Below are 144,179 nucleotides of genomic sequence, written 5' to 3'. Positions count from 1 at the left end.
TTACTATTCCCACTCCAGAGGGTGCAACAGTAGGGAAAGCGTTGGATAGCGTAGGGGTAAAAATTACTATTCCCACTCCAGGAGGTGCAACAGTAGGGAAAGCGTTGGATAGCGTAGGGGTAAAAATTACTAAATGTATTTAGTCATTTATAAAATAACAAATATTTATTTTTATTTATTTAATCATTAATTAAATAATTAATCAATTAAAATGTAATTCATTTACTACATTTTCACTAAATAATTCCAGTACACACACCTAAAATAATTAAAAAAATTAACATAATTAATTACGTAATTATTAATCAATTAACTGATTGAAATTAATTAACTATTATTTATTACACTATTTATATTCATTTAAAACATTAATTAATCTAATATTTTATTATATTTAAATTACTTCCCACCCTACTCCCCTATAAACCCACAACCCGCTACGGAACTATTAATACTAAATTCAACATAAAATACATTATTAACTAATAAAATACTACAAAAAATACTACTTTGACTACAAATAATCATTAAAAACACTACATTACTTATAATTATTTAAAAAACGATATTTTTGTAAACTATGTTTTTGTAAACGATATTTATTACAACTATATTAATGTTATCGATATTACTTACCTGTCTGACGATATTCTGGTCAGACTATATTTTTGTCATCGATATTTCTTCCTGTAGATATTTTTGCAGCGATATTTAGTAAGTCGATATTTTTGCAACAATATTCCCGTTCTGTTCCCAGGGTGGGCAGCCCCTCTCATGCTTTCTCTCCATAAAACATTATGAACTGGAAGTTGTGCTGACCCTAGCAGGTTTGGACCACAAGGGGGGGTTGTTGATGATGTTACAGCAGAGTGCTATTTGCTCAGTTTCCCACTCGACCCCCCTAGAGGACCAAGCTTCAGAAGTCATTTTCTACAGCCATGTAGGGCCAGTATTCATAATATGAGTCTGATTTTACTCGTTGTGGCAAGCTTTATGTCACCAGGAGCCTTTTCTTCAGGCCTCCTGGCCTCTAAACTTGATTTTCATTAGGGAGCTTGACTTTTAAGGCTGCCTTCACTAGACATGTCCTCTGCCTGTGCTCCTGGTGCTCTATCTTGATGGAGGGGGGCTGTCTTCATCAGCCCCTCTACTGCCAACACAAGGAACACCATCTTTCTGCAGGTCCCAAAGTCTCTTGGCTACTTGTAAGGAACCTCTGTGTCAGTGAAGTCAAGGGGAGTCCAGAGTCATTCTAGGGGAACCGTCCAATGTCCCCCAGCAGGTCCATTCTCCCTAATGTTCCTCAGGGGGCATAACAGGGCTGGCACCACTGGCCCTGGAGAGAACCATTCTAGTCCTGGGTGCCAGCAGAAGTTTAAGAGTCCCAAAGTCCTTACTCACAGAGGTTATAGCAGTCTTCTTACTTCCAACTGGGCATTATTTCAGCGTTGCATCCCCAAGTTCAGGTTATTCTTATGTACCCCTCTCATGTTGAAGGGGTTTTAAGTGGGGGTGGAAAGTTCTAGAAGCTAGTCTCCCCTGCACAATACTAGGATGCCACATCATCATTTGTCCAATATCCCAACCCTTATGCACTGTATTCTGGGACATTTCAAAATGGTGACCTAAAGTGGTTTATTCAAAGACCTTCCATAGAGCCTTAGCCCTGATCCCAAATTGCACTTCCTGAAACTTCCTGCCAAAATGTCAAAGGGAAGTCCCTCCCGAGGACTGACATTCCTCCTTTGTTTCTGTGGAGTGGGGCTTGCCCACGCCTGGTGCAGTCTGAGGAGTTAACTAACACCTGCAGATTTCCACCCCACTCCTTGCTTTCCCAAGAACAGGGTCAAGCGCTGTTAATGGCACTATTTTGTGGGGAGGCCTTCTATCCTCTTCCTGACTAACAGAATAATTAATTTGGCCAGTAGTGTTTAACCCAGCCCGAGTAGGAGGGATACATTTCTAGAATTTCATTATGGCTGAGTCAGGAATGCATGAACATTCTCAGATAGCCATAAGGAGAACCGATATCATAAAAGTGACAGTAGATCTGCCCATGTTGTACATGTTTACCCTAACATTGTTACTTGACTGCTATCTCTAGGACTAAGTATGGAGAAACTGTGCAGTTGCAACGATTTCACCCATAAGGTATAATGCATCGGGCACGCACACTTTCCAATAAGCACTACAGACTTACACAATGAATGCCCACTTACATTATAAGGCCAACACCAGGTCCGTACTAATCCCTGAAGGGTTGCCACTGCAATAAGCTCTCTGTGCACAGAGTGCAGGGTGAGCCAGACGGTAGTCTCACTTGCTCAGCCTGAATATGTCTGCAGATGTTTGTGCTCACATGTTCTTGTGACTCCATCACAGAACTCTAAACCTAGCTGCACAGAAGTGCCCTTATCTTAAAAGGCAGACACTGGTGGTAACACTCTCAGTCCATTTCCACTGGGTTCTCCTTGAGTGAGATTCAAGAGATGAGACTCAATCACAGTAAAAGTTAAAAAATGCAAAAACAAACAGCTAAAAATACCGGGGGATTAAATGCTTGGAACCCTTTCCCTATATTCTACTGAAGCAGCTCCTTAAAGAATGATAGACAACGATCATTCTTCACAAAGGTATCACGAATCACAGTATAATACTGGCCATTATCTTGCAGAAATGTCAATTTTCATCTGCAGCACCTGCCACACCCCACCATCCTGATTATCCTCTTTGATGCTTTACCTCTGCAATGCACAGTGGAGAATGAGAGAGAATTAAAATAACTGACCCACGCTTAGAGGATCAGTGAGACTAGGAATGACACCAGTAAAGCATCAGAATAGCTGTCATTCTAGGTGGCCTTTGAGCCTTGGGAAGGGATGACATGTTTCCGCATGGAATAGAAAATGGATGAGTGTTGGGCCTCATGGGATATGGAGCGGCTCTTGGGACAAGGGGCTTATAAGCCCAGCAGCAGTCACTCATACAATTTTGTTCCTGCATTTGCGCTCAGCAAGTGGACACTGCTCCCATATTTCACCCCAATTTCAAATTAGAGTCCACTTTAATCCTTTGTATCTGCAACCATTTCACATCAAAGAACAAGACACCAATGTTTTAAGTGGTTTCCACAGAGCGTGATGTGGTGATCATGTATTACAAGTAGGGCTCCCGGTTTTATGGTATTTATTTTTTTAACCTTTCCGTCTGTATTTATCCATATTTATTTTTTGGTCATTTTATCTGTATTCATCCACATTTATTTTTGTTGCAAGCAAAAGAAGACGCTGCAGCAAGTATTTTTCCACATTTATTTAAATAGACCAGGCCCACTTGCGCAAGATTGTTACCGGTTTCGATATATTTATATATAAGCCAAATTAAATAAACACAATACGATTGGTAATTTTAAAAAGAAAAGGCACTCGTGTCACTTTAGAGTCGCACTTGCAGGATCATGCATGTCCAGACTAGGCATGAGTGCAGTCAATGTTTGTTCACACTCACTTGGGTTGTTGGTGGCATTGCTCTTGATACTTCATTCACTGGAATGTTCATGGCTTTAGCATGTTTGGCACTGCAACCCCACAGCTATTTCTGAATTTGGAGCCTATGGTAAGTGCTTTTTACATATTGGAAGCAAATGTCTTCCCTGTGCTCTTGAAAAAGATGTGTGAATTAGTGGTGTTGATTAGGTCTTGTTTGCGTAGCTATCTTCAAAGCCCTATTGTTACCCCTTCTTTAAAATATTCATAGTGCAAGCTTTGTATCCACCTACATGAGTGTTTTTTTCCCAGCACATGCCATTGGCCATTTTGTGCTTCATTGCACCTTCTAGAAAGTGCTTCCATCGGAATGCATGAGGAATCTTAAAAGTGCATTACTACTAAAAAGTAAACTAAATCATTAGTGTCTGTCATATTAAGTTCTTTATCTCCTAAATTATATGCAGAAAGCCATCCTTGTTTTTTTCCAGCACTGGCAAAGCCAAGAGTAGTTTGAATGTGCTAAATGGCATTTGTATATGTTTGTGCCTGTGTTTGCTCATCAAAGCCAGTCCTATTGGTGTTGCCAATGCTTGTTTTTGGTTGTTTCTGCCACACGTTTACAACCCCTCTGGTACTAAGATGGTGCTACAGACGTCTTTACCCCTCCCCTGTGCTCCCCACATCCTCTTTTCCCCTCCCATAAAAAAATAAAGGTTGCTTTGGCTGCAACCGATGTCCTGGGGGGTTTTTACACTTTTTTATTTTTTAAGTTTGTCTTTGTGAAAGGGCGCCTGCTGCCTGTAGACGAGTTTTTATGTGAGCCTCTTAAGGGAGAACGCTCAGTACGAAGCAGCTAGGCCTAGGTGGACTGAATTTCCCTAGTTATTGTTACCTGCCTCGTAGTCTGTTTCCACGTTTTGGATAGTGGTTGTTTCCATTGTAGCTTTCAGTAGTGAGCTATTTATGAATGAATGCTATAACAGAAGTAACCATGCATGCACAAAGCAACTTTCAGCCACATCACACTCAAAAGTGCACCATCATTCAAACTGCAAACATGCTTGACACCAAGCCTGATGATCTGTGCACTCAAGCAGGGGCACCTGTGCATTTGACTGATGACATACACATTTTATCATAATCCCTCTCTTTAGAAAAACGTCCGAAAATAGTTCTTCCTTCTCTTTGCATACAGCATCGCTGCAGAACTTGGTATGGATCATCCATAACCAGTTAGAATTCAAGAGAGTGGTAAAAACATGACTGTTCCCCAACAGATAATTCAATGATGGACAGATGGGATGAATGGATGGATGTCTGTATCTGCAAGCCATACTCTATCTTACACTTCTCTGCAGGTGCGCAACGCCCGTTGGGCTCAAAAGTGTTATGCCCCTCCCCCCCATTGTGTGTGTCAGCCCAGGCTGAGACAGCTTACTGGGCACACACACAGCCGCACCAGAGTACTTCACAGGTCTTTAAAAGACCATTTACTTGTTAACAAGGCTTCGCTCTGTCACCCCTTCTTAGCGCCCCTGCATCTTGACTCTGCCGATTGCTGGAAGAATTAGCCCCCCCCCCCAACATTTTTATCAGTCCCTCCCCCCCCCTGAAAATTCACTCTAGTTGCACCTATGCTTCTCTGTCACAGAGCATATGTGAGTTCGACCACATGAACGATGTGTCACTGTGTCAGGATCGGAGTACCTGTCGTGGGCCAGTTCAAGATTCATTAAGGTTGATGGAACAGACCACATTTTCTCCCCTGCATGCTCCATTTCTGCAGAACAGGCCGCTATCTCGGATTTGTACTGACTTTCTGTGCAGGAGGAAATGAGCAGCTAATGCCCTGTTTAATCCTCTCGGTCTGCAGGTTTGTAGTTGGAATACTTCCCTGTGCTTCCTTCTGCTTGGGGTGGAAAGACTCAGCGCTCCAGGGTGCACTTGTTCATCCCTCTCCAAAGCTGCTGTGTGACTGCAGCGATATCAGATTTCACCTAGTGTCGTACATGTTATGTTCTTATGGGGGCGAATGTTCATGCCTACAGTATGTTTTCTATTTCTTTGGTACAGCGTCACTCCGTGTCACCACGGAATGTCCAGAATGTATTTAAGTGACGTCACTGTCATCTGTGTGACAGATGACAGCTGACTCCCGTGGTGACTGCCTGTTATTTCCGCTCCATGCGGGCCCTTATGCATAAATAAATATATTGTGTACAACACTTCTTTTCCTGTCGTGCTGTCACTCTACAATTGGCGACGAGGACTGGTTTCACAAGGGCCTGCAGTAGTAGTTTTGAAGGATCGTCGAGTTTGATTAAGAAGCTTGCGACCGGACCAAGGAGCACTAAGATTTGTACTGAGTGAGTACACTGCGGGATGTGGCAAGCGCTGATGTAGTAATGAACTTTTGTGATATAGATAAAGCAGCGAAAGGAAATAACAGCGCATAAAATAAATAAGGATATCTAAGAAGAAGGAAAAGTCGTGTATATGAGGAGAATCTAAGGAAATAACTAAAATAGTGGATGAATAAGCAAATCGACTGAGATACACTAAAATAGTTGATGTTGTTCGCCGCGTTACCTGTTCGAAACATCGTGTGAGATTTTTTGTCAGGCGCTTTGCAAGCAACGCAACAGCTGAGGCGCGAGTCAATTTCCTCAGCAGCGCCGCGTGAAGCATGACGGGAGCGTAAGCCTATTGGTCCTAGGCAACGCGCGTCATAGTGTGGCGGCCATCTTTGAAATTGACGTGACAGGAATCGAGTGAAAGAAAACAAATCGGCACTCGAATATATAGCGTTGTGTGTTTTGATAGCGAATGAGCTCCAAGAGAACTGCAAATAAACGCAAGTAAGCACAAGCTAATGTGGGCAAACTGAAAAATAAAGGAGAATAAAACGCAGGTCAATCTGTGGGAAGAGAAAATAAAAACGAGTGTGAGAAAAAGGAAAATAAGAGCATATTTGGCACATAATGGCAGAATGTAATAACATATGTGCACCTCCTCGTTTTCTAGATGAACCTGGTAAGCCCACAATGAAATGGAAAAAATGGGTGAGGGCTTTTGAAAATTACATCGTATCAATAGATGGGAAAGCCTTCGACGCAGAAAGGAAATGTTCTTTGTTATTTGGACTGTTAGGTAAAGCGGGACAGGATATTTTTGATAGCCTGCCCGAATATGAGAGTCCACCTGGAACATTTGTACCGTTAAATGAATATCAGGAGGCATTGAAAAGGTTAGAAAAGCAGTTCGATGAGGAAAACAATATTATGGTCGCAAGGCACAAATTTGCCCAAAGGAAACAACAAGAAGGAGAGAGTGTAGAAGACTATGTTGCATGCTTAAGGGTGCTGGCAGTAGAATGCGAATATGAAGAGATGACAGATGTATACATAAGGGATCAAATAGTTTTCTACTGCTATACTAAAAAGGTGCAGGAAAGACTGTTAGCGTGCAAAAGACCAACCTTACAGGAAGTCATAGACATTGCTATGGGTATCGAAAGATCTTTAAGTTCCACTAGAGAATTGTCTTCAACAACAAATAACACAAATGTATTTTATTTACAGGAAAAAAGAAAAGTTGATGGTAAAGCTAATGAAAAAAGTGTAAATGAAAAGAAGTTGGGAGGTAAGCAGTTGTGCTGTTTCAGGTATGGATCAAATGAACACTTAGCTGATTTTAAAAATTGTCCTGCAATAGGCAAAAAGTACATCAAATGTAAAAGATATGGTCATTATACCACCTTGTGTAAAACTAAAAGAATGAGTAATAATATGAGTATAAGTGCCGTAGGAAGTTTTGATGAACAAATGTGTGAGAATATAGTTTTATATGTAGAAATGGAGGAAGGAAGGATTAAGGGTCCTGTGAGTGATGTGAAAATTGGTAAGGTTGAATTAAAATTTACAGCAGATTCTGGGGCCCCCATAACAACAATATCTGACACTCTTTTTGAAGAAAAATGGAAAGGAGTACAACTAGTAGAATCCGATGTAAACCCGAAAGCATTTGGGGAGAAGGATATAAATATGTTGGGATATTTCTTAGACACTGTAACTTTCAAGGGAAGAGTGATTGAAACTAAGATCTATGTAGCAGAGAAAGGGAGAATACTAGTAGGATGGAGAGACCTAGCCCAATTAGGGGTGGTACTGGTGCCGGGCGCAAAAGATCCAGTGATATTAAGAGAAGAATGGATGAACAGCATATGTATAGAGAAGTGTGAAAATGATTTAGAATCTGTTTTTGAGAAACATAAGGAAGTATTTAAAAACGAAATAGGTTGTGTAATGGGGTTCACCCATGACATCAAACTGAAAGAGGGTGCTATACCATGTAAACACAAAGTAAGGTCAATACCACTGTCCATAAGAAATGAATTGAGGGAAGTACTTGAGAAGTTGAAAGGGGAAGGTGTAATAGAAGAAGCAGAAGAATCTGAGTGGGTTTCTGCTATTGTTGTATCAAAGAAGAAAAAGACAGAGGACATTAGGTTATGTGTGGACCTGAGGTCTATTAATAAAAACATTATAGTGAACTGCCATCCCCTACCCAAGATACAGGACATTCTTCAGTCAACTTCAGGTTCAAAGTACTTTTCGCTGATCGACTTAAGATCCGCATATCACCAGGTATGTCTGTCAGAAAGGTCCAAGAAATTAACAACTTTCATTACGCCCTTTGGTGCATTCAGGTATGTTAGGCTCCCCTTTGGCCTAGCATCATCTTCAGGGGTTTTTCAGAAACTCATGGACATTTTGTTTGGAAAAATGAAAGGGGTAGAAGCCTTTCAGGATGACATTCTCTTGCACTCGAAAAATGAACGAGAGCACATAAAATTGATTGAGATAGTTCTAGATGTTTTGGGAAAGAAAGGCATGACAGTCTCAAAAGATAAATGCAAGTTCATGGCTAAGGAGATTGAATACTTAGGGCACGTTTTGACGGCTGAAGGAATATTGCCAAAAGAGGATTTAGTACGTGCTATTAAGGAAGCCCCGGAACCAAGAAACAAAGAAACACTCAAGTCATTCCTTGGCCTCAGTGAATATTATGCGAAGTTCCTTGATAAATATGCCGAAAAAGTGGAACCACTCAGGAGACTGATAAAAAAGAATGTGGCATATAACTGGAAGGATGAACAAGTTGAAGCATTCAAGTTAGTCAAGGAAGAAATAGCAAAAGCACCTGCCCTGAAACCTTATGATCCACAACTGGATAATGTAGTGACTGTGGATGCAAGCAATGAAGGTATCGGCGCAGTATTTTGTCAAAAAATGGGAAGTGAAGAGAACACGATAGCGTTCATTTCCAGAAAACTGAATGACACAGAGGTACACTACAGCACAATTGAGCGCGAGACATTAGCTTGTGTGTGGGCTGTGCACAAACTCAAAGACTATTTATGGGGGAAGAGTTTCACTTTAGTAACCGACCATAAACCATTAGTTTATATGATGGATGGCAAAGGTCGAGGCAACGGAAACGCAAGCTCTAGATTGATTAGACTAATGTCAAAACTCCAGGAATTTAATTTCAAAATTGAGCACATTAAAGGCGGAAAAAACAGTCGAGCGGACTGTTTGTCCAGGTTGCCAGTAAGGGAGCAAAAAGGAGAAGAACAAGACGACAATGAATGTGTAGTTGCGCACATTGATGCCACATTTATGTGCGAAGGATCAATAACTGAAAAGGAATGGGAGGAGAGTATGGAAAAAGATAATGTCATGAACAAAGTAAAAAAGTATGTACAAACTGCGTGGCCACATGTAAGGAATCTGCCAAATGAAATGAGATCATTCCAGCAGGTAAACGATGAACTAACTATAGAGAGTGGCTACTTAAAAAGGGGGGAAGTTTTTGTACCACCATTTGAACTCAGAGAAAAGATCATCAAGATGGCTCATAGAGGGCATCCAGGCACAACAGCCACAAAAAAAGTACTGAGAATGCACTATTAGTGGCCAGGTGTGGACAGCGAAATCAGGAGCTATGTGGACAGATGTGAGAAATGCTTGAAATCTGACAAACATTGGAAGGTTGAAAAGAATGAACTGCAAATGGTGGAAATCCCTGATGGCCCCTGGGCCAAAGTAGCAATAGACTTTGCTGGACCTTTCAACCTCTTGCCAGAAGGGTGCAGATACCTAATAGTTTTGACGGACTACTATACAAAATGGGTAAACTACAAGTTTGTGAATGTAGTTACAACAGATGTGGTTGTTAAATTCCTCGAAAAAGTTTTTGAAAGCGAGGGTCAGCCTAAAGTTTTGGTATCGGACAATGGATCACAATTGATATCTAAAGTGATGGTTGAATTTTTGGAAAAATGTGGAATTGTACAGGAAAAACACCTCTGTACAGTCCAAAAAGCAACGGCCAAGTGGAAAGAATAAACAGGTTCTTTAAAGAGGGAATCCAAATGGCCATTGCGAATGGGATGGATGTGAAAGGATTAATTAAAGAGAAAATCAATGCGTATAATAATACGCCAAAGGAAGCCACTGGATATACACCCTTTTTTCTTATGAGGGGAAGAGCATGTAACAATGTCATAACGCCTAAAATAGGTGGATGGAAAAGAGCAGCTACAGAAGCTAGACAAGTATGTGAGGAAGAACTAAAGGTGAAGGAGAGCATAGAGTGTAAGCAAATGAGAAACAAAGAATATTCGGATAAGGTGAACAGAGCAAAAGACAAAATCATGGCACCTGGGGACTGGGTGCTAGTAAAGAAACCAGGTTTGGTGAGTAAGGGAGAGTCTAAACTCAGCAGGCCAATGAAAATTGGTAGAACATCAGGAGGTGCAGTATTCATTGAAGGAGAAGGATGGCGTAGTAAAGACGATGTTGTGAGGCTCAAACATGGGCAAGAAAGAATAATAATGAGGAATGTGGAAGAAGGAGATGTAAGTCTCGATGAAAGTGTCCTGGAATGGGATGACATGTCTACCAGCACAGAGCAATTCCATTCAAATAGCAGCCATGAATGTTCTATGAATTTGGGTGATACTACAAAAAGTTGTTCAGTTGGCAGTGGTGGCACTGATCTGGCTCAGGAAGACTCTGTGCCAGGAAACATTGTAGGGGAAATTGGACCTAATGCAACTGGTTCTAGGAACACAGAAATCAATATGTCTGGAGAAGTGTCCACCAGAGTGGGTAGAGCTATCAATTTGCCAACACGGTTTAAAGACTATGTTATGAAGTGATGCTTTTCGTTTTTCTGATAAAGGAAGGGAGATGTCGTACATGTTATGCTCTTATGGGGGCGAATGTTCATGCCTACAGTATGTTTTCTATTTCTTTGGTACAGCGTCACTCCGTGTCACCACGGAATGTCCAGAATGTATTTAAGTGACGTCACTGTCATCTGTGTGACAGATGACAGCTGACTCCCGTGGTGACTGCCTGTTATTTCCGCTCCATGCGGGCCCTTATGCATAAATAAATATATTGTGTACAACACTTCTTTTCCTGTCGTGCTGTCACTCTACACCTAGCCATTTCTTTTGACAGTATTTTTCAGTTTCTACTTATAAATACAGACAAAGGAAAACAAGTTTTCCATCTGTATTTATATGTAGAAATCCGTTTAAACGGAAAACCGGAAGCCTTAATTGTAAGGAACAAAATATCTCCTACCATAGGATATTGTAAGTCACCACAGAGCTCGGTGCCCTTATAAAGGAACTCAGCCTTCAGTCTTGTTTCTCTCTATGGTCACAGAACTCCTCAGTGACTTGAAATATCCTTATAATGTTTGGCATGGGGTATGTTATTCCATATATAATTATAGTATGTGTGCAGCCTTCAATCTTATCCTCTTTATGGTCACATAACTCCTCAGTGACTTGAAATATCCTTATAATGTTTGGCAGGGGGTATGTTATCCCATATATAATTATAGTATGTGTGCAGCCTTCAATCTTATCCTCTTTATGGTCACATAACTCCTCAGTGACTTGCAATATCCTTATATTGAATGGCAGGTGGTACTTTATCCCATATATAATTACATCAGATGTGTGCAAGCTATTGTCTAGTGTTAACACTTTAGTCGCTGCCGTTTTTTCACGGCAGTTCCGCGGAGTGTGCGGGGCTGCATCGGCCGTTGGACGTTCGCAGCACCAGCGAGGTTGTACTCGCGACGGCCAATGGCCGACGGCAGAAGTTAAAGGGCTAAAACTAAAGAAAATAGTTTCTCCTGGGCACATTGATTTAAAAGCAAGAAGCAATTTTGAATATGTAAGATGTGACTTTTCCATTTCTGGGGCACACCTGGTCAATGTACCTTATTTCTACTCATGTTAATTCATGAACGCCTATAAATGGCCTTATAGCCACTGGACTTTGTCCAGAATTAAAGTGCACTCACTGCAGCATTGTTTGGAGCATCAGGAATAAAATAGACCAGTGGATTAATATACATGTCCCTGCACCTTGCAAATGTGCTACTACCTCACTGACCCTCTTTAACCATGCGATCCTGAGCATATGCTCCAGAACCCCATTAGCATTGTCACAGTCCTGTACTCATTTAACCATCCCACTGCTCACCTTTTGTAGCTCCTCACATTGGCCATCATTGTGGGAATCTCCGAGTGTCCACCAGGGTCTGCTTCCTTCTCTGTCCACGAGTTTCTCAGACCAGTAATGGAATGAAAGAAGATCCAGCTGAATCTGGCAGCTATTATTGAGGCAGATAAAGGATCCATCTGGCTCCAGAGAAATATGCTGAATGTGTCCGTGTGTAAATTGCAACACTGGGACACAATTCAGCAGCGCCTACTTATTGTCTGCTTTCTGTTCGGATCAGTAATGTACAGGCGGTGAAGAGGCTTTTTTATTTTACACCCGGTTGGGCCCAAAACAAAGTTATGAGTAAAAGGAACACCAGCCCTCCTTTTGTTCGAGTATTATCCTGGATGGGAGCTATGTGACGCCAAACACCTTGATACCAATGCAGTGGAGGGAAACAAGGCTACCCAGATTATCATTTCACAAGTACTTAAGGGAATCTACAATTTGGATGCAAGTGTTTAACACTTTCTATCCCTCTTGCAGTGGGTTTTCTGTTAAAGAATCATTCCAACATGGCTGCTGATGTGTCATGATGCATTTACACACATTCGTCGGGGCACAGGTGTAACCCTGTGAGATTATATGTGGCAGTCATTTTTGGGTTTCGCCTGCCGAAGGCTGCGCTCTGCGCAGCTTTTCGGCGCAGGCGAAATCCATTGTTTACAAAAAGGACTTCGGGAACGTCCTCCGGCTCCCATTGGCTAGCTCTATAAATGGAGGCTAGCCATTGGGTGCCGGATCTGTCCGTCAAGGCCAGACCAGATTCGGGGGCGTTCCCCCAATTTTTTCCCTCTCCACCCACTTCTGTTTGTCATCGCGGCGGTGGGTGTGTGTTATTTTTTTTTTCGAGTCGCCCTTTTCTCTTCATTTTACATGCATCTGTTGTTGGAGTTAGTTCAAGATTCGAGTTCCCACGAAGCGATCAGGTAAGGAGTATTTTGTTTATAAATGTGTTTTCACTTTGTAAGTTTAGGTATTTTGTTCTGTGCCGGTTCCCGCCCCCCTCCCGCTGTCCGTGCGCCGTTCCCGCCCCCCCCTGTCCTGTGCCCGTTCCCGCCCCCCTCCCCGTGTGCCCGTTCCCGCCCCCCTCCCCTTTCACTCTCCATTGCTTGTTGTATTTATTGTGCATATTACCCCCATTTGCAACTCTAGGGATCGCCTTCCCCATCCAAGTTTTTGCTCTGGAACATTTCTGCTGCCTCTACTCTCCTTTAAACAAACATTGACCGAATGGCCCCTCTGCGGTACTGCACGAGGCGCCGAGAGCCAGAAACGAGGCCTAGACCGGAATTCACATGGTAATAACCAGAAATTCAAATGTGAATAGAGGCGCCTCGCCCCGTCCTCCAACCTTGAATTTTTGGGCGCCTCGGAGTTCAATCACGCACTGCCTGCCTCGTGACCCACTCTGGTAATATTTGATGGTTCGTGGTTCTTACTGTCCGGAAATAAATGCCGAGGTGTGCTTTCCTGCAGGTCTGGAGCGGGTGGGACGAACACGCAGCATGTGGTGTACTTATTTATGTGAACGTGCGCACACGCACACATACAAACATGCGTACAAGAGTATTCAACCTTCACAGAAACATGGTAATGTTAATCTTATGTCTAGGCCCTGGAATATGGTTTCTGTTATTGCTTAGTAAAGATGGGAGAGAGGTTTTGCTTAATGCCCCGACGCCTTGGGGAGGGCAGCGATGAAGAGAGGGGGACATTGTACATGTGTGCCGTCACCTCCTGTTCCCCCAGAATCTCTCTTCCGTGGGAGTTGACAAATACAATACACTGCAGGAAGCCTCTGAAGCGCTTCAAGCGCTATGCAGCAGATGTTTTCTTTCCACACACGGGGTGTCCTTCGACGCGGTATTCACCACTATTTACGGGTGAAAGGTGGAGTCCGTTTCATTCTGCAAGAACACGGCCACTGATAGGTAAACACGGGAGCCCGCAGATAACCTCCTCCGCTGCACATGCGTGTAATGTCTCTGGGGCTCCCACTGACCTCAGCCCCTTCACTCGCCCTCAGCCATCCGAGCAGAGGGGCCCCCCTTGAGGGTTGGCTTCTGATCTCTCTGTTGTTGCGGCTAGAGTCGTGCCCTGCGCCCCGCATCCTGGGAGAAGGGACGGGCACTTTCAGATCTCCTGCCCCTGGAAACCCAGGGTAGAAGAGGCGCAGCCTGTCTTTTCTGGCCCACTGGGCGGAAGTGGCTGTAAGCATCAGTGGGAGCATCAGTAAAAGCAATCTATGCGTAGTAATGAGAAGCATCGGTAAGAGCCAGTTGTAATAAGCGGCGTAAGGCAGGCCGCAAGGAGCGGCTCGAAGGGGCACCGATGGGATTCGATAGTAAGGTGCAGTGTGACGGAACCAGCAGAACACGCGGGCAAGGGACAGCGGTAGAAGCGGCGTCAAAGAGCACAGTACATAGAAGCGGTAAAAAGTGGCGGTGAGCAGCGGCAGCAAGAAGCGGAGCAGTGTAAGGCGCTGTACTAAGAAGCGGAGCAGTGTAAGGCGCTGTACTAAGCAGCGACAGCAAGAAGTGGAGCAGTGTAAGGCGCTGTACTAAGAAGCGGAGCAGTGTAAGGCGCTGTACTAAGAAGCGGCGGTAATAATCAGTGTACGGAGCTGTACTAAGTGAGGGTGAGGAGCAGCAGCAAGAAGCGGTGGCAGGGAGCAGTGTACGGAGCTGTACCCGCCCCCCTCATCGTGTGCCCTTTCCCGCCGCCCCTCCCCTTTCACTCTCCGTTGCTTGTTGTATTTATTGTGCATATTACCCCCATTTGCAACTCTAGGGATCGCCTTCCCCATCCAAGTTTTTGCCCGGGAACATTTCTGCTTCCTCTACTCTCCTTTGTTTTACGTCTCACAGAGAATCGTCCAAATCGCCTTTGTTCTCGTGGAATAATAAGCAGTTTTCTGATTCTTGTGCTGCCTGACATGAATATTAAAGGGAACATTTCGTGTTGTTGCTATTCATCCTTGTTTTAGCGGCGCTGCGCAGCTGTAAAAATGTATGCGATCAAACCTGGGGTCCAGAGAGGGGTGGGCATTGGTAGATGGGGAAGCATGGGAGACCGGAAGCGTACAGAGATGCTGGGGGGAGGTGGGCGGGGAGATGCAGGGGGCCAAGAGCAGACCGAAGGAAGGGAGGGGTGCGCAGGGAGACGAGGTGCGCAAGAGACAGGCAGAGAGAGAAAGGGAGAGAGATAAGGGGGGAGAGAGAGACAGTGCGAGAGAGAGAGAGAGAGAGGCAGGCAGGCAGGCACGGGAGATGTATTTGCACAAGGTTAGAGGAGACAGGCATCCACCACAGTGGAGGTCAAGAGAAAGAAGAGTCCGCCATGCTCGGGGAGGAGAGGGTGAATGTAAAGGAGGCAGGCATGCACAGAGAAGAGAGATACAAAATTCAAGGCGTGCGTGCACACTGCACAGAGGAAGAGGATGAAACGAAAGGAGACATAGGGAGGTGTGTAGTACGCATGCCAAGGGAGGGTGAAACGAGAGGACCCAGGCGTGTAGAGAAGAGGTGGCCCAGTAGGCAGACAAGGTCAGAGATCGTGAGTTATGAGGAGATAGGAATTCGCTGAGAAGATAAAAAGGTACTGAAGACAAGACGTGCACGCACAGAGACTAAACAGAAAAGAAAAAGAGGCCCGGAGTTGCGCAGGGAGTGTGAGTAGAGGAAACAGGCCTGCACTGAGAGGTGGAGTGGAGTGGTGGGGGGAGAAGACTCGGGCCTCCCTCCGTACACAAGGCAGGGGAGAAAAAAAAGACTGCACAGACATGGGAGAGAGTGGAGTATGCGTCGGGGAAGAAGATTTATGAAATAGTCGAGCATAGTGAGAGGCGAGAAATAAAAGTATGGTGATGAGAGAGGAAGGATACAGGTATGCACCTGCACGGAAAGAGGTCCAAAATAGAGATGAGGCGGTAGAAATCACTGAGACAGGCATTGACGATGTGCAGGGGATAGGGTGACCAGATGGCCTCATTTTTTCAAGGGCAGTCGGCACGTTTTACTAATTTAAGAGCATTTCCCTGTTTTCGGCAGAGGGCCTAGTAACTGCACATTAGTTGATATGTATAGTGACGTTTCCCCATCCCTTCCATTACACCATGAACAGAAGTGTCTTTCCTTTAATAGTCCCTGCTGTGCTTCCTTGCCTCGTTTACGCCTCAAAGCAGACTATGAGAAGTGAATCGGTGTGAGTGGAGCCCATCGTACAATGCTTGGGATCCCCGGCCCGACCCCCATAACATACAATAGCACGTGAGAGGGGGTGTTTCATTCTGAAAGGTGTTACCTAGCCGACATTTATACAATTCTATATATGCAAGTTTGGAAAAGAGCCCCAAATATGTTATTTTATACCCCCAGTGCGCTATGTAAATAATTCTCTTCACATGTCTATGGACTTCAATTCATCATCTTCTGCTTCCCCTCATAGAAACACATTGAAGTTTGTGTAGTCTTTTTCATTTTTCTCCTGTATTTGTAATTTTGAGTTGCCATTATAGAATACAAAGAAACTCTGGCTGAATGAGCTGCACATTTTTAATTATTATTATTATTATTATTAAATTTTTTTATAAAGCGCGTAGTCACCCTTGAGTATCCCAGCGCTAAGATCAGTACAGCTGCGGATCAGAATGGGGGGGGGACGGGGTCAGAGTTTAAGGGAAGAGATGGGTTTTCAGCCGCTTTCTGAATTGTAGATAGCTGGGTTCTATCCTAAGTCCGCGGGTAGGGCGTTCCAAAGGCGTGCAGTGTGGACCGAGAAGCGCCTTCCACCTGTGCGAGCCTTCTTCACTCTGGGAGTGAAGATAAGATATTCCTGATCGGAACGTAGGGATCTTGGGGCTTTATAAGGTTTAATGAATTTTCTTAAAATTGGGGGACCTTTGTTTTGAAGCAGTCTGTGTGCCAGGCAGAGGGCCTTGAACTTCACACGTTCTCTTACCGGGAGCCAATGGAGGAGTTTCAGGGCTGGTTTGGCCGAGGCCCTGGCAGGAATGTTGGTGAGGATCCGGGCGGTAGCGTTTTGGATCCTTTGAAGTCTGTTCAAGGTAGCCTCAGGAGCGCCTAGGTAGATGGAATTACTATAGTCAAGCCTAGATAGTATCAGGCCTTGGGCCAGCAGTTTTTGCGAGTTGGGAGGGAGTAGGGGCAGGATCGTACGAATCGACTTGAGGAGCCCAAAGCAGGTCCCGGCTACTTTTTTTGCTTGAGTTGAGAAAGATAAGTCTTTTTCAAGCCAGACACCCAGGCTTTTGACTTCAGGTTTAGGGTCAGGGGGCGGGCCCAGACAGGGTGGCCAGATGTTCTGTGGAAGAGAGGGCCCCTTCTGACCAAGGAGGAAAATGTCAGTCTTTGAGCCGTTTAGCTTCAAAGATGAACTGTTCATCCATCCTTGTATCTGCGTCAGACAGTTGTAAAGGTCCGCAGGTTGTTGGCTTGGGTGAGAAAGGGACACCACTAATTGTGTATCGTCGGCGTAGCTGACGATACTCACTCCGAACGGGATGACAACCTCCTCCAATGGGGACATGTAGATATTAAATAATGTGGGGCTCAGGGAAGACCCCTGAGGCACACCACATTGGAGGGGAGTTTCGGAGGAGCGGGTGTTATTTTCCCAGATCTGGAAGGAGAGTTGGTCCAGAAAGGACGATAGCCAGGACAGTGCGGTCCCTTCAACACCAGCACTCCTGAGTCGGTGGATAAGGAGTTGGTGGTTGACGGTGTCAAAGGCCGCACTGAGGTCGAGGAGGATCACTGCCACTGACCCCCCCGCGTCTAAAAGTGCTCTGGCCTCCTCCACTGCCACAAGGAGGGCGATGTCGGTGCCCTGCCCTGGGTGGAATCCCGTCTGCGAGCTTTTAAGCCGGTTATTGGTCTCTAAGAATTGTGAAAGTTTTCTGTTCACAATCTTTTCGGCAATCTTGCTCGTTCCTGGGAGAAGAGAGATTGGCCTGTAATTGGCCAGGTCGTCAGGGTCTAGGGAAGGTTTTTTTAGTAGTGCCTTGACGACTGCCGCCTTCCAGCTGGACGGGACAACTCCCTGTTGAAATGAGGCATTGATGAGGTGGGTAAGGGGGGGGACAATGGTGGGTGCTACCTTCTTAAGGATGCGTAGTGGGGCAGGGTCCCTGGGAGAACCGCTTTTGATGGTGTTAAGCGTGCTTTCGGCATCTTCGGCAGTAACTTGACCCCAAGAAGTGAGGCGGGGGGGTAGGAATCAAGTTGATCCCTTTTTCCTCGCTCGAGTTTGTGGTTGGAATAGAGTCGAAGATTTTCTGGATTTTCTCCTGGAAAAAGTTTGCTAGTTTATTGCATTTTTCCTGATCTGCCTTGGAGTCATGTGGGTTTTTAGGCCCGGGGTCTGGGACTTTAAGGAGTTCTTTTAAAATAATAAAAGATTCCTTACTGGAGCAGGCGGAGTTTTCTATTCTTTCTTGGAAGAATAGACTTTTGGTCTTGCGGAGGGCGGTTTTGTAGTTTTGTAATGCAGTATGGTATGCGTTCTTCTTTACATTGGACTTATCCTTCCTCCAGGAGCGTCCTGATCTTTTGCATTCCTGTCGCAGAGATTTAAGCGCCGGAGGATATAGGATATAGGATATAGAACTTGAGATCTGCATTCTGTTTCTCTGCCTAGTAATGTTTTAATGGAACTAAATGCAGAACTCATGAAATGCTAGTCTTTCTTAGATGTAGGTTTTAAATTCTATAACTGCCATTCCACCTTAATGCCGAGCCCTTTTTGATTGCCTTTGTGAGAAGTTGGCCTGGTATATGATGTCCACTATTCTAGTGAGTACCCTGTATCAGTCCAAACAACCTTCTGGTGATGGTTGTAAAGTCAACCTTATAAACCAGCTATCCTAGTGGTAGCATGGACAAAGCAGTCTTAGGCTAAAACTTCAGAGAGCATGTGAAGCCAGCTGTTTTACCAATAATAATCCCTTGAATACCAAATGAAAGGACACCACACAAGGTATATATGAAATATATATGTGTGTGTGTGTGTGTGTGTGTGTGTGTGACTGCTCCAGTGTGTGTATGTGTGTGTGTATGTGACTGCTCCAGAATGTGTGCGTGTGTGACTGCTCCAGTGTGTGCGTGTGTGACTGCTCCAGTGTGTGCGTGTGTGTGTGTGTGCGTGCATGTGACTGCTCCAGTGTGTGCGTGCATGTGACTGCTTCAGAGTGTGTGTGTGTGTGTGTGTGACTGCTCCTGGGTGTGTGTGTGTGACTGCTCCTGGGTGTGTGTGTGACTGCTCCAGAGTGTGTGTGTGTGTGTATGTGACTGCTCCAGAGTGTGTGTATGTGTGTGTATGTGACTGCTCCAGAGTGTGTGTGTGTATGTGACTGCTCCAGAGTGTGTGTGTGTGTATGTGACTACTCCAGAGTGTGTGTGTGTGTGTGTATGTGACTGCTCCAGAGTGTGTGTGTGTGTGTATGTGACTGCTCCAGTGTGTGTGTGTGTGTGTGACTGCTCCAGTGTGTGTGTGTGTGTGACTGCTCCAGTGGGTGTGTGTGTGACTGCTCCAGTGGGTGTGTGTATGTGACTGCTCTGGTTGTGTGTGTGGGGGGGGCTCTGGGTGTGTGTGTGTGGCTCTGGGTGTGGCTGGCTGGCTCTGGGTGTGTGTGGCTGGCTCTGGGTGTGTGTGGCTGGCTCTGGGTGTGTGTGGCTGGCTCTGGGTTTGTGTGAGTGGCTCTGGGTGTGTGTGTGTGGTAGTAATTGCTGTATGCTGAGCTCTTCCGTAGGGTACAATAGTTCTCACATTTGCGAGAGATTAAGCTATTGGCAATGTAAATGACAATGCCATTTATTTATCTGTTTTCAAAACCAACACATAAATAAAAATGTTGTCATTTACAATGCCAATAGCTCTAACTTCTCCAAAGGCGAAACCGTTGCATTGTAAATGCTTGTTAATTTAATGTTCTAACATGGAAGATGACATGTTGGAAGAGTATATTAAAATGTAAAAAAAAGTTGAATAGAAAATGTGGGCAAGACGCAATAAAGGATGCAAGAGGCTCGGCAGCACTTTGCATTTTCTGGGCCCTGGTTAAAAAAAAAAAAAATTAAAAATAAGAACTGGCAAAGATTTTGGGATTGATGGGCATTACCAATGATTTTTTGCAATGGTGCACAGCATCATGATGCAGCAGCTGCGTCATTTTGTAGGCGTGCACAGGTGTGATGAAGTGTGAACGCATCTGTCACTATGCATGTTTGAAATGATGCATCATATATTTTTTTACTTAGATGGATTGCTAAATTAAAAAAGGAAAAGAACATGAAAAAGAAGTAAAGAATGGGCTTGTTTTTTAAGGAGGAGTGACCTGCAACAATTTGCTGCCTGGTCTCTCTCCCACCCACAAAAAAATATATTGAAAAACAAAAAGGCAGAGGGCTTAAGGAACAACGGAGGGGTGGTTTAGGGGAAAGCAATGGGTAGTGGGCAGGGAGGGGAAAGGCAGAACATGAAGGAGAGCAATATAGGGTGCGGAGTAAAATGCATGCGCAAGAGAGCAACACAGCCTGTGGTGAAAGCAGGGAGTGTAGCTGGAGGAGAAGCACATGAAAGAGACCTTGAAATGTTAGGGAGATAGCAACACAGAGCACGGGAGAATATTTAAAAGGAAGAAGCACACAAGAGAGATGTGATGACCACGGACGCAGGGCATTAGGACCCTGTGGGTCACAGGGCGGTGACCAGGTCACCGGACACCACTTCCTGTGGACGGACAGGAAAGGACATTAGGTATCAGGACGAGGACAAGGACGGACGTGCCCAGACTGACTGAGAAGACAACAAAATAAAGGAGTACCTCCACCAGATATCTTGTGTCCTGTGTTGTTCCTGATGACCGTGCACCACACTACGCGACATCTGGCGACGAAGGTGGTTGGGAAACAGTGATCCCAACGCGACCGATGAAGTGCTCGGATCCCAAAGGTCAACGCAGACGCAAGGAGCTACACGGGAGCCCACCCCGATCAGCGTCCTACGAAAGCTACAAAGTCCGGTAAGAAGAGCCCCCGGGAGCAGCGCCGGTGAAAGAAGAAGCGTGAGCGCGATCGCGCTTGAAAATAAAGTGCGAAGTCTCGCGAGAGCGGGAGGGCCAATAAAAACACAGCAACAACGAGTCGGCCATTTTAGGGTCAGGCAAAAGCGAGATTTCGATCGCGAAATCTCGCGGGAAAACAGGCGGACATTTTGTAGAGGACAAGTGAAAAAAAATACATTAGAAACAAAGGGCAGCCATTAGAAGGGCAGGCAAAACACGAAGAAAAGCCCAACAGAAACAAAAGAAAGGAGCAACACTGTCCCCATAGGACAGAAGCATCGAGGAAAAGATAATAATACCTGAGAAAAAAGAAAAGGGTGTTAGAAAAGAGAAATAAAAGAAGAAATATATAAGAAATAGAAAAAGAAGAATAAAAGAACTTGAGGAAAAGGAAATAAAGGTGCAAATAGAAGAAAAGAAGAGAAAATGTCAGAAACAAAGCAAAGTGCACAATACCGCAGACCGATGCCTTTCAATGTATCAGAGCCACAAGTGGGCATACGGTGGGAAAAGTGGATCATAAAGTTCGAACGATACATGGCGGCAACCGATGTGGTAGAAGGAAAAAAGCTAGGGCTATTCCTAAATCTAGTGGGGGACGAGGTGGATGACCTCCTCATAACACTGCCAAAGAGTGAAACAGAAACCTACGAGAAATTGATAAAATGTCTAACGACCAATTTCGACCCCCAAAGGAACGTCAACTTTGAGAGATATAGTTTCAACATGGCATATCAACAGCCAGAGGAATCAATGGATGACTTTGCAACAAGGCTGAGAAAGCTAGTAGCACACTGCAAATTTGAAAAGTACGACAATGAACAGGCCCTTCGCCTAAAACTGATAGAAGGCTGCCGAGACACAGAATTTCGCACAAGACTACTAAAAGAACCTATCACCCTAGAAAAGATTCTAGATCTAGCGAGAGCAGAAGCAAGAGCAACGATGCAAGCGAGACAGATGGACCGAAAGGGAGAACAAATACACAGAATGTCGGACGCAGGCAAGAAAGGGAACTGGAAGGGAGGACATAAGGAACAAGCGACAAAAAAACAAGGCTCCCAATGCTACAGGTGCGGTCTGGAATTCCCACACAGAGGAACATGCCCGGCGTTCGGTCAAACATGCAGGAAATGCAACAGAAGCAACCATTTTGCCACCATGTGCCAAGGTGGGCAATTCAAAAATGAATGAGGCAGGCCTGGGAGACCAAGAACAGCAACAACAAGACATGTATGGCACATGGAAGCGTCTGAGAGGAGTTCGTCTGGGGAATCAGGAGAAGAAACAGAAGAGGAAGAAACAACAAGGAAAGTAGAACGCCTGTACCTCATGACCACAGATGAAGGGCATGAAGAAGAACACATCAGGCTAATAGACAGGAAGTCAATAAAGAAGACGGACTGGGTGACGATTGAAGTAGGGCCCCACCAAACAGAATTTGTACTGGACAGCGGAGCCACGTGCAACATCATGTGTGCTACGGAATATGATAAAATGAAGAGGAAGCCGCTGCTACAACCATCAAGCATAAGAGTATTTACGTGGGGTGCACAAAATCCTGTAACGAACATGGGAAAATTCACTGACACCATGACGCACAAGGGCAAGACTGTCACAGAAGAAATACATGTGTTACGAGGAGACATTCCCGCACCATGCCTATTAAGTAATGTAACAGCAAAAATAATGGGCCTACTCAAAATGACGTACCACATGTCAGAAAAGGAGAGCATACTACAGGTTTTCCCAAAACTAACGAAAGGACTTGGGAAGCTGAAAGGAAGACAAATAACGCTGCACATAAATGAAGCTGTCAGACCAGTCGCCCAACATCACCGAAGGGTGCCAATACATCTACAACCTCAAGTGGAAGAAGAAATAAAGGCACTACTAGAACAGGACATCATTGAGCCAGCAGAAGGGCCAACGCCATGGGTGTCCCCAATAGTGGCTGTACCAAAAAAGGACACCACACAGATAAGAATCTGTGTGGACATGAGAATACCAAACATAGCCATCGAAAGAGAACGACATCCAGGGCCACATCTAGATGACATGATAAGCTGCCTGACGGGAATGAGAAAATTTTCCAAGCTGGACCTATGCAAAGGATACCATCAACTGGAGCTGGACGAGCAGTCCAGATACATAACGACATTCTCAACGCACCTAGGATTATTTCGCTACAAGAGACTCAGTTTTGGAATATCGTCAGCAGCGGAAATATTTCAAGAAACGATCAGGCAGATAATAAGACCAATCAAGAACAGTCTAAACTACAGCGATGATATCTTGGTCTTTGGGAAGTCAGATGAAGAACACGATAAGGCACTGAGGGAAGTGTGCTCACGGCTAGTAGAGGTGGGCCTAACAGTAAATGAGAAGAAATGTGAACTGGGAAGAGAAGAACTAGTGTTCTTCGGACACATATTCTCAAGGAAAGGAATGAGGCCAGACCGGAGCAAGATAGACACACTTGAAAAAACAAGTGAACCAAAAGACGTCGCCGACGTGCGCTCATTTCTTGGCCTTGCCAGCTACTGCGCGAGATATATAAAAGACTTTGCGACGGTGAGCACGCCATTGAGAGAACTAACAAAACAGGGCCACACATTTGAATGGACCACGGAGTGTCAAAAGGCGTTTGAAGAAATAAGAGCGTCAGTGACGGCAGTAGATCACCTAGCATACTTCGACCCAAACTTATGCACTGAACTGACAGTAGACGCCAGCCCGGTAGGTCTTGGCGCAATACTAGCACAACACAAACCTGGGAAAGATTCACCTCGACAGATAGTAGCATACGGAAGTAAGAGTCTGTCGGACGTTGAGAGAGCATACTCTCAACCAGAAAAGGAGAGTTTGGCAGTAGTATGGGCATGTGAGCACTATCACATGTTCATATATGGAAAACCATTCACAATAGTGACGGATCACCAAGCATTAGTGACTATCTACGGAAACCCAAACGCTAAAATACCACCAAGAATCGAAAGGTGGGGGATCAGGCTGGTGGACTATAATTTCAAAATAGTACACAAACCAGGCAAAGACCAAAACCCAGCCGACTACATGTCACGACACCCGCTCCCCCATCGGAAAGGTGGCACCACAATGGCAGAAGAATATCTGAACTTCATCGTGAGACAAAACACTCCAGCATCAATAACAAGTGAAGAACTGGAGCGAGAGACAAAAAGAGACCTGACAATGAAGGCAATAGGAACGATAGTGAGGCTACAGAGATGGAGACACATCAACAGCAACACCCCCACAGAAGAAGGGGTTAATAAAGAAGAACTGCTAGCATTCAAAAAGATCAGCGAAGAGCTGTCTGAGACAGAGAAAGGAGTCCTGATGAGAGGCTCAAGGATTGTAATACCACATCGACTAAGGAAGAGAACAGTTGAGCTAGCTCATGAGTCACATAGAGGAATCGTAGCGACAAAGAAGATGTTGAGAGAAAAAGTGTGGTTCCCAGGACTGGACAGCATGGTGGAGGAAGAGGTATCACACTGTCACACCTGTCAAGTAACAGGATCATCTAGTAAGCCCACACCATTGAAGATGTCGGAACTGCCACCGGCAGTATGGACCGAACTGGCACCAGACTTTTATGGGCCACTGGAAACTGGAAAGTACTTGCTGGTAGTGATCGACGAATTTTCAAGATTCCCAATAGTGAGAGAAGTGTCATCGACATCGGCAAGCGCCACCCTACCTGTGTTAGACGACATATTTGCCGCCTGGGGCTCACCACAAACACTGAAAACTGACAATGGTCCTCCATTCTCGGGAGAAGAATTCCGCAGGTTCATGGAATACCTGGGGATCAAGCACAGGAAAATAACTCCTCTGTGGCCACAAGCCAACGGAATGGCGGAACGATTCATGGGGACCATCAAGAAAGCCATCCAGCGAGCAAAATTGACACAGATCTCAATTGGACAAGCGCTTTGTCAAGTGCTACGAGACTATAGGAATATCCCTCACAGCACCACCGGCAGATGTCCAGCGGAGCTGGTGTTAGGAAGAGCCAGCAAGACAAGGCTACCACAAATAGAGGCCGCAGCAAGCACCAACAGAAGAGAAATTGCAGAAAGAGATCACCAAGCGAAAAAGAAAATGAAAGAATATGCTGACAAAAGGAGAAATGCAGCTGAACACCAGCTAAATGAAGGAGATCTGGTAATAGGGAAAGAAACACAGCAAAGGAAATCTGACAGCCCATTTTCAAAAGATCCGCTGGTAGTGACTGGAGTGAAAGGTTCAATGGTGACTGCAGTTTCAGAACATGGAAAGGTAACAAGAAATAGCTCACATTTCAAGGAGCTCAAGGTGGAAGAAGCAGAAAGAACAATAACAACACCGGAAGTGGAAAAAAGAGAGCAAGGAACAAGCAGAGAGATGACAACACCAAAAAGGGAGAACGGAGGACAAGAACAGAGCGGAGAACAAAGACCAAGAAGAGAGTGCAAGAAGACAAAGAGACTAATAGAAGAAATGTAGAGAGACTCTCTCTCTCTCTCTCCCTCTCTCTCTCTCTCTCTCGCTCTCTCTCTCTCTCTCTCTCTCGATCTATCACTCCATCATCTACATTCTCTTCACTGTGTGGACAGTGTAACAAGAACTTGTGCATGTGGCAAAGACTTTGTTGTGACAGGGGGGGAGATGTGATGACCACGGACGCAGGGCATTAGGACCCTGTGGGTCACAGGGCGGTGACCAGGTCACCGGACACCACTTCCTGTGGACGGACAGGAAAGGACATTAGGTAGCAGGACGAGGACAAGGACGGACGTGCCCAGACTGACTGAGAAGACAACAAAATAAAGGAGTACCTCCACCAGATATCTTGTGTCCTGTGTTGTTCCTGATGACCGTGCACCACACTACGCGACAAGAGCCAGCTGGAAAACACATGGATTCTTATGGAGTGCTTAAGCAAAAGGAAAAAATCCTTCCCTTAAAGTGCGCAGTGGAAGGATAGAAGCCAGCCAGTCAGAAACATGAGAAAAGAAGTTGTGCTGTAAGAAAGAGACAAACACATTTGAACATTGCAAGAACAAGATGCAAGAAATGAGAATGACATAAAGCCAATCAATGTTAAGTAATGGGCAGTTTATAAGCCCCTGCAAGGTCTTGGCAAGCCCACAAGAGGTATTTTGCAACCAGGCATATTGCACGGTCTGGTAGGCTCAACGTAATAAATACAATTTAGAAAAATAACAGAGGGAGCAAGATAGGGACTGGGGTGAGGCGCATCATGGAGATGCCGGGGATGTGGAATGGAAACGGAAGAACCAGGGGGAGAGAGCCTGGAAACACATGATACACTCCCATGGAGTGTAGAATAGAAAATAAAGCGGGCCCCTTCGAATAGGCTGTGCACGGATACACCTTATCCATTTAGAACACAGTTAGAACGAAATGCTCCTAGGTGACACAAACAGATTCCTGTCATTAGAGGCGTTTATTACCCCGTGTGTGATTTTATAGCGAGAAGAAGATCCATTGCGAACAGCAAGGATGACAGAACTGATTTGAGGGAACTAAAAAGACAGTCTGATACCCAGTATAAAATAAATACAGTAAGGGCTTTAAGAACTGTGACCTTGGATTTGTTTTAAAGAGGCATATAGCGACCTTACCATTCTCTAACCATTAGATGCAAAAAACACAAGGGTTGGAGAAAATTCGACTAAAACAGTAGGGGGGCCATTTGGAAGTGAGGTTTATCAACCCCCCGTATATGCGACTGTAAGGCAGATTCTGCAGTTGTTACTGGACAGATACCTCATATTTAAAACAGATTCGTATTGTGCTTGGGAGATAGTGTCTTTTGTCCTGAAGAAGATGGTGTTTAAGCACTAATACCCACCAAAACTCGTTGATGCTCACTTGTTACAGGCATACTATAGACTGTGTCGACATTTGTTATTAATATTGAATTTATTGTACAAAAATCAGATGTCATAAGAATGTATTTGGTCTGATGTATTTTGCCTGTACAGATCATTAGAAACATTTTTTCTTGTAAGTTCTCCCATTATTGTATTAATTTGTTCGTTTTTTAATTGTGTCTGTATAAATCTCTAAATAAAGATTTTTATCTTTTTAACTTTCCTTAGGAAAGAGTTTCTATATATGAGATTTTATGTCTAACAAAAAAAAATGTCTTTGTATTATTTCTACACTTGGCCTTTGATGGTGGTGGTGTTATGTTCTGGTGATATGGTTATATGTATGAATGTATATACTAATGTGAATTAAGTTGCCCAAGGGGGATTTCTTTCTGACTGAGGACAACTGCTGCATCAAAAGGAGACAGCTGAGAGAGGCAACAAACCCACCCAGGCTCTAGCAAGGGGCTGCCCCAATCCAATTCATAAATACAAGTTATGCATTGGAAACAGTAGGCATGCCTACAGATAGCTTAAAATAAACTGTATTGTTTGGCTACCTCCAGGGCTTTAAGTGAGTTGGATCTCACTGGTGCTGAGCACCGGCAGTTTATTAAAGGAGGTCTCAAAACAGGTGTCTATCGGGCTCTGTTTTGTGCCCTGGCACAGGCGCCCCGTTTTTATCCAGAATGCAGTGACAGCAGGCACATGGATGTGCGCATGCTCACACTGCTCACTTCCCACTAGTGGAGAAGGTACAACATGACGTCATGCCAGGTGAGCGTTCTAGGGGAAGGCAAATCCTTTAAAGAGAGTAATTTTCTCTCTGGATTTCCCTTCTCTTTTTGAAACTCAAGAGCAGCAACATTGTTGTGGTGTCACCAGGGCTTTAAGTGGAAGCTTTTTCAATATTAAATACAAGCCGTATTTGCTGCTTATTTATCTTATGCAACTAACAACCACTGACCAAGCCAATAGCCCTGACTTGTAGGTATGATGTTACTTGTTGTATCATATATCTGAATGCAATGACAGAAACAGCCAAATACAAGTCGGCGGCACACAATGCTAAACACAGATTTATAGCTTACGTGTTTTAAGCCACGCCCTTAATTACATTGGCCACGCCCCTTTAGGAGACCCCCCAGTTTTTTCATCCCACCTAAAGCCCTGGCTACCTCAATGCCAATCCCTTTCATCCTGTAGTGTGCGAAAGTAAAAACGATGTCACCAGATGTTGAAAAAAATGGCGTGACAGTGATGCGCAGTGTAGAGGTACCATGTGGGAGTAGCTCAACCAGTCCCGGTTTTAGGTTTCGCCTAAGTGAAAGCCTGCGCAGCAGGCTTTTCACGAAGGTGAAAACCTAATGAGAATAATATGTGGCTTTGGAATACGCCCTCTGTTCCATTGGCTAGCTCCATAAATGGAGGCTAGCCATTGGAACAGAGATCTGTCCGTCATGGCCGGACCAGATTCGTGGGCGTTCCCGAGATTTTTTCCCTCTCCGCCTCTGCGATGTCGTCATCGCGGCCGTGGGCGGGGTTTATTTTTTGTTGTTGTCCAGGTTTGTTTTTGCCATTCCGCGGCCGACCGCCAACAGATGAAGTCCAGGTCCAGGTGAGTGCTTTCCGTGTGTTCCCGCACCCCCCTTCCGCTGTCCGTCTTCCCGTTCCTGCCCCCCCCCCTGTTCGTGTCCCCGTTCCCGCCCCCCTCCCGTAGCCACGGGGTCTGGGACGATGCGCTCCGGCGCTTTGCATAGCAGGGTTCGGTTCCCGACATAGCATGTTTCATATCGTGTTCTAATATTGTTGCTGCTATTTATATTTTGATATGCATCACTGTGTCGGGCTAATTCAGTGAGGATATCACCGAACACAATGCGTAGCCTCTGGGCTGTTGTGCATCTCTGCATGCTGTCTTCACTGCATTTGCTGCTGGGCTTTGATTGCGAGCACAGCTCTCTGAAGGTAGGTGGAATTTGTCTGCCAATCTTATACTAATATCGTGTCTTATAAAGCGCTCAAGGCTTGGGCTGTCCAAGCGCTACAATAATAGGTGCTGCTGGTACCCACCTCAATTGTACTAAAGGTATTGTCTGTGCGGGATGTATGCCCGAGCCTGGTGGGGTGCCGTGTTTGGAGACATGCGACTTGCAGGTTAGGCACACATTTCAGCAGTGAGTGCATTAACCCACTGGGCACTTTTGCTGGGAATTAGTCTGCATTGACCCCCACGCGTCCTACGCTTTTGATATATATCTTTTGCCGATAAGACTACATATTAGCGAGTAGATCTTAGGAGACAATGTTTTTCTGTTCAGGCTGATGCAAATATGCAGTGTTTTTATGTTGGTCTGTGTATGTCACAAAGTACGGACGGAACCGTTTGCACTTTTACATAAATCAGAAAGAAAAACTGCAACACTAACTTAAACACAGCTTAAAAAAGGGTACATTGCATGCTACTACGTACTCTCGCTCAAATGTCTGCTGGCAAAGAGATATAGGAAAAGACTCGATTTGGCACAAAGGAAAGCATTTTTAGATGATGGTGTAAAAAGTGAAGAGAGGTGTTTCCGATTAAAAAAATGTGTTTATGATTTTGAACGGGCTATACCCTGGCAGCAAAGGGCCTTCTCCCCAGCAGAGTACAATGTAGTTGGCACAAAGGTAGCCAGGGTCGGCCATAGAGCGGTCAGTTGACCTGAAGAATTAAAATCAGTTGATGCGGAGTTCCTTATGCCAGATTTCAGGCAGCAATAAAAATGTCAAGATGACTCGTGATTAATGTTCCTGCTAAAAAGAGGGATTCGGAGTTTTGTTTAGTGGCAGTTTCGAATTGCCATAAAGTAGCACAGAGGGTTAATATGCCTGCTGCAAAGAACAGATCTGTATTTAAAGTGGATAGTTGAGTTGATTAGTAAAGCCAGACTTTACCAGAACTTTAAAACAAATGAAATGTATGAGAGAGAAGGGCTATGGAGAGATGAGGGGCCCTTTTGCTGTGTGATAGTGAGGGAATCTGAGGAGGAGGTAAGAGGGGGGGCACCGGCACAAAAGCTGTCCCTGAAGCTTACGAAATCCTGCAGGCGGGAGGGGGGGTGGGTTTAGGGGGTTCTCTGTGGCAAGATTTTCTTGTCTCCGATAAACACCACACTGGCAATCCTCCCTCCATTTGATACTTACCACATTCAGTTGTGGAGCTAGGAGAGAGCCCTCACTGGTTGAGTAAATGACTCTGGCAGTGCAGCTTCTCTAAAACCAGGGTCTCTGGAATTTTGTGGCCGTGGAGGACACATTATTATATGGTATAGTGTCATTTGTATAGCACTTCCTGCCCCTATCTGGGTCGCTGAAGCACTTATACACACGGATGGCACGCTACCCTGCATGGGGTCTGCGTGGTTGGAAGATAGTTGTCTCTCCGTTGAGCCTATGTAGGAAGTTTTTCTATGTCACGCACAAGGATCACTGAGGTGCGGCTCTGGCCAGTAGTGCTTGGTGATGTGAAGGATCAGGAAATCTGAGAGAGAAATGTTTACTTTGTGGTATGCTGGCAGCTCTGATTCGTGCTCCAATTCCATTTTTTATATCAGTAATTTCTAGTTAGGTTTCGCCTGGCGTTACTGCGCAAGCAGTTCGTGCAGGCGAAATCTAATGTTTACTATAAGGGCTATAGGAACATCCCCCGGCTCCCATTGGCTACCTCCATAAATGGAGGCTAGCCATTGGAAGCCGGATCTGTCCGTCAAGGCCGGACCAGATTCGGGGGCGTTCCCGTGATTTTTTCGCTCTCCGCCTCTGCGATGTCGTCATCGCGGCGGTGGGCGGAGTTTCGTTTTTTTTTTATTCGTTTGTATTCGTCATTCCATGCCGACCACGGCCGGCGGAAGAAGTCCAGGTGAGTGTGTTTTTTAATTCTTTTCTTCCCGCCCCCCCTCCCGCTGTCCGTGTGTCCGTTCCGCCCCCCTCCCCGTGTGCCCATTCCCGCCCCCCCCTCCCCCCTCCCCTTTCACTCTCCACAACTCGATATTCGTTCACGGAGAGCAGTCTAGCACTGGTCGTGACCACAGGCGTGCGTCCATCCCTCTGTGGTTTCTTCCCCTCAGTAAAACCCCCCTTCTGAATTCTCTGGCCCGGGCCACGGGCCGTGTTGACACAGCCTGGCTCCTCTCGGTGGGGGCCCTGGGTAGTGCCTGGAGAGGGCCCCGTGCCCGTCTCCCTCCTGAGGCGGAGTGCTCTGGGCTGCGAAACGCACGGACAGACTTGGCATCTCCTTCCGGCGCGGCGCTTCGAGACTGGACATGCTCGACACTAAGCGCTATGCCAGCAAACATGCGTGCTCAACCCTATAGTAGTTAAACTGGGCTTGTTGTAATATTAATCCAGCATTGTTGAAAGTGAGCCCGTATTACTATCGATGCCCGGGCGGCTGGCGCAAGACGCCTCTTAGTTCCCATTCTGAATAGTTACCAAATAAAGAGACGGGCGCTGGAAGCAGGAATCACAAGAACAGGATTTATTACTCATGAGGAGAGCCTGTCATTTCGGACACGAAACACAGTGTCTTTCGGGAGGTGCTCTAACAAGTTCTCTGAGACATCGCCTTTTATACCTTACAAAACATTCCTTATTACAATAACGACATTGTGAAACAAGGAAAAGACATCCCCGTAATCCTCGTGTCAATCCCACCCCACATATATCCACAATAGAGGCCCTTAACCTGCCGATAAGAGGAGGGGGCAATCACGCAGCTGAGTGTTCCGCCGATTCTTAGGATGTGTGCGCCTGATCGTACCCCAGGGGGTGGGGAGGCCAGGATCAATAGTGGGTCCTTTGAAGAGGAGTGACTCCATACAATAAGGGGCAGTAAACAGTATCTCCCGGCTTAGGCGATGGCTTCGGACCTGTGTGGACAGTCAATCGCGGAGGGAGGGTTTACCAACAGAGGGGTTATTCATGAAAGGAAAGGAGGTGTTGGTCAGGCGCGGCCGTGACTCCCAAGGACAGGGTCATGCGGACCTGTGCATGTGAGGGAGGGGGCAGCCAGGGTGCGCAGAGGGAGAGGGTCATTTGAGAGTGGGGGGGGGGTTTGTTCAAATGCGCGCAGGAGGGAAGCCGGGGATTTCAATGAGCGGGTAAAGAGGCCATGGTGCCTAAAATGGCTGTCAGGTACATGCGGGCACGGGCCTTTACTGGCGGAGTGATGCGGTCAACGTCTCACGACATTCGTGGTGCGTACAGGGAGGGGAATGGGAAAAGACAAATGAATGCCGCTTATGTACATCAATTTTGTGAATTTCCACAGTATACTACTAACAATTCTAAATCACGCTAGTGATTAATTGTTAATATTAACGCCAACAATATTACTGGTTAATAATGAAAAGGATAATGAACTGAAGCTTTGATGAAAAGTTTACATGCGATTTGTGGAGAGCCTTGTTTTTCCCTCATGCACTTCACGCACTCCAGGTGAGTGCTGTTTTATTTTTCTTGCGCCCATTCCCGCCCCCCTCCCGCTGTCCGTTTGCCCCCCTCCCACCCCGCTGTCCGTGTGCCACCCGCGCTATGCTGCAACCTCCCACGCCACTGCCCTCCGGCCACCGGAGACATGTTTCCGACGGTATGTCTGCGAACCACAGAGTCAAGGGGGGGGGGGGGGCACTGAATGTGAATAAGTTAGCTGGCTCATAAATGGTGTGCGGGGTGTTGGTCATGAGGTGAATCGATATGTATGGGTCATTTGTATAGAATGAGGTTGTGGTTGCAACCAGTGGCATTCATAACTTTATCAACGTTTTTCAGGTAACATGAGCTTGGCCCACTCCTTCCCTTAAAGCTCACGTGCTGTGGAGTAGCAACTAATGAAGAGGTCCAATTGGACAATCTGAATTCTCCAGAACCGCTCCTACAGCAAGCAGTGCTCCAAGCCAACCTTCAGCACTACTTTGTATTATTAAGTCAAGTTCGGGTGTTCAATGTGTTGTGTGAGTAGCTGTGTGTCGGTGTGCTGTTTCACGCTGTGGCGGTGGAGCTTGTCACATCCGCTCCCACCGCAGGACTGAACTTGGAGTGTTCGCCTCTTGACTCATAGTAAACCTGTTGAACAAAGCCCGCACAAGCCAACACGAGGCTGGTCCGGTGCTTGGCCTTCCGCTGGTTGTCTCTCCTCCGTCTTTGGTGGGAGATCTCGCCTGCAATGTGGGACTGGTTACTCAGTAGGAAGAAGGTATTTTGGTTTGCCGCTTTGAGAAACATCAGGCTTATTTTTACAAGCATCCAGGGAGAGGACTTTTTTTTCCACAGATGAGGCCACCTGGGCCTCTCCCAGGCAGGCAGCACTCCCACCAGTTGCTATTATCTTTAGGTTTGTCATGACAGCAGGTATCTGAAGACCGATATTTACCAATTCTTTAATACATACATACATACACACATAGTGCCGGTGTTTGCTCTGCCCTGAACAGTATTTCTCTCACCCCATGTTATTTTCTTATTTGTATAGTATTCAGCCTGCTATGGAATGATTGCATTGCAGCGCATGAAGGAATATTTTATATCTCAAAAGAACTCTGAAATCATGGCACATTAAATTATATATTCCGTAGATGCATGGTATATAAAAATCGGTTAGTTCGTTTTTTCCTGTGCATCAGGCGCTCTTAATGTTTTATCCGGCACTCAAAATGCAAACCAAACATTCTGGCTTTGCCAAGGCTTCTTTTGTCTTTGTCAACATGTGCGCCGCCCTCTTGCTCGGCTCGAGCTGTGTACCTGCATGCACGCGCGGGGATAGTTTGGGACCGCTCGGGGGTCCTCCCCCTGTCCCTGTGAATCCGTCACTGCTGCGTCAGCGCCCAGGCGTGGGGTGATGCTGTTGCCAGGATACCTTTAAATCCAGGGCTGGTAAATCTGTGCAGCCTTCTCGACAGAGTGGAATTGATTAGAGGGTTTGAACTGTGACCTTTCTCCTCATTGACTGCACCATGACCACCTCTGCACAAGTCATTCAGCAGGAACTTGAGGCGCAAGAATGAGCATGGTTAAACCTGAATATGGGATAAATAAATGTCATTATGGGTGCATGGTGTACAATTAAAAATATGGAATATGGTCTCTTTTTTGAAACAGCTCATTTGTGGTATGATAACTGAGGTGAAATAGTCTTTGCAAAACAGGGTTCCCTTGATGCTTTGTTGAGATGTTTGATAAACTTACGTTGTCGTCTTAGACACACCGGGGCTCCAGGGTGTGTGTGTATGTGACTGCTCCAGAGTGTGTGTGTATGTGACTGCTCCAGTGTGTGTGTGTATGTGACTGCTCCAGTGTGTGTGTGTATGTGACTGCTCCAGTGTGTGTGTGTGTGTATGTGACAGCTCCAGTATGTGTATGTGACTGCTCCAGTGTGTGTGTGCGTGTGTGACTATTCGAGGGTGTGTGTGTGCGTGTGTGACTGCTCCAGGGTGTGTGTGTGTGTGACTGCTCCAGGGTGTGTGTGTATGTGGCTGCCCCAGGGTGTGTGTGTATGTGACTGCCCCAGAGTGTGTGTGTATGTGACTGCTCTAGAGTGTGTGTGTATGTGACTGCTCCAGTGTGTGTGACTGCTCCAGAGTGTGTGTGTGTGTGACTGCTCCAGAGTGTGTGTGTGTGTGACTGCTCCAGAGTGTGTGTGTGTGACTGCTCCAGAGTGTGTGTGTGTGTGTGTGACTGCTCCAGTGTGTGTGTGTGTGTGTGTGACTGCTCCAGAGTGTGTGTGTGTGTGACTGCTCCAGTGTGTGTGTGTGTGTGACTGCTCCAGTGTGTGTGTGTATGTGACTGCTCTGGGTGTGTGTGTGTGGGGGGGGCCTCTGGGTGTGTGTGTGTGGGGCTGTGTGTGTGGGGCTCTGTGTGTGGGGGTGTTCTGGGTGTGTGTGTGGGGGGGCTCTCTTCTGCCCTCACTCTCCCCTCTGCCCCAGCCGTCCCCTCTCGCGTTTTCCCTCTATTTCCTCGTTGGTTCCTCGCTCTGCCTTTCCCTCTTTCTTCTCCTCGCACCCTGACCAGCTCAACCTCCTCTATTCGCCGTCCCTCCTGCCCGCTCACCGTTGTCCTCACACACCCCTCTCCATTTAGGATGCCCCCTCCTTTCCTTTCTCCCTCCCATCCTCTCACATCCTCCATTGATACATTGTACTCGCCCTATCTTTCTTTTGCTTTCCTCTTCCAAATCTACCTCGTGTTTTTAAAATGTATATTGCCTGTCCACCTCCTGCCCCTTGCCTGTACCCCCCGAATTATCGCCCTCTCTCCCTTTCGTTTTCCCCCTTCCAGACTCTCTTCCCCCATTCTCTCTCTGTCCCCTATTTCTCTCTCTGTCCCCCATTTCTCTCTCTGTCACCCATTTCTCTCTCTGTCACCCATTTCTCTCTCTGTCACCCATTTCTATGTCTGCCCCCATTTCTCTCTCCTATTTCCCATTTCTCTCTCCATGTACCCCCTTTCTCTCTCTCCCTCCCCCCTTCTCTCTCTCTCTCCCCCTCTTCTCTCTCTCTCTCCCCCCCCTTCTCTCTCTCTCCTCCCCTTCTCTCTATCTCATGTTCCTGTGACCCATGGCGTTGGCTGCAGGTGAGTTGGCACAACTCCTGTCAGAGAAGTGTCTCAATCCTGCTGTGGATTAGGGGTACGTGCCCCTGCTTGGTCCATGGTGAGGTGCTTTTTACACAGAAAAAGGTGTCTCTGTTAAACCGTAGTTTGAGAGTATTTTTAGTTATTGTGTTTTCTTATTGTACAAAATGAATCATGGTGGAACCGGGAATCTTATGCCAGAGCATCCCGGAAAACCCAAAAAGTGAAAGTGAAAAAAACATTTTGGAGAAAAATCATGTGATGTCACAGAAATCGCTTCATCTCTTAGTGGTGTTTAATGTAGGTGCATTTACAAACCCCAGCCCTCACATAAGGTGTCTGAAATGACTCAGACCTGGCAGATTCTCTTGATGCCCATGAGCAACAGTAAAGAGCATGTTCACCGCTGAAGAGAGTGACCACTTCACCATTCATCCCTTTGTGCCTGCAGACAGAGCTGAATACTTCACCTTTCACCACTTTGCAACTGCAAACAGAGCTGACCACTTCACCAGCTGAGTATCATTTGCACAAGCGTCATTGACACCCCATACTACCGATTTTTTTTATTACATATGGTACCCACAATCACTTCAAGTACGTATGTTGTGATCGGTAGTCTCTGTCACCTGCTATACATTCCACCATACAGTTTAAGATTCTTTTTTGTATTTGTATTCATCCATTTACACCCTTTTACGTTAAAATAGCTATAGCTTTACTGTATAGTTGCTATAAAAGCTTATAATATGGTATAGTGTGCACTTTAAAAAAAAATCACTCCACTGCAAACAAAAAAGCATGAATAAAAAACATTGCCATTTACAATGCCAGTAGCTCCAACTCCAACAAATGTGAGACCTATTGCAATGTAAATAACAATGCCATTTATTTATAAGTAAAAAAAAAAAGAAATGTCATGAGCAATGCCAATAGCTCTAACTTTTCCAAAGGCGAAACCATTGCATTGTAAATGCTTGTTTTTTTTTTGTTACATCCTGGGATTACAATTCCTTTTTTAACATATTATACAACTAGGACTCCACGTCCCAGCATTCGCAAACTGTATGAGCTACTCCTTCATGGAAATGGGGAAACTGAGAAGTGTTTGATGTCAAGTTATCAAATCACATGCAGGACGTGGGAAGCTGAGCAATTTTTTAAAATGTGTGTTTTGGTGCCTGTAGTCCTGCTTTTATAATCGAACGAACACAAATTCAAGTACCAGAATGTGAACAAAAACGAGGTGTGTATGAGATAGTCACATTTGGGACAAGACTACGCGCGATCTCTCACAAAAGGATAAGAAACTGTTTTGAAGGCGATGCAAGAGCGCGCTGACTGCACATTCGAGAAGTTTCCGTCATGTCTCAGAAAGACAACTCCCATCTAAATGAAACCTTTTTTCAATAAGCATCTCTAGCGCCCCCTTAATTATTCATTGGCGCAAGCGGATCTGAGTTAGGGGAGGATGGGCTGTAATGGAGCCCCCCTTCTCACATCTCTCAGCAGATTCCCCTGCAAGCTGATCTGGGAGTCTCAGTGTCAGGGCTCAGGTGAGGCAGGAGACAGGTGCCAGAGTGGGGCGGGAGGGGGGATGGGTGTGAGCAGAAGCAGCAGTACCCTCGTGTGCCAGCCCAGTGGCGTAACACAGGCCCCGCGCAGCCCCCGCGGCCAAGTGGGGGCAAATTCCAGGGGGTCCCCTCAGCACAGTACTCTGCCCGGAGAGCTCCTTAATGAGTCCGGAGGGGGCCTCTCCAAGTACCTTGCAGGGGGAATGAGGAGGGGGGGGGGGGTTATTGGCTCGAGTTTCGTTACGCCAATGTGGCAGCCTCGACTTCGTGCCTGCTGTGGAGGGCACATGGGTGTAGGGGTTTTCTGTGCTAGGCCTTCTGAAATCTTCCTTCGTGTCTCTCGAAACCTCGCGCCACCTTGGAAAGAGAGATCTGGTTTAGGATTGTGGATTTAAAAAAAAATCGAAATCTCTTCTGTCCCAGAGTTGTAATAATATTCAAGCCGACTAAAGAAAACTCTTCAAGGGAATCCCTGAACCTTAAGGCAAGATCACTGCTGATCACAATGGGTGTGACTGTCTCACTGCAAGTCCATGTCAGTGACGGTGTCACTACTAATTCTAGCTCATTTCAAGCCTGTCTCAGTGGGGTAACGTAAAATGATGGCCACTCTTGTGCAGAATCTGAAGAGGGACCTTATTTTCCCAGATCTCAAATATATGCTTTGGCTTTGGACTGAATGAGGCCTGCTGAAGTTTTAGGGGACCTCTGAAAAGTTGTCCTTTTGCACCACGGGGGATGCTGGGGCTTGCTTCTGTTATGCCCCTGGTCTCAAAATGGGATTGGCTTATTGTGGATGCGCTGCTCACTATCAGTGTAATCTTTTCTCAAATGCTAGAGCCAAGTAGGGCAAAGGAAACATTTCTGAGCCCTAAGAGCAGTGAGTGTATAAAGACATTCCCTACTTTGGAAAAAAACATTAGCTTTTTCACATTATCCATCCTTCCAATTAACAAATACATATTTAGGACAATCATAATGCTCTGTGTAAACTGGTCACAGAGTTTCCACTACAGCACTTTCATGTAGTGAAGCAATTGTTGGAAATGTGCCCTTTCTGCAGGGTCACCCCATATTTTTTTGCCTCTATTAAACCTTATTTTTATTGGCTATATAACTCTTGCTAACCAATGGTAAAGTGTTTGTGCTCCTAATTTCAACATGATGACATTGTTATACACCTGATTGGCACATTTATCTTAAATATACATACCTAGTCTATGGTATCAAGGTGTACCAAAAGACTGTAAGCTAATTGCCCTAGGTGGACCGCAGCATCCACTGGCACATCCACTACAGTGACCATAAAAACATGACTGTAGGCCTGCCACCAGTAGCCTGGCTGTGCAGGGTTGTAACTACAAATTCCACAAGTCAAAATAACCACTGTTGGCAGACCCTAAACCTTCCTTTTAAATATTTATAAGTCACCACTAAGTGGGCTGCTTTGCCTATAAGGCAGGTGCATGTTATTTAAAAATAGTGGAGCAGATTTACAAGAGTGACGCATCTATAGAGATGTGTCACTTTCCTTGCACAACCGTAAAAAAAGCTTGGGCCACCATGGATGCGCCGTATTTACAATATGGCACACCATGGCGGAAGGATTGACAGATGTGTCAGAAATTCTGACGCATCTGTTGAGGCAAAAGTTACGCTTTTCTGGAGTCGTGTCGCAAGCACGACGCAACTCCAGCAATGCATGTTGTGGCCTATTCCCTCTACACTGCGTCACTCCTTAAGCCTGCTTCAAGCAGGCGTAAGGTTTTGACGCAGTGGCATCCAAAAAGTGACGCAGTGAAATCTTGTAGATTTCACGGCGTCACTTTATGAGGCTTTCCTGCGTAGGAACGCACCCTGCATACATTATACCTGATGCAGGTATAATGTGACGCAGGGCTTTACAGCGTGACGCATCTCCCTAGATGCGTCACTTTGTAAATAGGGTGCATTGTTTGCGCCACCATTGCGTCACAAAAAGTGACGCAAAGGTGGCGCAAAGAGGCGCAGGGGCTTGTAAATCTGCCCCAGTATATGTAATTGTTTAATAATAGACATGTTAAACTGATTATATCTCAAATCTATTTTCACTGTAGCAGGGCTGACTGTTCCATAGGAAAGTATTAGGATAAAATATCACATTTAATAAATGTTATCTCTGCCTAGGAAACAGATGTATTCTTTGTATTTGTTTCAATGTTATTTCAAGCCCAATGTACTAGTGAAGTCAGATTTGATATAAATATTTTTGGAAGGTTACTTTTAAAAAGTTGCATTTGCTCTGCCTAAAGTCCCTGGAAGCTAACGCTGGATTTTGCTCAGGCCCAGGATGAACCGTGGGCTTGGCTTAAGGACTTGATTAACTTCAGAGAGGCTTACCTTGTCACAAACTGTTGTAGCTAACACCCAGGCCTGCACCCTTCTTTTATACAGTCAGACCATCCTCCATCACAGTGGGCCTCTTGTTGATATCACATTGTCAGATCTGGTTGTAGCGTCAAGACCTGCCAGACCGCTCTGCTGGGGTTTTTCATATGAAATCTGGGGCATACTTTCAGTGGCGGCTCCTCAAGGGAGTGCTCTGGTGCGGGGAAGGGGCAGGGTGGGGGTAGTAAACTCTAGAATACGACCGGAGTAGAGTAAATAAATAAATAAATAAATAAAACACATTTTATTGCGCGCTTCATCGACGATTTGGCGTTGCAGCGCGCACAATGTTATTTATTTGATTTATTTGTTTACTTAACTCCGTTCGGCCGTATTCTGGAGTTTACTACTCCCCACCCTGCCCCTCCCCCGCCCCGCCCCTCCTCACCACCCCGCAGCACTCCCTTGAGCAGCCACTACTGCATTCTTTCAAGGAGGGAAACAAGATGCCAAAACAATTCTTATGTATCGACTGTCCGGTTGCTTGTTGAATTAGCTTTTGTTCTACCAGACTTCTGTCTCTGAATTTGCTGGAGGTGCAGGAACTCCCTAAAACTTGAATTTAGTGAGAGACATGGTTGAATACTTGGATTACTATAGTACACTTCCTACATGCACACACCTAGCCATCAGAACCTGTGGGGCTCATTTACAAGCATTGTGTGCTGTCAGAACGTCAGTTTTTGTGCATTGCCTCACACTACGATGGGGAGGCATGCTGTGGGCATTACCATGGGTGTTCCCACATAACAACGATAGCATTTGACACAGTCCCGGATTTACAATAAGCTGTAAACCTGGGAATGTGGTAAAAGCCTACCCCTCCGCAGGGGAGATGCCAAGAGGAGAAATAACATGATTGTTTTGTATAGGAAGGTGTCCCTTCCTACACAAAAACAGTCCTCCCTAGAACAGACATCCTTGCACTATGGTGCAAGGTTGCCTGCACTGGCGCAAGGCAGCCCTTCGAGCACCAGCACAGAAAGAAAGGACAGGAATGCGCTGTATCTTATAGATAAGAGGCCTTCAGTTGTAGAGTGGAATTCATTCCTCAACCAGCAGTGCGCCAGGACGTGCGTTTGCAGAGGGGTGGAAAAAAGGGGCGTGACCTCTGACAATCTCTTAGCAATCCCGCTGTGTGGGACTTACTGGAGGTAACAGGAGGGCTTGTTGGGCCCCAAGGACCCTCTGGACCCAAGTGGAATAAATCCCCCAACCGGCAGTACACCAGGAGGCGCGTTTGCAGAGTGGTGGTGAAGGAGGCTTTTTTTTCTTTTTTCTTTCTTCATTTTTTTAAGGGAGGGGGGCTGCTTGGACCCCCTTCCCCTGGCCGATTTTGGCCCTGTAGACCCCAACCCTTGTGGCCCGTCACTTTTTTTCTTTCTATTTTCTCAATAAGAAGAAGGGGGGGCCGAGTGATCCCCCTCCGTAGCTTATTACGGCCCCGTGCCTGCCTTTTATTTTGTTACATAAAAGGGAAGGGGGCTGCGCGTCCCCCCTATCTGGATGATCATGGCCGGGGGACCACATCCTCCGGGGCCTGGCCACCAGTCTGGGTGCCGATGTCCCATCCAGTCTTTAACGAAAAACAAAGGAAACCCTACTCACAAAGGAACCTACAAGGAATAGAACCTTTAAACAGAGTGCCTACGATTGTGTAGATTCACTTATAACAATCATAATATCTTTCTTTGGTCTTTTTCCTGTACATATATCCATTAGAAACCACTGTGCCTTTAGAGAACTTATGTTTTGTGTATTGTTAGTTTTTTTTTTTGATACACTTGGGACACACCGCACTTTTATGTATTGTTCATGTTTTTGTATGGAATGCACTGTATGACATATTTCAGTGAAATTTATACTATGAAGTAAAAACGAGAGAAATATATATAATTGTGAATGCATTTTTTTTGCCATTCATGTCAATCCTCAGTAGTAATGTTTATCGCCATTGAGCAATATAATTAATTTGTATCATTTTTTATTACACCACTGGAACCACTGTTCTTAATATAATAAGTGGTCCCATCCAGGGCACCCACTTTTTAAAATCTGAGGACGGCGGGGGACCCTCAAGGCCCCTGAGGTCCCTGCCGGCTCCTCCCCTCCTGCAGGAGTCGGCATTGCTTTTACACATAGGGAGCTGCTAGCATGCAGCTAACTGCGTGTAAAAGCAATTCTGCACCACTTCTACTAAGCAACAACATTTTCTGCTCCAGCTTACTAGAAGCTGAGCAGTGTTTGCTATGGCTTGGCTCCTGCCAAGCCATAGCAAACTGCAATATCCCTGGGTTCGGCACCCGGGACATTGCAGTAGTCAGCCCTGGGTGGTGGCAGTCCCCAGGGCCATCTTTGGCTCCAGGAGGGGGACCACGTGCCCCCCTACTTTGTTGGAAGTTTCCCCGGGGAGGGGGTGGTGCCCAGGGCTGCAGTGGGCCTCACAGCCCCACATTCAATGTACATAAAGCCCCAGGGAGGCGGCAGTTCCCCAGGTTGGGAGGGGGTCAAAGAGGGCCTCAAATTTATTTTTAAAAAAAACTCATAATACAATAGAAAAACCCCAGGTAGGTGGCGGTCCCCAGGGTTTAATTAAACCCAGGAGCGGGGGACCCCATGTGCCACCGTCCTTTATATTTTTAAGGATGCCTCTGGGATTTGGTCCATCGAGGAGCTTTTTTTTAAAGTCGGTGGGCGCCCGCAAGTATCTTTTTTTTTAATTGTGCAACGGAATTGTGGATCCACCTGCGAACCTGCAGCAACATTACAAAAATATGCTTTAAAAACTGATTTTGTGTATATAAGGATTTTAAGTATTCATTTCAGACTCACACATTTGCAATATGTTTGTTTTGCAGGCCAGCACTGTGATTGGTATAAATGGTATCAGCATAGGATCCTGCGTAATCCCAAAATCACTGGTGCAAAAGACGATTTCTTATAGAAGTGATGTGCATAAGCTGGCATCCAATTAAGCTTTCCAAAACCAGCAGTGATTTGAGTGCCTACACCCAAAGGTGAGCACTCATGCGTCCAAGCCGTTATAGGGCAGATTATTGAGGACCAAAATATTGATTGCCACAATATCATGAAGGAAAGTATTTAACTCCACAAGTTTATACAGTGAAGATACATATAAAATTAGGGTACTTATATGTGGATTTAAATATAGTGAACCTATACTTAACAATATATAATTACTGTCACGATATTACAGTAGCCAACATTTTTTTACACTACAATTTCGATATTATTCAAAGAGCTATAGTAAATGCAGGCACATGTGCACTCATGGACAGTCAGTGAATCAGCTTGGGCGGTAGATGAATGACAAAAGCGTGCCCTCACAGAATATCAGCGAAGCTTTTTTGAAGGAAAGGTGTTATAGCATAAATCTTTGGGTGAACACACTTGTGGCTATTCAATTCCTACAAAATGTCGACAAATTGCATCTCTAAATACTGTAAATGTTCTTAAAAGTGTTAAAAATGCACTATATTAGACTTTAAAGAAGGTAAATAAATATACTGACAGTAGACCATGGTGGGATGAGCCACTGCTAATCTTTCCATCTATGCCCCAAACACCAGTCAGGAGTGATTTATACTCTCTATATTGGATATAGTGGAGGCAAGGAAGCCCAGAGACCCTAAAATACATGGGGACTTTAATAAGAAAGATACCCCCATGATAGAGATACCCAGCGGGGAATGTCTAAGAGACTAAGAACAGAATTTTCTGAATTAGTCCTGGATGAAAATTTGGAGGGAAACTCTCATCCCCAGGGCCTCTCCTACACATTTTCCCATCCTTGTTCAACGTTCATATTCTAGGATAGATGAAGGGAACACAGTCCCTTTTGAGGGACACCGATTGGAAAGACGTTGAATTAATAACTATTGCAGACCACACTATGATAGCATGGTCAGTTGAATTGGGCACTGATCCTAACAAGAGATAAACTTGGAAATGTGATAGATTTCATGTAAAGGATAGCTTAATTGTTCATATCTTAAAATCGTCCATCCAGGAATACTTTAACAATAACCAGACTAATGTGATTATAAAGGCATTTCTACGGGGTGCTTTTAAAGCCATGATTAGAGGCCATTGTGTCTCTGCTTGAACTGAACAAAGAAGGGTGGGCTCACTAATGAGAGACAAATTGGATGAAGAGTTTTAACAAGCTGAACAGAAATATAAAGATATGGCAACCCTGAAAATATTGAGGGAGGTGGCTACTGAATTTAGTCACCACTGAAAGGAGTGAGAACGTTTACCTATGCTTAAAAGCAAAAGTTTTATGAGAAATCCAATTAGCCCAATTCTCTGCTGGCGAAAACTGAAAATGGAAGGTACAAATAGTAGCATCCCTAATATAAAAGATCACACAGGGAGAATAAAAAAACTGAAAATATTTCAAAATTGCTATAAAAATTCTATGCTTAGGAGTCATTGGATGATGCCAAACGGGAGACTTTCCTACAATTACTCTGATTGCCTAAGCTAACCTTTTCTGTGGGAGAAGCATTGGAGCTCCCTGTATTGGAGGTGGGCGTTTTATTGGTTTTAAAATTGCTAACCATTAATAAAACAAAGGGTCCCAAAGGTGTTCTTACATGTTGTTACACAATGTATTACCCAGCAAACTGACAGATGCTTTTAATTTATTCTTTCAATATAAAATGGAAACACCAACCACGGCAAAAGCAATCATTACATTGATTCATAAACCTAGGAAACCAGTGGACTTTGGCTTCTCCTACATACCTATCTCCCTTCTAAACTCAGATGTAAAAATGTTGTACATAAAAAGGATACAATCGGGTTAACTAGAAATTTAAGAAACGAATACTAGAAAAAATATCCTTTGGCTCAAACATAAAGCACTTTTATCTTGGCTAACCACTAGTTCTGCATGGCCAAACTGCTTACTAATGGTATGAAGTCAGTGCTTTAAATGGACAAAAATAAGTGCAGGTACTCATCAAAAGCAGGGATAGACTGGTGATGGAGTTTGGGGCGGAATTTGGGGCGGGCATAAGGGCGCCGCTAAAGGCAGAACAAGGGGCGGGGCTACGTTTTTTACCTTTTCAAGCTTTTTATGCAAGAAATCTGCATGCATTGTTAGAAAATCCGATGTATCTCTCCATTAGTTTTATACACTAATAACCATTTATATAGCACTTACCAATCAGTGTTTATTACCACCCAAAGTAACCCTTTTTCTTCAACCTTAAAAAATTAAAAGATTATGGAAAAACCAGTAAGGTTCTATATATGTGCCTTGTTGTTGAATGCAGGTCATTGCTGTAGCGGCACAATTAACTAAGATATAAGCCAAGGATGTTAACGTGTGACCTACAGGGAAGACACGGATATACGCAACAAAAGCATTATCCCACGTAGCTATCAACATAAATAAACAAATAAATAACATCTCTGATCTACATGTTGCATGCTGTGCTTTCCAGCAGGCACAATGACCCTCTATGCAATTTTATAGTGAGTGCATTACCTACCAGTTATTCATTTTATTGCTACTCATGGTGGCCCAATCTTTCTTACTTAAGATAGAGGCCCTGGCTCACAGGCAACAGAAACTTGAAAAAATGCTTCTATGTGTTTTGTAGATGCGCAATATCAAGTATTTGACTGTTACATAGTGCTCAACTCCTGCCTTGTGATAGATGTACTGGCGAATTTGCGTAAAAGAGTCTTATGGCAGCAGTTCACATATAGCGATTTCTGCTATAGAAGCGTCATTGCAGTCCTGTGTTACTGTGAACAATGCCTCTCACACCTTGGCCCATTAGGTTTTATAGCCACCTCTCAGCGCCCGCTGTGGAAGGACAAATTATAAACTATCCTCTCTGCAGCTGCACCTCTGCTCTGATGGCCTCCTGAGCAGTACAGGCATATCAATGTGTACAGGTGAAAAGAACAGCTATCTTTTGTCCCAGCCCGGCTTCCATGGTGATTAATAGCTGAGGCAGAGGTGATCCGTGAAAGTGTGACATCGTCGTCAAAGCCAGGCCCTCGTGAGTTCCGGTACTGTCCTTGATCGAGGAAAAGTGCTGGTACTCAATGGGAGAAAATGAAAAAGTGACGGTACTCAGTACCGGTGAGTAGCGGCCCATTTAAAGCACTGGTTAGACTACAGATGGGGGAGAAAATAGGGTACAGTCTCTTATTTTTGCTACAACTATCGAACCATTGGCTGTTAAACTTATAGGCACGCTAGAAATAGAGTGCATGCCTTTTAGAGATGACCAGTATAAAATACAGTTATTTGCTGATGATGTTTTACTTACATTAATAAATCCCACAATGTTAATAAATCCCACAATGTCTTTACTAGAGGAATATAGTAGGAATTCCAGCTTCAAAATGTATCAATTAAAGTCGGCATTGCTGAGTGAAGGCCTCAATCGAACAACCAAGGAGAAATGTATTGTATTTTTTGCCTCCCATGGGTAAGCACCTAAGCACCTAAGCATTTATATTACCCTTTCATTGTTGAAGCTATAAAAGCAAGTACCTTAGACTCTTTGACACTATAAGAACCAATCTTCAGCGTTGAAGCCCTTTATTGTTTTTGGTTGGATAGGATCTCCACCGTTAAAATTAATATTCTGCCTAGATTATTATATTCATTTCAAATGCTTTCCATAGCAATCCCTCCAAAAGACCTTGAACAGCTACAAAATGCCTTTGATGTGTTTATTTGGGCAGGTGGGGGACCTGGAATAGCTAGGAAAATGATGAAAACCCCTAAGGAATCTGTAGACCTCACAATGCCTGATCTAAATGTATACTATTTAGCAGCCCAACTCTACATTATTTTTGATGGTCCACTAGTCGAATCTGAGAAGCACTGGGTACATATGGAAGAAGTAATCCTGGGGAGAGCCCCATGGCATGTTGCACGACTTGTCAAGAACAAAACGTTCTCCGTTAGGATATGTCTCCGTTATTTTGAAATCTACACCGAAGGCATGAGATAGAGTGGACAGACTAAATTCTATTGCTACTTTCCCTTCCACATTCACTCTCTTCTCTCCTTCTAAGTTCTGATTTATCTCCTGGAGTAAAGCGAGACCAGTCTAGCTGCTAGGAGAAAGGGGGTTGTATGATGCTGAGGGATCTTTATCATAAAGGAGAGAGTGAGTTGTTCGAGTCATGCAATAAGGAGTATCACCTGTGTGAAACAGAGAGGATGCATTATTACACTGGACGATGCACACAGAACATAGACCTGCAGCTTATAGGGAGCTGACCGATTTTGAATCCATGTTCACTAAATATGCGATCTTGAACTTACAAAGTTTTTATCTCCTTTGCCTCTGCTCACAAATGGCTGTATATGACACAGTGGCAACAACTCTTGGGCTCAGAAATTCGTGCAAGAATGTCAGAAATGTTTGAAACTATACCTAAGATGAGTACTAACTTTCAGTACCTTGAAACAGTGTACAAGTTTCTTTGCGCTATTACCCCACTAAAGGTCAGAGGAATGTTTAAAGAAAATGTTGGTAGGAATTGCAGTGCAAGTGGACAGGAAGGCAATGTAATTCATATCTGATGGTCATGACCTGTTACAGAAGTTCTTGAAAGGACATTCTGAGCCAAATTAGTACTTAGATTTTTAAGATATCCCAATCTCACCGATCCAGCGGGAGTGATGCTATCTATGACCCTGCAGAAACTATCATGTATAACTAGATCTGATAGGGATATAACACACAATAGGACAGTAGCAGCTAAACAGTTGGTTGCTCTTAAATGGAAAATATAAGCCAGCCTGTCTCTGAACTAAACTATGGAATATTCTAGCAATGGAATGCCTGACTTCAGACTTAAATGGGTACGGTAATATATTTTAAAAAAAAGTTCTCTAGTACCCAAATGAAGGCAATTTTGAAATTCCCTAGGTTATTATGATATCTGAGGTTGGAGGGTGTTTAGAATCTCTCTTTATTTTTTTACGATTTGCTAGTTCTCAATTCCCACCCCCTAGTAACCCGTAATGCTGTGTGAACGGTGTGTAACAGCATATTATTGAAGTCAAATTTACTCCTGGTTGTGGGGGTGGGAGGGATGTTGTAATGAAATGTAGCATGTAATATGATACTGGCGTTGTTATTGTGGCTCTTAGATTGAAAATCAATAAAATACATCTGGAGACATAAATGCACTATATGTTTGCCAACCACCCACAACTCCCAGAGAGGAAGGCAACCACCCCTCACTATCCTGCCTATCTGAGTGAAGTAGACATATTAGATTAGCTTTTAATATGCAGGGTAAGGAATTAAAATAAACTATTTTCCAGGAGAAAACCGCCAGGACAAGGTAATTTTCAAAAGAAACAACAGTATTTATTTTAAAAACACCACACCTAAGGGCACACTACAGAAATGTGTCAAAGAAAATATACAACTTGGGGATCTAAGTAAAAAGGTTTTCACAAAAGTCTGAAGTCTGTCACGAGTCCGATATGAACAAGATGTGGAGGGAGAAACATGGTAAGAGGCAGTAGCGACCCTTGATGTGAGTGCTGCTGGGTGCGGACGTGGGGTGGGGGAGGGCCAGGGTGGGAGGTAGTAAACTACGGATAACGGACGATTAGAGGTAAGTAAACATATATAAATAAAACTAATTTTGTTGTGCGCGCTGCGTCGCATTTGGAGATGCAGCGCGCGCATCGAAATTTGTTTTATTTGTTTATATGCTTACTTACCTCTAATCGTCCGTAATCCATAGTTTACTACCCCCCAACCTGCCCCTTCCCCGCCCCACGTTAGCTCCGAGCAGCACTCCTACCACGGGCCGCTACTGGTAAGAGGACACATTGTTCTTTTGGTGAGGACGATACCTTGTATCAGGCCTTGACAAATATTCTTTAAGCAAAAAAATTGTGACTGTTAATCTCCACCCTAGCACCAGCCTAAGGTAAATTGATGAAACCTTCTACAAAGTGGATGGCTTTGAAGACAAATTCTTTAGATCCTATGCTATTCATTATCTTGAGACTGAAGTCTCTTTTTAACTGGAAATGGCCTTTACTACACAGGCGGACTCGGAGCCATGAGTGCCATTTCACTGCAAGCATAACCACGCTTGCCTGAACCACGCATCAGCCTTAACCACGCAGATAGCGGACGAGTGTTCAGATGGGTGGGGAGACGAGGAAGCATTGGAAAAGTAAGCTCCAGACGCAGACAGGTAAGTGGGACTGGGGCCAGGTTTGGGGGTGTAGTTTTTAAGGGTGGGAGTCGATTTTAGGGCTGAGGGCGGGGGGATCGGGTCGTTTTTGGAAGGGAAGCAATGTTTTAGTGTTCAGGGCGGGATAGTTTTAAGGGCTGAGGTGGATTGGGGGGAGTTTTAGGAGTGGGGTTCGGTTTTAGGGCTCAGGGTGGCGGCATAGGGATAGCTTTTGGAAGGGGGCAGGGTTTTAGGGCTCAGTGTGGGGGGAGGGTTCGGGGTAGTTTTGAGGGCTGGTGCTAGGTGTGAGTGGGTACTTTCTAGGGGTGGGGGTCGGTTTTAGGGCTCAGGACATTAGGGGCAGAGTAGTTTATTTAATGGGGTCAGGGTTTTAGGCCTCCGGGCAGTGGAAGGGGAAGGTGTAATTTAAGGGCAGGGTGGGGTACGTTTTAGGCCTCAGGAGCGGGGGCGGGGTAGTGGGATGAGATTTTAGAGCTTAGAGCGGGGATGGGGGTCAGGGTAGTGGTAATCTTTACCATGCATATACCTTTACCAATCATGCCTTTACCACGAAAATGCGTGGTAAAGACATGTGTGGTATAGGAATGCGTGGTTTAGACGCTTTCATGAATAGGACGCAATTGTAGAGGCACGTGTGATTCAGCCATGCATGCCTCTGTCATACAACCCTTTTTAACAGAACTACATACTACACTGTGTGTGAAGTGTCACTTTCAATCGTAAATAATCATCCACTGACTGCAGTATCACTACTTTTGTCTTTGAAGCGCATCTCTAGACAATCACAAAATTGTTAATTTCCCCTCCTTTTCTTCAGCTTCTCACTGTAGCCTATTTCACCACTACAACTTCCGTTTATTATTTCTTCTTTCAATAGGTATCTGATCTATGGAAAATACTTTAACTACTGCTATTTGCTACTCGCCTGCTTCATCCTTGTTTAGAAACAGGCGGAATAAAAGCTCCTTATTACTCACTTTATCACCATTCTGCGGATGTGTGCTATATAATGTTCTAGGCAGCACTTTGAAGTATTGTATATCTTGGTAGAAAAATATTGAAAAACGAACAAATGGAATAAACTGGATGGACAAATGTGGACTTTTTTTTATAACAGTAGCATCACAAAATTATACATAAAACATAATATTCAAATGATGAACTGCAATATGCCAGAGTTTGGTTTAACTTAATTAATCCTGTAGCATTTCAACCACTTCAACACAATGGATAGTATCTGTGAAAAAACACCTTGCCCTAAATTTTATAAGACTGATATTTAATGTTAACTTATTTAGTCCTGGAATGCTTAGCTTCATTTAGAATTATTTATTTTCTAATGTAGAATTTCGGCCAAAAATATAAAGTAATGTAAAGGGTGAATTTTCAAATAAACTTTTCTGCTGAAAGGCGTTTCAACCGTTTCCTTTCACTGAAATCACCAATTTCCGATAAAAGCATTTCATTACTCAATTTCAGATACATTGGTAAATCTATATTTCTATAAATGGGAATAGAACTCATTCCTAAGATTCCAGCATCATCAGGTGACAACACCTGGGGCCTATAACAGAGAAATACAGCTTTCAGGAGCTTGTAAACGTGATATTTCACCCATAAGTCTTACACACTCATTTTCTCCCCCGTGCCGTTTGAATAACTAAAGAAAAAGAGAATTGTCAACATATAAATCCAATCTGTCAAAGAGCCTTCTAAATCGCACAGTGCCTCCTTTACCAAGACCCCATGGCCATCTAGTTAGACTGTGAGTAAGACTTGGCTTTGCAGATAGCTAGAGACTTTTTCTTGGGAGTCCACCACTAGTACCGCCGAGTACTGAGTTTACTGAACACCAAGGCTGGCTAAAATCAAGATTTCCGAGTTTTGATTGCTCCTGATGTCTCTTTCTTCCACCCCATAACATTCTTGTCTCTTTATCTCACACTTGCAGATTCTTTTCCATCCCTTTTCTCATTTTGTCACTGTTTTTGTTTCTAATACTCCTTCTTTCGACCTTTTCTGCCATTCTCTCTCTTGCTCTGGGTCATAGTGCTTCCATATAAAATAAGTGCTGGTCGCTAAAAGTGCGAGGGTCGGTGCTCATTACCTAAAACCACGGGCACAAATTAAGCACCGGCCACAATACAGATGGCAGGAGATAGGCAGTAAGCACTCTGAGCAAGAGCCAGCCAGCCAAGGCACAGTAGGCAAGTAACAGTACATAAGTGGTATGTGACCCGAGTTTCTGATCTGACAATTTAGACACCTAGGGTTTTCCCAGCTTGACCGAAAACCTCAGAAGCACAGTAAACTATAACACGTGGCAAGTGACACAAAGCCATGACACAAAGGACATGATTGAGTTACCCACAAGAAAGGGCATTGGGCAGTCAGTCATAAAAGAATGTCATAAGAGATCCAGGTTTGACAAAGAGGAAGAAATAGCCTTCTATGTCTCAAAGGGCTAGACAAAGTCAGCTACGACATAGTCAGTGAGATACCTTGATGAAAAAGGCCAAAGAGCATTAGCAACGATACATAGGACCAGATTATGATCTTGTTAGGAAAGCCCTCTGAACTCCTCGGTTCCAATGAGCTTTGCGAAGGAATCGTGCTCCGTGAGTCAGAACGAACGATTTCGATGTGTCCATATAGTAATGGACTCGGAATGGGAGCCTGTGTACCGAACGCGTACACAGGCTCCAATTGCAAAAAGGGGTGGGAGGGTAATAACATGCACCCTGTGACGGGCACCACATGGAAAGGGGGACACATGGGTAGCCCCCTACGACTGATTCGGAGGGCCCCGGGTGAAGGGGGCTTGCTATGGCACCCGCATTCTGATTCCCACTGCCATTTCGTCTTGTTAAAACCGAGTCTGTACAGCTGTCAGAATCGGGCATTGTACTCGCTCGTTCGGAAAGCCAGCCCCATTGAGCTGAAAGAATCGGCTCAGAACGAGACTGATTCGGGTTCAGAACCGATTCGGTTGGCGAGGACGGCTTCCTCGCATCGTACCTGGTCATTTAGAACGGGGGGCGATTCAGTCAGAAACATACGCTCCGAATTAGATTTGCTTAATCTGAATCCCGTTTGGAGCTCTTCTGAATGACATTGGAATAGACCCCATAGAGTCAGAGCATGGTAGTCACCACACGCGGCAAAACACAGCCAACCACAACAAAGAGGTTAAAAGGCCCCTACAAGATATGGAACAAGAAAGCCAGGACCACTCAGAAAAAGAGATATTGTCACAACATGAAGTTCAAGAGACAGCCAAACTTGAGAAAAGGAGCAACACAGAGCTAACCAAAACATAAGGCAAAGTGCAGACAGCTTTGACTTAGATTTGACATAGATAGCTAGTGACAGTCAGATAAAAATACAAGATATGGGACTGCAACAAATAACTTATGACCAGAGGTAGCCAACCATGAGAAAGGCTGGGCAATAGACACCATGGTGGGTCAGGAACAGCTAGCCACGACAGAGGCAAGTGACAGACAGTAACAGTAGTGAGAGCAAGAGGTGGTTAGCTATCATTTAAGCTATCATATATACAGACAGCCAGTTATGATGATGGTACAATTGATTGCCAAGTACAACACATAAGGTAAACAATCGCCATTCAAAAGAAAAGGCAAGAAACACGCAACCACTAAAAAAATGGTAAGCAATTGTAAGGCAAGAAACAAAGAGACACTCAAGCTGACTCTTTAGTGTAAGTTAGGCATTCATAGACCATAATGGAAAGCATTGGTAGATGGGCCAGCATGTGACTTTAAGGGACAGTCTGGCAATGGCACAGAAACAGTCACTGATGCTTACAGGAATCGAGATACTCCAACGAGGTGCACTCCAGCGGTAAAGGGAAAGAGATTGTGTGAAAGTGCAAATAATAAACAAGTCCGAGACAGGCAGGCGGGATGTGAGGCAGACTGTTAAGAGCTTCGAACAGTAGTAATGCAAGTGATCCTCTCGGGTTGTGGTTCTTCGCTTGGTTATTGACTGTGTTTGAATAGATTTGTAGTCTGAGAAGACAGATTTCACCCTTTTATTAACAATGTACAGCCTAGAGAATTATTCACTGTCATCAGCACTATATCTACATCCTAAACCTAACAATTCTTTAAATTGCACAGTATACAATGCTAATGTATCACACATCACCCCATATTTTAGTATCTGGTTATTTCAGTTCACATTGTCTACTTTGAGTAAAAGGGCAAAACTTACTTGAGAACTGGGGTCGTCTCTATATAGTGGAATGGCTCACTATAGGGGAAACACTAAATTTATGATAAAAAACCTGGTGGTCTGGTACTCTGGTGGCTCTCCCACCAAGGAATAGAGTAGGGGATCTAATAAATAAAGATATGGGACCTTCACTCTCAAGGATAAAGGACCACACAAATCGTTAGGATGAACACTCAAGGACAACAAAAATAGTGCACTTAACTATAGGCATCTCTCATCCAACTACCATAAAAAGGAATGGTCACAGAAAAGAACAACATTCACTGACCAGTCCTATTCTAATTAAGTTTAGGAGGTCTATGCCCAGTTGAGGTCTCCTGCCTCACAAAGGGTCTCTCACTCAGAGAGGAGACCCGAGAAGGGGAAACTCCAATCTGTATCTCTCCTAGTTGCTTTTTGGGGCATTTTTGCTCTTTAGCTCTGCTATTTTGCTGGTCAGGAAACCCCACTTAAAGGGCATCTCCGCGGGCTCTGGGGTTTCATTTCCATTGCTTGGGTAGGGATCATCGTTGACCGGCTCTTCTGAGATGCTTCTGTTCTCAACCACATGCTCGCTGTACTCTGACTGAGTGTCATTCCTGTTGATGGGTGTTTGCTGCCACTTGGTTGCGAAGATGTCCCACAGTCCCTGCTTCTTCTCTTTGGGAGGTTCTTCAGGTTTGGGTGCGAGGGGGCTGAAATAAGGCAAAACATTTGGTTATCAAACACAGAGGTGCTACTGACTTCACCAGGCTGGTGGCGAAATAGGAAACAGTAAGGTGAGGCCAGGAACAGAAGGAGAAAATGGAGATTAAAAAGAGACAAGGCAAAGGCCATGATGTAGTCCAAAGAAGAGACATTTATTTCTGTTGTTCAGTTCTGCTGTAGTGCAGCATCATGCAAGCACACACAAAGTAACAAAATGCACCACAAGGCAGAAATGTGAGACATCCACTTAGAATTTAGCGTCAGAGACACACAAAATCAAAAGGAAAAAGGCGATATGAATTAAATGAGACATGTTGACATGTTTCTACCACAAAGATGCGATGAAACGCAGCCCCTTCATCCCAAACTTATCTCAAAAGAACATACATTCGTAAATATAAGTGTACTATTTATTGGAATATTGCATGTTCTACTTTGCCTGTTTGTTTAAAGAGAAAATAAGGAAAACAGGCTGAAAGCATGCTGTTGCAATATGGCCGAGAAGGTGCTTTTAGTGTTCACTATAAACTTTACATTTTCTGCTTGATGCAGGAGGGGGAACTAGTTTGAACTGGGTCATTGATTCTTTTCCTTCTAGAATGAGAACTTCCTTTAAAAAAAAGGCGCTTTCCCGAAAAATAAGAAATTTCTAGTTTACAAGATGATCTATTTATGAGGCAGAAGGGCTGACTATACTCAAAAAGAAATTTACAGCGAAAATATGGATTTAAAAGCAGAGGCAGGGCTTTTATATCCTTATTATATGCTTGGAAATTGTTTACTATGGAAATTGTTTACTCAGGTACAATTTAAATGGTCATACCCAGCCATGGAGACCAAATGCTGTGCTCTGAGTTCAACATTTGGGGGCATATCAACAAGGCACTGCGGTAGAATTATCGTCTCTATAGTGTCCGTTTTCGAACGAGGTGGATCATGATGCTAAATCCACTTCTCCCTATTTAAAATGTTTTCTCTGACTCTTTATTATATTGCTGGTAATCCTGCGATATTTCCTGCTTAGCGCTGCTGTTGCCGGGATTTCTATTGCCTCAGCGGTGCACGTTGTAAATATTGCGCTGACCGGGCGATAGAATCCGGCGATAGGCGGCGTTAGGATTTCGCACGCTAAACGCGGCCAGCGATAGTTATAGCTGCTGCTTGCTGATATGCCCCTTGAAAACTGATGCAGTGAAGCCCCCACAACAAATGTTGAAAAGGAAAGACAGTTCATCACATCCCGTAACATAAACCATCATACTTTGCAGCTACTCCAGAAACGTCACACCTCCTCTAGAAACTTATTTTAGATTATTCTCCATAGGGGCAGATTTATTATTTTTCTCTAATTCACAAAACTCAGCAGTAGTTCATCTGAAAACTGCACGAGTCGCAGATTTACAGACATACTACTGAGTAAGTTGTGCTTTTGTTTAAAGGCCACTATTTACCCAATGGGAAATTATACATAGTGTACAATTACACACTGTGGAAAGGCAGTCCCTTGTGCACAGGTCTGGTTTAAGGAGATCTTCAGCTATCTTGCTTGCATTTGTTTCCCAAAAAATTGATAATAAAAATACATAACTATCAGCCTACCAAACTATCTACCTATACATATATACACCTACATCTACATGGATAGATAGATGGAAGGATATGAAAAGGCTTTCAGTCATCCCTCATCATCCATTGGTCTGTTCAACTGCCATTCACATTTTGCTTCCACAGCCTACAGCATGGGGACATGTATCAGCCCATTTCAGCCACTGGCTCTCTTCCCTGTGGGTGATGCCATTTTTCCCTTGCTCATGTGCATAGCTGCCTAGAACGTGCACATGCGCCTAGAAAATAGCCCTCTTCACTTTCAGGAAAGGCAGGTCAACCTCCGCTTTCATTTCTGCATTCAGTTCATGTTTTTTTATTTTTTATTTATTAATTTATTGCATAAACACATACATAAGTAAATATTCAGAGAATGACGGTCCATGGACACATACTGACTTTGCCAATGCTTGTTTGTTTTTATATTTTTCTTCAAAGGGAATGCCTTGAACCACTAATGTAGAAACTCCTTCCTACACCCCCACCAGGTTTGTGGGTGAGTGATTCTTTTTCTCATTCTTCTAAAGAGTTCCGATTTGACAGTTTCTAGGGTGGGAAAGGGTTGCATAGGTTTGTGAATGGCAGCATACTCACTAGTTTGTGGAAGTCCAGTTATTTACAAAGGAAGTCATGACTGGATCTGTGCACTAGTAATCACCTGCGTTGGATTTACTACTGCACTGCTCTGCATGGTTCTACGAAGTAGAGTAAGAGATATATGCAATAGTAAAACCATCCATCCCTGACTGGTATCCATTTGTTGATTGATGTCTGACGTACATGGACCCATTTTCGGCAATACACCAAGGATTATGGTTGTCAAGGCTCAATGAATAAGGACAATCTTTTGTATATATATATATGTTATATCTCTCTTGTCTCCCTGTACAGTCAGTTGTGAGTCAGTGGTTCTCGTAGGTACCTCACACTTTGCAAACAATTCTTATAATCACTGTTTTCTGAATAAGGTGCCAAACCGTCTGGCCATTTACCACTGAGATGACAAAAACCTTCCTAATGGAAAGGGAATGGACAGATTTTAAGAAACTTGTCTGGGTTTACTTCTGGAAACAACGTGATGGTGTCTTTTCTTGTGTGTGAGGGAGGTTGTGGAGTAGCAACTTCCAAAAGTGAGAAACTATGAACAGACCCTACAAGCATGATAAGTCATGGAAATCAGAGAGAAATGGGTTTCTCCTAAATTCAGTTTTGCAGCTGTCAATGAAACATCCTTTTTCTATTCTATTCTAATCTATTCTATGAAGCACTTGTAGATCGTGTAGCTACCAGTAGGCATCACAGCGCTGAAGGTGCAGCACAGAATCATAGCAGAGAAATAAAGGGACCCGATTTGAAAAGGCCAAGTTTTTAATGGTTTCCGAAAAGGAAATTCCTCTTTGATTAAGCAAAGAGAGAGTGGAAGGCTGTTCCACAATTTCGCAGCATTGTATACAAAGGAGCATCCTTCGTATTGTGCCCTCTTGATTACAGGGACTTTGGCAAGATGGGCATTGGAGGAGTGCAGAGATCTCCGGGGAGTGTAGGAGGACATCAGTGCACAGGAGATGAGAGATCCTTTCTCAAGGAGGGCCCGATGAGCAATGCAGAGTCATTTGAATGTAATTTTCTAGACGACATGGAGCCAATGGAGAAGGCGGAGAGCATGTTGGGCATATTGGTGTCTGGAATATTGTGCAGTATCTCGGTAGCGGAGTTCTGCACTACCTGCAGTTTCTTTACTGTGGTTTTGGGGTCTCCCAAAAAGACAGAGTTGCCATAGTCCAGGCGACAGAGTATAAGCGCCTGGACTACCAACCTCTTCGAAGTTGGGGGAAGAAGAGGGAGAAATTATGAAGCATTCTTAACATACAAAAACAGATAGCAGCAAGCTTTACTACTTGAGAGGCAAATTTAAGTGATTCATCCAATCACTTTCCCAAACTCCTTATAATTGGTTTTGAGGCGGGGGAAGCCTAAGCAAATTGGCCAACCCAGACTCAAGAAAGAGTTAAGATTGCTGCCCAAGACCATAAGCTCAGTTTTGTCTCCATTTAATTTGAGACAGGAGCTGGTCATCCTCTTAGCAACTTTTTCTAGGCAAGTGCCTAGAGAAGGGGAGAGGGAATCTTTGCTCTGAGTGAGGGAAAAGACCACTTGCGTGTTACCCGCCTAAGATATTTTCAAAATCCCAAATGGGAAGGACAACATCATCAGGTGGTCTCATATACAGATTAAAAAGAGTAGGGCTCAACGAGAAGCCCTGGGGTACTCCATATTTTAAGGGGAAACTGTCTGATGTGCAGTCCCCGTTGAAGACCTGAAAGGTCCTATCGTACACAAATAACTTAAGCTAGGCCGTTGCGGTTCTGGTAATTCCAGTGCTCTGTAGTCTGTTAGCAAGAATATTGTGCCTTGTGGTATCAAAAGATGAGATCTAGGAGAATAATTGCTGCTAAACTTTCTTGATCAAGCAGCCTTTTAGCTTCTTCTACAACCGCTAAAAGGGTGGCGTCTGTACCATGACAGGGACAGAATCTGGTCTGAGTCGGATGCAAGACATTGCAATTCTCTGGGAATTCCGAGAGCAAAACATTAGCATGTTTTTCTAAGATTTTGCTTGTCCCAGGCAGAAGAGAGATCATGCAATAATTTCCTAGATCAAGAGGATCTAGGTTAGATTTTTTCAACAATGCTTTGACCATGGCATGTTTCCATGCCACCGGGACAAGGCCTGTGGAAAGGGAGAGACTTACCATTTCAAGCAGGGGACTTGGATGCAAAACGAATTTTATCCTCAAATTAAATAGCTTGTGCGTTCATGATTTTGGCATGATAGATTCTAATGGTGCCAACATAGTTCTGCTTGTATGTCTCCCCATGGTCTCTTTTCCAGAACCTTTGTGTCTTTTTGGATGCTTGTTTAAGTTTACGGAAGTTGGGAGTATACCATGTTGCCAATATATATTTGGATCAACAGGTATGAGTTTTTGGGGGGATGACTTGATCGAGTGAAGATTCAATCCAGTGAGAAATTGTATCATATGCTAGGGTTGGATCTGACCCCAAAGTTAGTGTAGATTTCTTGAGCACATGTTCTCAAATGTCTTTGGGCAATTTAGACCCTGGCGGTCCCTCCATCTGAAAGCTTTAGAGTTTGAGACTAAGCGAGCGGATTCCAAGCTACGCTCGATCAAACTTGATCTGACCAAGTGACCAGGGATGGATGAGAACCTTTAACAGGTTTTTATTAAAGAAGACAGGATCCAGCAAGTGGCCTTTCTCATGGGTGGGTCCTAACACCCTTTGTGAAAGCTGAGTGGCCATCAGGTCTTCTATAAGGCTTGAACTTTCCCTGTCTCTTCCAAAATGAACATTAAAGTCTCCTAAAATAGAGAAATTCACTCTGGCGCTAGCCAAATTGGCAGTTACTTCAGAGAGGGAGTGGAGAAATTTGTCACTTGGCTCTGGAGGTCTGTACAATAAAATCCCAGAGAAGGTGGTAGTAAGGGTAAAGGCAATAGCGAAAGTCAAGCTTTCACAGTCTGGTATGTACGTAGGTTCAATGAGGCAACTGAATTCTTCCTTAGGAATAATCGCTATCCCTCCACTCTTCTTGTTTTCCTGGTCTGTCCATAGGATGAAATATCCCAGGGGTATAGTCTAAAACAGTTCTGGCCCTGATTCAGCATGGAGCCAGGTTTCTGTCTGTCAAGAGTGCTGTGTCTGCTTTGTTGTCCTCAAGAAAGGCAAAGAGTTTTAGTTTGTGAGCTAGGAGTAACCTATTATTAATTAAGAACAGTTGCCTCCTATTTTAACCACTAGAAGGTTTCTTGGGAATCCCTCGCTCAGGAAAAGGACTAGGGACAGTGTTTGCAGCTAGTTTTTTCCTGCACATAGGTCAATAGAGTGAAGGCAGCTATCATTAACACTTCCTTGTAAGGCTAGGGGAGAATAGACTCGCTCACATGCCTGTGATTTGCCAAGGTTCCTGGCCCCTGGACCTCCTTGGGCATGGGTGGTTGCAGACGGGCTTGCCTTTGGCGCGCCTGTGGCGCTCTCACTGCGCACGGCTGCACACCAGATCTCATTATATGCAGAATCTCCTCAAACAACTGGAGTGCTAACCTTCTTGCATCTCCTCGATAAAAAAGTGCAACACTGCAGTGCAAGTTTAAAAGGTCTTTTTTAGAGGATTATAAAGTGCAACAAGCACATTTCCCTGCGCTACCTCTCAATTAGCAGCAATGCAATAGAGTTCCCCACAATTTGGTAGTGCGCGAAACTAACGGCACGCCTGCATACAGGATGTCCTTATACGCAGAATCCCCCATGAAAACTGGAGCACTAACCTCCTTGCGTCTCCTTGATAAAAAAAACAAAGATTCAAAAAGGAAGCATAAAGGGCATTGACGGCCTCAGTTAATATTGTACAATTTTGATTCTTTCTGTTAATTACGGTTGCTTGAACTTTTGTATATGGCGGGCATTCATAAGCTTCCAGGATTTAAAGTTCAAAGTCCCCTTGATGAGCTGAACAAGAGGCAGGAACTGTGGGAGGAGCTGGGATGGGTGTGTTGAGCGCAAGGGCATAATTGTAAAATAGCCACCAGTTTTAAGAAATTCAGAACAAAGAGGAGAGAGAGAGTATGTGGGTATGTTTTTGTCTGTGTGTGCATGTAAGAATCCCAGGTGATATCCGACAGCCATTGCACGATACCTGACTGAAAGCCCATGACGCAACTATTGGGGGGTTTTTAACACAAAAAACATCCTCCCATGAAGGTATGCCCCTGGTTGAGCAAGGGATCTATGAAAGTACTGCCTCTGGACAGTAAATAAATCTAGCAGGAATCGGAGTACGGACCAGTTCTTCAGAGGAACAGGAGAGCAATGATCAGGAGGCGGCAGTGAGATGATTAAAAAGGGGCTATGATGGGAACCAGAAAGATGGCATGGGTGAGTAGGACTTCATTGGAAACTGGACCTGGCAAAAGGAGAACGTTCTGGGGAGCTGGAAGAAGCAAGGAGTAAAAACTACAGCTATGGAAGAGGTTGAGGCGGGAGCCATCTATATAAGGGCCTGCAGAGGGCAGTTAGGAAGCTGGGAAGAAGTAATGCAATGGAAGTTGTTAAGAGGCACTTTTGAGACACAAAGAAGAGGAAGCGTATGTGGTAACATGCATAAAAGGCCCAGGATGAAGGTCTGGCGCATTTTTACTGATCTCGCACATGAAAGCACTAAGGGGGAGCTGAAGAGCAGAAGCAGGGTGAGTCCCCTTAAGAATGCCAGAGAGCATTAAGTGGCGGCTGCCCACATAGAGGTGACGGTGTTAGCGAATATGTTGATTTAGATGCTAATGTCTGGGAGTGTTGCAGACCCCAAAACCACTGTGAGAGGTTACAATAAAATGTCCCTTATATATCAGGTCTTACAATTCTCCCTAGCCCTAAGCCTTTCCATCTAGGTTCAAATATTCCATTGACCCCTTGGAAACCTAAAAGGTTTAGTGTAATTAGCCAGCTCTCAGTTACTCACCCTTTTTAGGTTTCGCCTGCACAGCACTTGCGCTGTGCTTGAGAAATCGATTGTTTTTAATATAAACTTAAAAGGGACTTACTCTTTCCTGGCTTCTCATTGATTCCTAAGCAGGCACTTACCTTTCCTCCATTTCTATAGGCTGTAGCATATTTTCCTGCATTTACCAATGATTGTTCCTTGTCTGCTTCTCTTATCGGTTTCCGCCTCCGAAATACGGTTAATAACTTCTTTGCGTGGAACTATATTCCTATAAAGGTTTGCCTTTTACTCCTGCAGCATATTTATATTACAATGTATCTCCTAGAGAGATTAAGTGATTTGCATAGAATCAAATAATGTTGTGCGGCGCCGCCGAGACTCAAACTGAGATCCCCATTTCTTGAGGGAGCAGCTCTGGCCACTGCACCACATACTCTCCACTCTCGTGTTATCTTTCAGGGAGCTCTTTCCATCTCCCGGATGATGATTGATGAAAATAGCTCTTTATGAATTACAAAGGAGTAACCAATGCATTACCAATGCTTGTTGACTGTTCTCTGGTCCCAACTAGCACCTGAGAGTCTCGGTAGGCTATGGGACACACGCAGAAACAAAAGCAGCGTTGCCTGCACTGCTCCATTCGAAGCCCATGTTCCCTTCTAACTTTACTTACCTCAGCACGTGGAGTTTACTGAAGTTTTGTCTCAAAGTCAACAGCAGGAGTCAAACGTGTTCAACTTCCCTAATTTCCAGTGTTCTGCTTTGATGGCTTCACTGGTACCCAGAGAGGCCTTTGCATGCATTAATTGACTAAAAGTCTAGCACTAAACATTGTACAAATCCCATTGAAGCGGGCATGAAGTTGGTCCCTTGCGCATACATCCTGTTGTTTTTTGCCAATATATATACTCCGTGCACTTTGGAGCCATATCTCAGCAACCCTAAGTTCTAGCCTCTAGGTTTAACTATTACTTTCTAACTAAACTCTTTATTATTTTTTTTGTGTACCGAAGACTTATTACAACAGAAGACTTGCTCAAGCAAAATAGAACACTGGGTTCCGCTAGACATAATTTCTTTTAGTCAGATCTTAGGGAGCCAAATATCTAGTTCTCCTTTAGACCCGCTTCTTGTCTCTGTGTTACAGAAAATTGAGTTACTTGCCATGAAGTTGATCATGGAGTTACTAAATGCATCCTTAAAGGAAGCCGTAATTACACCTGAGTGGAAGCATGCTATGATCCTCCCACTTCTAAAGAAAGCAAATGCTGATCCGGTACATTTTTCTAACTTTTGTCCCATTTCTTTGGTCTCAATCTTCTCCAAAATTCAAGAAAACATGTGACCTTGCAATTGACTCGTATGTTGAGTGCCAAGGGTTTTAACATCCCTCTCAATCAGGATTTAGGAAAAGTTTTTCGACAGAAACCATGCTTTTGAGATGTTGCGCAGTCATTTAGATGCCGTTGACACTGTGGCCCTCATACTATTAGATTTGAGTGCCGCTTTTGACACGGTGTCCCAATATGTGCTATTGCAAGCCTTACGATCCATTGACGTGGTTAGGCCTGCCTTGAAATGGTTGGCTTATTTTTTGGTGGACCGCACGTACCAGGTCTTCTCCTCAGCTGCGACTTCCAAAATTCATGCATTCCCCTACGGGGTGAAACAAGGCTCTATCCTTAGCCCTTTATTATTGAATATCTATGTGAAACCTCTTGCTGATATCGCGGATGAGGCGGGGTTGTCGATCTTTTCCTACACTGACGACACCCAAACAATCTTCTCTCTTTCCATCGAAAGAGCATCCAAACCCTCATTTCTTCAAACAGGGTTATGTAACATTGCGTGGTGGATGCAAGCTAATTCACTAAAACTTTACGGGGAGAAGACCGAGGTGTTGATACTGGGGAATAATAAAGAGTTTTGAGGTCCCCAACACTGGCCACCTGAACTGGGTGCCCTTTCTCAGTCTACCCACCAAGCCCGTAATCTGGCTTTCATTATGGATGATCAGCTTTCTATGAAACATCAGGCGGTAAAGATGGCTGTAACCTACTTTTGCATCCTTAGATGGCTCAGGAAAGTTTTGTGGATGTGCCAGTCTCTACTCAAAGAACTGTAGTCCATGCTCTTGCTTGGACTATGGCAACATCCTCTTTCTAGGAGCCAATAAGGATGTGATACACAAGTTGCAGGTTGTACAAAATGCTGCAGTACGCCTACTTTTCTGCATTCCAAAAACTGATTATATCTCAAGCTCTCTACGTGAACTTCACTGGCTTAAGGTTGAGAACTGCATCAAATGTAAAACTTGAACCTATATGTTCAAGAGTAAAACTGACAAGGCCCCGGGATACTTAAACACTATTGTCCACCAATATGTCCCGTCACGTTCCCTCCACTCATCCACTCAAGTTAAATATACGGTTCCTAAGAACAGATTGTCACGTATGGGTGGCAGATTCTTTTCTTGCCTGGGCCCCACTTTGTTTGACCTCACTCCCTCTGTCAGTAAGGAAAGAGAGCAGCTTTGCCCACTTTCGTAAGTCATTGAAAACTTGGCTATTCAATCAATAGATATCTTTCTTTTTCTCTCTTTGGTTCCTGTCAGGCGGCGCCGGGAAACCCTTGGGTAGCCATCGTCTTAAAAAATGCACAAGAGCGTCCCTATATAACACAGTAAATTCTCAACCTTCTTTACTGTCATGCAGTTTTAACCCCTTCGATGCTGATGACGAGCTCAGCTCGTCATCACCCACGGGGGTCGTGTGCTGATGACGAGCTGAGCTCGTCATGGTGCCACTAAAATGGCATTTTCCAGCACACAGCGGGAAAACGCCTAGCATCCAAGTGGTTAAGGGCTTTAAAAAGCTAGGCACGACTGCAAGATGTACCAACCTAAAGGCAAGTCACGCCACGGCTTCCCTGTTGCCATGACCCATGGTTGATACATCTTTTTACAAGGTGGGACTTGATCTAGCGGAGTCTGACACACTGAGGCGGTGGTTCTGAGCTACCACATTGCTTGCAATTGGCCTAAAAATGTTAAGTGCTCATACTCAGGGCACTTCATGAGCAGGTACTGTCTGACAGTGGCCAGCAGCCTGAGTCTGCAGGTTAATGTCCATTTAAATGTATATTGGTCACTCTCTCTCATCCAGGTCTGCTTTCCAACTTTTGACCAATGGATATACAGAACAGTCTATGAATATGCTTTAAGGTATGTCTAAAACTTCATCCTGGCTGAGAGAGAAAGTGCAAACTGCTTCACCCTCACTCGTGTGTTTCATGATTGTGTTTGAGGAGCGCGTGGTTCTCCTCCTATGAGTTACTGTTGGAAGAGGGTTACAGGGCACAAAGACCAGATCAAGGAAAAGTGGATAGGACGTCAGAAGGACCACAAGGCAGCCTTTGAGCCATAGGTTCTCAAAGTCAGAGGTAAGCTTGAGAAGTGTTGTGCATGTCCCTGGAGTTGAAATAACTTATACTGCCTGACTAGTCTGAAGCACAGTGATGACTGCAGTAGGATGACAATACTAGAGGTGAAAACAAGCCTTGTTCTTGGTCGCAGCACGTGCTCATGGGATGCAGGCTATATGGGTGGGATCCTATTGGGAGCAACACAGGTTGCATGACGTAAGCTATGTCGCTGACCACACCGATTGGCCAGTAGATGATCAGACTTTCAATGGTGTTGGGATGAAACATTACGTTTTAAGTGATGGTGCTGGCCATGTATGATACAGAAGAGGTCAATGTTGAGGACAAACACATAGGCTTCATTTCGGATCTCCAAAGTGATGTACAACGAGGATCCATACTGCGCGCTGCGCAACTATCCTAGAGCAGTTGGAGAGTTCAAAACAAGCTTTAAGGTGAATATTGTAGGCAGTATTAGGCTATGCCCATGATGCGGAAATCTGAAGTACACTTATATAATGATCTGCTTACCCTGTTGAATCCCTAATTCAACTATAGTTGTTGTACAATCACAGGTCAAAAACATGTCTAAGCTGTCCAAGCCTAGGTTTAATAGTCTTTGAAAAGGACAGGTACTAGCACTTTGTCGCACGCTCTAACAATTTAAATCTGTTGCAGGTGAATGATGCCTTTCGCCTGTCTTAAACGAATGACGTGTTTGCCAAGAGGGACTGCTATCTACTTGTGGCCCTGGACCTAGGCAGAGGGAATCTAAAAGTGCCACTTTTGCACAGGGGCCAGAAAGAGCAGCATGCAACTGTTGTATGGGAAGTTCAGTGCTATGCAAATCCTAGGCAGGTGGTCTGGATAACTCTTTGAAATATTGTCTTTCAGTATAGTCAAATCAGAATGGCTTTACATAGTACATGTAGGTGCCACTCAAGTGGTTGGAGCGGCAGACCCTGATGCAGAGGTCTGGCCCGGACCAGGGTTCAATTCCCCGCCTCGGCAAGTCTTGGGCTCAAATTTCCCCGGACCTGACAATTCTCGCCTCGGTGCCTATTCAAATCATGGAAACCCACTCTGTAACTCTGGGCAATAGCTTGCTTAATCTCCACAACGGCCCCTCGCAGCGGGATGCCTGGCTTTCACCTTGGGGATACCCAGTAATGGGTTATCTCGCAGGGGAATACCAGGACGGGTTCCCTAAGCAAGCGCTGGGATGCTTTCGGGCAGCCATGCGCTCTACAAATCAAATTTCATTTCATTTTTCATTCATTTCATTTCATTTCATTCACGGCACAGGGACAGCACTGAGTAAACTTCAGCTAATAGGATGAGAACACAGCGTAATTAAACCAGATTAGCTTAGGCACCAAGTTAGTTGATAAACAAGGGTTACGTAAGACTGTCTGTCCTTGATTTGGGAACTTGTAAAGCTCCAGGTAAACCTCTTCATTTGAGGTTCACATTCCTGGTGCGGCATGGAACAGTAGGTGGTGTTTGCCAACGAGTGCCGTGATTAACAATCACAATATTGATGTGGGACATGCCCCTTAGTGTCCATAACCAGAAAACTGCCGACTTGCCATAGATCCTTGGTAAATGAAGGCAAATTGTTTTCCTCAAAACTAAGCAGATTTTCCGCCTTTGCACCGTCCATCACCACCCCCTTTTGTACCGCTTTTGGCCACCATAGGTATGGCAGGGTATGCTCAGACGTGAGTCCCTTGCTCACTTTGCCACTGGTTTCAAGCAAGCCGGGCTGAAGACGGCTGGAATGCCAGAAACCGGTCCTCAGAAGCTTGTTTCCGGTCCAGGGAAGACATGGCTTGGCAGTTCGGGCTGGACTGTTCCCATGAGGCACAGGGTCAGACTGATTCGCATATGGCAATGTCTGAACTGGGGTGGCAGAGTGGGCTAAAGAACGGTGAATGGTGATGGATTAAACCCAGATCTTTTGACTGGGTGTGAGTGTTTGATTTATTCAGATGCTCCGTCCATCACCACCCCCTTTTGTACCGCTTTTGGCTGCCATAAGTGTGGCAGGGTATGCTCAGACGTGAGTCCCTTGCTCACTTTGCCACTGGATTCAAGCAAGCCGGGCTGAAGATGGCTGGAATGCCAGAAACCGGTCCTCGGAAGCTTGTTTTCGGTCCAGGGAAAACATGGCTTGGCAGTTCGGGCTGGACTGTTCCCATGAGGCACAGGGTCAGTCTGATTTGCATATGGCCATGTCTGAATTGGGGAGGCAGAGTAGGCTAAAGAACGGTGATGGATTAAACCCAGATCTTTTGACTGGGTGTGAGTGTTTGATTGATTCAGATGCTCCGTCCATCACCACCCCCTTTTGTACCGCTTTTGGCCACCATAAGTGTGGCAGGGTATCCTCAGACGTGAGTCCCTTGCTCACTTTGCCACTGGATTCAAGCAAGCCGGGCTGAAGACGGCTGGAATGCCAGAAACCGGTCCTCGGAAGCTTGGTTCCGGTCCAGGGGAGACATGGCTTGGCAGTTCGGGGTGGACTGTTCCCATGAAGCACAGGGTCAGACTGATTTGCATATGGCCATGTCTGAACTGGGGTGGCAGAGTGGGCTAAAGAACGGTGATGGATTAAACCCAGATCTTTTGACTGGGTGTGAGTGTTTGATTCATTCAGATGATCCATCCATCACCACCCCTTTTGTACTGCTTTTGGCCGCCATAAGTGTGGCAGGGTATGCTCAGACCTGAGTCCCTTGCTCACTTTGCCACTGGATTCAAGCAAGCGGGGCTAAAGACGGCTGGAATGCCAGAAACCGGTCCTCGGAAGCTTGTTTCCGGTGCAGGGAAGACATGGCTTGGCAGTTCGGGCTGGACTGTTCCCATGAGGCACAGGGTCAGACAGATTTGCATATGGCCATGTCTGAACTGGGGTGGCAGAGTGGGCTAAAGAACAGTGATGGATTAAACCCAGATCTTTTGACTGGGTGTGAGTGTTTGATTGATTCAGATGCTCCGTCCATCACCACCCCCTTTTGTACTGCTTTTTGCCGCCATAAGTGTGGCAGGGTATGCTCAGACGTGAGTCCCTTGCTCACTTTGCCACTGGATTCAAGCAAGCCGGGCTGAAGATGGCTGGAATGCCAGAAACCGGTCCTCGGAAGCTTGTTTTCGGTCCAGGGAAAACATGGCTTGGCAGTTCGGGCTGGACTGTTCCCATGAGGCACAGGGTCAGACTGATTTGCATATGGCCATGTCTGAATTGGGGCGGCAGAGTGGGCTAAAGAACGGTGATGGATTAAACCCAGATCTTTTGACTGGGTGTGAGTGTTTGATTGATTCAGATGCTCCGTCCATCACCAATCCCTTTTGTACCGCTTTTGGCCGCCATAAGTGTGGCAGGGTATCCTCAGACGTGAGTCCCTTGCTCACTTTGCCACTGGATTCAAGCAAGCCGGGCTGAAGACGGCTGGAATGCCAGAAACCGGTCCTCGGAAGATTGTTTCCGGTCCAGGGAAGACATGGCTTGGAAGTTCGGGCTGGACTGTTCCCATGAAGCACAGGGTCAGACTGATTTGCATATGGCCATGTCTGAACTGGGGTGGCAGAGTGGGCTAAAGAATGGTGATGGATTAAACCCAGATCTCTTGACTGGGCGTGAGTGTTTGATTGATTCAGATGCTCCGTCCATCACCACCCCTTTTGTACTGCTTTTGGCCGCCATAAGTGTGGCAGGGTATGCTCAGACCTGAGTCCCTTGCTCACTTTGCCACTGGATTCAAGCAAGCGGGGCTGAAGATGGCTGGAATGCCAGAAACCGGTCCTCGGAAGCTTGTTTCCGGTGCAGGGAAGACATGGCTTGGCAGTTCTGGCTGGACTGGTCCCATGAGGCACAGGGTCAGACTGATTTGCATATGGCCATGTCTGAACTGGGGTGGCAGAGTGGGCTAAAGAACGGTGATGGATTAAACCCAGATCTTTTGACTGGGTGTGAGTGTTTGATTGATTCAGATGCTCCGTCCATCACCACCCCCTTTTGTACCGCCTTTGCACAGCTGCCTGCACTGTGTCCCTTCAGAGTAGCTCTAAGTGAAAACTTTAGGCAACACAGAAATGGCAAGAAAATGGTACAAGCAGTTGTCAAGGGTTCACAGACACTGCCTTCGATGTGGAGTTCTGGTTCCTCAACTGCTCCTGTGTGGGGCAGAGAGTATTAGGCGCACTTGCTTGTTAACGTCAGTAATGCAAGGGTGCACAGTGCAAGGGCAGTTTACCTGGGGGGGGGGAGGGGTTGAGTCTGGGGGTCAGCAGCAAGCTTCATCTGCTGCTACTGGCAGATTATTTGCGGCATGCACCACCACTCCGGTACGCTGTCGTCCTGAGGGTGCATCTTTCTATCTAGTGGCCTTCTCTTGAGGCCATATGTATGAAGCAAATTCGCATTCGCAAATGCCGAAATTCGCAGAATTTCAGCCTTTACGAATGCAAATTAGCAAAATGATATGTATGAAGTAAAATCTGGTGCATATTAAGGAATCGCAAAATTTGTGATTCCTTATTTGGCAATTGCATTTAAGGAATCGCATATTTTGCGATTCCTTACATGCAATGTATGAAGCCAAAAAAAATTGCAAAACGCCCTTAAGGAATCGCAAATTACCACCAACTTCTAGTTGGTGGTAATTTGCGATTTCCTTGAAAAATGCACATTTCAGCATTTTTCAAAGTGCTATGTGATGCACATACATGCCCTTAGGGCATGTATATGTGCCACATTTGCACCCATACATATTTCAGGGGTGCAACAGGGTGTCCTTTGGACACCCCTGCACCCTTGAAATTATTCTCAATTTGCGATTTTCAAATTGCGAATCGCAAAATTGAGAATACCTTCCCATTCATTCCTATGGGCCTCCTGGCCCATAGAAATGAATGGGAAAGTATTCCTTAATTGCGATTCACAATTTGCTAATCGCAATTAAGGAATACTAAGAATCCGTAAAAAAAAAGGGAATTTGTACATACATACCAATTTGCGATTCTGAAATAGCGATTTCTTAAAAATCGCTATTTCAGAATCGCAAATCGGTACCTTCATACATATGGCCCTTAGTCACTCCAAGCCTTCTAGCCAATAGTAACATTGGCTGGATTACTATCCATGCTGGTCTGTCTTGTCTATTTTTATACTGCTAATGGTTTTATTCATGTGCAAGTGGGAGGCCTAGGGGCCACAACAATGACACCGCAACATTGCCAGATCACTACATCAAAGTGACCACTACATTGCTGGCTTCTATACTAACAAATGTGGGTAACATTATACAATTGCGTGTAAGGGGCATTAAAAATAATCAAAATAAAAATAAAAGGGTAATTCAGGGCAACCCTTAAAACCTATGAGATATATTACAGGAACATTTCATTTTTTACTATAACTTGAATAATATCTATTAACCCTGGAATAAATTAAGTACGTTTTTTTAATTAAAGTAAAAATAAACATTAATTAATAAATAAGTATAACATAATAGGTCAATTAATACATTAAATAAAAAGAAGATCTAGGGTTAGAATTAGGTTTAGAAATAGGATACAAAATAAGTTTAAGATTAATCAAATACTTTTCGAATTAGGGTATAGGGTGAAGGTTGTTGCTCTTAGTATGTTACGGGTAATTCGTCAAATTAGTTAAATAAACATAATTAAAAATAATGAAAGTTTCGAGATAGGTTGTGACTAATTAATACGCTCAGGCAAAGAATAGAGCAAGTCACCCCTAGGGGTTGGGCTTGGGACTATAACGGCAACAATAGTTGATATTCATCTTTCTTTGTCAATGATCTAAAGTCTTGATGTAACAAATGATTTCTTCCATTCTGTCTCTATGGGGAAACACATTGATACATGCAAGCCTGTGTCATCTGGGATAGCAGACCAATTTGTATTCCTCAGGAGACCAATTTGTATTTGTCAGCAAAGTGTTTGAGCTTCTGAAAAATTTATCTCAATATCCCAGGGATAACTCTTAGCAGTTTTGATAACCCAGAGATCTGACACTGGAATATCTAAGTCAGTGTTGCCAGCATAATGATAAAGGAAATTAAATACTTTCTCAGCAAATCTCCGACCAGCTCAAATTAAATGCTATGTAGCAGGCAAGGGGGTAAATTCTAAGACATTTCAGTCTAGGAGATTCACAGCTATGCGACAGGGCTACTGAATTTCCCACAGGGAATTTTCAATACAATCACCCTCCCCTCCCCCCACTATGCAGTGCTTTTACAGAGACAGGCTTTTCCTCAAACAGAGAAGAGACTAAGGGTTTCATACCAGCAGGGCGACAACGTTCATCCTCTTACAAGTAAGTGTGCTAATTCATGGCCATTCGATCTCTGGGGCATCCTACTATGTAGTGCATCACCCGTGTCTCCATACCTCTCTCCCATGAAGAAAAGGTAACCATGTTGTGTTACAGGGAATTCACTGGATGAATAATAGCAGCAATTTATTCTCAGCATACTGAGGCAGTCACCGGCTGGGGGAACTCACAGCTTAGTGGATCTTTGCACGAAATGCAAGAGTAAAGATTAACACGAACTATTGCACCACTAACTCCAAATGCTGGTATAGGTTCTTAATCAAAATTCTATTGTGCACTGTGTCAGAAGCCACTGAGAGATTGTGGTTACTGTATTCTACCCTGCTAAAGACCCAGACTGGAATTCTGCAAGAATGCACTGCATAGAGACACATTTTTCAACAGTATGACTACCCACCCTTCAATAACATTTCTAATGGCTGTGCATCTTTTGTAAAATATCAACAGACACCTCACTGAATATCTCAGCGACCACCAACTCATCTGTTTCAGACCAAACCACAGCACATAAACTGTCCTCATCACTGCCACAGATGACATCCAAATGACTCAGGACATGGGAGATGCAGTGGCCGGCGTCTTCCTGGACCTCACTGTAGCATTTGACACAGTCTCCCATGCCATTCTCATCCAACTCCTAAACGACATCGGAATCAAGGACACTCTCCTTCTTGATGGGAAGATTCCGGTCAGTCAGCCTGGAACCATACACCTCGGATGCCCACAACCTAATTTGTGGAATTCCGCAAGGATCCTCCCTGACCCGACCCGACCCTCCTCACTGCATATATGATTCATTTAGCCAGCATCATCCGCTTTCACAACATCAAAGTCCTCTCTTAGGCTGATGACGGCACGCAACTCATTCTCTTCCTCACGGTCAAGACCTGCAGTACCAGATCAAGTTCAATGCCTGCATCACTAAATTTGCCAAGTGGACGGAGATCAACTATCTAAAGCTGAACAACATAAGACCAAAATTGTCAATCTTTGGGCAGAGAACATTAGCATGGGACTCTACCTGGTAGCCAACAGACCTAGGACCAACACCCATGCTTAGAATCTCTGGATCATTATAGACACCAAACTCGACAAGACAGCCCAAGTCAATGAAATCGCCACTTCATGCTGCGATACCCTGAAGATGCTCAGGAAGATTTTCAAATGGCTCCAAGTCAGCACCCGGGATATGATCATGCATGCCCTTCAACTTCTTTGCCGGTATCAACAAAAGACTCACCAGAAGGCTGCAGATCATTCAGAACTCAGCAGACAGAATCCCTCTTAACCTACCACGCAGCACTCATATCACACCACACCTGCTCTACTGCCCCCGCCACTCACAATAGAGCACAATTCAAACTCCTCACCTACACTTTCAAGGCACTACATAATTCTGGCCCAGCATACCTAAAAAATCGAACCTGCTTTCACAAACCTTCCAGACACCTGCTTATTTGCACAAATCTCAGCCCTATGGAAAACCAGATCTGGCAGTCGAGCCTTCTCCTACATTGCTCCTAAAGCATGGATCGACTTGCCACAACACATAAGAGCCTCCTCCCCACTTATTGGATGCTGCGAGAACCTGAAGTCCTTGCATTTCAAATAGTACCACTAGGCCCTAAGCCTGGCTAGACGAACACTCGCTCAGCACCAGGATACCCTCCTGGTTAATAGTGCACATAACGTAACATAACATAACAATATGGCCTGTGGCCCAAAGTTTTGTTCAGTAAACAGCCTCTTAAAACCACCACCAAGCACTCCCTGCCTCCCTATCTCACTCTTGCAGGTTATTTTTCATCCTGCTTTCTCCCATTGCCACTGTTTTCTGTCTTCCTCCTTTTGTGTTTTTCTCACTCTTGCTCTGGATCAAAATTTGTTGAGGAAAAAAAAGTTCCAGTGGGCCCCACTTGCAACCATCGGCTCAAATTAAGCAAGTCCAATGGGGGAAAAGGGTGATTTTCTCATAGCTGTCTAGACCATCAGGTTGTAGTGCATGACTTTAATCAAATGCTGTTTGTTTGGAAAACCTCCAGACACTCTGCAACAAAAACTTTGATACAGAGAACTCTTAAACAAAGCTACCCAAAGAAGTCTTAGCATTTGACATAAGCTCTACTCTAAACTGCTGGCTTGATTCAATCCCAGCTGCTGAAGATGCACTTATACGTGTTCATCGGCACTAGGTCTAGCCACACATGGTTCATAAAGAAGCCCAACACTGGCACAAAGAATGACAGGTTGAGAAGGGACTTGATATCTCCTACGCACTTGTCCATATCAGTTAACTCTGTTCAAAAGATCTGAAATTTCGAGGAGGAACACATAGAATTAGCAGCAGCATCCTATCTCCCAATTTACTGCAATCCTTTTTATTCACCTTGGTGCTGGGCTAATCCACTAATTTCCCAGACTCAGGGTCACATCTAAGTGTCTTCAGCTGAGGTTTCTAAACCTCTTCACGGTCACCTCTAATCTCCTTCAATTGTAGTTTCTAGGCCTCCTCCAGTCTCCTCCATGAACTCCTGTCTTAACCTGTTGGCCCCTCCAGTTCTCTTTAAATGTCCTTTACTATTTTGAAGAACCAGCAAAGCTTTTCCTAAAGGTGCTCCAAAACTAACATGATCTCCTTCTGAAAGCAGCCATCTATTTTGTTGGGCTGCCTCTTCTTCCCTATAGGACTTCCAGGTATTTCTATAAAAATAATATCCGACCCTGCTCATTTTTGACCCAGAATGGTTACCCAGTGGCACAAAGAATATGGTTCAAGAGGGTTGATTTAGATGAAAGTGGTAAATTCAAGGTAATTTATGGTGGCTGTCGGTTCCTTGTATGTCTCGGGCTATTGTACTCTTCAGCAGTTAAATGCTCAAAGCAGAGCTCCAAGCTAACATGGTGGCCGTTCCAAAATAGCATTTTATAGGCTAGTGGAAAATGTACATTTCTTGGTCGAAATTAGCAAAATTTGGATAGTTGAATGCTGCACTTCAACGCATGGAAATGCTGTATATTGTGAAGGTTTCCTGACTCCCATTTAATTCACATCTAGCCTCATGTTCATCCATGTTATTGAGTTTCTCCGATTCCATGCTGTCCCTCTCATGCTTCCAGATATTTTTAGCATGGAGAACAAATGAGAGGTTTAAGAGCAGTGTTTACCACCACCTTCATGAACCCTGAATGTAGGACTAACAGTGTCAGGAGAACCAAAGGAAAACCAGAGGTAAGAATCACTATCCATGGGAACCTCTACATGTTGTCAGTGCTTATTTAGGGGGTCTGTAGGTTTATCTACTGCTTGTTAAAGTGCTTACTGCTACAACTGTAGTTGCTGGCATTGTGTTGCCATATCTTATTGAATTACCACTCTCCGTAGATGGTCCTGAGCTCCCTGCATCCCCACCCTTTCCCTCTGTTGCTACAGATTTTCTCTCCTCAGTGGCCTGATTACTTTCCACGTGGGTAACAAGACCTTGAGGACAGCCAAGTTTGCCATTAGTCCTTTCTGCCGAGTTCTTTCATCCTGACAGAACCTGAAAAGACCCCGTTCTGCTCTGATCTGTTTACAGACGTCTCTCACATCCACTAAACCCGCACAGCCCCCCCCCCCTATGCCTGCCCATTCCTGAATCTGTGCTCCCCCTAGTCCCCATGTGCCTCAGGTTGCAGGCCTCTTTATATCCCTTCTATACCCCTCCACCCCGTCTCAGTATGTAGGCTATGCCTCCCTCGTATCTGATCTAAGTACTCCCACTCCTACTTGTAGGACGCTCTAGAACCTTCTGCACTCCTTCAGTTGCCAGTTCTGAGGCCTACTCTCCAACCCCCAAGGTTCCCAGTGGTCAAGGCTCTTCAGTCCCATCTCTCCATCCCAGTTTGTAGGTCTCTGCTACTGCTTGTTGCATCCACTGGGAGCTACAGAAGGGTGGTAGGACAGCGCACTGGAACAGAGCTGTCTTAACAGCATTACAGACCCCAGGCAAAGGAGTGCACTGGGCTCTGCCTACACAACCACTCACAGCAATTACAATGTAAACTATTGATAAAATAAACCTATATTTATTGGTACCTCCAACAATATCAATGTTTTGACATAAAAAAAATGCGGCCCCTTTGCTTGAGGGGCAACTTGGCAACTGCCCAGTGTGCCCATGCGTTGAGACAGCACTGCCCTGGAAATGCGTTGTACAGGACCACAGCAGAGAGCCCACACCATTCGCGCCATGGTCTGACATAGTAATGCTGAAATTAGTAGGTACTCACTGGTCAGGGACGGGGTCCGGAGTCAGCAGCTGGTGTTCATCCTCCTTGTTGAATAAAGAGGCCATAGTCCTCCACCCCTTGGCTCCAGCGCCCTGCACCTGTAGACATGAGAGAGGTGGTTTTTAGACACAGTGCAAGGGCGAGCCTTTAAAAAAGCCATGCAGCTAAATGGCGTCACGGCCACAGAAAGCAGGAGCATTGAAAGAAACACAATGGGAGAGGTCGACGTGAATAAAGGACATGAAAGAGGGGCAATGCATGCCATTCCTATGTGCAGGAAAGGGTAATATGGGTAAAACTAACACAGAGAAGGTGGGAAATATAGATTAAAGTCCAAAGGAAGAAGCAGGCAGAGTGGCAAGAAATGGGAGACATACCTGTGAAGCGAAAAGTACAATGCAAATGATACCTACAGAGAGAAAACAATTATGTCTGGATAGAATGGGTAACTAGAAGATACTACAATAAAGACCGAGAAGGTGGGGTGGAACGAGAGGTTTCTGAGGTGCTGGGCCGCCATATCGATTTGGACCCTAGGATGGCCCTGCTGGGTCTCCTGGAGGAAGCTGGGGGTCTGAGATCCGAAAGGACGTTCATAGGCGTAGTCCCCTTGGTGGCCAAACGGGACATCCCCCAAGCCTGGAAACTGCTGGAACCCCCTTCGTTGGCATTCTGGAGAAAGGGTGTAGACTGGTGTACGCGCCAGGAAAAAACTATCTATGAAGCAAGAGGCTGTCCCCAAAGCACGATCAGATACGGGGTGGATGTTGGGCGTATCATGGATTATTGATGTGATCCTATTGTTGGTTATAAACGTTGACAGTATGTCCCATGCTCTGTCACGAGCAATGGAACTGCCTGTTGGTGGATGCTACTGATCACTGTTAAAATGAATAAAATGTGGTTATTAAAAAGAAAATAAAGACCAATAAATATAGACTGCAAAAATAAAGGTCATTAAAAAAATCTACTAAGAAAAATACAGCCGTGCTCCTAATACGTCATCAAGCACTTCCTTCTGAATGTTCAAGTGGTGGAGTCAGGATACTGAATACCACCATGGAGGGAAGGGCAATGTGACAACCACACCGTGAGGGGAGCCACACCAGCGGAGGGGAGGGAAAGATGAGTAACATTTACAGAGAGGAGGAGAAATCTAACTAACACAGGGTGAGGGGCAATGTGTGTAACACAGACAGGAAGGAGAGGGTAGTACACAAATTATAGAGAGGAGGGATGATTTAAAAACCTACAGGCCAAAGGACAGAAATCTTAGTAGAACCTCTGATGAGTGGACAATCTGAATAACATCTGCAAAGTGTGTAGCTTACATAGGGAATTTAAAACCAACAAGAAGGTGGAGGTTATCTGAGTAACAACTGCAGAAACGGAGAGCGCCCTGTTACACCTGTAGAAAGGTGGGTCAATAAATGCGCCTGCCATCAGGAAAGGGCAATGTGGGTACCAGCTACATGGAGGAATGGGTGTGTCATCTGAAGGGATTAGCTGCAGCATGTGTAGCACCAACATGGAAAAGGGGGTAAATGGTGTCACATCTATTTGGAAGAATGGATAGTCTAACACTTAGAGACCGAGGCATTGTGTGTAACTACAGCAGCGGTTCGTGCAGGTAAGCGCGGTGGGGCGGGGTGGGGGGATTTGACAGATGACAGAATATTAGTTTTTAATTTATTTAATTTTCCTTATTCCGTTGTCTGTCGACTTCCCCCCTCTCGACCTGCGGCTCACCACACTTGCATGCACAGACCGCCACTGTGTAACTACTAGAATGATGGCAATGAACGACCCTTACCTTCTGTGCTAGTTGTGACATAGACTGCATCCCTTCATCCTCAGGAGGTGGAGATTCTGATTCAATCAATTCTGGCTGATCCCTCTGAAATAAAAAATACCACGCATGTCACAGCTTTAAAGCCAGTTAGGCGTCAGAGCTGAAAATACAAAACATACCAATAAGTACTTTAGGTTCATGGCTGTAGGCCCAACCAAACGACATTCCATACGTCTTAAACTCATGCAGACACTGGAACTTCTCAGCGGGCACTGAGCATACTGCCTAATGCACATTGAATGAACCTGATCTCCATCATGGGCATTGGTAAACATATCCGACAAGGGGATGGCATGGCAGATGCATGTCTTTGGAACCAGAGTTTGGCGGGCATTTGAAATTACACAAAAATCAGAATCGCTTAAAGGCAAAGACGATTTCCTTGCAGCTAAGATGGTTTAGAGGCTGGAAGGCGCGAGGGAAGGTCCAATGCATGTTTAGCTTATCGTTGCCTTTCCAACTTATCCATAACATTAGCCTATCTGGAAATATTAATGAGATGCTGATCTGTCAATACAGTTCGATAAAGAAAACACTGGTTTCATTTTACAGATATTACATCTTCTAATACCTAGTGTGGCTTCAGTGCTTCTCAATGTCAACATACCGAATTATAGATGGATAACAGTGAATAATGGGGATATTTTTCAGTGAGGGGTCTGAGTGAAATCAACTAGCCCTCAAAAATGAAGCATGAGTTGTATAAGATGTTACTCAGAAACCTGAGGTGTAAAACATTCAGGGGCTTATTTATGGGAAATTAACGCAGGACGGTGCGGCAAGTTATTTTGCTGTGCCACACTGCGTTAGTTTCCAGGCACAGGGATGCAACATATTTACAGTGTCGCATCTCTGTGCCTTTTCCTGCGCTGGCGCACACACTGTTGCCATGCGCTGGCGCAGTACATGGAACAAATGGCCATAGCGGACATAGTATATTAAGGCAAATATCTTAACAACAACCATAGACATAATTCAAAAGCAACTGAAGATAAATTCAGTACATTTATTCAAATAGAACACAGATTCTTATGTCCCTTGAGAATACAGCAACCGTACATATTCAAATAACTATCACAGAATTCGAAAGTGGTGCCCCATTGGGAGAGGAGAGGTAAGTGCAGCATGGTGCGAAAGTGAAGGTATGTGGGAGAGGGAGGGCAGTGAGCAATATAAACATCTAAATCATAAAGAGTGCCAATCCGGCCTAAGGTACATGGCTAAACTTTCTACAAACCATAGTATGGGAACACATGAGAAGCCTATCACTGTTGTCCACAATGGTGAATGCAATGTATAGCCGCCGACGTTTTGACCCTGGGGGGAGAATGTAGATACCTGAAGATCTTCCGGACGGGTCTTCATCAGGACCAACTATCGGTGTCAAGCAGCGTGACTCACTGATGACGCAAGGAGCTCATAAATAAGCCCCTCATTATTTACTTTTTACCCTTCTATAGGTTTAAGTTATGTTTGCGCCTCAGTATCATCCATCCTCGTTTTCAACAGCTATGCAGTGTCAGGGGAGTAAAGGGGGAGCCACACATAACATGGCTTCTCCTCCTGCTTCAAAAGTAAACAAAAAATATCTTCCTTCCCTCCTGCCACCTAACCCCACAACCCTCTGTGCCGTGCCATGCCTCCCCTTTCCCACCCAAAGCTGTTCTCTCTTCTCTTCATGGACCATAAAAATAGCACTGCACTGAAAGACTCTCCGAGAGCCCTGTCAAAGCAGCCCAGAACTCCTTCATGACACAGCAACAGAGGAAAATAACCTTCGTTTTCCATTGTTGGTACATCCTCGCAGTATACCGGTTGTTATAGGCTCTGAACTTGGAGTTAGCTACCCAATCCACAGGTGAAGACCTACAACGGGGGTAAGGGCCTTTAACAACATAGGAGTCCAAGGTAGAAGAGTTATAGGCTATTAGAACATTTCATCGCTGCTGATAGAAGTTATAACTTAAAAAGGAAAAACAAAAAGTCAAATATTGGAATGTTGGAGGAGAAGGTCTGTACAAACCTTTATTCGCCGTGAGCTACCTAATTTTCTTTAGTGGAGCTGTCAACATTTCAATGTTCTAACCAGATTTAGAATCTTCTATATGCTACTTGTGCTCAGTTAAATTTTATTAAAGGCTGTTTTGCTCGATCCAACCTGGAACTTTGAACAGTCATCTAGATTTCTTTCACATGTTGTTCATGTATGTTTTTGCTGTTTTGACATTGTTCATTTGTAGGTAACACTATCCACCTATTGGTAACATTGTCTGTTCTTGTGATGTACTCTCACATTTGTGGCATTTGATGTCTCTTGGTGACCCAGTGCATGGATGAGTGGCATTGTGCATACATTGGTGCAACACTGTATGTGTGCATTGGTGACATCATGGACTGTTATGAGCAAGGTCCATGTGTACATCCCATCTCCATCATCAGGGTGTTCGCCATACTGACCATGTGTTGCTGACATTGTGAATGTGTTGGTGACAAAGATTGTGTTAGTGAAATTGGGTTAGTGATATATTCTACATCAGTGAGATTGCCTGGTGATCTCGTTTAAGTCTTGATAATATCTTAGCGCTGCTGACATCATGGAAATAGTCGTGACAGTGTACAAGTACTGTCACATTGTTATTAGTGATATAGAAGATCATCAGTGATTTGGCTGGATATCCACCATAAAGTGGCAGAGGCCCCACTCTGCTAAACCTGCTGTCCCTCTGCTTCATTCAGTAGTGGTGTAACCATAGGTTTTTGCCAATGAGCCCTCAGAAGTCTCCAGTGTTGGAAACCTTTAGCCATTTGCCCATTCACCACCGAGCCTCCAGTTATTTGAGGTAGACCTTCAGATACAGATTTTCATGTTATCATCCACTATGCAAGGCACGACAGCCGTGAGCATGAAAGCCGCAAATGTTCCCCACACACTGTGGTAGATGCATCAGTTTCCCCAATGGTAGGGCCATCAGGGAGCAGTGAGCAAATGGCTTGATTGCAGTTATTAGACTGCACAGTTGTTTTAATGTGGAACTGTTGCTGGTTCTTGGGTGGCGGGCTGCAGTTGAAATGTTTCGGTCAATGTAAATTGAGTTTCAAGTCACACAAGATTCATATGTTGTCTGCATTCTAGCAGTGGAGAGTGAGTTCTAGAGTGAGTGCAAAACAGCTGAGAGAGCTTGCCGGGCCGATAAAAACTCTCTCAGCGCTAAAAAAAGACTCTATTATGCTGCCATTGGGGAGGCCAAAGGCCAGTATTTCGCTAAGCGCATTGATCGAGCCAAAAATTACTCTAAAGAGATGTTCTCTATTGTACAAATCTTTTTGGCTCCCAGCGCACTGGCGGCTGCTACTCCGGTTTCTGTTATGTGGTGTAACTCCCTAGCGTCTTTTTTTAATGATAAAATAACTAGCATCCAAGAATTGCTATCCACCTCTCCGGGGAATCCCGATGCGTTGCTCTCTTCACTGGTGAGTAGGGCTGAGCCACTCTCTACATTCTCGGAATTTAGGCCAATTGACCTGGCCAGCTCACTCAAGATGGTGAAGGCCCTCAAGTCGGGCTCTCCTAAGGATCCCTGCGCTGCTAGGCTTTTATCGGATCTGGCTGATACTTTAAATACTGAGGTGAATTTTATGATCAATAAATCACTTTGCTTGGCTTCTGTGCCTATGGCTTGGAAACATGCCTTGATTCTTCCCTTAATAAAGAAACCTCTGGACCCTTCATTGCCAGTAAATTATCGCCCTATTTCGTTGCTTCCTAGTCTGGCGAAAGTCTGTGAAAAGGCTGTTACTTTCCAACTCACCAATTTTGTTGAGGACGAAAATAGGCTGCATCCGGCTCAGTCGGGCTTCCATGCTCCTCATAGCACGGAATCAGCGCTGCTGGAGGTCACTGAGGCTATTAGGGCATGCTTGGACGCCGGCGGGAGAGCAGCATTGGTTATGCTTGATCTCTCGGCGGCATTCGACACTGTCCCTCATGCCCTGCTTCTTAACCGGCTATCCGCCATTGGCATCTCTGGCAGTGCCCTGCAATGGATCGGCTCCTTTTTGGAGAGCCGTTAGCAGCAGGTCAGGCTCCCACCGTGTGCCTCTGTGGTCATGCCTGTGACTACTGGCGTGCCGCAGGGTTCTTCACTTAGCCCCCTTTTGTTTAACATCTTTGTGACTCCGCTGGTGGCTCTGGCGGAGTCACTGGGGGCTAAGGTTATGGCATACGCTGATGATACACAGCTGCTGTTTACTTGGCCCAAGGGGGAGGTCGGCGTGGAGATGGTCCAACACTGCTTATCTTCAGTCTTTCAATGGTTGGCCATGGCCCAGCTGAAATGTAATGAGGGTAAGTCCGAGGTTCTGCTGTTTGGCTCCTTTCCCTCGGATTTCAGAGATAGGTTTTGGCCTCCAGGCTTCCCACGTCCCTCAGAAACTACTGGAGCCATTAAAAATCTTGGCGTCTGGTTTAATGAAAATTTTAACTTTATAACGCGTGTGAAGAAACTATCCGGAACCTGCTTTGGCTTGCTTAAGAGTCTGAGGAAGCTTCTCCCTTTGTTGCCTAGCACTTCCAGAGAAACAGTAGTCCGTGCGTTAATTTGATCTCGTCTGGACTACGCCAATGCCCTTTTGGTCGGTGGTCCGGGGTCCCTGGTAAAAAAATTACAAGTGGTCCAAAACTCTGCAGTTTGAATTCTCGTGGGCCTGTCTCCCAGAGACAATGTTAGGTCACATCTGCACGCCCTGCACTGGCTTCCAGTGGAATCGAGCCTGAAATTTAAAATGCTGACCATAGCGCATCAGGCCCTGTATGGGACAGGACCTATTTACCTGCAGAAGAGATTTTCTTTCTACGTGCCAGGGAGACAGCTTCGGTCCTCTGCTCTATTGCTGATGCAGACCCCGAAGTTTAAACGCCAGCGTCTGGGAGGCAATTCCTTTGTGTGCAGAGCTGGTCTGGCCTGGAACCTGTTGCCTCTAGCCTTAAGGAGCATCCAAGATCCACTGTTGTTTAGGAAGAAACTTAAAACTCTGCTTTTTTAATCAGTTGTGCGGGCATTTCTCTATTTTGGAAGCTAGCGCCAGGACACTCCCAAGTAGCTGTGCGCTCTCTAAATTAAATATAACATAACATAACATAACACTTCTTGAAAGTGAAGGCTGGACGTATATCAGAACACACCAGAAGGTTGCACATAAACAGTGAGCCAAAAAAAAAAAAAAAAATACTGGTGAAGTGCGGGGTAAAAGTTCCTATGTTTTTTACAATTAAATTTGCATTACTTCCACTTCAATTCACAGCGGAAGAGGGGTAACTCACAGGCAGAAAGTTCACTAGGTTGTTTCTGAAATTTTTTGTTGGAAGAAAAACGAGAGACAACTAAGAACTTGCCATAATCTTATTTCATTTGATGGAATCTGCTGGAGTCAATTCCCCTTGCATTTTAATAATTTATTACTACCAGGAAATATCATATTATGTTAATTATTTGTTTTTTCTTACAGTGTTTTTACTTAAGGTACATACAGCCTGATTCATCATAGACCCGTTTTGCGAGTCTATAATAGCGATTCATAAGGAATCGCTATTACAGACTCGCAAAACGGGATTCATGTAGGAATCGCAAAAAGATTTGCGATTCATACAGAATCCTTATTAGCGATTAGCAAATTGCTAATCGCAAATAAGGAATAACTCCCCATTCATTCCTATGGGCCAAAAGGCCCATAGGAATGAATGGGGAGTTATTCCTTATTTGCGATTAGCAATTAGCTAATCGCAAATAAGATAGCGATTTAAAGGGTGCCAGGGGTGTCCAAAGGACACCCTGTAGCACCCCTTAAATGCAATTTGAAACAGGTGTTGCGCACACACATGTCCAAAGGACATGTGTGTGTGCAACATGCAACTTAGAAAAATGCTTTCAAAAGCATTTTTCTAAGTTTTCGCTATTTACCACGATGTTTGACCTCGCGGTAAATAGCGGGCCGAAATTGCGAATTCGCAATTTTTTAATGGATGATGAATTGCATTTAAGGAATCTCAAAAAGAGATTCCTTAAATGTAATTCCTCGCAAAATTGCGACATCGCTATTACCGATTTTTGCATTTGGGATGATGAATCCCAAATGCAAAAATAGATCTCGCAAAGGGCCAGATTCTCAGAATCTGGCCCTTTGCGAGCCGATTTCAGCTTGATGAATCAGGCTGCATGTATTTGGGGTATGCAGTTGCGATTCGTTATTATGTACACCGATACATCAAACTAGTTTCCTAACTTTCTTTCATTTTGTCTGCGCATGCTTTAGAAACTCTGCCTATTGCAGCTCATACTTTTTTTTTTTTTTTTTTGGGAAAACCTTATTGATACTTTAACCAGTTACAAGTATGGCCCTACAACCACCAGGGCTGGCCGCTAAACAATATCATTTCAACCAAGCAATTAGAACTAGACATGGCCCCCCGGGAGGCGAATACAGTATGACTACAATTAAAACTGGCAGCATGGCATACTATACGAATAACAGGATAATAAAGGTTCCATTTTATAATATAAAGATAGAAGGATCAGGTGCCATACAATATCACAGAGGTGCATAAAGGGCGAGCAAAACAGTAGGAGATCCATGTTTAATTCGATATTATTCAAAACCATGGCTCTGAGGATGACGAATCAGGATAAACAAGCATACAATTAATGTTCGCGCCAGTGGAGCGCCCGCCCGATGGTACTGAAGTACCGTGAAAGTATAGGCACAGTTAAAAGGACGACAGTTGTCCAAAGAATAGACCCACTACGCTGACCCGAAAAAGAGGAAAGAAAAGAAAAGGCGAAGAAAGATAAGAAGAAAAGAAAAGGCCACAGAAACAAATAAGAAAAACAAAATCCCCCCCTCCAACCCCCACCCTGCACCCCTGCAGATGACTACGGCCTACCCCCCTAGCAGCGTGCCTGTCGCCCCGTAAATGAACCCGAAATATAGAAGAACAAAGGGAAAGAAAGAAAAAGAAAGAAAGAAGGGACTAAAACCCTACCCAAAAGGGAGTAATGGAGGAGGGCTATATCCAACGCACTCCAGGACTCTCCTCCCCGTCTCAACGAAGAATCCCCCGCCATGATAATACGATCAAGCAGACCACAATGAAACAGTACAGCAGAGGAAACTGAAAATCCCGCCCCGGACTCCGCTAACCAAATAAAGCAGTCCCGTTATCAATAAATCAAAATTGTGAAACCTCAAACAACAGTCTCAACCTTGGCTCCGTCGAGCAAATTCGCTGATCCCTCCCGATAGTGAGGGCCCCACCGTAAGATTGTCAAAGGTCAAACAGAAATTTCCGAACCATAGTCTATAAGTCGAAATAAGGATGGCAAATTCCAAAGTAGACGCTCGAGTCCAACGATGCCCCTTCCCGACTCTAAGACCAGGCACTATCCCATCTGCCATCCTGACGGACCTGTTGGGAAGTGGGGTCGACACAGTCCCACACGGATCACAATTACGGGCAAGCGTCTCCAAAGCGGGAAAAGCAGTGAAAAGTTCCGCCAATTGCACTTCCAAAGAGTCCAATGTTGTAAGTGTATCGCCGATCTCTACATGTTCGGACCGTTCCACTTCTGCAGGAGCATGGAAAGCTACGAGCACCGGGTCAAATTGCATCGATGGGGTAGCAATAGGGGAAGGAACTGGCCACCGGGTCTCGGGCAGCAAGTCAGAGTCCGGTCCCGGTCCTCTAATTCTGTCCGCCACCGACATCAGATTCCAGGCCTGGGTCTTCTCAGTCGCCTGAAGTGACTCAAGGGCCGCCATCACTGACCGCAATGACGGGCCGCACTGAACCCGCTCCGCAGGGCTTCGCATAGCATCAAGCATATTGACCCCCACGGGGAGGGGCCGTCCCCGGGGTAAGATTAGGCAGAGCAGGAATGAGTCGTGAAGGACCGATCATCAATGAGCGTTAGTGCGCACCAAGTCTCCGATCCGGCGGCACCGGCGCTACGTACGCCAGGCCCCTGGATCTCGGACCCCCACACACACCACCTCGGGCGTCACTCGTCACCTCACCTCCGATATAGTTCCAGGCAGCAGATCGGCAGCAAAGCAATCAGAAAGATGTCGGAAGTTCCACGGACCGGACCCTGCCGCCCTCTCCGGACCCCGGCTTCCAGACTGGGCTAGGCCTCAAATTAAACCTCGACATAACTCCTCTCCACCATGTCGGAAAATTCTCGGGATTGCACCATCAGTCCGCAGAATAGTTCATGCACCCGGATATGGGGCGAGAAATCAGGATATACGACAGGATCTTCGAGCGAAGGACGGGGGTCAGCGGAGCCGGGAGGCTATGCGGCCATCTTGCTTGCTGTCGTAGCTCCTCCCTCTTGCAGCTCATACTTAATGACTTTTCATTCAAGCGCCACCAAGTATTGCTTGGCGCTATGCTCACCCCTTTCTTCTGACACTTTCTCATCGTTTATGAAGCAGCAAACTTTCTTTCTTTCCGTCATTTCCTAAATACATATATATTTTTTTGTCTTTTCTCGGCCTCTGTAGCTTAGCTGGGAGCAGGTTTTTGTGTAGGTCACAAAATAGAAATAGAGCAGGATTGTTATACGAATTCTTGCTCAAACCAGATAAATTACTGGCATCCGTTTCCAGCACTTACATCCCTGTGAGAACAGAGAAGCACCCATTTTGCATTTTTTACATCCATGGTATGGAGCAAGAACTCCCTCATGGGGTCAGAGCACTGCCAAAGCCAGAAACCACCCTGCCACACTCAGGCACACCTTCGTCTACTAGCCACGGTACACCCAAAGCTGCAAAGAGTAGTACCTTTACAGCCAGGAACTGGCCCCAGATAGCAAAGCACAACCACTGTGTCACCGGTCAACCTATCTGATAACCAGGAACACCCCAAACAAAGCTGGGCTCTGGCCTCTCTTTGCATGTTACAACCCTCTGACAGACAGTCACTCCCTTCCACAGCACTCTAATGATCAAGCACACCCTTCCCTCAGCCCTTCTCAGTCAGACACCATGCGTCCCCACGACCCTTTAGCAATTCTCATTCAGCCAGGAACATATTTCCTCCAACATGCTCAGCCAGGAACAGCCCTCCCATCCAAACGGCTAGTCTATCCCTTTCGCTCTCAGGAGCAGCCATCCTACAGTCAGGCACAGCTCTCTCACAGCCAGCAACAGCAGTCTCACAAGCAGACTCAATCCTCTCACTGCCAGCAACAAACCTTTCACAGTCAGACACAACGATCTTATAACCACACTCCGACCTCCCATGGTCAGACACAGCCTTCCCAGAGTCCAGTCCAGCCCAGCCCTGCCCAGCCCAGCCCAGTCCAGTCCAGAATCACAGCTCTTCTATAGCTGGATACAGCCTACTCGCAGTCTTTCATTGGCCGGACATAAGGACTCCTCTGCCAGTTGCATACCTCCAACTGCCTTCTGCAGCCAATCACAGACGGCTGAGAGCTAGCGATAGAACTACCATAGTTAAACATAAAATTCATAACTACAGATAAAGCCCTTCCAGTGTGTGGCTTTTCCAGTCCAACCTTCCAATTAGAAAGGGCTGCATGGGGTGGACAGGAACAGACTCTGGGAGTAGATTTCATGGGTCTATAATCCCTTTAACGAAACTTCATAGGACTGGTATAGAGACAGTATCCAAGAGTCTTTCTGGCTCGCTAATGTTCCTAACAGAAATATAATTCCTTGACAGTCTCCTGCTATCACAGGTTACCCTCATTAACTGCTCAAGGTTTGTGTTTTTTTTCCTTTTGCTGCGTGTTAGATGGAAGGACTCAAGAATTTGAGGGTGACCATAAAGTCCTCTAGTCTCGAAGATGATAGTCAACTGGTAATTCTCGGGGTCGCCTTCTTTTGACTTCTGAATACCCCCCTAGGTACTTCCAGTCAAGGTGCCATTTGGGCAGACCGGGGTCCATCTGTAAACACTTTGTATCATCTTCTCTGTGTAGCAAGTGAACATTAACACTAAAGAAATGCAGACTACAACAATAATGACTCCAACTTGTATGCGACAAAATGGAAGACAATGCAAAAATATCTACAAACAAAATTTTCGACATTCACTTAATTAATGGGTGACCACTTAAGACAACAGGATCCCTAATCAATTTCAAGCATTTCCAAAAATATATACTTACCTCGAATTAATCTAAACCTCAATTGTTTACATGATGAAATTAGCCTGGAAATGTGGACACTGACCTTGGCTCTCCAGCCCTTCTGGATTTATATTGGAGCACCCTGGCCTAAGCCCACCATCAAGCCTTTGCCCCAAAACTGCAAGGCCTGGAGTTCGATTAGCACATTGTCAGAGTCCTACCTGAATATGCCTGGATTCGTGGATTTTGAATATAAAATGCCTGTGTGTTGTAGTCCATGGTTTATATTTGTAAAGTCTCTTTTTGTGTCGCTGTTGTCTGTATTTACATACAGACGCCAAAAGACCTGGTACTGCGTCTCCTTGCTGATGCCCGTGGTTTGCTTTCTACACTGGCTGGAGAAGCATAGGAAGCCCTTCTGGGTATGCCATGGCATAGCTGTTGAAAGATAGCTCTCGCTCAGTGTCCTTCTGGATAGTCCTACATTAAGATGAACATGTTACCTTTGTCTGGTACTTACTTGTTAATCCCTTATGGACTGTTTTACTTTGTGTCTTTGGCTCGGGTGAACTCTTTCTTTACTCTGCATCTCGCCATTACTTTCACCGGGAGATTTATCTTCTCCAAGCTCTTATTGAATGACTAATCCCTCCTCAACTCTCCTATCTTCCTCCCACCTGCTGCATTGTGCTTGGCTCAGTGTGCATCCAGGTTGCTCTCTACCCATGCTGAAAACATCAAGTTTTGTCTAGCTTCTGAATTTATAGCCACATATCAACAACCATTTTCTTCGAAGAACTTACAACCAAAAGGACATGGGGTCCGGCACTGCTCACTATAGTCAGACGTGTAGATAACCATTTGGCACAAGACCAGGCAAGCTGGACTCACACCGGATAAGCCAACTCATAGTATGGCTACCCAGTGGACTACTGTCTTACACAACAGTCCTTAGTTAAACAAGTATCTCACACACACTGTAACATGTTGGACCACCCTTTTTAGCACCTCATCACTACACAACCTGTTCCCCGATACCCAAGATTCGTCATCTCTGCAAGCACAAAATCTGGTTTGTGTAAACCCAAAAGTAGTGCAGACATGCACAAAAGATATCCTTTTGTATTGCAAGACGATACCAATAACAAAGATGCACTGTACAAACATAATGTAGGCTGGTTTCAATCTCTGGGTACTCTCCCATTTGATGTTTTCACACCAGAATGATAGTGGTGTCTAACTATATGAGACATTTTCCGGCCTCCTCCAACAAGGATTCCTTTTGTTGGTTTCTTTCTTTTTTTAATTTTTATTTTGTAAAAGAATGACAAAATCAACAGACAAAAAAGAAAAGTGACCTATTAATAAATGTATGCACTGAGCAATGTCGCAAGAGATGAGAAAATGCAGTGCATGCATACAAAGTTACATTTCGAGTTTTCTATTTCGTTAAGTAAGGAAGAAAGTGTATCATTCAATTAGGTATGGAGGTAAGCAGCCAGTTGGCTACAACAACATTTGAATCTCCATAGACTCCCTCTAAGTTTTGCTATTATAGTCTTAGAGCCGGACGTAGCAGGCCCTACTGAACATTAAAGGCCCACTCCAGAGTTAAAGGCCACGAAGCAGCCAAAGCCTGGGGCCCGACAGAGAAACAGAGAGAAATAAGAAAGCAAATGGGGAGGGCCTTTAACAAGGGAGCGGGCATTCAATTGTACAGCCCGCTACGGAGGTCTATAAAGCTATTAGAACATTCCACACCTAGAGGACAGAATGTTCTAATTTGTAAAACAAAGGCCTCACGGCCCAAGTGAATTGAAATCCCCTCGGGCTCTGTGAGACCTTTTTCACAGCAACAGCTGTGAACAATCATTGGAATGTTGCTGCTTTGAGCTGCTACCGGCCATTAGAAGCCCAGAGCACTCCGTTCTCTTCAATGGTGGTGTGTTCAACATTCCAAAAAACAATTTGACGTTATATTTAAAGGCTTTATTTACTTCATTCCACCATTTCTAAAAAGTAGGTGCTGTGTTACTCTCCCAGTAATGTTTTGCATTGATTACTCGGACGATTGACAATACTTACCAAACCCAATATATTTATATGAATGTTGAGTCATCTAACATTGCTGTCTAGGTGGGCCTCTCCTAGATGTGGTTCATTTATTTTTTTAATAATGATACTCCAAAATGCACTCAGGCTTGGGATTTAAAAAACATTTGGATTGTGTCAGCAGATGTGCAAGAGCACTGAGGCAAGATGGACTTTGGTTGAGTCATTTGGCAGGTCTCGTTGGTGAAATGTAAAGTGTACTTTTAAGTCTAGGTGGTAAAATGATTTTACTACTTTTGATATGTATATTAGTAATTTGATTTTGAGTAACTAGTCCAGTGTATCTTGTCATCTGGGTTGGTTTTAAACGAGCAAGCATATAGATCACTGATAGAGTTATCGAATACTAGGATATTAGGTTAAAAAAATAGCTATGCTGGTGTATTGGCGAGTAAAAGTAATGTGAAAAGTGTCAAATCTGAAGTGAAAAAAATAATTACAGTGTAATTGGAATTCACTCTCTTTAGCTATGAAGGATCAGTATATGGTTTTCAAATGAATCTAGTTCTAATTTTGTAGTCCTTGATTTGTGCCACTTATGAATTTTTTTTTTAATAGTATAGCATTATCCAGCAGAGTGGTTTGTGATTGGAGATTGAGAACGCTTAGATGTTGCTTGGTTCCCAGCCAAATGTTCCCTAGGTTGCTAACAGTTTTAAGTCTGATTTCTTAGAAAATTCTTGATCACCAAAATTTCAAGTAAAATTAAAGAGTTGTCATTTAATATTGGAATCCAATTTCTCTTAGATGTTTTAGCTAAGTACATAGATTTTAGAAGACTGCGCATGCTAACCCAGTTGTATAGCCTTGAGTCACCTCTTATAATAAAGAGTTTAAGTTGCTTCAGATACCTACAAGTCTCTTTACCTTATCAAATTAACCTAGAAGTAATAGAGTCTAATTTCTTTTTTAAAGTGTCTAGTCCTTCTATAGGAAAGGACTGAAATAAAAATAAAAATAAAACTTTGGAAAGAATGTTGACTTTGATTAATTAGATTGATATGGCATACTAGAGAGATTCGAAAAGAACAATTGATGGACAGAATGCAGAACAATGTCATACATTCACCCCAGTACAGAGATCTGGCCCTAAATCAATTGTTTTTTTTGCTCACCATGCCATTCCAGTTTGGACCCAGCCATATGCAAATCAGTCTTGACCCTGCACCCAATGGGAACAGTCCAGCCGAACTGCCAGGCCAGGTCCTCCCTGGACTGGAAACAAGCATCCTAGGCCCGGTGTCAGGCTTTCAGCCCTCATTAGCCAGGATAGCTTGACTCCAGTGGCATGGAGAGCACGGGACTCACGTCTGAGCATACCCGTCCCACTAAAGTTGACAAATGCAAAAAGAACAATAGATGGACAGAATGCAGAACAATGTCATACATTCACTCCAGTACAGAGATCTAGGCCAGAATCCATCGTTATTGTGCTCACCATGCCATTCCAGTTTGGACCCAGCCATATGCAAATCAGTCTTGACCCTGCGCCCAATGGAAACAGTCCAGCCCAAACTGTTAGAGAGATTAACAAATATATTTCTTTTTTTTCTTTTTTCTAGTTGTCCTTTAATTAGCTCAGGTAAGTCAGAATTAAGTTTAAGGCAGAGTTCTAGTTCGGGGGTGCCACAACTCCTAGCGATCACGCAGACTGAGTGCTTTTGGATTTAATTCTTCTGTCCCTCTGGCAAGAGAATGTTTGTTTTGCTGACACTGAGTTTATACCCACATATTCTAGCTAATCCTGCTAATTCTTCTGCCATTTACTCAATACTATTCAAGGTTTGTATTAATATGTGTGCGAAGAATGCCATTGGAGTATACCACTAAAGAGGAGGGAATCTCTAGATTAGGAATTGGAAAGAGTTGTCATTGGAGTTGCCTTAAGTAAGGCTCCATGTACACTAGGTAGAGGATAGGAGAAGGTAGCAGCCTAGTCAAGTTCAGCAGGAAACTGGTAATATAGAGGGAGTGTTGCTGCAAACACGTGTGTGGGCTCTGCCTATTCTCTGAAACTGCTCCAAGGACTCTGGATGAATTTTGAAGGATTGTAGCACCTCTCAAATAAATTTCCAGGAGACCCTAAAGGCGTTTCAGTGTCTTGCTGCACTAGCTGCATGATAGCAAGTGTTTCTTGAAAAAAGTCCGCTTGGTCTATTAGTGCCATAGATAGCAAGTTTGATAAGGGTGGCAATTTTAACACCTTGGCTGCGTTGAACGTTCAGCCCCCAGTGCTGGACGTTTGAATAACGAGTGCTGGCCCGTCGGCCAACGGTCATTCGCAGCACTGGGGAGGTAGCGTTGCCGTCGGCCGTTGGCCAACGGCAGCGCTTAAGGGGTTAATCGATGAATGCAATTAGCAGCCAATCATGTCACTATTTGCGTACATCGTCAAAAATTGCTGTGAAGTCATTGAGCATCTGTTCACGCTGGGGCAATTGGCTCGTGTATTTTATAATAACTCGGTTCTTACCCTGAAGGTACACCACAACTCTCGGTGTGATTTTGTGATGGTATGGTTTTACATACATGCATTAATCACCCCTCAGTAAGTAGATAAGGGTTTACTGGTCCTGAAGAAATGCCACAATCACTCAGACGTTAAGAGGCATGAAACGTGTAGACCACATCCTTATTTAGCACACGCTAATTATATAAATTTCTTGCGGCATTGAATGTTTTTAATCATTACATAGGAACCCACTAATTAAATTAAGTTTAATGGGCTCTTATAGTTATTTTAGATTACATTTTCCTTACACTCTACTCACCATCTATACTCACTATACCAGAGGTCTTCAAACTGTGGGGCGCGCCCCCCTGGGGGGCGTGAATGGGTTTCCAGGGAGGCGCGAATGCCTCTGTAATTGCATGTATATGAAGATGGCTTGGAAGTGCAGCAATGTTTATTTGCTGCATTTCCAGGCTGTCTTCATTTACTTCGAGCCCTTGTGAGAACAGTGATCAGCATGCCATGGGGGCGGAGGACAGGAAGTGTGCTGGAAGGGTCAAAAAGGTTGCTAAAATCAAAAGACATTTATGTATTTTTAACAACTGGCTGTTTTTATTATGATGCATAAACATCAATAATTTTCAAAGCACCTGATGCCACGTTCCTTGCCCCAGCAATATTCAAAGTATCAATAACAAGCATTTACAATGCAATAGGTCTCGCAGCATTAAAGTTTGAGTTATTGGCATTGTGTATGATAATGCGTTGCATACATTTTTTTGCAAACTTTGAATTGGTGAGCAGTGAGAGTTTGTGCAAGAGTATGCTGTTGCTCACAGCTGTTATTATTCACACAGCTCTGATGATGCACCTCGCGCACGGGGCTGAAGCAGTTATTATTCACACAGCTCTGATGATGCACCTCAGGCACGGGCTCACAGCTGTTATTATTCACACAACTCTGATGATGCACCTCACGCACAGGGCTGACACAGTTATTATTCACACAGCTCTGATGATGCACCTCAAGCACGGGCTCACAGCAGTTATTATTCACACAGCTCTGATGATGCACCTCAGGCACAGGCTCACAGCTGTTATTCACACAGCTCTGATGATGCACCTCAGCACGGGGCTGACGCAGTTATTATTCACACAGCTCTGTTGATGCACCTCAGCACGGGGCTGACGCATTTATTATTCACACAGCTCTGAGGATGCACCTCAGGCACGGGCTCACAGCTGTTATTATTCACACAGCTCTGATGATGCACCTCAGCACGGGGCTGACGCAGTTATTATTCACACAGCTCTGATGATGCACCTCAGGCACGGGCTCACAGCTGTAATTATTCACACAGCTCTGATGATGCACCTCAGCACAGGGCTGACGCAGTTATTATTCACACAGCTCTGATGATGCACCTCAGCACTGGGCTGACGCAGTTATTATTCACACAGCTCCGATGATGCACCTTAGCACTGGGCTGACGCAGTTATTATTCACACAGCTCTGATGATGCACCTCAGCACGGGGCTGCCGGCAGTTATTATTCACAGCTCCCTCTCGCAGCGAGCCCGGGAGGCACGGCAGACAAAGCGATCGCTTTCACTTTCGCGATCGCTTGAAAAACAAGACGTGCGACAATCAGCATGAGGGGCGTGTCTTAGCCCGGCTCACGTAGCCCCGTAGTAATCCTACACAATCCTGCTGTAAATCCTAAATCTGCTATATCCTACCTGTCGTCCCGGTCACCACATACCCTGGGGTGCAATCTGCGAGCTCCGGAGCTGCAGTGGACCGCGGAGCCCCAGCCACCCAACATGGGAGTGTTGCGCACTGCCCAACCTGCAACTGCCGTTGTGAGCTGGTGCCAGAGTGTGGCATGGACCCGGAGTTGTGCGGGTGCCCGGACCCCAGCCCTGACTTGACGATGACCGCTAACTCTGCTTAGCGAAGAGAGTGCCCCAGGTCCGTGCCTCCATGGTTTTCCTGGTTGCTGCAGAGGCTGCAGCTGAGCGCAGAAGCATTGTCCACTGCGACAATTGTATGCAGGAGCTGTTGGGCACCAGTGACCCCAAGCATTGCATTAGCCAAGTGCCAGTCCTTGCTTTGTGAGACTAAGTTGGTAAAATAGTTCAGGGCGGGGCAGAGTTCCATTGGTTATTTCACACGATGTAGAGATAGTTACATTGGAAATGAAGCAGACAAGGTTCTTAGCTCAAGAGATGAAGGCACGCCTAGGAGGTGATGTTTTAGCTGTGCATTTTGAATTTGTATTCAGTTTATATTGCTCGGCTACGTAAGGCGCATCTGAATCCCCCTTGAGGTTTTAAGTTCACTTGTGTGAACACTTAGAGAACTACAAACTTCCCCAACAACACATTTCTGTGCATCGAGCCACATTTGATTTGTTAACACTTCGAGAACGTCATCACCCACAAGAATTTAAGGGCAGCCAGTACTTAGCTGCAGGTGGAGTCACAGAATTTAAGATGAGCCTCTCCACCTGACCTGGTTGTTGCTTCTATCCAGTTCTTTCCATTCACATTGAAACAGACACGGTTTCAAAAATGCCAATTAATAATATTTATCCTCATATTTTATTCACTAGGAAGAGGTCACGTCTGTTCGGAGTCAAGGCAATCGCAGCTTCTCTTCTCCCCTCCAGCATCCCTCCGGCCCACCCTCACCCTCTCCCCAGTGTTCTGGCTCCACCACCTGTGTCCATGTGTTTACAGCAGAGGAACCTGGGATCCGACCAGTCCTGGGAAGGAGTTCCGTGAGCACCCATCCCCCTCGCCCTCTTTCCTGGTGTGTACCACTGAATACATTTTATAGAGGGAAATCTGGGGCCTGGCTCCCTGGAGGGTTTGTGTGGGCGCTGCTTGTCTTAGCCTTCCCTCCCAGTGTGTATTTCCCCATAGGCTGAAGCTGAACCTCAACACCTGCCCAGAGGGGCTGAGCGAGTGTTGCTCTTGCTTGCCTCTCTTATGGAGAGCGCTCCCCTCAGATTCTCTGTAGGGAGCAATCCGTGGCCTGACCCCCACGAGGGCTGAGTGAGTGTTGTTTACCCTCCTTCGCTGTGCTAGTGTGTACTCCCCAGAAATACTCTTGGGGCCATGACCCAGAAGAAGTTCTATGCAGCTCATCCCCCACCCCCAGTCCTGGCGTGTAACCTCAGCGTGATTCTTTACATGGGCTCAAAATAGGTCCGGGCGTGTCCCCAGGTGGAGTTGTGTGCACCTCCTGCCTCTCAAACGCGAGGGACACGGGGGCGATGGATGAATGTAGCGGATTAGTAAAGGGGGATGTGGTTTGGCAGAGACTGGGCCGGTAGGGGGAGGGCCGACGCGCATCTCTCATCTGTAAGGGATCCAGTCCGAGTAGTGCTTCCAAGTCATCGCTCACTCGCCGGCAGCGGCAGGCCCCTGAGCAGGAGATGAGACGTCGTTGCTGCCCCCCTCGCACCTTTGGGACGCAGCCGCAGCATCCTTCGGGCAGGCCAGCCGACCGGGGTGAGGAGGGGAGAGGGCGGCTACAACCTCGGCGAGGGGGCGATGTGCGCCCGGTATCCCCCGAGCTGGCGCCTGTCCTCCGCTCACAGGGCTTCCCTCATTGTGTCCCTTTTGTGGGGGCCGATCCCGGGGAGGGTGAGCCTGTGGTGCACAAAGCTCCGAGCTGGGCTGACGCGCATCGAGCTCCGCTCCCCATAGGCACCAGCCAGCCTCCCTCCAAAGCAGCGGCTTCATCAGCACCAATGCGCGGTCCCACTGCACGGCGGGGCCGCAGAAATAACGGGCTCCTAACCCTGAGGCGGCAGTGGCAAAACGGCGCTCTGCCTACCTCTACATCACTGCTGTCAGCGCGGAGAAAAGAGAGCCGTCCAGCACTAGTCTCGGAGTGAGACGACAGGAGACAGGCAGCTCCTTTACCACCCAGCAGCCCCCGTGCCAGAGGCTGTCAGACAGACATGGCGAAAAACACAGCCTCAAAGAGCAAACGTGCTGCCGCCTGTCATTCTCCACATGGCAACTGAAACCCGGCGGTGGCGGCGGCGGGGGGGTGGGGGCGTGGGGGGGGCTCGGTGCGCTCGTGTGTGTATGCGACGGCGGGGGTGGGTTCTCTGTATGTATGTTTGCGTGCGTGCATGGGCGCTCGTGTGTGTGTGTCTCTGTGTATGCGCATGCGTGTGTGGTGTTGGAGCTTCCCAGGAGAGGAAAAGCGCGCGGCCAGGTCCTGTCTCCTGGAAAGCTGTGTCGCTGACTATAGGTCTCTGGTTACGCGAGACCTAAAAATGCCAGGATAACTCCAGTGATTAATGTTCTTCCTGGGGAGAGACCGGAGCTTTGTCTGGAAGTGGAAGTTTCTTTTGACTCATCATAGCGCAGAAGGTTAATATGCCGGCTGCACAGAACATGTCCGATTCAGATCACAAAGTACATACACTATAAATAGGTCAATGGATTATGGTTTTTCTCAGAGAGATCTTTTTGTTACTTGCAGTTTAAAAGTTAAAATACTAATATATAGCTGAGTGCTATTAACTGTCACCAAAGAGCTGCATGCAAACTGCAAGGAATATATTACAGCTTCATATTTTTTTGACCAGTTTTTCCTTATCCTAGTATTGCAAAAAGGGTTCCTTTGGGTATAAATCAAGTCTTCTTATTAAAGAAAACCACTCACAATGGTGTTATATTTTCAATTCTGAATTTGTGCTTTTCCAGACCAAGGACTCTTAAACTATACTGCCTACCAGTATGTATGATATGTGACTCCTACAACTTGTAGGCCTCTGTCGATTGTCTCCGTGCAACGTATGTGTGATGTAACGTGTTCTGACACCTTAAACTGGTATGAGTGGCACTATAAAACTAAATTAATCTAAAAGACAGTGGTAATGGACACCTACTTACTCATTTCTGAAGCGGAAGTTCCAGGCATCACTCACGCTCCAGCCTAACAGCCCAGCAGCGCACCGGCCTCCCAGCCCACCTCTCGCCGCACCCGCTCCGCGGGTGCCGCTTCGCGGGTGGGCGCTGGTAGAGGCAGCATCATCAAGGACCAACGTAGGACGCCGGCGGCAAGGCGGTAAGGGGCGCGAGGAACCAGCGGGGCTGCGAGCGTGCGGGGACTTCATTTCCCAGAAGTCCCTGCAAGACCGACGGAGAGCTTCCGGTCCGCTCTCCCTGCTGGCCCGCCCCCCGCCCATCAAAGCCAGTTAAAAGTGCTCCTCTTCCTCTACCCTGTGGGACACCTACTTACTCATTTCTGAAGCGGAAGTTCCAGGCATCACTCACGCTCCAGCCTAACAGCCCAGCAGCGCACCGGCCTCCCAGCCCACCTCTCGCCGCACCCGCTCCGCGGGTGCCGCTTCGCGGGTGGGCGCTGGTAGAGGCAGCATCATCAAGGACCAACGTAGGACGCCGGCGGCAAGGCGGTAAGGGGCGCGAGGAACCAGCGGGGCTGCGAGCGTGCGGGGACTTCATTTCCCAGAAGTCCCTGCAAGACCGACGGAGAGCTTCCGGTCCGCTCTCCCTGCTGGCCCACCCCCCGCCCATCAAAGCCAGTTAAAAGTGCTCCTCTTCCTCTACCCTGTGGGACACCTACTTACTCATTTCTGAAGCGGAAGTTCCAGGCATCACTCACGCTCCAGCCTAACAGCCCAGCAGCGCACCGGCCTCCCAGCCCACCTCTCGCCGCACCCGCTCCGCGGGTGCCGCTTCGCGGGTGGGCGCTGGTAGAGGCAGCATCATCAAGGACCAACGTAGGACGCCGGCGGCAAGGCGGTAAGGGGCGCGAGGAACCAGCGGGGCTGCGAGCGTGCGGGGACTTCATTTCCCAGAAGTCCCTGCAAGACCGATGGAGAGCTTCCGGTCCGCTCTCCCTGCTGGCCCGCCCCCCCGCCCTTTCCGCCTCCTACATAATAACATCTCACTCCCGCAGCGCGGGACGCAGCCCGGGCGAAGACTGGGCAAAGACAGGGCCGTTTGAGGCCGTTCGAGGACGGCAGAGGACGGCCCCGGCCCTGTCACCCTGTATTTTACTTCGTTCCCGTAGGCCCCCACGATTTCGGACGTACATCACTGACGATCACGATGCGTCCCAAAACTAGAAGCACGTCTAAGAAAGCTACCCTGGTGACACAAGTGACCGGTCCTATAGACCTTTTCATATCCAGGGTAAACGACACCATTGATAAGAGTATCATCCTACTGGAGAAAAGAGTCTCCCTGGACCTCATGCAGGCCAAACGATCCTCGCTCGGTTCACTTGCCACCGCAAATTCCCCTGCTCACCAGGTTGCTAATAACTGCTCTTTACCATTGCCACTAACTATTGTTCCTACGATGACTGTTCCAAATTCTGTAGATTTATCCGTAACCCAAACAGACTCTGATCAATCATATGTCGACCTTGAAGCAACCCCAGACTTAGAAGTCTGCCAATCATCAACTGAAAAATTAGACCAGAGTGTCATTAGTAATCCCTTACTACCTGATCCAGTAACGACCTTATAACCAACAAAAACAAGGAAAAACACCTCCACCCTCCTTAAGGCTATGCCAATTATCAAGGAAAAACCTAAAACAAAAACAAAGAATCACAATCTGATCACGCCCACCCCAAACTCCTCGGCAGGTATCCCCTGTTTGGTGGAAAACATGGTTATGGACCTTAAATCAGACCTCGAAGCCAAAATCACAGCACAGATCAAACCCCTAATATCAAAGTTGGACAGACTTACGTCACTAATCAATACGAAATGCAGTTGTAAGACAAGCGGTAATGGTCCCGCTCCAACGCACGGGGCAAAGGAAACACTCCCAAAAAAACCATCTAGTAACCAACAAATAACAGGTACAACAAACAAGCCTAACACTTTACCAACCAGAAAGGCGGCAGTAACACAACCCCTAGCCAAAAAAGGGAGTAATCTAGATGCCCCCCCAGACACCCCGGTTGCGGTAGATCTCCCCCCCGCTACACAAATAGGTCCAGCAGGTCAAACTAAAACAAACAACCGACAAGCAAAAGGCAATAATGGAAACACCACCATCCCAGCAGAGACCCTCTCCCCAGAAAAACCACTAGAACTGAAGACCAAGCAGTCTCGGCCCAAAATAATCAATTTACCCCCGGAAGCTTCTCCCTTCTGTTGGTGTTAACAGCTGTTCCCCCACTGAAGGAGGGAGTAAGAGAAACTTTCGCAGAGCTGAGGAACAAATGTGCCCAGTGGCTCCAACTCCATAAACCCTTACCCGCTCACATCAGGGGTGATATCTTCTCCGCACGCAGAGGAGATTGGGTTGGTAGAAGCACGAAGGCAATAGCGGGGGACGTCATCAGCATCAAATTTAGGGAGATAGGGGCATCAAATTATATTTGCAACTCACCCAATAGAGGACCCGCCACCCAAATAAATCCCCTTCCCTTGTCCTACTTCCTACCCCCATCCTCAAGGCAAAATTTTCCTTGTCCCGCATTCCCATTAAACACTGGGCCCATAAATTCCTCCGAATACAATATGTATCAATATCAGCAGCCCCCACACATGCCACGATTCCCACAAGTTCCACAACAATCAGTTTTCCAGTGGCAACCACCCTCCCAATTTCCTCAACCTCTACACCTTGCTACCCAACCACCTGCTCATCCTCCTCAATATCCACATCATACCACCCAACAGTGGTGGCAACCCCAGCAATTCACGCAACACAACACTCACCAATGGCAGCAGCCGCGGCAAGGACGGTTTCCCCCATTCAACCCACTAGGCCCTAATCATCAAGGCAGAGATAGGGATGAATGGAGTGGACAGGATCCCTGGAGAAAGTATAGTGATCCCACACGTTGGGATAGCTGGAATGGCCTTCATTTAGCAAACAGGAATAGCGCCTTAGAGGGCGTGGACTGACTACCACAGCCACAAGAACACTCCCAAACCCACACAGACCTATCGGAACCCCCGGTCTCCCCATTAGTCCCTCTAGACCCAGAGATCCCTCCAGCCCCAGAGATCCCTAACGAACCAAAAAGAGTAAAAAGCTCAAGGGATAGTCCAACAATCCTGAGCCTGATCTCGTGGAACATCGCTGGATTAAGGACAAAAATAGAGGATGGGACAATTATGCACCACATGCATAATCATCAAATAATATGCATACAGGAGACATGGTCATTACAAGAACATCACCTGCAGGGGTACAAAACGTACTCCTCTCTCGCGCAGTCGGGACACATAGGTAGACCAAAGGGAGGTCTGTGCATCTATGTAGCCAACACTATCCAAAACGCTAAAATAAAGGTTATAGAACTGGCCTCTAATTTGCAGATCCTTGGTCTTTTCCTCCAGAAAAAAGAGTCAATGGTTATCATTAATTTTTATAACAACCTGGATGAACTGGACTTTGAGGGAGTCCTGGCCCACCTCCACGAAAAATTAACTACTTTCAGAATGAAACAAGGAGAAAGAGGCCCGGCAGCAATAATATGGGCAGGCGATTTCAACCTTCACGCCTGTACCCAACCAAAAAGAAAATGTCCTGGCATGGTGACAGAAGACGGCCTCTCACTCACCCATTTCTCGCATAACAAAATGGGCAGACAAATGAATGATCTCCTATCCGACCTGGATCTCCAGATAGTAAACACTTTGGACCATGGGGATAATTCATTAGCACCTACTTATATAGGAAGAGGCCATAAAACCACGGTAGACTTCATAATAATATCAACATCCTTACAACTAAGAATAAAAAACTTTGAAGTCAAACCGAATCCTCAAAGTGACCATGCAATATTAACCTTGGAAGTCTTACTAAACTATCAACAATGTTCTCCAGTAACAATAGCCAATGCATTGACCCAGGAAAATATCAATATGGATAAAGTAAACGGGTACTCAATAAAATGGGGAAGGATAAACCCAGAGGAACTCACCAAAGAGCTAATAAAATCAGTCTATCCCCAAATCAAAATTTGTTTGGACATAGCAACTAAGGACGTGGAGCTTCTAAATAACTTTGTCCAAATTATGGACAAACTAAAGGTTTTACTCACAGCAAAACAAAAATCCGGCCCATCCCGGCCCAAAGGCTGGTTCAACCAAGAGTGTACCAAGGCTCATACAAAATTGAAGCTAGCCTTAAACAAAAATGAAAGGGACCCCCGCACAATAGCCACCCTCAGAAGTGAATACCACAAAACAAGGAAAAAGAGGAAAGAGGAACTCAAGCAAGCGCTGTGGCATGAACTCCACACCAGTGCCCAAGAAAAAAACCCTCAAGCTTTCTGGAGAATTATAAGAACTCCTTTCTTGGCAGACGACACGTGCCCAAAAATCGAAGCTGCTATAGACGCTGCAACTTGGGTATCACACTTTACCAGCATCTTCCAAAAACCAACCTCTGATCAAGAGACGGAAGAGGAGGAAAAAACATTCCTACCATACCCTATAGACATAAATTTCGAAATCTCTGAGATTCTTGTGGCATTGAACTCAACCAAAAAAGGAAAAGCTCCAGGGCCGGACGGAGTCCCGGCAGACTTTTTTAAACACCAAACAGAACTTTGGGCACCGATTTTAACGAGGGTCTGCACCGCAACGGCAAAAATAGGAATCCTGGAGTCATGGACAAGGTCCATCATGGTGCCGATATTTAAAAAAGGTAACCGCATGGACCCTGCCTGCTATCGCCCAATTTCTTTGCTGGACTCACTGGGGAAAATAGCAGGGAGAGTGATCCTAGAAAGACTTCAGGACTGGGCGGAAGAGAGAGGCATCCTATCCGACCTTCAATTCGGATTTAGAAAAGGACTAGGTACTGTGGAACAAGCCCTAAATCTATCGGTAATCTTTGGAAAATATGTGTACGCAAAGAAAGCAAAACTTTACATGACCTACGTAGACTTGTCCGCGGCTTTCGACTGCGTCTCCCATACAAAATTGTGGTCCCTTTTAGCACAGATGGGGGTAGATCCATCACTCCTGAATTTTTTGAGGGAACTCTATTCCAACCCATCCGCAAGAGTCCGCTACGGCACAAAGGGGGAACTGACGGCGTCCTTTAGAGTAGAGCGTGGGGTCAGACAAGGATGTGTCCTGGCACCCTTCCTCTTCTCCCTCTACACCAACAACTTGGAGGTCGAGCTCCTGAAGGGTGCCCGCGATCTTCCACTGGCCAAACATCGCCCGATCCCCGCTCTGCTCTACGCGGACGACGCCGTCCTCCTCGCACAAACCCCCCGTGAACTCCAAAGGTCCCTTAATAGATATTCACAGTTCATGAGAACCCTTGACCTTCATATAAACGTAAAAAAGACTTTCGTAATGAAGGCTGGGGTTGGGAGGAAACAGCAAAATTCTATCTACCTTGACAGCCAAAAAATAGATTCTACAAATGAATACTGCTATCTGGGAGTCATGATAGATAATAAACTCTCCTGGAAACCAGCAGTAGAAGCCAGAAAACATTGTTTTAAAAGAGCATTAGCCGCATTGGTGTCGTTCACACAAAAATTAGGAAAACGTCCGCCCAGGGAATTGATGACCATATACAAAGCCAAATGTCAATCTACAGCTTTATATGGAGCAGGACTATGGGGCCATACGGATGTCACCTCTCTGCAAACTGCAGAAAACAAGTTTTTCAGATTCCTCTTATCCGCCCCCAAAAGTTCTTCGACTTACGCCTGCCACTTAGAATTGGGGGCTCCATATATCGAAGATCTTGCGAAAATTCAACCACTCCTCCTTTGGCGACGTATCTGGGCTTCAGATAAAAACGACATTACAAAAACAATACTGACGGATGCAATGTCTCTGGACTACGTTTTAAAAATTAAATGGCTGGCCTATATCCGGACCTTCCTCTTTGACCTTGGAATAGAAAAATATTATTCAAACCCCGAAAATATTGGAGAACTCTCAAAAAATAACTTAAAAAGACGAGCTTTGGACCATCTGGGTAATCTGAGACTACAAATAGAAGCTGGGAAACAGTCGGTGCAGCACGCAATAATGGTTCAATCTACTCTCTTAATGCAGCCCTATTTAAACCTCGAGATTGGCACCTTCGACCGATTTCTCCTGATAAGATTCAGACTGAACATATTTCACAAACTGGTAGCTTTTCCAACGCCAAACGTTTGGGACCCAAATCCACTTCCATGTCCATGCGATGGGAAATCAAGACAAACCACCCTCCATACTGTTCTGTTCTGTAAATTCTATCAGGAACACCGCAAACTTTGGTTACTAACTCTTTTAAAATCTTGGGGTCTTAGACAATGCCGAGTAGCCATGTTGAGCTTGCAGCTTTTGGATACTGAAGCCACATGTTACCATGTTCTTAACTTTCTGAAATGTATACACGGACACAGGAAAAACCTTTAAAATGCAATAGTACTGTATAAATTACCGAAACCCCTTTTTTCTGTTTTTAAGTAATCTGTAATCATATCGCACTGCAGATTTATTTTTACCTGTACTGCTTTTATGGATCTTTAAAAAATCCGAATAAAGTTTATTATTATTATTATTATTATTAGTGGTAATGGAGACTTGGGGGGCATTGTCAAATGGTGGTAGTGAGAGAATCCGTAGCAAGGTGGTCATTGGGGGGTGAGGGGGGGCGTCACCAAACATTGTCGCACAAGGTGCCACCAGGACTAAGGCCAACCCGGAGGCCTTTATTACAGAAATTTCCTTAGTCCCAAATCATGTGGTAGTGTTGGTAAGTTCACTTGTTATTTCCTATGAGGTTTAAATGCACACCACACAAGGAGGGACTTGCAGGGCACTGGGTGGATTGGTAGGTACTGCCCTCGTCACCCCGGGAGATTTGGGAGTGGTAATTGCTTCACAGCACTCAATTCACAACCAAGCAGTTACTCTAGGGAAGCACTGAGCCTACTAGCTAACTCTGGTACAGGGACAATAGGCTTCAGCAGCAGGTTGAGCACTGGGAAAGAGCTGCAGTCAGAGAAAGAGGTATTAGTTATAGAGGTCAAGCTCATCAAAAGGCACCAAGGACGAGTTTAGAGGTAACAGGGAAAAGAGCAACGGAAAGTAAGAGGAGAATGGTGGAATGAAAGGAAGGCAGGCTTGGTTCAGGGGCAGATAGGCTGATTTGGTGCAAAGAAATATTGGAGTCAGAAGAAAAGGCAAAAGGGTTTGTCACTAACGGAAGTTGTCAAGATGAAGTTAAAGAAGAAATTGTTAAAGGAGTTGGGAATTGTTTAGCGGCCAAGGGAATAGTTAATGTTTGTTTGAGTGCTGTGAGGACATATTAAACTGAGCGGCAATAAGCAGATGTTTTTTTTTTGTACCTGAGCTCAAACGGCCTTATGACCACAGCAACAAGGTGTACGTGGTGATCCAATCCCAAAGTATGTTTGGGAGATTAAATGGCTGCTGAATCCATGCTCAACATATTTAAAAAACATGGCTGAAGACCACAAAAGAAGTGAATTGTGCAGCAAAATAAACCGCAACATACATAGAATTAGGTTCACTTAAAACCACAAGTGTGCAACAAAATGTATTTGTCTTCCTGTACTGCACAATAAAGCAGAGGTTTCGAAAAGACATAAATCTGTCCTCCAGAATAGAATGTTTGTAAGTACTAGTTTACAGCACTGAAGAATTGGATATGCAGTACTATGCAGCAAATGATAGATAACGAAGCAAATGCGGTAATATAAGTGGTCTTTTTTTTCTTTAAAAAGGCCATTCATTAGTGAAGCAGGTACTGCTGCCAGGTGTGTAAGTGGCCACTGCTGATTATCAATAATTAAGCAGATGCAGAAGGACTGGGGCCTATGGGTTTGAGGGGCCCACTGCATCACAGTTATCACTGTCTACCTATAAAAAAAAGGCATGGGAGCTTATTTTCCTTTTTAGCATTAGGACTGAGGGCACCTTTGCAGAAAAAAGGGAGACCTGGTGTGGGAGCTTCATGTTTTTTCTGAAAGGAACAGAGAACCTCATTCAAAATCGGAGAGATGGGCAGGCATGGTGGGGAAGAGGTGAAAGATGTAGAGGAGATAGCCTGCTACTCAGGACTGCTGTTATCAATAATACAGCAGGCGTAGTTGTATTTGGGTCCAAGAGTGTGAGGGGCTACAACACCGAAATAATGGGGAGCAGTATTTTTGGGACCACAGATGTTTTTGTTTGATGCATTTGCTGTTTTATAAGTATCATACTTAGTGTGGTTAATGAGCTATAGAAAAAGTATTCCTGAAATCATCTCATAAGCCTGTCCCCTGCACACAGCCATGTCCCTCCCGCTCCACCAATCATTGCCCTAAAGTTTTGTAGGGGGGCCCAACCTCAAAACATTTTGCTAGGGGGGGCTCGGAGCAAAAAAGTTTGAAGATCTCTGCACTATACTCATCACACTCCATATTCAAAAGAAAAGAACTCTGGCAAAAAGCCCCACATCGGGCTCGTTGGGCATTGCAGCGCCGGCCCAATGAGGAGCTGCCTGATGATGAAGCATGACACCCCTTCGGTGTGTGAGGGCCCATGCCCCTGTAAGGTGTACTCCCCTCTAGTGCTTACTTTGTAAGAACTCTCCCTCTCTTTTCCATAGGATCTGCATACCCATCATTTCACAGTTAACCTCATGGAGAGCTTATGCTGGACCTTTATTTGCCCCCGATACCTTCCCTTGTTTTGTATAATTGCCACAAATTTCTAACAGGTTACTGATGTGTTTAATTTTGCACTAGATTTTTTTTCTTTATTCTTGATGTTTGCAAACATGTTTGCTCTCTCATGTGAAAGAACTATGCACCAAGGTTTTAAGTGGTTTGTGGGAAAAGTGATGATGTGACCATGTATGATATGAGATAAAGAACCTCCTAGTGTACATAAAAAGATATTGCACGTCACCTCAGAGTTCCAGAACCTTAAAAAGGAATGGTTATGGAACTCTTCTGTAACTTGCATGATCCTTAAAATATACAGCTGGGGGTACCATATTCCTTATATAGATTAAGCTTGCAGTCACTATTACATGTACCCCGTATCAGACTCCACAAATAGGGAGGTATGGCCTTTTCCTATCTGGCCCCTAAATACTGGAATAGCCTTCCTGTCTCCTTGCGAGAAATTCCATTGTATCAAATATTCAGAAAACACCTAAAGGCTTTCCTGTACTAAAGGCTCCCTCCTCTCTGTTTTCTTTCCTCGGGTAGGGTCTGAGTAAGCGCCGAGATGCCTCAAGGTGATTCGAGCGCTATACAAGAGAGTATAACATAACATAACATAACATAACATAACATAACATAACATAACATAACATAGTAGTTTCAACTTCTTTAGTAGAGAATTTAGCCATTAGAATATTTGATTTTGATTTGATTTGATTTGGAAATTTATATAGCGCACAAATACCCAAGGGCGTCTAGGCGCTTTTCAGTAGATTGCCAGAAATAACAGAGAAGAAAAGCTTAGTTAGAGAACAACCATGTTTTAGTGCTTTTCTGAAGGAAAGCAACGTTGGGCTGTTATTTATATCAATCGGGAGTGAGTTCCACAATTTCACTGTGCCCAGCACAAAGCTTCCTCCTCCCCAATGTACCTTGTTGAATCTGGGGGTGTGGAGGAGTTTGCTCTGCGCTGATCTTAGATTTCTAGTTGGATAGTACCAGGAGATGTGTGCTTTTAGGTATTGAGGACCATTCTTGTGCAAAGCCTTGAAAACTAAACAAAAGGATTTAAATTCTATCCTTTTTCTCGCTGGGAGCCAGTGTAGCTTTCTTAATCCTTGGGAAATTGAATGGAATTTCGGAATGTCCAACAGCAATCTCGCTGCTGCATACTGCACCCGCTGCAGTTTGAGCATGATCTGTTTTTGTATGCCCATATACAGGGGATTACCGTAGGCGAGTCTAGCCAGGGCTAGAACGGTCACAAGTGATTTACTGCCTTTGGTGGAATAAAAGACCAAACTTTCCTAATTACCTTTAGATTCAGGTGGACCATAGATGAAACCTTATTAATCTGGTGTTGAAAAGTCAGGTTATCATCGAAGATGATGCCCAAATTCTTTACCTTTTTGACTGGGACTGGAAAATCTCCCAGGCTGGCTGGCCACCAACTATGCAACCAAAAAGATGTGTCGGAACCCAGCAGGAGTAACTCCGTTTTACGCCATTCAGCGTTAGGCAGTTCATGCTCATCCACTGATTCACACAGGACATACAACGGTTAAAGCGGTCAGCTGTTTCCTCTAAATTACTGGAGATGGACACCACTAACTGAGTATCGTCCACGTAAGAAATCACAGAGAAGCCAAACTGCCTATCTGGATTCCCCTCCTCATCTGTTGAGGGCAACTCTATTTTCCTAAGGTACTCAAAGATGTGGGTTTGTTGTGTTTGGTTTTATTGTGATGAAGGATGAAATACTATTTCTCTAATACTGATAACATTTCTTACTAATTCTAGGTCATTTTTGTTGATTTAATCTCTACTGGCTCCTGAAGGTGAGCATCTTGCCAGATTTCGCCCCTATTTTAACGTCTGAGATTTACGTTGAAAAGCTTTTTTTACTAGATTTGATGGTGTCCAGGGTGTTTACATGCCCTAGGTTTCTTTCTGTCTCTGTTTCCTTTGAAAAGATGGTACTCATTATCTTGTTTCATTTTGAAACACTACATTTCCTTTAGTAGTATCCATCTGGGTTGTTTTCAACTAGCTTCTCATGTGGCTCACTGTATTTCAGTACTCTTCCTTTGGTTTTATTTTACTTTTCCACTTTAAGGCATCCATGCTGGGGATCCAAGTTCAAGTTGACGAATCCACATAACCTGAAGTGGCGACATCAGGTATGGTAGGGATGCTGTCTACAAATACAATGCAACCATTATTTAATTTGTGAAATAATTAGTGCTGGAGCCCAAACTTTACAAAAGGGGGTGGTGATGGACGGAGCATCTGAACCAATCAAACACTCACACCCGGTCAACAGATCTGGGTTTAATCCATCACCGTTCTTTAGCCCACTCTGCCACCCCAGTTCAGGCATGGCCATATGCAAATCAGTCTGACCCTGTGCCTCATGGGCACAGTCTAGCCCGAACTGCCAAGCCATGCCATGTCTGAACTGGGGTGGCTTGGTGAGCAAAATAATGATGGATTAAACCCTGATCTGTGACTGGGGGTGAATGTTTTGCCATTGTGCAACATTCCGTCCATCATCTTTGTGTGTTTTGTTGTTCACCCTATGCGGGAAGGGTATGCCCAGACATGGGTCCCGTGCTCACTAAGCCACTGGAGTCAAGCTATCCTGGCTGAAGACGGCTGAAAGCCAGAAACCTCTCCTAGGATGCTTGATTTCGGTCCAGGGAAGACATGGCTTGGCAGTTCGGGCTGGACTGTTCCCATGAGGCACAGGGTCAAGACTGATTTGCGTTTGGCCATGTCTGAACTGGGGTGGCTTGGTGAGCAAAATAATGATGTTTTAAACTCAGATCTGTGACTGGGGGTGAATGTTTTGCCATTGTGCAACATTCCGCCCATCATCTTAGTGTGTTTTGCTGTTCACCCTATGTTTGTAGGGTATGCCCAGACGTGGGTCCCGTGCTCACTAAGCCACTGGAGTCAAGCTATTCTGGCTGAAGACGGCTGAAAGCCAGAAACCGGTACTAGGATGCTTGATTCCGGTCCAGGGAAGACATGGCTTGGCAGTTCAGGCTGGACTGTTCCCATGAGGCAAAGGGTCAATACTGATTTGCATATGGCCATGTCTGAACTGGGGTGGCTTGGTGAGCAAAATAATGATGGATTAAACCCAGATCTGTGACTGGGGGTGAATATTTTGCCATTGTGCAACATTCTGTCCATCATCTTTATGTGTTTTGCTGTTCACCCTATGTGGGAAGTGTATGCCCAAACGTGGGTCCTGTGCTCACTAAGCCACTGGAGTCAAGCTGTCCTGGCTGAAGACGGCTGAAAGCCAGAAACCGGTCCTAGGATGCTTGATTCCGGTCCAGGGAAGACATGGCTTGGTAGTTCGGGCTGGACTGTTCCCATGAGGCACAGGGTCAAGACTGATTTGCATATGGCCATGTCTGAACTGGGGTGGCTTGGTGAGCAAAATAATGATGGATTAAACCCAGATCTGTGACTGGGGGTGAATGTTTTGCCATTGCGCAACATTCCGTCCATCATCTTTGTGTGTTTTGCTGTTCATCTTATGTGGGAAGGGTATGCCAGACATGGGTCTGGTGCTCACTAAGCCACTGGAGTCAAGCTATCTTAGCTGAAGACGGCCGAAAGCCAGAAACCGCTCCTAGGTTGCTTGATTCCGGTCCAGGGAAGACATGGCTTGGCAGTTCGGGATGGACTGTTACCATGAGGCACAGGGTCAAGACTGATTTGCATATGGCCATGTCTGAACTGGGGTGGCTTGGTGAGCAAAATAATGATGGATTAAATCCAGATCTTTGACTGGGGGTGAATGTTTTGCAATTGTGCAACATTCCGTCCATCATCTTTGTGTGTTTTGCTGTTCACCCTATGTGGGAAGGGTATGCCCAGACTTGGGTCCCGTGCTCACTAAGCCACTGGAGTCAAGCTATCCTGGCTGAAGACGGTTGAAAGACAGAAACCGGTCCTAGGATGCTTGCTTCCGGTCCAGGGAAGACATGGCTTGGCATTTCGGGCTGGACTGTTCCCATGAGGCACGGGGTCAAGACTGATTTGCATATGGCCATGTCTGAACTGGGGTGGCTTGGTGAGCAAAATAATGATGGATTAAACCCAGATCTGTGACTGGGGGTGAATGTTTTGCCATTGTGCAACATTCCATCCATCATCTTTGTGTGTTTTGCTGTTCACCCTATGTGGGAAGGGTATGCCCAGACGTGGGTCCCGTGCTCACTAAGCCACTGGAGTCAAGCTATCCTGGCTGAAGACCGCTGAAAGCCAGAAACCGGTCCTAGGATGCATGATTCCGGTCCAGGGAAGACATGGCTTGGCAGTTCGGGCTGGACTGTTCCCATGAGGCACAGGGTCAAGACTGATTTGCATATGGCCACGTCTGAACTGGGGTGGTTTGGTGAACAAAATATTGATGGATTAAACCCAGATCTGTGACTGGGGGTGAATGTTTTGCCATTGTGCAACATTCCGTCCATCATCTTTGTGTGTTTTGGAGCCCAAACTTTAGCTCAGAATCCCATGACCAGCACTACGGAATGTCTGAATAACAAGGCTAGGTTATCTCAATTTCACCTCAGGTCTCTTTAATCCACCACCAGACACTCCCTGTCCTTTTTATCAACCTTGTAGGATCCTGCTTTCTACCTTTGTCACAGCTTTCCTTCTTTCTTTCTTTCTTTTTTTCATTCTTTCCCCCATTCTGTGTGTTTTCACTATCTTGTTCTGGGTCAAAGTTTGATGAGGAAAATTAAGTGTTGGTCTACAAAAATGAATGCCGGTGAGCCCCACCTGCAACCACTGCCTCAAATTAAGCACTGAATGTAACATAAGACATAATCTGGTCTGTTTTTTCTACTGCTCTTGTTACTGTGGTAGGGTGTTTATCCTCAGGCAAACAGGCTGCCCAAGCTCGCCTCTCGCTACTCCCCGGACCCTCTGATTTATATTGAGTTTATCCTCAGAAGAAAAGTTTTAAAGATTTTTAATTAACTTTCCGAAATGTTATTATATACATTTAACATTCTAATTTTACCAATTTAACCTCGCATTTTACTTAGTTTCAATAAAAAAAAAACAATGATGATGCTACAAATCCGAGGATACAGCACGACTGTTCTTATGGCACATTCATCAGTTAAGCAGATTCGTTGAAACAAAAAAATCTAATTGAATAAAAACAAGCACTTTTTGGGATCATAAACACGTTAACATTTAACAGGGTGCTTTTTAAGTCTTTTGGTCCCTGTATCAATATCCTTTGCTTTATTTAGAAGTCAATCTATAATTTTCTTAGGCTGATCATGACGAAGAACATTTTGTTTTTAATCATCTGCTTTTGAGTCATTTATTTGTCAATTTTATTTGCCGGGTCGTTTATGTGAAAAAACATAGATAAAGCAAAAGTGCATCTTTACCGCTAAAATGAGGATTCATGAAATAAATTAAAGATTACGATTTAAAGAGGACTATTTTAGTGTATATATCACATCCGCTAAGCTGCATTTAAACAGGCTACATACATTTGCTTCCCACCAAAAAGGGAAAGCCGTTTTTTTACTTTTCTTAAATGCTGCTGTAATAGATTTTAAGAATGCTCTTCCTGGCCTCCTCCGATGTCACTTCCTGTTCAGAGTTACAAGGCAGGTCGCTATAAGGAAGGTCAGGCTTAGAAAAAGAAACAAATGAACTGGATGAAAACAATTTTGGGCTGGGAAACCTGGCAGAATTGTCAATATTACAAGTATTTTTTGTAGAATTCGAATTTGTGTATTTGAGTTCTCTTCTTATTAAAATATGTTCACCTCGAAGCATTTCAGTAAGAGGTGATATCCTGCCCTTTTCCTGACATAAAATTTCCCTTTCAACGTTTAAAGGTTGGCTAACTTTATGCATAAACTATAATCACACCCATAGTGCGTTTTTTCTTTAATATTTAAATTCTCTCTTCAATGTCTCAGCCCAAATAGCTAACATATATCTCCCTACTCGCCCTCTCTTCATATGGCTTACCGCGAACCTCTAACCGCACTAGCAGTTCCAGATTACCAAATAGGCAAAGTAAGCACCGGCCTATGGGCCCCACTCCTTTTAGAGGCCCCATGACAACGGATCAAAACAGTATTGATTTGGTCTTGAAAGAAAATTACAATCAAGTTTTCTTAAATGGTTTCAAAAAGATAGAAAAAACGAATCAACTCAAAGAAATGAAAACTTTACATTAAAGACTCTATAGAGAAAATACTGTATTCATGTATTGTACCCACTGAATATTCAAAGTTTTGTTGGTTTATTAAAATTAAAAAATATATAATTTTTGTCCATTAACATTATGAATTGCTAATGTTTAGTTTTGTGTAATAAAATTGATTAAAATTATTGTTTGTGAAAATAAAAAATGTATTAGGAGATAATTTGAGAGTGGAGACTCGACATTTCGACTGCCTAGTGGCCTCCACAGGGTTTAGTCCGGCACTGCGCAGTAGAAATAATACATCTGCTCTGTAGCAGTAATGAATGCACTCAGGAAGACCATTTAGTGAAAACCTTAAATAATAATAGCTCTGAGAGCAAACGCTGACATCTTACACTACTTATACCGAGGCTGGGTGCATGGACAATAATTGCTGTACTCGTTTGTTCACTGTAGCATCCAGCAAATAAAACAAAATCAAGTTAATTCCCATGAAAACGAGATTGCAGAAACTGCTTACAGATTCATCACAAGATAGATTGTCAATTTTCAGCTTTGTTGTATAAACCTTGGTGGGTGAGGAGAAGCTTGAGGGACTTATGTTCAGTCATCAGAGGGGTGGTGGCTGTCCTCTGTGGGACCTGTCAGCTAACCCTATAACTTTCAGACGTACTGTACCTTGACTGATAATATATTGTACCATAGAGCCTAAAAACAACTGCAACCACCAATCAAGCCCAGTTTAGATACCTTCTGCAGGGATACACCATTACAATAGAAAACATATCTACGGAGACCCGGAATCTAGCACATATCCACCAAAGCGCTGAGATGTTTCCAAAGGGACAGATTGCCCCCAGCGCTTAGACCCTCCCAATAGATGTCATACCTCTTAACCCACAGAAACACTCCAGAGCCGAGATCACCTGCACACACTCCAGTGGTTAGAAATATCTTACTGACTGATCGCATGACTTGGACAACTCCACAAACCCATACCCAGGTTCTACTAACATCCATGGACACAACCCTGGAATTATGGACACCCCACAGACCAACACTTGTTCATAGAGAAAAGCCACAAACGCCTCTTTTGGTTTAGAAAACTCCCATGAAGATCCTGTCACAGGATTTGGAACCCTCTCCAGACTTTCCTGGGCTTAAACAACACCAACAGTGATTCACTCAACCCATGGCTTAATACATTTAGCAACCAGAGGGCCACCAAGGAGCTTAAACACCCACCACCACCATAACCACATACAATTTAGAAACCTTTAACACTTAAGGACCCATTTCAGGCCTCTGAGAGTCCCCAGAGACCCCCACCAGAGCTAAAACACTTTGAATAGTTTCAGAACCATCCTTTAATCTTATCAAAGATCCACCATCGTAGATCCATCCTGAAGGTTAGGTCTTCCCACAGACAGTACCACTTATTAACAACTTCCAATGGTCACAGACTCACCCAAGGGTAAAACAGCTCTCACCAACCCATGGCAAATTCTGTTCTGCCTCTAACTACTAGAACCATTTCAGGGCTTAGACATATTTCAAAGATCCATTCTAGGACTTAAACAATCCCACAGATCCACCCACAGCTTAAAATCCTTCAACATCCAGATACCCAACCACAGCTGGCACAGACCCTTACCTTTTGGCAGCTCACACAAACCCACCCGTCTTTCAGAAATAATTACCACCCAGAGACCACTCCTATGGTTTACCTCTGCCGTTACCTCTTCGTGGAATTCCTCTTCCTGGTCACTGCCAAAGGTCTGAAGCACTTTGGCTTTGTAAACTTTCCAGAATGCTTGACTCATGGCTGCTCAAGAGTGGAAACCACCTTCCACCAATAAACATCCACGTCTCGGAGGGAAAGGCAGCAATGTCACAGATAGGCGGCTGCACACATCCACAGGCCACCGACTCACAATCTGCTAGCTCGAAGTGCGAAGTCTTGACAATCACACAAGGCAGATTCACAAGCTGGAGAGATTACTCATTTCCAAGCCACAGAATCACTAACACGATGCCTTGGACACGTGTAAGACAGTCATAAGTCGGAGGTCTTGTATACGCCGCAGTCGCAAGCAGGACAGTTCTCCTATGTGAGTGGCAAATCTGCTTCTTGCCGTAGTCAACGGGGATGTTTATCCTTATGGGAGGCCCTTTCATCCATGTGTAGTGATTTCAGATGATCCCACCATAGGGCATGCCACCTTTAGTGTCCATGCGCTGGAGAGGGACAAAAAGAATGTAGTTCCCCAGCTGTTGCAGCCCAGTGTGGAAGTCAGCTATACATCCAATTTGTTGTGGGGATGGTGTACTGATCTTTACACTCTGTTGACGAGTTCAGCTGGTCTTTACAGTTTGTGGTGGAAACCAGTTGGTCTTTACACTCTGTTTGGAGGTCAGCCAGGGTTTACAGTTTGTTGTCAAAATCAGACTATCTGAACACCAAGTTGTAGGTTTAGATGTCGCCACTCAGCCCTCTCTATTGGGGAGGTGAGCCGGTCTAAACTGCCTCTTGTGGTGGTCAGCAAGTATGGGCAGTCTTCTGTGGCGGTGAGCCAGTCCTCTTAAAATGTCTTCTTCTTATGGTCTTGTGCGCAGAGTCACAGATGTTGGTTTGCCATTTGCATAAAGCGTAGCGAGGTTAATCAGTCTTGTTTTAGGGGTAAGTGCTGGTCCACAGCTCCGCCACTTTTCTCTCTCTCTGTCCTGCCAGCTCCACTGCTTCCCCGTGAACAGCCACTGTCTTGACTGACAGCGAGGAACAGAGAGGCTTGAGTGTCCTGCACGCTCCAGCTGCCCACATGGATCCAGTGACTTCATTAAAGTTTTAGGAGCATCTCCAGAACTAAGCTGCAGGTAACAGAATCCGGGCACACCCACAGAGCGCTCAACCAGACTGGCGTTCCAGGCATCAGATGTACGAGGCCGGCCATGTTTGCTAGCTTTGTCTTGAGGCTGGAGTGTACATCGCTCTCAGAAGGAATCCAACCCCTGGTCTTGCAAGATGTCTCTGGTGCACCCAAGCCAACTGTCTCATGGTACTGTAGGTTGGCTTTTTGTCAGCACAGTCTGTCGAGTTCGTTGACAGGCTTTCTGCCTCGGCCCAATAAATTCCCTATCCCTATTTTCTCCTTGGTCAATTGAAGGTATGACCTGGGAGTGAGCGCCTAGCATGTAATCAATTAGGCAGTGCTTAATTTGCTCTGGTGGTTGCGGGTGGTGTGCAGCGTCACTCATTTTTGGGCACCTGGACTTATTGTTCATCAACCGATTTTGACCCAGAGCAAGACAGTCATAGTCAGGGAAAGGCTAAAAAGTGAGGAAGAGAAAGGTGAGAAAACAGTAACATACGAGAAAGAATGGATGAAAAAGAAACTGCACGAGTGAGGTAAAGAGAGGAAGTGAAGGCTGGTGGAATAAAGAGAAATGAGAAGGAATCAGGACTAGTCGGCCTTGGTATTTGGAAGCTCCAACATTTGGCAACACCGGTGCCAGACTCCTAAGAGCCTCTGCACTAACATTTCGCATATTAAAAACTGTAATTAGTGTAGCTTGTAATAGCACCAGCTACCCGTTATTTGCTCTTTGACATAACTTGCACTGCCCTGCCTACCATTGATCTCAATAGCCATGAATGCAGCAGCATGAACAGAAAGTAAAGAGGGAACCCAGAGACCTGTTCATTTCCACAGTTTCACTTTCCCCTGCCCTGTCAATAAAATCTATATGTTATGTTATGTTAAGTGTTCTTGTATTGCGCATGGCTGCCCCAGCGATGAGGCGCCCCAGCGCAGACAGACGGGAGGTGGAGAGAAAAGAGCTAGATGGTGGAAAAGAGCTAGATGGTGGAAAAGAGCCAGGTTTTAATCCGTTTCCTGAAAGTCCAGTGATCCTGTGTGCTCCGAGCAGCAGGAGGGGCAGAGTTCCAGAAGATCGGGGTACAAGCCCTGAAGGAGCGCCCCCTGCTCTACGCCTAGGCACTCGAATAGTGCAGGACAGGTGGTTGGCGGAGCGTAGGGCCTTTAGAGGGAACATAGGTAGTACACAGACCCTAGTTTATTTGGGGGCCATGACCATGAAGAATCTTATGAGTGGTACAGAGGGTTTTAAACTTAACTCTCTATAATCGGCCACTGAGGGGGTTCGAACCCCTGTAACAGCATTTAAGGTTAAAGAGTATGTGATGTCACTCCGCCTACCCCATGACTTTTGGTGAAAGAACACCTACGAGGCAGAAGTGTATTTCCTATGTTATTTAGGAGTCTAGACTGCTCCCCTGTAGCTGAAGTGTGTCTTTGGGAACAGTCCAATGGCCTCTGAATGTGTATAGTCTAACTGGGCTTTTTGTGGGTGGGGCCACGAAGGGGGCAGTGGGTATCTTCCCACTCGCAGGACCCAGAGGAGCCTTGTGATGTGATGCTTCATTAGGTTTTGTCAAAGATCCGGGCAGGGAGGTTTAGAATCTACAGCTGACTCTGACCGAGACCAGGGTGGGTTCCAAATTCTAGCGCCTAGATCGGAGAGTCTAGGTCAAAATACAGGGAATGGGGGAAACAGCGTTGCACTAGAATGTCGGGCAGTCTGGCACCGTCGAATGGGTCAGGTTGAAAAGGCCAATACCTGGCAGTTACTGCTCCTGTGGGCCGTGAGAGGCCCGACAAAACAGCCCACACTCGCCCTTTCCAGCTGCTCATGTTGCAGTGCCAGACTGCAATGAATTACTGTTCACCACTGGGGACAGATGTTACTGTCACAGCAGTGTCTCGCTCCCTTGGTTGTGAAATATTTGGAGCAGGTAGTGAGAAGAGAACTGTAAACATACTTAGCTGTGACTCGTATGTGGCATATGTTACACAATACGTAGTTTCTTTATTTGTGGGCGGGTGGAGGTATCGCCTTATAGAATAATTTCACTAAAACTTCCAGACAGCCTTACTTCATCCTAAACTACTCATCCAATGTCCTCAGGCCGCTCGAGGTGAGCAGTAGAAGGTCTCACCCTTTTTAACACAGATATTTCTGAAAGAGAGTCCCAGATAGAAGATTGTGAGCATCGCGCGTTATACCCATGGTGGGCCATACACCAGTCACTGCCCTGCTATTCACACATGCAATCCCGTTAGCCCAGTGAGAAAATGCGCTGCCTGCCTCGCTGTTTATAATCCATAACCGCTCCCGGGAGAAGTGACTGGAAATCACCTTGGAATGTTGGTGAACTTCACTTGGTCAGCTGGCGCTGGGGGATCTAAGCTGAATAAACGGCCTTCTCTTCTTCAACCTGTGTGGAGATGTGTATTGTAAACTGGTCATTCATTCTTAAAAGTATAATGCAAAGATCATGGGCCCGCATTTCTTTGCCAAATGGTCATTTCAGTTACAGAGTGAAAAACTGGAGCCAGTTAGCTCTTTGTGCGGTCAAGAACTCTTCAAATCCCACCTTCATTTCCGGAGTTACTCCATTCCAAATGCACAGACTGCCCACTAGGAACATCAGTTGCATCTGCATTTAAGATTATGGGGCCATGTAAACTTCGGCAGAGGAACTAGAGAGGGCAAGCTTCCAAGATCCCTCCTGCTGCTGAGCCAGGAACTCCGGCGGCGTCGCTGAAGATGGGATTGGCTTTAAACGACACTGGAGGAGCGCTGTGCCAAACTTCTACTTTTTGGTGCATATTATAATCAAATCCGCAGGAGGCTGCCAGTGCCTACAATTACATGTTCAGGACTCTCTCAAACCACCAGGCGCTGCTTGCTTTGGTCTGGTATATTGAGACCTATTTGCAGTATCTGGACCTGTCCCGCACGTGTGTAACTCTAGAAAGGGTGTGTAAAAGAGAACTAAGATGCATTTGGATGAAACATACCCCCTACTGCCTCTTTCATGACAAAGAGAGGCTCGAGAAGAGGCATATGTGGATGTAATGTCCCCATTTGGGTTGGGGCGGCTGTCATAAATGTTCAGGCAGAGGAGGCTCTTTGTTGCTGGGACGAGGCTGAAGGGGATGTCCGGAGTCTTTTGACATCTGAGTTTAATAGTTTATCCACAGAATCAGAATTGCATTTTTGTTTTTCTTCTTTGGTTTTGTCCACAATTGCGGTACAAAGATAACAATGACTAAAACCTGTCTTTATCAGAGGGAGTATTAGGAACGCTGTTAGCACTTTTGTAGAAAGCACAAGTTAAGGATGTCTCTTTTGCAAGTGCATGTGGATTCAAGTGCCATGGTGGTGAACATCCCTGGACATCTTCAATCTTAACTGTGTGGCCCGAACTCTGTATTTTATGTTATGTAAAAGGGATCTAGTTTAGATTTCCTACACCCACTCTCTTCAGTTCTGCTCCAATCGAGTATTTCACCAACAGACTGAATTTACAGGGCAGCGAGCCCACTGTGACAACCCGTGCATGCCACATTTTCGAGTTACAATGTTGAGCTCTGCTGCCCTCTATCGCCCAATCGACGCCACAAACATATTTTCTTTTTTTTTATTTCAAAGTATTTTATATTTTTTTTATATCAGCAGATACATTAGCATTTCTGTTACAAGGTTAGCCAAACATAGTTTGTAGAGAAGTGTTTACAGGTGCTTTAAGGTATATGCTTAGCGAAACCCTTCTGACTTTAGTTGGAAAATTAGGCAAAGGATGATAGAAAGAAAGAAGCAGAGAGAAAGGGGCGAAAGAGAGGATACAGGAGAGGTTCTGTTGCAATGAGAATCATTGGACTTATAGCCGCGGGACAAAGCCGTCACTCCACTGGTCAACCTTGCCACAAGCTACATACATTTTTTCAATAAAATGAAACTCCTTGCTGCAGGTCACAGTAGGGTAACGAGAGAGTTGAAAGGAGACAGTTGTGCATCTGCAGACTGCATGGGGTGTGCATTTCCCCTCCTCGTGCTCTGCATTATTAATTCAGGTACCTGGGCCTGTAATGGGATGCCGCGCACACCCGGCTACTCCTTTGTTTTTTTCTGGTGGGTGCTCGGGGCCCGGGGATGTTCTGGCTCCAGGACCAGAGAGAGAGTAATACTTTTATTTGATTTATAATAAAAATCATAAAAGGGTGGAGCTTACCACCATTTGGTCAATATTTACATCTTTAAAACAACACAAAATCAGCTTCAAGTCAGGATAAAACAAAAAGAATAGGAAAAGCAAAGAGAATAGAAAATTACACAAGCTTTTCAGGAAGGTGGTCTAAGGTAAAAATTAAAATTTAGAAAGGTGGTATGATTAGGATCAGGGGACACTTTTGTAACATGTAGTTACACAAACTTTTCAAAAGGTGGTGTAAGGGGGAAAGTAAAACTTGGGGAAACAAAAGTGGGTTGGGTCAGGGTACACTTTTATGACATGAAATGAAGTGCTATGGGATGGAAACCAGAGAGTCAGTTGGGAAAATAAAAGTGAGTCTATGGCTGGCTGTGTCCATGCCTGTTATCCTGACTTCTCTTTGGTTGCTGCCTTGTTCCCCAGCTCTTGAGCAGCATGCTCCAGAAATGTTATAGTGTTGCAAGATAGTTTTATCCAAGTCCCACTGAGGCATATGATAACAGCCGCCCTGCAGGTTCTCACCTGGGTGACTCTTAAGAGTGGTAGCAGAAGCACTTTCCTTAGTTTCTGAAGTGCGGGACATATACATATTAGATGCAGTAATGTCTCTGCGCCGTTGTTACAAAGGCAGCAGTCGGAAGTTGACCACGACTGTAGCCATTTGGGAGTGAGATCTTTACTCACAAAGAAGCCCAACCTTAACAAGCTTAATTTCCTTTTGTAATGGTCCCTGAAGCAGTCTTGCAAATATGGATGGGGCTTCATGTGGGTATATGATGGCAGAACAATCCAGGCGTGGCTTTTACCTGCCACTGCAGCTTTGTCCATTAATAGTGACGCTTGTTTGATTGCGTTGTTAGTTCGCAGTTTAAAAGCAGTGTAAGTCATGGGTACAAGCCAGGATTCTTCCAGTGCTAATGATTGAAGCGCTTGCCTGAGGGACTTGTATATAGACTTGGGAAGTCCTGCCTGTTTTTCTACTTCCAGCCAGCACAGAAGAGCCAGGGAGTGATCTTCTGCATCCCTCATTCGCCAGTAGTATTTGACGAGGGCTCCTTGTCTTGCCGGGAGCTGATTTGTGAGACCGTATTCCAAACGTATTTGAGATTGCGAAATATAGCGCAGGATTGAAAAAAGGTTTTTAAAGAGGCGAGATTGGGCGAGGTTTATTGCTGTGGAGTCTCGGGTTGCCATCATCTCAGAACCATATGTGAGGGATGGCAAAAATTTGGCGGCTACGATCTTTAAAATGTGGGCAGTGGAATTTCCGCATAAATGTTTTTGGACTGTTTTAAAGGCAAATTGGAGCTGTTTGACTTTTGATTTCCCCTGTTCCGAGTGCTGTTTATATTTTAATTGATGATCCAGTGAGATGCCCAGGTATTTGTATCGGTCTACCTGAGTTAGTATGCTGGAGTTTATCTTCCAGACAAATTTTTTTCCTTTCTTGCGAGAGCCAGAGAAACATAAAACATTTGTTTTTTTAAGGTTTATTGTAAGTTGTGCATTCGAGAGGTATGACGCAAGCTTAGAGATCATACGTTGTAGGCCGAGAGGATTTTGTGACAAAAGCACAATGTCGTCTGCATATTGTAGACTCATTATGGGCAAGTTACCCAATTTTGGTGTATCTCCCTGAATCGAGCGTAGATCGCTTTCTAGGTCTGCGGTGTAAATGTTAAAAAGGCAGGGGGCCAATACACAGCCTTGTTTTAAGCCGTTGAGTGTGAAGAATTTCTTTGTCAGGCATCGGCCATCTCCTTTTTTCACTTGGACCCAGGTCTTTGAATACAGCTCTATGATTGCTCCCATTAGCTTTGGCAGCGCGCCCCAGGCTTTCATTTTGGCCCAGAGTTTGGATCTTGGCACTTTATCGAAGGCCGCTTTTAAGTCCAAAAAACAAGTATACAGTGAGTTAGAGTTGTCGATTGCCCTTTTTGCTAGTAGGGTTATTGCAGATAAGTTGGTGAGGGTGCCCATTCCTGGGCGAAAGCCTGTTTGAGTCAGGGGGATTAGCCCTATGCTGCTTACCCAAGCCTCCAGTTCTACCAGTAAGTTTGACGCATAGATCTTTGCCTCCACATCTATTAAGGCTATTAGCCTATAGTTGTTGGGGTCAGAGCGAGACCCGGACTTATATATTGGGTGTAAAATGCTGCCCCTCCACGATTCAGGAATGTTCCCGGTCGTTACACTATGACGAAATAAAGGGAGTAATTGACTGGCCCAGAACATGGGGTCTTTCCTGAATAGGGCATTGGGGAGACCATTTGAGCCAGGAGCTCCATCTGCTCTCAATGATTTTATGATGTTAAAGACCTGCGTTAGTGTCATCAGGTCAGTGTCACCTATGTTCTTTGTTATTGGCGGATCGCAAGTAGCTTTGGGGTCAGCAGGCTTTGGGTCTGTCGTTGTTCTCAGGCTTGACAGGGCACACTCCGGGAGAGGCACGACTTTATTGTCAAGTGGGGTGTCAAGTATGAAATTGTATAATAAATCTATGTGGCTACACCAAAGCTGGTCAGTCATGTCGGAGTTGAACTGCCGATCTTTACCATTGAGCATGAAGTTTATTTTTGCCCAAAATTCTTTTGAGTTCTGCCTCTTACTGGCATGGAGTATCGTACACGCTAGTTTTTCCCTATGCATTCTCTTGGCCAGATTGGTCTCTCTTTTTAGCTCTTTTTTTGAGGCTGCAATTGTTTTCAATGTTTGTTGTGAAAAGGGAGGGTCCTTTTTTTCGTTCAGCCCTGAGAAATGCATTCATTTGCCTTTTTAGTTGTCGCAGCTTTGCGATGTACCATTTCCCTCCTCTCTTTCTTGTGGCTTTTTGTCCTCTGTGGTTGGATTGGAAATTCTTGTTTAAGTCTGCTACAAAGGACTCCCAGGTCTTTATTATGTCCTTTGATATGTCAGATTGTGAAAGCAATGCATGGCATGACGCCATTAGATTGTCGAGGATTTCTTCATTCCAGTTTAGCCGTTGTAAATTGAAGATTTGGGTGTTCAAGGATAGAGGCTGCGCTTGCTCAGACTTTTTTACTTCAATTGTCAAGGTGAAGGTCTGTGGGAAATGATTGCTTTCCCCACGTTCCTGGATGTGGAAGTCTCTGATATAAAGGAATAGGTCGGGGTCCGCCAGAGTATAGTCTATGGTTGATCCTGAATTTTTGGAAACCCTCGTTAGGGCAGCTGGTGTGTCCAGATTACCCCTTCCGTTTAATTGGAGGGCTTCCAACTCCATGGCACATTTCCTTCCTATTGCACTTTGTCTGCAAGGGTTGCCCTGCCGGGGGACAATGTGGGTGGGGAGGGTTCCCTCCTGACAATGAATTAGGTTCATATTAAAATCTCCTGTTATAAGCATGTTTTCGCTTGGATAGGTAGACTTCAACCCCTTAATTGCAGTAACTAGTTGTTTTATCCTCTTCCCCTTATGTTTTCCGCCAGGGTGCATGTAGAGGTTCACGATCAAAAGGCCCATATTTGGGGAAATTTCAATTTTAACGCTTTGCATCCATGTAGACTCTAAATCGATGTGACTAAGTTGCCATAGAAAGTCCGTCGATATAAAAATTGATAGGCCTCCTTTTGCCCTGCCGGAGCAGGCCTCCTTTTGTGCTGGTGTAAAGAATTCTTTGTATCCCACAAGAGGCGTGTTTGTTGTCTGCCACGTTTCCTGGAGCATTAGTATTTTAAATTGCGTGATAAACTCTATAAAGTCTTCTTCCTCCAGCTTTGCTTTTAGACCATATACGTTCCATGAACAGAACGTGCAGCCCTGCTCCTTCCCAACCTTTGCTCTACTGTTAGTTCAGTCTGTGTTCCTATGGATTGATGCCAGAGGGGCATGTTGGTGACTTTCCGGCAGGTCGTTCACTTGACGGGCAATCGTGATTGTGATTTGCCTGAGTTGGTGGCCTTCTTCTTCTATGCTGCCTCTTAACTCTGGTCCTTTAGCGTTTTTTAAGAGGCCTCGTTTTAGATTTTGTTTCCACAACGGACTGGGATATCGAGCTGGCTCCACTTTTTTCAGATCAATGCCCCATGAGGCAAAATCCTCCCAGTGGGTCAGGATTTGTTCTGTGACGATGTGATCAGTCCAGGTTGTTATCGTGGAATCGGAGCCTGGTTGGAAAAGGTTTGGTTTAAACTCTACTGATTCCAAGTCGTGTGATTTTAAGTGACTCAGACCTGGTAATTCCTCTAAGAGTCTTAGGATTGCCCCTCTGTTCAAGATATCATGGGTCTCTCTTGAGCAGTATTTCGGAATTAGCTAAATTTTATTGCTTAAAATATGTCGCTTTTGAGTTATTGGTCGTCTGATTTCTTTGATGATTGGGATAGACTTTCCTTCCAGGTCCATCTTTGGCTCTGAGGTGTACTGGTTATCTGGCTGTGCACTGCTTGTGGTTGCTTGTTCGTTGAAGTCTAGGGCTGGCGAAACTTGTGTTTTTCCCTCCAGCAGGTCTTGTGAATTTGATTCCTTGATCTTTGCTGGTTTATCTATGCCAACTTGTCTTCTGTTTTCTGATACTTGAGTGGATAAGATGCTATCCTTTGAACTTATTCTTCACTTGATGTTTGTAGTTATGACTTGCTCGTCAATTGGTGACTTGCGGTTTGGCTTTTCTCTGGGTGGGTTGAAGATGCTAAACGCCTTTATTACTTTCTGGGTTGAATTTGTGCCATTTGTGGCTCTTTTTGGGGTGGTTATTTCCTTGTCAAGGGGTAAGCCTTTTAAGGTTGACCCTTGCTCTGAAGTTGTTGTAATTTGGGATGGGACACCCTCTGACTGCTCTTTATCTTCGCAGTTGCTAAGGTCGTTGTTGGTTTTTCTAGGGAGCTTAAATGATGCGCCTCGCCTGTGTGCTTTTGCTTTTCTAGCTTTCCTTTGGCCCTTCCTTTCCCTTTTTGTAAGCGCATGTACCTGAACAGTAGGATTGGGACTGTGTTCCGCAATTTGTAGGGACACCTGAGTTGAGTCTGCTTCCTCTCCATGGTCAGCTGGAGTGTGTTTGTGTGCTCTTGCTGGCATCGTGATATCAATAGAGGTGGAGGAATCTGATTGGTCTTGGGTTTTCAAGCTTGCTTCGCCGCTGCAAACCTCAAGCGGCCTACCTGGACCCTCTTTGGCGGGCTGTTGACTTGTTGGGTGTCTTGTAGTTGTAGTTGTTGCCTTAGGTGAGTCCATTATGGGTTCCTTGACAGCCCCCAATATCTGCGTCATCAGGCTTGGTACTGTGGCCAGTTTGTCTATTATATTAGAACAGTGGCAGGTATAGAAGGTGGAGTCCTTGTTGAGTTGTACCTTCGTGATCATATTGTTTAAATCTTTTAAGTTTGATTCAATGCCCTGAACGTGAAGGGCCAGAAGGTTAAGCAGGTCGACTTGCGTGTCCAATTTGTCCGCATGGTAGGACATTGCGACGCCTATGGTTTCCATGGTCTTTAATAGTTGCGGCCAGATGGAGGCCGTTTGGTTGCTCACTAGTGTTTCCCCATATGTGTGGGTAAGCTTGGGTGAGCTGAAAGGATGCTCAGGAGGATTTAGTTGATTGCGATGCTCGCACGGTTGCGCACTCCTTAGCGATGACCTTTTGACATTGCCTTCCTCCTTACCAGGCGTTTGCGCATATTGAGCTGCGAACTGGCGCATACTCCGTTCCATTTCTATGCTCTCACTTGCGGTTACGTTTTCTTCCTGTGGGTTCGATGACTCTCTGTGTTTGATGGCATCGGTTTCTTCCGTTACAAGCCCGACATAAGGGGGGTAATGCTTTTTAACAAGAGCCGATATGGGCTGGCAACTCGATTTACTGGGAGAATTTACTGGTGACAGCGGGTTTTGAATGCAATTTACTGTTTGTGTTTGTGAGAGACATTCCTCGGTTATTGTCGGGGTCGTTTTCTGGATGGGCTGTGGGCTTTGCTCTAAAAAGACAGAGTCATAGCTTGCGTCCGGGGTCCAATGGACTAAAGCACGAGCCGGTGATATGTGAGCTAATTGTTGGGACTTGGGAGTTGGGTGCCCCCTGGTTTGGTCTAAGACATTGGCTAGTTGTCGGGTAATTTGGTCACACGCCCCTGGAGGGCCAGATCCCCCACTCCCAGAGATCCTTCTTGTTTTGGTATTAGAGGTATTGCTAGGTTCGCTATAACACCTTATGTGAAGTGATGGTGGTGCTGGCGATATGACGCCTTTGTTTGTGCCTTCCTTGAATGCTTTGCGATGAGAACTGTTGAGGTTGGAGTTAGCGTTAAATGGGCGAAGTTCTGATCCATTCCCGGTAGAGAATCTTTGACAGACTTTAAGAAAGTCTGTAATCAGTGCCCGTTTGCTTGATTTGGAGTGCGCCGCTTGAGCTTGAACTTTATGGTTCATTGATGGTGTAGCATCGTGTTCCGATGATTCATTATCTCTGGCTATGGGACTACAGGCTGTGCTGATCTTGTGGAGCCCCTTGGCTCCCACATCAGGGCTCTGCAATCCGGGTTTGTCACGTTGGAGTATCGAGCCGGGAGGGGATTTTGCGAGGTTTTCTGAACTGATGCCTTGTCCCACCGGGACCTACTTCTTGGGGCTTTTGCCCCCACCTGTGGCGGACCCGTCCTCTGCCTCGTTGATAGTGCCCGCAGGGTCCCACTTGGCCTTTTTTGTCTTTGCCTGTGGTTTTTCAGCTGGGTTTTCCTCGCCACGTATCTTCCCGGATCTCATGATCAAGATACTTCAAGTGTGAACGGTGTGATTGTTCCTTTCGTTTGGGGGGGAACCTGGGCTGAGGGTTCCGTCAGTGTGCTGTCGATGGGTCGGAATTATCCTTCTTTTATCTCTTAACTTTTTTTGATGGTTGGTTTTTGCAAGTTGGTTTACAAGCTGGATTGCTGGATTGCTGATTGTGGTTTTGTAACTGTGGCTGTGATGGTAGGTGGTGGTGAGGGCGGATGACAAAACCAATCGGTTGATAAGCGCCTGCTGTCCCCCTCGAGATTCAATTTGCACCCGCCCTTGGCGATTATCTTATTAGTTTGTTAGCTGGGCAGTTTTGATTGTGGAGTGAGGTGCAGGCTTAATCCGTTTAGTTCGTGCGGGGTGAGGGACGACAAGCGGAGCACACAGGGGGACTGCAGGCTGAAAGACCTAGTAAGACAGCCTCCCTCGGTCTGCTCCCCGGGCTCTTACTTAGCTACCGCCTCTAACGGCGGCTGCGCTTGTGTCGTCCCCTCCTCCCCCTGCCTCTTACCTCAAGGCCGAGCCGCTGAAAACACCGCAGGGCTGAAGCTCCTGTGCGCCTGTGCTCAATCCTTCAGTCTGGAGTGCTGAGACCTTGGAGCGAGGGAGCTAGGAGCTGGGCCGCTTCACGCTTCACGGCTCTCCGGCTCGGCTTCGGCTTTGGTTCCGGTGCTGCTGAAGAAAGAAGGGATCGGTAGGGTGCAGCAGGAAATGGCAGAAACCCTATGAACGCCGACTTTTGACCCCCCTTCTCTTGTGGCTTCTCTGCTATTGGCTGCCGGCTGCCGTGCTCCTCTGCTACCAACTCCTCTGACCGCTGCGCTCACTGTGGCTTTCTGCTGCTCCGATAGTAGTAGATCACTTTTGCTCCGATAGTAGTAGATCACTCTGCACCCTTTTGCACGTCTCACCACAATTGCCACCTTCTGCTAAGACGGCTTATGCTGGCAAAGGGCTAGGGTCTGGCTGGCGGGGATGTTTGTTGCTGAAGAGCAAGCGCTTGCCAGTATCGATGCGGAGCCTGCCTGCTCTCAGTTTGCCTACAGTCCTCTCTGTGGGTGGGAGGCTTCCTGTTAGGATTCACGCACCGATGGTGATTCCTTGTAGAGGCTGCAGTGCTGGCTGTTCCTTCGCGGCTCCAGCTGAGCTCCTTCGGCAGCGCCGGCACTCGGGGGGCAATGGACCGAGGTACCAGCACGGGGGGGGGGTGGGGGGGCAAGGAGCGGGGAGCAGGGGAGCAACGAGGAGCAGCAAAGAGCAACAAAGAGAGCCACGAGCCACGAACCATGAACAGCTGTTCCGACGCAGCTCAGCCCAGCTCGACTCTTCTCCCCTCAGCTCCGACCCCCCTCTCCCACACCAAACCGCGTCCACCTCCGGCACCTGGCCCCCAACTCTTACGGTCGATTCCCTGTCGGTGCTTTAGCCGGGAAACGAACGAACTCCCCAACTTGCGGCGAGCTCCGGTTGCAGCGCCTCCGCTTCGTGTCCCCAGGACCAGTGAATTGCGCCCATTTGCTTGCAGCACCTTTTAGTTCACTTCTTGGTTCTGTGTGAACATGGGCTTCTATGGGAATTCACAGGGGCATATTATCAAGCCCATTATCGCCGATTTAGCGGGAGTTTCCTGCAGCTAAAGCGATGATAATTTTAACGCCGTTCTTGGTAATATGCCCCTTGGTCTTTCAACCGATTTTCGAGTTCATGAACTCTGTCTATTAACTATGGGGCATATTATCAAGAACGGCTTTAAAATTATTCCCATAGAAGCCCATGTTCACACCAGAACATGGGCTTCTATGGGAATTCACAAGGGCATATTATCAAGCCCATTATCGCCGCTTTAGCGGCAGTTTCCTGCTGCTAAAGCGGAGATAATTTTAACGCTGTTCTAGTTAATATGCCCCTATACCTAGCAAAAACAAAATATCCGAGTCATCAGGAAGCTCCAGAACTGCAGCAATTAACGCCTCCCAAGCAACCTTTCACACATTTGCATCTCTTTGGGGAAGTAAACACCCTGGGCTTATTTCTTTTCAGCCGTCTGCCCCTCCCTCCGGAATGCAGCACAGGAGACTCCCTTGCACTGTAGCTGGGGAATTTAAATTGTGCAAATAAACGTTTGTACTCAGCTGAGAGACTGAAATTATGGACAAATGCTGTCTGTCAAGACATTCATCACGGACTAGGGTGCATATCAGCAACAAATTGAGATAATTATCGCAAAGTGCTCTTAGCGCGTTTTTTTTATCGCCGGCAAAGTCCTGTTTTTATCGCCGTGGTAGAGACGTATCCACAATGCGCCTCTACCCGGCGATAGCTACCATTTCCGGCTCCAATGGATGGCGATTAATCCTGAGAGTTGGGCCACTTACCGCTAAAAGCGGCCCGATAATTGGTATCTGCCCTGCATTTTGCATGCTGCAAGCGGGAAAAAGCACCATTAAAGGCCTCCAAGCTGGGCAGAAAGAAGGAGAGAAATGGAGGAATCTGAGACCAATGCTGAGGCAACAAATAACCCCCGGCTAGTCAGCAGGAGCAGACAGAGACCCAGGAGAAGGCCAAGAGGAAGAGGAACCCCAGGTTCAGCCACCAGGAAAATCAGGTCCTGTATGCCATGGTGGCTGAACATCAGCAGGAGCGTTTCATAAAACGCACAGTGCCATTGTCCAGAAAAAAAGATATATGGGAGGACATCACGGCTAAGGTAATTGCCGTTGGAGAGAGGAAGAGGAGGACAGTGGACGAGGTTAAGAAGCGCTGGAATGACAGCAAGAAAAATACAAAGGAGAAAATATCAGCCAACCGGAAGGCAGCTTTGGCGACTGGAGGTGGAAATCCAGTACCCCTTCTGGAGCTGGATGAGCAGGAGGAAATGGTGGCCCAAGTCATCACAGAGGAAACGGTGGTCGGAGTGCCGGGTCGGGACACTGCTGAATGTGAGCAGACACAACCACAGGGTGAGCACAAACTATGGAGTGGGTGGACGGGGGTGGATGGGCACAATGGCACACATGTACAATAAATTGCATAGCATACCCACAATTACTGTGGTTCAGGTCCCAGATAGCCCTGTGCATGGTGGCATGGACATACATCACCTGATCCAACCAAAACATTGTAAGACACATATTGCCGGACACACTTACATTGAAATGTGCCCTGAAATCCAGACACAGTACAGGTACAACATCAAACCACAAAATAAGTGCAACATCAAATAGCAAAGTGCCACATCACCTAGAGATGCTGCAGGCTGCCAAAATGCACCCCTTGCACCATCACAACCCATATCCAAATCATCTTCACAAGGCCACATCTCCCAGACGCCCAAATGAGTATGCAGTGTGAATGTGACTGATCACGTGCACGAGTCAGCATCCCAGCAGCAAGCTCAGCACACCTGCAACATTGCACATGTGTCCAGTCTGACTTGTGTGCAAGGTTGTGCGCGGCCATCAAGGGTGACTTGGAGGGCCACACACAACCTTGCACACGAGCCAGACACATGTGCAATGTTGCAGGTGTGCTGAGCTTGCTGCTGGCATGCTTACCCCATGCATTGCCAAACAAAATTCCCCCTTGCCTGTACATGCAATGCAGTACTGCGTACAGCAAGATGAGAAAGCATCGAGTGAGTCTGCATACCAGCAACACATGCAATGTCCCAACACAGTGACCATGTAGGCCGATGGCAAAACAGCCTTATGTTTAAATGCACGCATGCTGCAGACTGTACTCATGGGGCAATGGCATGCAATGAGCAGGGGGGCAATATCTGCAACACCACGGTATGTGGACAATGCATGTAAGCAATGTGTCTCACAAACTTGTACTTCTTTACTTGTTGTTGTGACAAACTCACACAACCACAGTGTCCAATTAAAGAAGTATGCCAAACAAAGTATGACAACATGCAAGGATAGCAAATTTGCCACAATAAATTAACAAGCCACTAATAGCACACTCAATCATAAGGTCAATTTACACTCATCCACCCCCAAGTGTACACATCAGCCATACTGAAAACCTCATTCCACCTCTGTCATCATTTGAGTTGGCCATCACACGATCATGTGCATGTTAATACATCCTTCATGGTAAGTCAACTGTGTCTTTGAAGAAACATCCCGTCATGTTAGTAATCACCTAAACGCAAAGCCAGGCATTGAATATCCGGAACCAGCACAGCATGTATCATCCATGTCTGCTGCTGGTTGGCACATACACAAATACCACCATACCATTTGCATCTGTTGAGAGGGTTGCACTGACAAGGTCTGAACAACATAAATACACATCTGAAAATCAACATAATCAAAATCATGTACCACACACCAGTAGCGGCCATCATAGGGTGTGCTGCTGGGCTGTGACGTGGGGTGGGGGAGGTGCAGTGTGGGGGCTAGCAAACACTGGAATACGGATGAATGTAGGTAAGGAGACATTGAAATCAATAAAACAGATTTTGTTATGCGACCTCCATCGCAACATGCGTCGCAGGGCGCACCACGAAATCCTTTCATTTATTTAAAGTCTACTTACCTGCATTCGTCCATACTCCTGTGCATACTAGCCACCACCCTCCCCTTGTTTTTGTTTTTTAAACAAACTTTATTAGGTTTAAGAAGGCAAGACCTTGACATCTCCCAAATCACCAACCTAGTCCCCCTCCCCTCACTATGATGTACAAGCGTACGAGCATAGGATCCTCGGCTCGCTCCTATGACATTTCTCCTCTACTTCCTTGAAGAATAAGAATCATGTAATAAGGGGAGTAACTCCCAATATTCAATGGAGCCCATATAAAGAAACATCATTATTCCTAATAAATCTATCCTAAAACTAATTTCCCCCTCCCCCCTCCCTCCAGGCATGTCACATCCCATGTTACTCTGTACTCTTCGATATCCATTAGCAGTGTGTAATCGGTTGTCTCCAGAAAGTAAACAATAAAAAACACTTAGACAGGCTGCCACTTTAGAATCACTCATCATGCATATCTCCAATGGGGTCGAATGGTTACATCTACTTGCTATAAAGGGTCTACCCTGGTACCAGCTCTCCCGTCTCAGTGTTGTCATCGCTCTCAGTGTCTGGTTCTTTCAATAGTCCCACCAAATGTTCCCATGCCCTAGCCGCCTCAAGTGATCTCTCGCTCCCCGTTCTCTTGGCTAGTTGTAGCCTAACTATCCCATCACATTCTGCCCATTTGGTGATCTCTCTCTTCCATCGATCTAAACTCGAGGCCCCACTCGCCTTCCAATGCATCGTAATTTCCCTCTTGGCCACTACCAATCCCATATCTATAAACTTGCTGGTGATCTAAGTTTTAGCTGTGTGGGGGAACTAATGCAGTATACAAGTCCCCAACGCCAGATCTAGCTCCCTGTCCGTCACCACCTTCAATAGTGCCATTACTCCGGTCCAATAACTAGCCAAAAGTGGGCACCCCCAAATCATGTGAGGGAAGTTTGCCCCCTCTCCCCGAAACCTTGGGCATTCGTCTGAGTCAGTGTTGAAATATGCTTTGATTTTTGCCGGCGTGAGGTATGCGCGATGTAAAACATAAAAATGGCGCAATTGAAAGCGGGCGTTCCTGGTGCTCTTCCACGCTCGCTCTACAATCTCAGCCCAAGCCCTTTCCGGTATCTCTCTTCCTACATCTACCTCCCATTTTTGCCTAAATATGTCCAAAGGGGGCAGCTTCTCAAGAGTCATGCACTTGTACAGGCATGTGACTGCATTAAACTTCCCGCTGCTGTCACTATGTATTGGCACCCTAAAGAAACCTTGGGTTCCACCTGGCTCTCTTTCCAATGCGCACGAATAGCTACAGTGATCGCTGCATGGAGTAGGAAGTCCCCCCCACTTAAATTAAATCAATCCTGCAGAGTATAGAAGGTCACCGCCTGCCATGACGCACAAAACGGTCTGCCACTGCCACACACACTCCACATGTGGGCCCAAAGTACCAGGTAATCGGTGTAGACACTGTCTGCTCAGATAGCAACAAAAATTGCAATACATACTGCTCCATACTCAGAAAGGGTAGTCCAACAGAAGAGCAGTAAGCAATGCATGCAAGATTAAACATGACAGACGAAATGCACATAAGACAAATCACAAGTAGCCAAAGCTACATAGAGGCACATGTGTCCTACATAGTGCAGCTCTGTTGAAAAAGCAAGTAGGCCCTCATTGCAAATGTGCCAAAGTGGACCCTCCTCACACATAACTAATCACACACAAAACACATGCTCATATGCAAGACCCTGCAAAGCTGCAGGTCTGTGAGTCACCTTGACAAGGCAAGTGACAGGGCATGAAGAATAGCATGCCTGCAGGACAAACATATTTACATGGTGCAGGACACCTCACTGATGTGGCGGAGTGTGAAACACATCCTTAAAGGAGCAGGTCACACTCTGACACAACCTTCTGTACACACAACCCCTGATGTGAACAAGACACTTGATGACCTACTATGCACAAGTGTCACAACTATGACCAATAAAGCCTATAACTCTTTCTAGATCATTAATTGCTCATTTATTCTATTGTTTTTAACAATTTCAATTCATCATCAAAACATCATAATGTAAAGTAAACATGAAATTATATCTGATATTTCATAATGTGCAAAACATACGTATTTCATAACAGTGTTCAAACTATATGCAGATATATTCAATAAACAAAAGTAAACAGCGAAACCCAATGCATTTCGGGTTCACACTGAACCCTTCATCAGGGGTTATAAGAAATTGGAGATGTTTTGCAAATCTTCAAGGGAGTGCGGTTCTGGCGTCTACCACAAAATTCACAATGCATACAAATTAGAAATTTCGAAATAGTAAATCATGTCATCTACATGCAATTACCTTTTAAAAAAAACTGTCTCAAGGTTTGCATTCTCCGTAATATCGAATCTATAGATATCTGAAAGTTGTAAGAGCCTTATGTGTGATAAGAAAACCACTAGAGAGTATATTCCCAACGGCAAAAATACCTAAACCTGAAGGTATATAAAAATGTCACCCAAAAGTGAAGTCAGGGAAACGAAAGTCAAGTTAATTAAATTGAATTAAGATGTGTGGGTTACCTCCAAGTTGCCAAAGGTTAACTCCGTCTTATGCAAGCCAAGTATGCGAAGAATTCGTCAATGTTTTCTAAAAAATACGTAACCGAACTTTAGCATTACTCATCCTAATGAATGTGGAAACATATTCAACCAATGTGAAAAAAATATATACTGAATGTACATACCACTCTAGGGGACTCAAAATCAAATCCAAATGATAATCCATAAGTAAAAGTTATTGTCTTCTACTCTTCATCTAAAATTCAATGAAACATACTGTGAGTATGCTAAGTCAGCTCTACTTGACGTGTTACTCGCTCAATTACGGACTTCCGTCTTTTTCTTACCTAAGGGCGGAATTCCATTCAGTTGAATGATAAGGGGCAGCAAAATGTCCGAACAAAAGTAACCTCAGTAGTCGCCTGGAAACAAACATATAAACCTGAATGTATTAAAAACGAATGTCACCCTAATCTGATGAAAACCGCTAATCATAACGTGTTGTTTTGCTAGGAAACGTACCTCGAATTGCCGTTTCTGAAAACTGATCTCTCTCCGTCTCCGCTAAGAATCCAAACGCCGATAACCAACCCTACGCGCTGACAACTATTAAACCTGGCGTGTATCCCACGTGTGATGGTCATAAAAAGCGGACTGTATAGGTCGAGGCGCCCATTCAAAAATGGCGGCCGTCTCCCGCCTCCAAGGATCAGGGTTCAAGACTCCTAGACGAAATGTGTGTCAATGAAATGTGAAAATATAAAGAACTAGTATGAGAATAACGAGAGTTAAATATCTGTGTTCAAATATTATGAAGAATGCAATGTTACCCTTCACATTCTATGTGTACAGGCGATATTATAAAAAGCACAACAGTTCATAATGGTCATTAAGACCCCCGGGATTACTGTACCCAATTTTTTGATCCACTCAGTTTCTTTGCGGGCCAGTGTGGTGTGTATGTCTGTGCCTACTGTGCAAGAGATTGGTTCTAGAATGGTAAATCTGAGTTGGGGAATAGTATGAGCGCTATTCACCCAATGTGCTGCCAGTGACAAATTCATGTTTTTATTTCTGATGCATACACAAATGATGAAGCTGACACCATTTACGCTTTGGTAAAAGGAGTAAGAGAGTTCGATTCAACCACTGGGTCTACAACTAATCAATTACGACAACTCGAATATCTTATGAAGAAGGAAATAAATCAGCGTTTACACGCCACCACGCTCATTGAATACCACAAGGTCAAGAGGATTCCCCGTGGACTACATATCACCCTTCGCCCGATGCTATTTAAATTTGATAAGGCTTTCATGGCGCGTTGGTACGCGATTCTCAATAAGTGCTCTCTGGATTTAATATTACTTCTGATTGAGGAGATATCAAATGTGTTAAAGGAATTAACCTTGGACATAGACAAACTCAAAGATGAACTATCCAATAAAATTGAACAGGATGAATGGACCAAGATTTTAGAGGACATCAACAGGACTTTAGACATACATGCCAGAGAGGTGCATGAACGTAAGACACGCAAATTTAAGAGGGACACAATAGATTATAAACTGGATGAAGTTTATACCTGGGCTGATAATTACGCCCAAAGGAGAGCCTTCAAAAAACCAGGAACAGCTTCATCGGAGGAAAGTGTCGTAACGGATCAAGACCTATCAATGCATAGACCAAGTGTGACATCTCAGTCACGAACAGCAGAACCTTCAGCGAGTACATCAACAGGGCAGCCTTTTTTAGAGGGAGGCCAGGGGGACAAACAACCACCCGACAAAACAAATACAGGCAACGGAGGACCCGTCGGGGAAAAAACAACCACAAAAAAGACTGCACCAGTGGATACCGGCAGACCAAGGAGGGAAGTGAAGAACAAATAGCTCCAGAAGAATCTTTAATCATCAATATTTCACACAAGCAAATGAACAAGATGGAGTTAAACATATTGAACAAAGGATCATCTTTTGTACCAACTTACAAATCTAATGAACTGGAGACAGAAGTGTCCCTATTTAAATTCATGAGAAAATTGAGGTTACGCTGGTTCTTTTCTCATGAAACCATTACAGACATCGATTCTTCCGAAAGACTATTTAAACCCAAAAGTAAATTTCTCTCACCGATATCTCACAAAACATTGGACAACTTTGAGGTACTTGTAAAAAAATACTTGGAAGAAATTAACTACAAGAAACCCTTTCACTCTAATTTTTCCACAAGAGACTGGAGGTCTTTGAACAAATTGAAACAGGACCCCTCCATTACCTTCCTTCCGGCAGATAAAGGGGGAGCGCTGGTGATTCTTGATACGGATTTTTATCATCAAAGCGTGATATCACACGTTCAAAATGAAGACATGTACATTCACTTGGAGAGAGACCCGACTGTTGAATTTCAGCAAATTCTTACTCCCATTCTAGACAAGGGGGTGGAATTAGGAGTTATAGACTCTAAAACGCGACAATTCCTGTACAACACACACCCAAAAGTTCCCACCATATACATGTTGCTGAAAGTGCACAAGGACAGAGACAATCCACCTTTTCATCCGATTGTAGCAGGGTGTGGGTCCATTCACGAAAATTTAGGTTATTACCTTGATTACCATCTTCAGCCTTTGGTCCAATCTTGGTCAACGTATGTTAGAGACACAACAGATTGTTTAAAAAAACTTGACAACATCAAAGATGTGTTCCATGAAGATATTCTCCTATGCACTATTGACGTTGCAGCGTTGTACACGTCTATAGCTCACGGTGAAGGGCTAGAAGCCATAGAATGGAGATTACTACAATCTAACTTTGAGAAAGATAAAAGTGTATTTTTACTGGAATTGTTACACTTTGCCCTTTACCACAGTTATTTTTGCTGGCAAGATGAATTTTACATTCAAAGAACTCGTACCTCAATGGGCTTTCCAGGTGCCCCGGCATACGCGAATACATACATGGCATATTTTGAGAACCAATACATATTGAATCACTCTGAGTGGAGCAAATATGCCACACTCTTTTTGAGATACATCGATGATATCCTTGTGGTTTGGAAAGGTCCCAGGAGTATATTGGAAAGATGCATTCTGGAATTGAATACATTCAACAGTAGGATACAATTCACGTCTGAAATTGATGAACAGAAAATAAATTTTTTGGACATCGAAATTCTAAAAACCACTGAAGGATTGGAGACAAGAGTTTACCACAAACCTACAGATGTAAACAGTGCATTACATTTTTCCAGCGGCCACCCTTGGTCAATAAAACGACACCTACCTGTATCACAAATGATGCGCATCAAAAGGATCACCTCTAATGAGAATACATGTGACATGCAAATTAATGATCAGATGGACAAATACAGAAGAAGAGGATATCCTGATGGTATATTGCAAGAAACCAAGAAGACTGTGGACAAAAAGAATAGGAAAGAACTTTTGAAGAAACAACTCAAACCTACAGATAAAAGAGAGGTCTTTGTACTGAAACATTCATCGCAAGCTTGCAAAATCAAAACCATCATACGGTAAAGATGGGAACTCATTGAGAATGAACCAGATTTTCGAAACCTCTTCACTCAGCCTCCATTGTTTGCGCACACCAGAGCACAGAACTTAAGAGAATTGTTGAAGAAACCCACTAAAAAATCAAGGGACCTGCAATATAAGGGAATGCGCAAATGCCACAATTGTGGACAATGTGGTAATGTTATTGTAAGCAAGGAATTTCCACATCCAAAAACTGGACAACCCTTATCTCTAAAACATACTTCAGACTGTACCACCGATAATGTCATTTACGCCATAAAATGTCCATGTGGATTAGTGTATGTAGGACGGACCAGCAGAAAAATCAAAATTAGAATAGTAGAACATAAAAGTCGCATCAGAAATAAAAACATGAATTCGTCACTGGCAGCACATTGGGTGAATAGCGCTCATACTATTCCCCAACTCAGATTTACCATTCTAGAACACATCTCTTCCACAGTAGGCACAGACATACACACCACACTGGCCCGCAAAGAAACTGAGTGGATCAAAAAATTGGGTACAGTAATCCCGGAGGGTCTTAATGACCATTATGAACTGTTGTGCTTTTTATAATATCGTCTGTACACATAGAATGTGAAGGGTAACATTGCATTCTTCATAATATTTGAACACAGATATTTAACTCTCGTTATTCTCATACTAGTTCTTTATATTTTCACATTTCATTGACACACATTTCGGCTAGGAGTCTTGAACCCTGATCCTTGGAGGAGGGAGACGGCCGCCATTTTTAATGGGCGCCTCGACCCATACAGTCCGCTTTTTATGACCATCACACGTGGGATACACGCCAGGTTTAATAGTTGTCAGCGCGTAGGGTTGGTTATTGGCGTTTGGATTCTTAGCTGAGACGGAGAGAGATCAGTTTTCAGAAACGGCAATTCGAGGTACGTTTCCTAGCAAAACAACACGTTATGATTAGCGGTTTTCATCAGATTAGGGTGACATTCGTTTTTAATACATTCAGGTTTATATGTTTGTTTCCAGGCGACTACTGAGGTTACTTTTGTTCGGACATTTTGCTGCACCTTATCATTCAACTGAATGGAATTCCGCCCTTAGGTAAGAAAAAGACGGAAGTCCGTAATTGAGCGAGTAACACGTCAAGTAGAGCTGACTTAGCATACTCACAGCATGTTTCATTGAATTTTAGATGAAGAGTAGAAGACAATTACTTTTACTTATGGATTATCGTTTGGATTTGATTTTGAGTCCCCTAGAGTGGTATGTACATTCAGTATATATTTTTTTCACATTGGTTGAATATGTTTCCACATTCATTAGGATGAGTAATGCTAAAGTTCGGTTACGTATTTTTTAGAAAACATTGACGAATTCTTCGCATACTTGGCTTGCATAAGACGGAGTTAACCTTTGGCAACTGGGAGGTAACCCACACATCTTAATTCAATTTAATTAACTTGGCTTTCGTTTCCCTGACTTCACTTTTGGGTGACATTTTTATATACCTTCAGGTTTAGGTATTTTTGCCGTTGGGAATATACTCTCTAGTGGTTTTCCTATCACACATAAGGCTCTTACAACTTTCAGATATCTATAGATTCGATATTACGGAGAATGCAAACCTTGAGACAGTTTTTTTTAAAAGGTGATTGCATGTAGATGACGTGATTTACTATTTTTCGAAATTTCTAATTTGTATGCATTGTGAATTTTGTTGTAGACGCCAGAACCGCACTCCCTTGAAGATTTGCAAAATATCTCAAATTTCTTATAACCCCTGATGAAGGGTTCAGTGTGAACCCGAAATGCATTGGGTTTCTCTGTTTACTTTTGTTTATTGAATATATCTGCATATAGTTTGAACACTGTTATGAAATACGTATGTTTTGCACATTATGAAATATCAGATATAATTTCATGTTTACTTTACATTATGATGTTTTGATGATGAATTGAAATTGTTAAAAACAATAGAATAAATGAGCAATTAATGATCTAGAAAGAGTTATAGGCTTTATTGCCACACAGCTGTGCTGAACACAGGCCCTGGTATCCGGGGTCTCCTTGAACTCATTTTGCATAGGGGTGGTGGTACTCTTCCCCATTGTTCATGCACGCTCACAGATTGACAAAAGTTTAATCACATATTTCTTTACTTAGACAAGTTTGATTATTAGAGGTGTGCAGACCCACCCACATTTCACAACTATGACCAAGACACATAATCCCCGCAGCTTTCCACATGTCAGCATTGTACATTCATAGAAGTCAAAGGCTCATTTCATAAAAGGGACAAGGGGCAGCTAAACAAAATCAGCAGGTGCCACTATCACACAATGCAGTGCAGTCACATACAAATCTGAGTATATCAACTTTGCCTACTAGGTGTTATGGACTGCATTAGTCACACAACACAACAGAGGACACAACAGGTAGCTTTTGTGTGTAGACACTGTCAAGACACATTTCTCACATAGGTAAATTGTGATATCACAATGTACAAGTATTCCCTCACATCTGTGATGTTCTTGAAAAAAATCACCATCCAGAAAATACTATGCATCTTGTACAAAAAAGTCAGAATGTACAGTCTTCTGCAGTCTGCTTGAAAAGACAAATAAAGCATGCCCATACATGTAAAACACTGTTAAACTGTATCTCCCATGCAAATTGTAGAGGGAGAGACAACACCTCCTGGACAGCAGAACGATCTACTCCGCAACGATAACTCGTATGAATGCTCCACCATCAATGAGGATGAATTTCAAAGGAACCTGGTCTCCCTTGGCAAACCACCTCTAGGAGCAGGGCCACCCAGCAGCATTGCGCCAGGCCCAAACCCCTGCACAAACCACCCAGCAGCAAGCCCCTTCCACCAGAGCTGCCTCACAGGACCTTCATGACCCATTTCAGGCCTTTCACCGCTGTGTGCTTGAGGTCCAGCAGGAGACACGTGACCAGGTGTGGGTGGGGTTGGAGAGCCTGGCAGCCAAAATGGACGACTTACGTGGGTGTCTGAGTCACATCTAGGACCACATACAGAGGATGGCAGACATCCACATCACCCTCAATGCTATCCAACGCTCCCTGGATGACATTGGTGGAGTCATGATCCAGACAGTAGACACACGGTCCCAGCAGGGTGGCTCTAGTAGTGTCTGTGCATAATTGTCATGACTTGCACGGGTAATGGAGCGCAAGGAGCGGAGGGAAGAACAACAGATGGCTGCCACGGCTGAACACCAGCGCAATGTTGCTGGGATGTAACAGGCCCCGCATCTGCACGTCACATCAGTGCTGCCTCACGGTCTGGCGCCAATAGTTGCTGATGCTGGCGCATCCACATCCTCAGCTCTGCACCCTGATGTGTCTGTGCCTCACAGTGCTGCACCCACCATACCACCACCCACATGTGAGACACATGACACATCAGAGGACGAAGATGAGGATGAATGTACCATACTGGTAAGGCGAAAGCAATCAAACATTGTCGCCTAAAGGCCTGTCTCACCTTTGTATTATTCCTACCATCATTCCACTGACCTTCCTCTTCCACTGTCTTTCAACGTCCCCCAACACTCACCTTGGACCCACACATGGACTTCCACAATTATTCTTTTTCTTGACAATGGCACTGCAAACTCCGCCTCTTCCCTTGTCTCTGTTACTCCCAATGGACTCTAACGAGCATCTATTCAATGTTGGGTTGTATAGGCTAGTACTGGTCCAGTCTACCCCTTGTACTGAAAACACATTTTTCAAATTCACACAGATGTGTGTTTACATGAACAATCAAGTATTTAACTAAGTCATTAAGTAATGGGCTGTGAATCCACAAGAAGGTCCACCAAGGGAAATACAATCAATGTACATGTGTTACCTGACATGGATAGGCAGTAAGAGGACTGTGAATGTGCAAAATTAATCAATCAATTAATCAATTAGCACATTAGTAAAGCACACTACTTACCCGTGAATGTCTCAAGGCGCTGGGGGGGGGGATGCTGCTACTGCTTGAAAAGCCAGGTTTTGAGGAGTCTTCTGAAGGTTAGCAGGTCCTAGGTCTGCCGTATGAAGAGGGGGAGAGTGTTCCAGGTCTGGGCGGGGAAGTGGGAGAACAATCTGCCACCGGAGGTCGCTCTTCGGATGTGGGGGACTGTGGCGCGGGTGAGGTTGGCGGAGCTGAGCTGGCAGCTTCGGGGTGTAGAAGCTGAGTCGTTGGTTGAGGCATGCTGGGCCGATGTTGTGGAGTGCCTCGTGTGCTTGGGAGAGGAGCTTGAGGGTGATCTTTTGTTGACGGGCAGCCAGTGCTGGTCTCTCAGGTGGGGTGTGATGTGGCTGTGGCAAGGGATGTCAAGGATCAGGCGTGCAGAGGCGTTTTGAATGCATTGAAGTCGTTTCAGGAGTTTGGCCGAGGTTCCTTCGTAGAGGGCGTTTTCGTAGTCCAACGTGCTGCTGGTGAGGGCCTGGGTGACCGTTCTCCTTGTTTTGGTGGGGATCCACCTGTAGATCTTGCAGGGCATGCGGAGGGTGTTGAAGCGGCAGGACCAGATGGCGTTGACCTGCTTTGTCATGGAGAGAGTAGAGTTGAGGATGAACCACAGGTTGTGTGTGAGGTTGGTGGGTGTTGTAGCTGTTTCCAGTGGGGTCGTCCATCAGGAGTTGTCCCAGGCCGAGGGGGTGGAGCCGAGGATGAGGACTTCCGTCTTGTCCGAGTTTAGCTTCAGTCAGCTGTTCTTCATCCACTCTGCGATGGCTTTCATTCCTTCATGGAGGTTGGTTGTGGCGGTGAGGGGGTCCTTTGTGAGGGAGAGGATCAGCTGGGTGTTGTCGGCTCAGGAGGTGATGTTGAGGTCATGCAGTCAGGCAACGTGGGCGAGCAGTGACATGTAGATGTTGAACAATGCCGGGCTGAGGGATGAGCCCTGGGGTATGCCGCACATGATTTCGATGGATTAGAAGCGGAAAGGGGGGGGTGGACGCTCTAGGTTCTGCCGAGGAGGAAGGAGGTGGTCCAGTCCACAGCATTGTCTTGGATCTCCGCATTGTGGAGGCATGTGCATAGTGTGCGGTGGCAGACAGTGTTGAAGGCGGCTGACAGGTCAAGGAGGATCAGGGGCGCTGTTTCTCCATTGACCAGCAGGGCCCTGATGTCATCGGTGGCAGCGATGAGGGCAGTTTTGGTGCTGTAGTTGCTACGGAACCCGGACTGGGACGGGTCCAGGATGCTGTTCTCCTCGAGGTAGCGGGTCAGTTGTCTGTCTTCTTGATGACTTACTTACGGAACGGGAGCAGGGAGATGGGCCGGAAGTTCTTGAGGTCTTTGCGGTCATCCTTGCTTTATTGCAGTAGGTCATTGATCTCGGCGTGCTTCCAGCTTTTCGGGAAGGTTGCTGTTTCGAAGGAGATGTTGATGGATTTCTGGAGATGGGGTGCAATGGTGGTGCTGGCTTTGTAGAAGATGTGGTGTGGGCATGGGTCTGATGGAGATCCTGAGTGATGGTGAATGGGGGTTGGGAGCACACTGCCTCACAGTCCCAGCACAGTTCGCCCCTTTGCATCCTGGTAAATGTAGTACACAGTTCAAACTTACTTCAAAAATAGCTGGAGTTTTTCACCAAAGTTGGTGCAGACATGGCTGTATATCTCTAGACACGTGTTTCTGGGTTGAGCCCTTCGTCAGTAGAGAGCAGCAGTTTTAGAGAGCAAAGAAAAATCATCTGGGATTGCTGGAAATGCTGCCAGGTTCCTCTCAGGTCACAGTACCACTCACAGGCACACAGGTGCATCTCCAAAGCTCATCAGCTTGCTGGCTCAAGGGAGCCTTTTAAAGAGAATGGGGGTTGGGAGCACACTGCCTCACAGTCCCAGCACAGTTCGCCCCTTTGCATACTGGTAAATGCAGTACATAGTTCAAACTTACTTAAAAAATGGCTGGAGTTTTTCATCAAAGTTGGTGCAGACATTGCTGTATATCTCTAGACACGTGTTTCTGGGTTAAGCCCTTCATCAGTAGCGAGCAGCAGTTTTAGAGAGCAAAGAAAAATCATCTGGGTTGCTGGAAATGCTGCCAAGTTCCTCTCAGGTCACAGTACCACTCGCAGACAGACAGGTGCATCTCCAAAGCTCGTCAGCTTGCTGGCTGAAGGGAGCCTTTTAAAGAGAATGGGGGTTGGGAGCACACTGCCTCACAGTCTCAGCACAGTTCGCCCTGTGCATCCTGGTATATGCAGTACACAGTTCAAACTTACTTCAAAAATAGCTGGAGTTTTTCACCAAAGTTGGTGCAGACATTGCTGTATATCTCTAGACACGTGTTTCTGGGTTGAGCCCTTCATCCGGAGTGGATGGTGTTGATGATTTTTAAGGTGATGGCCTTGTTTATGTTGGTCGAGGAGAGCAGGGGGTCTATGCGGATGGTGTCCATGGGGATGGAGGTCTCAGTGTTTGTTGGTCCGGCCGTGACGTTGAAGCTGTCGTAGAAGTCTGCGATCTTGCGATGGAAGAAGGTGGCAAGGGAGTCGCACAGGTCTTGCAAAGGGGGGATGTCATTGGCGTTGGAGAGTTCCTTCACAATGTTGAAGAGCACTTTGCTGTTGTGTGCATTGTTGCCTAGGCGGTCTTTGAAGGATGCCCTTTTGTGGATCTGATGAGGTGATTGTGTCTGCGGGTGGCGTTCTTGTGGACTGCAAAGCTGTCCGGTGTCTGTTCACGGTGCCATTTCGTCTCTAGCTTTCTGTAGGTTTGCTTGGAGTCCTGGAGGTCTTCAGTGAAACAGATGGCTTCCTTGCTGGTGTGTCTGAGGGTTTAGTGATCGGGGAGAGTGTGTTGGCGCAGTCGTCAAGCCATTGTCTGAGGTTGCGGGTGGTGGTGTCGGGGTCGATGTGGTAGGTGGGTGGGCTATGGGCGAGGGTGGTGGTTAGCTGGTCTTTGGTGACTTTGCTCAAGCAGTGGCGGAGGATCTGTTGTGTGCAGTGGTGCGTGGTGGGGTTCCGGAAGGTAAAGTGGATGCGTAGAAAAACAGTCCAGTGGAGTTCGGTGGTGTGGTTGAAGGAGACGTGGGAGCTTGCGGAGAAGATGAGGTCAAGCGTGTTGCCGGCAGTGTGGTTGGGTGTTGTGACGAGTTATCTGAGTCTGAGGTTGGTGAGGCTGTCAATCAGGGAGGTGGAGTTGGTGTCATTGTTGTTCCCGAGGTGGAAGTCCAAGGCCCCGAGAAGGATGTAGTGTGTGGAGGCGAGGGCGTGTGTACTGACGAAGTAGCCGATGGAGTCGATGAACTGTGATCAGGGTCTGGGGGGGTCTGTAGACGATCATTCCTCTGAGGGTGGTGTTGAGATCGGTGTGGATCGGGAAGTGCAGGTGTTCGTCATTGCTGAGGATGTCGTCGGTGTTGGTCGAGACTCTGAGAGTGTTTCTGTGGACGTTGGCAATTCCTCCTCCTACTCCGTTGGTGCGGTCCTGGCGGGTGATCGTGTAGCCGTCCAGGATGGCTATGGTGATGTTGTGTGCCGAGGAGAGGTTCAGCCAGGTCTCCGTCAGGAAGGCAACATCTGGGGATGTTGAGTCGAGTAAGTCCCAGAGTTCAACGGCATGTTTGCGGGCGGAACGTGTGTTGAGAAGAATGCATCTGAGGTAGTTGGTTTCTTTCCCCGTGGATTTGCGGATCGGATGCTGGTGGAGCTGCAGTTCTGGCATGAGAAGGGTCCTTGTGTGTGTTTCAGTGCGGCCAGGAAGCAGGTGTGGATTGTTTGATGTTGAATGCGTGGAGTGTGCTGGCATCGTAGTGGTGTCGGGTGTCATAGCATTTGCGGGGGCCAGGCGTTCTGGTGCTGTGCGCGGTCCAGGCGCAGACGGGAGCAGGTGGGCTTGCCTTATGTGCGCCTTCGGCATGCCAGCAGTACGGACATGCAGCGGCCGCCATAAGAAGTGGAGGTGGGAGGAAGGACAGCTGGGAGGGGGAGCGGGAAGAATGGCCGTGCGGGGAGGCGTGGCCGCAGGGGATGCTGCTGCAAGAAGTGAGGGCGGAGACGGGCGTAAAAAAAGCAGGACACAATACAAGTTAAAAAGGGAAAAGGAACAATACTACCAAATCAAGCAGAAGGGGGCACAGTGGGCAAAAATAATTACACTGGCAACGAAGGTACAGAAGAAAAAACAGAAGGCAGACAGTGAAGAAGGGGCACAGGGGGTAAAACGAGATTACACAGGCTAAAATGCTTTGCCCACATTGATCAGATAGCACAGTCTAGCAATGTACCAACTTTGACCCACGGCCATTGAGGAAATAT

General features: G+C 45.3%; 1 protein-coding gene across 2 annotated transcripts; it reads right to left on the bottom strand.

Moving 5' to 3' along the window:
* Positions 1 to 51,641: 51,641 nt before the first annotated feature.
* Positions 51,642 to 114,223, bottom strand: C2_1H1orf232 (chromosome 2_1 C1orf232 homolog). Of its 2 annotated transcripts, none has more exons than XM_086958927.1 (4): positions 113,201 to 114,223; positions 76,846 to 76,929; positions 75,033 to 75,130; positions 51,642 to 53,840 (listed from the first exon to the last, which is right to left on the bottom strand). In XM_086958927.1, the coding sequence occupies exons 1-4, from the start codon at positions 113,294 to 113,296 to the stop codon at positions 53,552 to 53,554; spliced, it is 567 nt and encodes a 188-aa protein (XP_086815053.1). In that variant the 5' UTR covers positions 113,297 to 114,223; the 3' UTR covers positions 51,642 to 53,551. The 2 variants fall into 2 exon arrangements, with proteins under 2 accessions (XP_086815053.1, XP_086815054.1); XM_086958928.1 differs by having other exon boundaries at positions 113,213 to 114,223.
* Positions 114,224 to 144,179: the final 29,956 nt, after the last annotated feature.

Source organism: Lissotriton vulgaris, chromosome 2_1, assembly GCF_964263255.1.
Source record: "Lissotriton vulgaris chromosome 2_1, aLisVul1.2, whole genome shotgun sequence".
Lineage (NCBI taxonomy): Eukaryota > Metazoa > Chordata > Amphibia > Caudata > Salamandridae > Lissotriton > Lissotriton vulgaris.
This window is presented reverse-complemented; position numbering and strand designations above follow the sequence as displayed.

What these genes read in the sequence shown, in the direction of transcription:
- C2_1H1orf232 (XM_086958927.1), bottom strand. Translation starts at nt 113,296, where the DNA reads ATGAGTCAAGCATTCTGGAAAGTTTACAAAGCCAAAGTGCTTCAGACC. An exon ending in ACGAAGAGGTAACGGCAGAG is followed by an intron (nt 76,930 to 113,200) that starts GTAAACCATAGG and finishes TTTTTATTTCAG; the next exon opens with AGGGATCAGCCAGAATTGAT. An exon ending in TGTCACAACTAGCACAGAAG is followed by an intron (nt 75,131 to 76,845) that starts GTAAGGGTCGTT and finishes TCATGTCTACAG; the next exon opens with GTGCAGGGCGCTGGAGCCAA.